This window comes from Cnephaeus nilssonii (assembly GCF_951640355.1).
Source record: "Cnephaeus nilssonii genome assembly, chromosome: 1".
Lineage (NCBI taxonomy): Eukaryota > Metazoa > Chordata > Mammalia > Chiroptera > Vespertilionidae > Cnephaeus > Cnephaeus nilssonii.
In genome coordinates this window covers 112165434-112309612 of record NC_137072.1, presented here as the reverse complement: position 1 = coordinate 112309612, position 144179 = coordinate 112165434, and the positions used below count along the sequence as shown (strand labels likewise).

Below are 144179 nucleotides of genomic sequence, written 5' to 3'. Positions count from 1 at the left end.
CAGATTGCCATAATATTACCCCAGATGCACACATGACTTCCAACAGGATGTTATTAATATAATTCATCACATAAAATAATTCAAATGCCATTATTATTTATTTTAGATCTTAGTTAAAGTGAATAGAAGACTATTTCTTTAACCTGACAAAGAATATTGATCTTAAAATTAATTGACAAAATCATCCCTCACTATGGTATATCAGAGGAATTCCTATGAAAGTCAAGGATAAAGCAAGAACAATAGGAACCCCTACTTTATTTACCACTAGAGGCCTGGTGCACAAAAATTCGTGCACTTGGGGGGTCCTTCAGCCCAGCCTGCGCCTTCTCACAGTCCAGGACCTTTTGGGGGATGTCCACTTGCCGGCTTAGGCCCACTCCCCAGGGGATCAGGCCTAAGCTGGCAGTCAGACATCCCTCTGGCAGCTCAGGAGCCCTTGGGGGAGGTCTAACCAATGGCTTAGGCCCCCTCCCTACAGGGACAACCTTAGCGCTGCCACGGATCCCGCTGCCACCATCGCTGTACTGGCCAGCCATGAGCTGGCTTCTGGATGAGCAGTGCTCCCCCTGTGGAAGTGCACTGACCACCAGGGGGCAGCTCCTGCATTGAGCGTCCACCCCCTGGTGGTCAGCGCACATCATAGCGACTGTCGTTAAGGTCAACTTGCATATTACCCTTTTATTATATAGAATTTTTGTATAAATTCTGGATAATACAAGATAAAATACCAAAAAAAAATAAAATAAATGTCTTATGTGTCTTATAAATAAAAATCTTTATTTATTTGGAAGGTATATTATTGTATACCTAGAAGACACACCAAAAAAAAAAAAAATGAAAAAACCTTCTAACCACTAAGATCCTATATAATAAAAGGCTAATATGCAAATAGACCAAACCACGGAATGATTGGTCACTATGATGTGCACTGACCACCAGGGGGAAGACACTCAATTCAGGAGCTGCCCCCTGGTGGTTAGTGCACTCCCACAGGGGGAGCACCACTCAGCCAGAAGCCGGGCTCATGGCTGGTGAGCGCAGCGGCAGTGGCTAGAGCCTCTCCCACCTCTGCGGCAGCACTAAGAATGTTAGACTGATGGCTTAGGCCCCCTGTGGGGAGCAGGCCTAAGCCATCAGTTGGACATCCCCTAAGGGCTCCCCAACTGCAAGACAGTGCAGGCCAGGCTGAAGGACCCATCCCTGAGTGCACGAACTTCATGCACCTGGCCTCCAGTCGTTCAATAATGCGACTGGTTACAAATTTGGATTTTAAAAAAATTTTTCCTATATATCTAAAATAATAAATTATAAGGTATAAGATACTTTTATAATTATAAAAATGTTTTAACTTCTGAAAAGAAATTTGCTAGGTTATATTGAAAGTAATTACATGCTATTTATAGAATTTTTACTATATTGACATAATATAGTGTGCAAATTAACACTTTGATCATGGGGGATTCAAAGGAAAAGGGACCATATTAGAGACTGGCAAGTCAGTTGAGAGGCTATTGATAATTCTGGGTATGAACTAGGAGAGTAACAATAGATATGGTATGCCCTGCTGGTGTGGCTCAGTGGTTGAGCATCGATCCATGCAACAAGAGGTTGCTGGTTCAATTCCCAGTCAGGGCACATGCCCAGGTTGTGGGCTTGATCCCCAGTAGGGGGCATTAAGGAGGCAGTCAATTGATGTTTCTCTCTTATTGATGTTTCTATCTCTCCCTTTGTCTCTCTCTAAAATCAATAAAAACATATTTTAAAAAAACATATGGTAAAGAGGGGGAAATTTGGCTGATAGAATTTGACAGGGTGGTGAACCATTAAATAAGAGGTGAGGAGAATGATAATTCCTAGTCTTATGCAAATCACTGACTGAGACAGAGCACAGAAAGAAGAGCAGCATCTAGAGAGAAGAAAGGATAACTATTGAGACATGTTGTATTTGAGATGCTGTGAGGTATCAAAGTAAAATCCATGATGCTTGATTCTTGACTTAGAAGAGAAATTAGTTCACTCACTATATTTACTCAATGAATGTGTATTGAGGTTGTGGTCAGAGATGAAAACTTAATAGTCATCAGCCTACAGAGTTTTAGGAATAGGGAGAATATAGGAAATAGGATGAGAAAATGGGACAAAGGGCAGAACTCTAAGGGAGTGCCAACATTTAACATCAAGCAGAAAAAAAGGAAACTATAAAAGAATATGAGAGACATGGCCCAAGAGGTAAAATGGAAAACAGGTTGGCATGGTGCTACAGAAATTAGAGATGAGAAAGAAGTCATTAATAACTGTACCAAATGACAGAGAATGGTTAAATATAATAATGGTTAAATATAATGGTTAAATATAATGGTTAAATATAAAAGAAATCATTAATAATTGTACCAAATGACAGGGAATGGTTAAATATAATAAATATAATCCAAGAGCCCATTGGATTCAAAATCAGAAAAATATTGGTCACATTTGCTTGACATATGAATTGAAAAATAAGAGAGATATAAAGAGACAAAGAAAGCAGCAGAAGAAAACATTTTTGAGATCTGTCCATGAAGAGGAAGGGAAGTTAAAAGGCTCTAACCATAGGTACTAAGAGTCAAGAGAGGGTTGTTCGTATGAAAATCGTCCTCTCATAGTGGTTTTAGGGGAATTTTTATCCAAAGATCAAGAAAGATTCCCTTCTCTTGACCATGCTCCCTATTAATTAACAAGTATTTTTAAAAAATAAAGCAGTGAGTAAATCATTCAGAACTCATAGAAGCAAACATAAGTTATATTGGGTTAATCAAGAAAAAAAAGCCCTTTATTTTCTAGGTAAGATAACATTAAGTAATACCCAAAAGTTGCCCACACTGGTTTCTCAGCCCTAATGAGCATGTCCTGTTATGATACTTTGGTAACAAAAAACACCAATTCCACTTCCTTAAATTAGGAATATTTGTTATTATCTCACAAAAAGGAAGCCCAGGGGCACTCAAGCGTTGGCACTCAATTAAAATTATTAAGTTTTACTGGAGCAAAAACCTGGTTTGGGGAAGCAGGTGAGACTGGGGTTCCCTGTGCTGCCCATGCCTGGGGAATTAAGTTCCATTCAGAGTGGGTACTTTAGCAAACTCATTTGTGTGTCCCACCCAAGCCATGTCCCCAACAAGTTTACCAGGAATGGAAATTATATTTGGACAGCTTTCCTGAGTCTTGCCTCTACCTCTCAATCTGTTTATAATTCGGTCAGGGGAGAAAGATGTTGTTTGTTGGTCCTTCTCAAATCCCAGCACCCATGATGAGTATGTGACAAGATAAGATTCTGACACAATAACTAAGGCTTTACTCTCCTGGATCAGGCAGTGAGTAAGCAGGCATTCATTACCACAGGAGGTGATCTACAGTGAATAGTATTTCTAAATAAAATTCTATTAATTCATACTATAGAAAATGGTCTTGGAAGCCAAGGCTTGTGAATGCAGGATCAAAACTTGACAGAGACAATGGGGGGATAAGGACACATATGTAATACCTTAATCAATAAAGAAAATTAAAAAAAAAACTTAACAGAGAAAAGGTTTATTTTAGTTCCAAATGTTTGGCTCAGAATATCAAAGTCTCGGCCCCACGGGATTTTATACATAAATGAATACTATAAGCCAGTGTTTTCAAACTGCAGGCTGAAATCCATTAGTAGATTGTGAAATCTACATAGTAAGATTGCAACTACATTTTTATAAATGAGAGAATAGATTAAATAAAACACCAGAGTGTATTACATATCCAAAAGTAACTATTGTTTCTTGAATTTTTATTGCACGTGTGTGTGTGTTGTGTGTGTGCTGTTGAGCTGTGTCAAAGACTTGAAAGATGCTGCATATTTGGGAGATACTGAGGAAGAGTCTGATTGGCCAACCTCTCAATAGATGAGATAAATGAGCTCCAACTAGGAAAATGGGCCAGATTAAAAGTGATGAGGGTCATGCAAGAAGTAAAGGAAGGGAACTGCAGTGAGAATGCAACCCGAGCCATGCCGCCTGAGTTGGATACTGGGGAGAGGGGAGAGCATTCCCAAGAAGAGGAGCAGCTGATGCAGAGATGGAAAGGTGGGGAATATATGGGCATTCAGAGGATGAAGAAGATGTCCATCAAGCTGAAGCCTACTCAGACTGAATGGTGGGGAGCTCAGGCTAAGGGAAGTTCATATAGTCGGAGGGTTGCTTTTGATGGCAGGGGGGAGTGTCATGGGGTATTTTTGCTCTGATGAATGACATAAAGATAACCAGATGGCCTGGAGGACAATGGAACCAGGGCAAGAAGAATTTTTAGAAGTCTCTTGAATGGCTAGACCTAAGGAAAAAGACAAGATTTGTAGCAGAGCCATAAAAATCACAAATATGGTGTATTCAAGGGTAAAAGACTTAGAAAGCTCTTGGAAATGGGCTACATGAGAAAGACAAGAGAAGAAGTCTAAGGTAAAAGCCTCCATCTCTGTGCAAATTAGTCTACCTGTTATTAATGACCACCGAGTCATTAATAACAACGAGTGCTGTTAATATCACCAGTAAGTGCTTTTCGCCTTCACTACATGTCAAATGTTTTTTAATCCATTAGTCATTTGATTTTCATGACCACCTTAAGACAATGAGAGGAAATACCACTAACTCTGTGTTAAAGACAGGGATGCCCTGTCCCAGAATGTATCTGGCTTCCCAACGTGACGCAGTTAGTAATGAGACTAGATCACCAGAGCTTGTTGCTCTTCACCCAGGATTCTCTCTCTCTGTGACAGTCCACAGCTCACATGTTGCCTTTCTCTCAGAATGACCCATCAATTTGTTAATTAAAACTATTCCCAGAATTGAATTGGCTCAATATTTCAGGGAGAAGGCCCATTAGGAAGGTTGCTGTGGCTTGGTGCAAGTTTATTTAATAAATATTTTTCTTATTTGGAGGTTTTAATTTTAAGTATGTGGTTTACTCTTTTTGTATGATTATTTGCTCAAAAAAATTTTTAGTCAGCAACACACCTCATAAAAAGTTAATACGTTTCAGAGCTCTTTTCACTGTTTAAAACGGCACAAATCGGGCATTCTTGCATTTTGAAGGTGGCGCCCCTATAATTGGCCTCTCTCCTAGGAAGGGCCTTCCAAACCCCGTCGTGAAATTGCTCTTTTGAAAGGAAAACAACCCTCGAATGGAGGGTTGTCTCAGACCCTGTCTGTACTCACCAGGAGTTCGCACATCAGCTGCTCGGGGTGTCTGGCTTTCCCGGTCACCTGCATATTTCTTTCTTTAGTGTTCAAAGGCCTGCTCTCAAGCGTGCCTTTGGCTTTCAGGGCAGTAGAGCAGGAAAAAGATGACTCAGAAGTCCACCAGCCCTGGGTTTAAATGGCAGCTCTGGCTCTCCTTAGACATGTGACCTTGAACAATTACCTCATCTCTCTGAGCATCACTTTCCCACCTGGACCACAATGTGGTTAAGTGTCACGTCACAGGGTTTTTATTGCCTGGAGGTAAGATAGCAAACTGAAAACACTGAGCCTGAAGTGAGTCTCCATTGAATATGTATTGCCTAAGAGCCTCTGAAAGAGAAGTTTTGCCGGAAGAGTAATCGCAGGGTTCATACGTGACTTACTTGGAGAATTAGCACTTAGACCTTGCTCTTTCCCAGGCCCAGAGATTTATACCCATGGGCCCCTACCTGGTCATATTCTACAACCAACTGCTTTGAGCAAAAAGCTGGTCATGGTTTTTCAAAGTTGGAGAGCAACAGCCTTACTCCTTCAATTCCTTCACTCAAAAAAAAAAATATGTTTACTGAGCACTTGCTATGTGCCAGCTATCATTCTGGGCATGCAGGATACAGAAATAAAGATGATGGACAAGATTTGTGTTCTTCTGGGGCTTACCTTCTATGGAGGAACACAAACAATAGGTAGACAAGCAAATAAAGAAGCAATATCAGGTAGAGATGGGTGTAATACGGAAAACAGGATCGTGCATTAGATAGGCTGATCCAAGAAGCCTCCCTGAACATGTAACCATTAAGCTGAGAATTTGCTGAATAGAAGGGCTTGCCCATGGGAAAAATCAAGATGAAGAGCCAAGACCCTAAAACAGAAATCAGCTTGGGGTTCCATGGAATAGAAAGAACACCAGGGCGGCTGGCAGGGGAGTGTGGCTGGAGTCTGAGTGAGAAGGGATCGAATGGAGATGAGTGTGAGAAAGAAAGGAATCAGATTGTGCAGGTCCTTGCAGGCCAGAGGGAAAGGCAGTGTTCTGTTCTAAGGGAATTTGAGCCCATTAGAGGATGCTAACCAGAAAAGTACCACAACTTAAGTTGTTCTACTGCTTACTCAGTCTGCTCCTTGGGAGCAAGGACAGGAATAGAACACCTCTTTGAAGGTATCGCAGAGGTCCAAAAAAAAAGTGATTAGATGATGAAGGTCATGGTGGACATGGACAGAACTGGACACACTGAGAACATATTTTGGAAATGATGAGATGGGAGGTGGGAGTAGTAAAGAGAGAAACCAAGACTATAGAATGTGGGTTTGGTTAAGTGGGTGAATTGTAGTGGGTGCACTGAGAAAGGGACCTGGGAGGGGAATGAAGGGGAGGGGAGAACTGTAAATGTTCTCTGTTGCCTTTATTCACAGACTGGGTCTCAGGGCAGGAGTCAGGACCAGATCTATATATAACCTCTCCATCTGCAGAGCTGAGTGCAGCCTACACACAGCCCAGGTACCTAGTAACTTGTGCTCATGTGACACAGAGAAAAGACCTGGAAATCCCAGGTCTGTTGCTTTATCCTCAAGCCTTTTAATTTCTCTGCATTTTGATTTCTTGCCCTATAACACTGGAGGACAAAGACTTACTTTGCCTCTCCCATGGAATGTTGTCTCAAAATTAGAGTTGTACGTAAAAAGTAACTTGAAACCACAAGCCACTGGGCAAGCATAAGTTTAATGGAAGGGATTATGATCCTACTAGAGGCCTGGTGCACAAATTCATGCACGGGTGGGGTCCCTCGGCCTAGCTGGCTATCAGGCTGGTAGAGACCATCTCACCCAGTCCCAACTAGGGCTGATTGGGGCCAGCTGGCCACAGGAAGTTGGCTGAGGGAGCACACTGACCACCAGGGGGCAGCTCCTGCATTGAGCATCTGCCCCTTGGTGGTCAATACACATCATAGCGACTGGTCAACTGGTCGTTTGGTCGCTTAGGCTTTTATAAAAATAGGTGTTAGCAGGTTAGCCTCTACCTTGGCCAGTATCTCCATAGTCTAATGGTTAGATGGCTTCTGGTCTCAGCGGGCCTCAGGTGGAAGCCCTTAGACAGGCAGCATGGGCTTTCCGAGCCTCAGTTTCTTCGCCTGTACAATGGGAATTATCCTACCTCTCACACAGGGTCACTGAGAGGTTCCAAAATGAAATATGTGAATGCTCCACTCCAGTGCTCACAGGTCGGAGAGTATTCTCAGGGAGAGAAGGGAGATCCGTCACTTTTCCCACAGCTATTTATCTACTGAGAAAGAAGGCACCAAAAAGCTGTATCGAGTTACTGACTCATGAATGTAGGATGGAGAGTTTCATAAAGAGGCCACTGTGAGCACAGTGACGGATTGAGTGTAGGAGACTGTTAGGGCAGAAATCATTTCCACTTACATCTGAAGAGCATTCTGCCGTTTACAAAGGCATTTTTGTAACACACAGAGTGCCTCCCCCAGTTAGCCTTACTCAGGTGTGATGTCTGTGGGCAGAAGCTGCTGGCCCTGTTTGCCCACCTGGAGGTGGACACTTCACTCCAATATTCCTGTAGGGTCTTTATACCTTATGGAATTCGGAATACACTGAGAATAACTGAATCTAGACAACGGACAGAAGAACTAAATGCAGACCCTACACATGGGCTATAGGCTGACCCTGAGGCCTCAGACTCACTCAGACAAACAAATCATGCCCATTGCTAATACGGGAGTCCCCCCCTTATGCACAGTTTCACCTTCCACAGTGCCAGTTACCTGTGGTCAACCACAGTCCGAAAATATTCAATGGGCAATTTCAGAAATAAGCAATTCATATGTTTTAAATTGCACACCTTTCTGAGCAGTGTGATGAGTTCTCGCGACATCCTGCCCAGGACATGAATCATCCTTTTGTTCAGCATCCACACTGTCTACTCTCCCTGCCCATCAGTCACTTAGCAGCCATCTGTTATCAAATCGACTGTCCCTGTATCCAAAGGCTTGAGTTCTAGCAAATCTTAGTTTACGTAATCATGGCCCCACGGGCAAGAGTAGTGATGCTCAATTTGCCAAAGAGAAGCCATAAGTGAGTGTATGAACAGGAAACATCATGATATATAGAGGGGTCTGGACTATCCTCAGGTCCAGGAATCCACTGGGGGTCTTGAAATGTACACCCCATTGGATAAGGGTGGACTACTGTCTCTTTTGCATATAGTGATTTTCAACTGGTTACTGGTTGAGATATGTGAAGAAAGAGAAGAGGTAATGATATCACCGGGGAACAAACATTCATTAAAATCTGTCTGGGAGAGGGGTGAGGGGAGAAGGTATATAATAAAGCCTCCTGACACTTATCCTACCGAGTGGAGAATTGCATGAGTGCCTTCTCTCTGATTAGATCTTGTTCAGTGCCTGGACCATTTTTGCCTCCCTGATATGCCATCTGTAGCCCTCCCATTGTCCAGGACAATCTGAGTTTAACCCAGTCTTCATAGTTACTCTGGGACTGAAAGGTCTAATTGATAAGAGTTATCAGCTTCATATCTACAATTCCATTTCGGTTTTGCCTGTATTGTTATGGTTCTCACTGATGCCCTCCTTATAGCTGGAGTGCAGCTTTTTGTAGCCAAAACTGAAGGCACCCATTATTTCCTACAGACACCCTGCAGGGGTGCGGCTGCCCATGTCTGTGACCCGAGGGTGCTTCTCCCTCCCCCGCCACTTTCCCCCCTCCACCACCACCACCCCGCCCGCCCCCCCCCCCCCCCCCCGCTGCTGTGGTGCAGCAGTGGGAGGCATAGCATAGAGAGCTCTGATTTTCAGCATTAGTACAAAATTCTCCCACACTGTGCATACATCAAAACTGTGTTATTTCCTGCACGGGAGAGGGAGAGGGAGAGGGAGAGGGAGAGGGAGAGGGAGAGGGAGAGGGAGAGGGAGAGGGAGAGGGAGAGGGAGAGGGAGAGGGAGAGGGAGAGAGAGAGGTTCTGTCTGAAGCAGCCTTTGGCTCTCTTTCTTGTTGACCATTTCCGGCTCACTCATGTGTGGGCTACTCCCACAACAAATACCATATTTGATCCTCCACATAATACTGTGTAGTGCCAGAACACATAGAGTCATATCAGTTAAAAAGAGGAACAGAATTGGGTCTCATCCTTTTATCTCTTCTATCTCCAAGCTGAGAGAGCCTCCAGTCAGTCACTGAGCCTCTGTCATAAAGCCTCTCTGACCTTCAGTCTCTTCATCTGTATGGAACCCAGATGCTTGCTGTCTCCTCCTCCAGGCTTTGCTGTTTCTGCTTTGGCTTCGGCTACAATTTGATGCAGAAATTGACTTCCATGCCAGATTCCATAAGAAATCCCATCACAGCGAGAACTCATTACTTTTTAGAGATCAGGGGAGCCCTGGGAAGAGGCTCAGACCATGCCATGCACAGCAGCATTCCATTAAGGATCCCATATTCTCCAAAGGTCCCATCCAGGATTATCTCTCAGTGTTTCCCCTCCCCCATGCAAACTCCCAGGCCTCTGGCACCACAAGAGCCAGGGACCTCCTCCTTTCTTCCTGAGAGCATCTCTGGCCCAGCCATCTTCCTCAGGCCTCATTTAGATGTTCCTCCGAAACCAGACAGTCCCTTCTGGAAGGGAGAATGGAGGAGACAAGTCTCTCTTCTCCTACAAGAAAAATGGGAAGAATAATGTGTCCCTCCCTATGCAGGGTTTGAGGACAACCATATGGAGTGGATGTAAAAATTCTCTGTAGAATGTAAAGTATTAATCAAATGTAAAGGAGTATGATGATGGTGACAGCAGAAATGCGACACTAGAGATAGGAGAACTATCCAGGGCTATCCACGCTCTTCAGCTACAGTGAACAGGGAGAAATGGAGTTGACATCCAGACCCAGCACACACACACACACACGGACTCACACACACACATGCACGCACACATACACACACACAGGCACTCACACACACACACACATGCATGCACACATATATACACTCATACACAACTGAAACAGTTTCACAAAGCAGCTTCTGCCTTGCTCTGTGCAGTCTACTCTACGTCTTTACTCTCTTCCCTTCTGTCGCATTTTCAAATGCTCATTGTGGCCATGAAATTCTTTTCAAAACCCAGCAGTGAGTCACCAGCCTTGCTTAGAAGAACCCTGACAAACCCACTCTCATTCTCTAAAGAAGAAACCAAGGCCCACTCATTGTTTAAACAGACACTTACTGCTCGTCCACCCACCCACACGATGTACTGAACTTGGGAAGGTGCCCCAAGGACTCCCCGGGCTGGCAGAGGGGCATGAAGAGGCAAGTGTGGGCAGGGACTGCCAAGTTCACACCCCTCCAGGGGAAAGACTAGAATTCATATTGCATGGATTGTTTTTTAAATTACTTGCCTATAGCTTTGTTTAATATATTTTTATCGATTTCATAGATGGAGAGAGAGAGAGAAACATCAATGATGAGAGAGAATCACTGATCAGCTGCCTCCTGCACGCCCCACACTGGGCACTGAGCCCGAAACTCAGGCATGTGTCCTGACCAGAAAACAAATTATGACCTCCTGATTCATAGGTCGATGCTCAATTACTGTGCAACACTGGCCAGGCACTTGCCTGTAATTTTTTAAATACAAATGTTTCATTGTATTTTTAAATATTTCCATTTGTAGCTGATGAAAAATAAAACTTCCACGTAAATTTTCAAATTTTTTGCTCTGTGTACATCAATCTGCTGGGGCTGTGGACAAAGCAAACCAGCACAGGGGGGAAAGCTTGGCCTTAAAGGGGCAAGAAATGCAAATTCCTAGCTTTTAAATAAAGTTTTATCGCTTAAAGACCTCTCCCATATAACATTGTTTATTTTATTTCAGTGTTGTCAGTAATCCGAAGGCGTTACTCCCAGTTTACAGACAGAAAACTGAGGCCACTCCGTCAGTGAGTAGCAGGAAGGCTAAACCCTTGCTGGGCTGTGATGGGCGCTAAGGCGGCAGCCTAGGTCAGGACTGCCTTAGAGGAGGCCTGGGTTTCTCCTGAGGCAATCGTTATGAAACACGACAATCCTTTATAAATTTGAAAATGTTCTCAAGTCATTGTAAAAATCACCTCTACTTTTCAATATATCATAAATTGTCCTCATAAACCTCACTTTCTCATCCCATTCCTGGCACAGCCTTCTAGTCCAGGGTGGACGCCAGAAAGCAGCGTTCCCAGGCCTCTCCCAGCTTCCAGTCTTCGTGCAAGAGCCCGAGAAATAAGCCAAAAGCCCACTGTCTCCACACCCTCCTCCCAGCACGGCCCTGACTCATGGGCCCCACTCCCAGAGTGGGTCTCCTTCTCCGAGCTGTTTATTTATTTCCAGAAATTCTCACAAGGCTAATGACAAGGAAACCTGACATTTGTCTAACAGAGCTTAGACGGGAGAAAATGCAAAGCCCCTGAAGGCACAGTTGGGTGAATGGGAGCAAGCGGGTTTTAAACCCCAGGTGCAAATCAGAGCAAGAGGTCATTGTGAGAACCAGACAGGAGAGGAGTTCAACTGCAGTTGATCTGCACAAGGCCCAGGTCTTTGCAGAAAAATATAAATAAATAGAACATGCACTTCAAGATGTTAGACTTACAGAAGGACTCTCTTTAAATTTCCTTTGTCTGTCATTAACACACACGCACTCACACACACACCATGGCAGACAGAATTTGAGATGCACTTCATCAAGAATAGGCTGTTAAGTCTATGAAGTCATTTGCAAAGCTTTCTCAAGCCCATTACCTGTCCATTGCTTTGCATGTAGAGGTAGCTCCAATCATTATCATTAAAATACTAGGGGCCCAGTGCACAAAGTCATGCACCTTAAAAGGAACTGTGGGCCGTGAGGCACAGGGGCGGGTCTCAGCCCAACCTCCAAGCCCCTGCCCAGCCCCTCCTGCCACAGCTCCGGGTCCCCAGTCTGCCGGCAGCCCCGCTCCCGCCACCACCACTCCCACATGCTGAAGGTGCCGGCCCCACCCGCACCCACTGACAGCATGGAGCGATTGGGGCCAGCACCATCAGCAGGTGCAAGTGGCGGCTACTGCCCCGATCGCCCCTCAGGAGCAGGGGGAGGTGGAGAAGCCCTCAGGGGCTATCAGGGCTGGCAGCTGCCGCTCCCACCTGCTGATGGTGCTGAGTGATCAGGACCTGCAATGGGTGAGAGCTGTGGCTCCAGCGCTAGCTGCAGGTGTGAGCGGGGCCAGCGCTGGCAGTGGGTGTGAGTGGGGCTGGCGCCAGCAGCAGGTGCAACTGCTGGGCAGGACTGCGGTGTGCGGGAGCAAAGAACATTCAGTAACCACCAGAGGCTTGCTCTGATGACAGCAACCGGCACCCCGTCTTGGTCTGGCACCCCTGCTCACCTGCTCCACCATCCTGCCGTGGCCAACGCCCACCATGTTTCACACACGCCCCCTGGTGGTCAGCACACGTCATAGCGACCAGTTGTTCGGTTGTTCCAGTTGTTCCACCATTCGGTCTATTTGCATATTAGCCTTTTATTATATAGGATTAAATGCAAGATGTAAATGCCAACCATACTCAGCATAGAATGGGAGAGAAGACTGAAGAGGCGTGCTTTGCACTACGATAAGAAAATTGTCCTGCAGGAAGTAAGCAGCCATTGAATCACTGGAAGCCAGGGTAGCTACAGGACTCTGCCTGCATTACAAAAGATTGTCCTTGCAACAGAGGGAGGATGGTGAGGTGACAGTGATACTAGGTGAAGCTTGGCCAGTTGGGCTGACATTGTAATACTCTAAAAATAAATGATTATTGTCCAGAGAAGGTGAGAGGAGACAATTCTCCGTGGGCTTCCTACGTCTCTGCATGTCTTGTGAGTGAGGCACTGACCACCTCCTGTTCCGGGCTCTCTCTTCAACAGCCTTGGAAGAGATAGTGTCTCCCTGCAGAACAAAGGGAAAGTTTGCTTACAGCTACAAAATAGACATAGTGTCTCCCACAGCCTCCCAGAGCAAAGAACAGGCATGTTTACTGCCTATGTTAAAGATTTGGGTTCCCTAAACTCAGGGTTCCTCTCCTGGAATACAACTCGCTCTATGTGCAGGTGTCATTTGATTATTTTTGTTATCTTGCTGACACTCTGGCTACTGTGATTGCCATGAGTAATAACTCATCCTTTGTCTCTGACCCCTGCAACTTGTGTCTTCTACCAGCATCCATGAAACTGTGGCAGACTTGAGTGTTCACTTATAATGAGGGGACAATCTCCTGCCCTTCACAGTTCCTGACACTGGGATATAATTGTTACAGCAGGAATGGCGAGGGAGGAATAGATGTGAAAGAAATTTAAGTTATTTTGGCAGAGAGAGAAGAGAAAGTGTTAAATTTGAAATAAATGCATTCTCCCTCTTCAGTACCCTTCCTCCTTTCCCAAGGACATGTCTGTGAATTCACTCAATTCTTAGTCTTTTGTGGTGCTAAAGGAGGTATGGATTAGAGAAAAGTCTGAGAGTGCAGATGATTACAGGGCTGATCTACATCAGAAAAGGTCCAGAGTAGATCATGAAACAACAGAGAGGAAGAGAAATAAAATATCCTTGGGGTTGGGGATAGTAGCAGGCTGGATTGAAAGAGTTTGGGAGCTTTTCAGGAAAAAAAACAAGGCAGCTGTTCAGGTACAGTTAAGATAGATGGCTAGGTAGATGATCCATAGATGGTAGGTAGAAAGAAAGAAAGAAAGAAGAAAGAAAGAAAGAAAGAAAGAAAGAAAGAAAGAAAGAAAGAAAGAAAGAAAGAAAGAAAGAAAATAGAAAAACCAATAAATAGATAGACAGGTAGATAGAAAAATGATAGGTAGAAAAACAATAGATGATAGATAGATTGATAGAATGGTAAGTAAAGAGATAGAGAGAGAGGTATAGCTATAGATAAAGATAGAGACAAAGAGAGACAAAATGCAAAAAGCATATTTCCAGGGTTGCTGTGTATTATGAAAGAGACCTCTCTTTAGTTCTTTACAGGGTTCAGTAAAGGTTAAAATCATTTTAAATTTTTGTTTTGTTTGTCAGGCTGCTGGGGACTTTTTCATAAAGTAAGCCGAGGCTAACTTCAAGGCAAAGCCAACAGGCCAAGATATATGTGGATTACAGGTGCAAGACTCATGAGAAGGTAGTTCATTCAATGTGTCAAATTTAAAGGGAAAAGAAATCTGTGGTAGCACTCAGGCTGCCGACTTGAATTCTTATTTAATGGGGTGCCATTTATCACACCAGGGAATATGGGTGATGGGGCAGGGGTGGATGTTGTAGGTTTTGATCTTGAACATGTAGAGTTGGGAGTGTCTGATGGCCTGGAGTCCATGGCAATGATAGGGCACCTGTGGTAATGGAATTGAACAAGAGGCTGTTGCCAGGGGTGGACCCCTGGAGCAGGCCACAGAGAGCCTGAGAAGGGCCAGGCAGCGGGAGGAAACTGGAAGAAGCTGTGTCAGGAAAGCCAAAGGAAGATCGCGTGTCAAGGAAGACGATCGGATGCTGCTGTGAGATCCAGGAAGACAGAGACTGTGATTGCCCGAAATGCTCGCTCTTTTCTAAAAAATAAAAATAGCAGTAAGAGGTATAATATAAAAGACTTACTAGTAAAAGAAAAATAACCATCTTCCAAAACAACACATGGAAGAGAAACACAGCAACAAGTGGGAAAGGAAGGGAGGCCAGCAAGGGCAGCCAGGAGTCCACAAGGAGATGGAGAGGGGCCCACGCAGTGCGCCCAGGCCAGCGTTAGTCTCAGCGCATGAAACCTGGAGCAGAGCAGGCATCTCCACCCACGAACAGAGGCTGAGGAAACTGCATGGCTCCCCGGGCTGTAGCAGACATCAACCTGCTGTCTGGATCAGCTGGGAGCAGGGGCAGCCACAAGGCCAGTGGGCTCACTGCAGACCATGTACCCAGCTCTCCTCTCCAGCACAGTCTATCCACCCTGGCCTCCAGGGCTCCCAGCTCTGCCATCTCAGCTCAGGGACACGACACCCGGCTTCCCAACCCTGCGCGGCTTCCTGAGAAGTTGCCAGGCAGGGATCTGGGAAAGTCATGACTCACCTCGCGTGTGTCCCCGCATCTCTGGGACCACTGCCCTCACCGTCTAGTGCTTGATGTAAGAGAACTGCCTTTCTATGTCCTATCTGGTTTTGTTTTCTCAGAGGTGAGGGTCAATCTGGTTCCTGTTACTCTATCTTGACTGAAAACAGAAATTGCTCCTCTGACTGCAAATGTGGTCTGTCTATAAGCCCTTGATTGCCAATTCACACTTCCCACCCCTGCCTCTCGCGCACTCTCCAGCTGTCTCCCTGGCATCTTCCTTCAGATGTCTACTCATTACCTCACACTTAGGTGGCCTCGAGGAGGCACCTGTTCCTCCTTCTCCTGCCCAACTCTGCTCTTCTGCTCTGTCTGTAGCAGCCACATGCTCTCATTCATGCAAAGTACTCCTGACCCTTCCCTTTTGCTCACCCATCACTGCCTACTCAACACACGTGCACTTGGAACAATGAACAACTTCTGTCCATCGCTCACAAACTCCATACTGCACTGCATGGTCCTCTTCTGTCCCCATTGTCAGCACCCTGGCAACCAGCAATACCTTTTGCCTCGAACAATGCTGTGGCCTCCACACTGGTCTCTTCTGTTCAGTTGTGTCCCTTGCACACTATGTTCTACTACACAGCAGATGAAGTGATATTTTCAAAACACTCATCTAGCCATGTTACCTTCCTGCATGGATTCTCTGATGTCCTTTCACTGCACTTTGAGTGAAATCTGAGGCCCTTCCCGTGGCCTCCAAGGCCCTGTTCCATCTTGCCAGCTCCCTCTCCACCTTTCCCTCTGCTCACCAACTGCTCTGGCTGCCACACCCACTCCTGTCCCAGGGTCTTCCCACCTGCCGTTTCCTCTGCCTGGAAGTCATCTCTCCCCTGGTTGCAGAGCTGGCTGCTCCACCCTCCAGTCTGTCTAACTGTCACCTCTTCGGGGAGGTCTTCATTGTTCACTCCATCCAATGGAGGCCCTGCCCTTGCCCATTCGACATCTCAACCCTTGTCTGTTTCTTTCACAACACTTTTCAGAGTTTACCGTTGCTATTCCTGTTTGTTCACAGTGTCTTGTCTATCTGTCTCACTCGAACATCAGCAGCAGGGGGACAGGAACACTGCCCATCTTGCTCATCATTCTAATCCCAGCTTCCAGCATAGTGCCTAGCTCTGTAAGTGTTAAATCAATCAATCAAAACTCAATGAATAAACAAGAATGTATAATTGCATTCTGAAGGTAGAGAGCTCTGGCTACATTGTGGACCACAACGGAAGTGGGCGAGCCTGGCCGCAGCAGGGCCAGATGAGGGTGAGACAAGGGAGGTACCTAATGCAGAACATTTAAGGAAGCCCTCATTCTCATGACCATGGATTCAACATGTGAGAGCGAGTGCCTCCTTCAATATGATATTCTAGGTGCCTCCCACACCTCACCCAGGCCCCAGCCCTGAGCAGCAGGGATACCCTTTGGGAGATGATTGAGACAGTTCAGAAAAGAGTTGAACCATGGTAATGGATAGAAGTGGACGATTAGAGACATGGAGGAAACCTAGACCCAGCAGGCCCACTCTCCAGCTCACTTTGCTCAGGTCTCCTCATCCAGTCTGCCTAAAGCACACAGGCTTCCCTTCCCATTTCCTAACCTGCTTCTTTATCATTCTTTCCAAGCTTCCAGGGTTAATTATCCTAGCCACCTGTCACCTCACTAGCCACAAGTGGCATTTTTGGTGAAAAGAGCTTTGGAAAAGTTTGAAGCTCACAGAATTCAAGGGCATTATAGCAGAAGAGAAATGAGGAGCCATTTATTCAGTCGAACGAGTCTTGAAGCTGTACCCACAGGATGCTGGCATCTTGTGACTAGACAAAGTGTTCCAGCAAAAAAATCCAACAACCACCAAATCTTCCCATTTCAGAGCTAGTGTGGTTTGATGAAGGGAAGTTAAATAAATACATGAAAATCATTTAAGTTATTCCAAAAAACATTCTTCTCAAATATTTAGGATACTGCCTCTTATCTTTATCTCGGTTTAGATGGTATGAGACTTAGCGGAGCATAATAAACACTGTTTTGCTGGGTAAATCTGTATTTCCTGGATCCTGCTAGGAATACTGTGACTTCCACAAGCTCTGTCTCCTAAGCATGATGAGAAATATGACTCCACCTTCCTTTGTTTTCTAACATAATAAACTCAGTTCACCATTGAAGTTGACAGCAATATCCAAATTTGGGGACTCCCACTCATCAATGCTGTTCCTGTTTCAATCTGCTCTTTTCTCCATGAAGGCTTGCTTCCCATATCAGTCAGGATGGGCTCAGTTATGCTGCTATAACAAACAATGCCCAAATATAAATTTGAACACACAAGCACACGAAGATTTTATGTGTGTGCACATCTCTAGTTCAGTTAGATCTTGGGGATGGGGGGTGGTGTGTCTCTGTTAATCCTAATCACTCAGTGGTCCAGGTTGATGGACATTTTAGAAACATGTTCCCAAAAGTGGGGAGGGAGTGGGGAAAGTCATGCATGAATTTTTTTAGTTTCTGCCCACAAGAGACACATGTCACTTCTGTTCAAATGTCATTGGTCAAAAGCCAGTTATGTAGCAGTAGCTGATTTCCAGAAGGGCAGAGAAGTACACATTTACCATGTGAAGAAGGATTTGGTGGACAACCCTGACTGCCATACACAGTCTATAAGAAGCGAAGGAGGAGGAGGCAGAGGACTAGAGGAGGAAAAGAAGAAAAAAACAAGAAGATTTAAAAACCCTTAGGGATCAGAAGGCTTGCATTTTCTTAAAATGTGTAATCTTGGGTAATTTAGTTAATCTCATGAAGCCTTAATTTCGTCACCTGTAAAATAGGACTAATAGTATCTGCCCTATCCAGTGGTTGTGGAGATTCAATTACATAATCTCTGTAAAGTGTTTCCCCCACTCCTGGCACAAAGTGGACTGCTCAGTAAACAGCCATTGTCAAAGCACTTTCAAGTCCGTGGGCACATCTGATCCTCGTGTTCAGCCTGCAACGTCAATGCAGTATTATTATTACCCATAGTTTACAAATATGGCCATAGAGGTTCTAAATCCAGCTGCCCAGGTCTTCAGGCTCTAACACGGTGCTCTCACCTGCATGTCTCTCTCCCTCTCTTTTCTGGGCTTATTTTTAAAAACTCCCTTGTGGCAGGTGAATATTTAGGCATATATCAAAGTGAATGACTGAGAAAAGAATGTAAACGGGTGAATTTGGCCCAGGCCAGAAGATGTAACACCTGTGTTAGCAGAAGTCAGTGGAACGCCTCCGGACAGATTTTTGGAACATTTTTCATACATGTCAATGCAAAACTCACTCGGGCTGTACACAGAAGACAGACGTGTCCAAGGACTTCAGGGGTCCCCGAGTGAGATCATCCCCTCCCAGGAAGGAGGCCCAGGAGACAGGGAATCGTGGCGTTATGATTTCCATTCAGGGATGCATACATTGTTAATGCCTTTGATAAACATTCAACTATCAGTTGTGTGAAAGAATGAGCTGTCCTGAAAGGCAGCTGGCAACAGATACTACAAAAACACCTTTGCCCCTGTGTCTTAGTCTGGAGAGAGGATGGTGGCTTAGTCCTGAAAGTAAAAGTTAGAGCGAGTCCTATCTTCTAACGAAGTGAACACCTAAAGAGAGCAGACTTTCCTGTCCAGACTTTCCTCGTGGACAAATGCAAGCCGTGCTGCCATCTCTTGCCAACTGGAGGGGAGGGTCTCTAGGTCAGGGCCAAGCAGGACGTTCAGCTCTGACTCTCCAGCCAGCATCCAGCTGATCCAGAGAGAGGAGTGGATGGGCTGGCTGTTGTCCCAGCAACCTGGACATCTTAGGGAGCAAATGCCACCTCCCTTCCCAGAGCTCTGGAGCTTTCCAGAAACCCATCTCTAGAACTAACTCTTCCAGACCCTGCCTGACAGCTCCCACCCACCCTCTCCTTTTCCTTCAACATCACAACTTCACAGCTGAGGCCTTGGTGCATCTCTGAGTGTTTCTCACGTATGGGGTTAGAGACTCTCGTCCTTCGTTAGTCACTCACTACCTTCTCATTGATGTTGTTGCCCATAAGGCAAGGGTGGGGAATGTCCGGTCCAAGGGCTGTTTAAGGCCCGTGAAATCATTTGGTCTGGCCCTGCCAAGGCATTAGGGATGAGTTAATTAATTGTTTGATCAAATAGAGCAAGGTAATTTTTAAGTTGATACTTTTGTATGGCCTGAGAATGATGTTATAAAATATCCAAATGCCCTTGGCAGAAAAACGGTTCCCCACCCCTGCTGTAGGGACTTGCAATCAGACATTCAGGGAAGCCAGCAGGGCTTTAGGCATTAGGAATTACTACGGGAGAAAGATTTGGCATTGAGAAAAGTTCATCCAGCGGAGCACAGGGCCAGGATGAGACCTCCTGGACTCCAACCTGCTTCCACTACTTCCAACCTGACCCCACAGCTCAGTTTCCTCATCTGTGAAAGGGGATCATATTAGTAAGTACCTCCTTTGGTTGTTGTAAGGATGAAATAACACATGTACCATACTACAACGGGAGAGTACCGTTAACCTACGGAGTCAGGAAATACCAGCAATCATCCTCATCAGCATAAATTTGCTCTCCCCACACACTTGGGAAGGCCCGCCATCACTCTCAATTTAGATCGGAACCTCTATGTCCTACAGGAATGTGTTTGCAAACATGGCTCACTGCAAACAGTGCAACATGAATAAGCTACTTCCGAGGACTGCACTGCTGTGACACTGGTGGTCCCGGGCTGAGAGGCTAAGGGACAGAATAAGACGAGACCAGAAATGTATCTTCCAGGAACTCTATACGTTCAGTTTGTTAAAATAGCATATAGCACAGTTGTATATGTTTTAATCTAACAAAAAACGAGATTATGATTTCCTTTTCTGCTACGTCCCATATTCAATGAAGTCGGGGTTTGGGTCCATGGACATGGCAGGGGTGATAATCATAAGAGCAGAGGATGAAAGCACAGGGTACTGTGCAAAACGCATAACAAAATGTGCCCTGTTAGAGTTGAGAAGATTGCACATATTTCAAGATACAGAATCTGGCCCTAGCTGGTTTGGCTCAGCGGATGGAGCATCAGCCTGAAGGGTCCCAGGTTCAACTCCAGTCAAGGGCACATGACTGGGTTGCAGGCTCGATCCCCAGTAGAGGATGTGCAGGAGGCAGCTGATCAATGATTCTCTCTCATCATTGATTTTTCTATCTCTCTCTCCCTCTCCCTTCTTCTCTAAAATCAATAAAAATATATTTTTTAAAAAGATATAGAATCTACATTGCTGTTTTTTGCAAAAAAATAAAAATCACAAGAAGACATTTCTGTATTTCCAACACAGGGCTCTTGTTCCTGCATTTTCTTCATGATCTCTAGGCTTCCACTTGAAGCATCCCACCCACCCCCTCTTTACACCCCCTTCTACCTCCCCCAGTCCCCTACCCCTGCAAACAAGCTGGGGAAGGAGGGAGGGAGGGAGGGAGCACAGAGCACATGGGAGAGGGGGGACAGAGTTCACCCTGTGAAAAATCATTAATCATCCTGAGGTCACCAGCCCTGAACATGCTTCCTTCTCAAGCCTGTCCTGTGGGCGATCTGTCTCCTAACAGGTTTTGCAACGCTGAGTTGTAAAGCGTTCCTGATGAATTATTGTTGGCACTCGGTCCAAAGGCTGGAAGGCTGGAGTCCGCGGAAGGAAAAGCAGACCCTCTCTCCTACGTCTGTTGCCCATGGGGCCAGCACGAGGCTTGCGTTGTGGCTGCAAGCAGATGGTCCGCAGGCCCCTTGTCCCTGCAGCCCCAAGTCCAGGAAGGGCCTGGCACAATTGGGGTTTATCACTGCACTTCAAAACGGGGACATCTGAGGGCAGGCCACACCCTAAACCATGCCCCATCATAGCACACTTCTGGGTAAAGGCAGGATTCATGCTCCCATTAGACAGTTAAAGAAACTGAGGCCAGAGCTAGGCTATGGCATGTTCAAGGTGACTCAGCTACTTTGTGGCATAGCCTGGATTAGAACTCAGGTCCCCAAACTACCATCCCTTCCCCTTCTTCTACCCTGCTTGTTCGGGCTACATAGCCCTCCAGTGATGTGAGCTGGCCCTATAGGACCTCAGCCCTCACCTAAGGCGTCTGCCCCAGCCCCCCGGCACATGGGGTGCTCTGCTCCCAGGCCCCCCTGGCTTCCTTCTGGTCAACCAGAGCCAGTGTAAGTAATGCTTCCCTGTCACTGTCCTGTGTGAGGTAGGAAGACAGGCTTTGCTATACCCATTGTATAGATAAGGAAATTAAGGCTCAGAGAGATTTAGTGACTTTTCTTCCTGACCCTAAAATAGGAAGCCAGGATTCCTGCAAGTCACTTGCCATATAACCCTAGGAAGGTCATTTTTGCTCTTTTGGGGCCTCCATCTTCCTACAATGGGGAGATTGTGAACTCAGAGATCTCTAAGATTCTTTTCAGGAATAATATTCTAGGGCAGTGTCTCTCAAATGTGTGCCTAGAACCCCAGTAACTGAGAAGATGGTTATGGGTATTCTGCGGAACCATTCAGGAAACACTGTCCTGTGCTTGGCTTTCAAGGCAGATACTGTGACCCAGTGCAGGTAAGATGTGCCAAGGCCTCATGCAGAGTAAGAAATGGAAAAGGAATGAAGTCCATCCACCCCTGCCCTGTGCCCAGCATGTGCTAAGTACTTCCCATGCATCATCTCATTTAGTCTTCAAAACACTGGAAAGTAAGTATTCATCTTACTTCCACTTTACAGCTTGGAAACTAAATGAAACTGGGAAAACTCTGATTATGTGTATGACAGAGGATGGCTACTCAAGAAAAGGACCTCAAGGAATTTGTTCATAAACCTTAAAGGGCTATGGAAAGGTTAATTGTTGTTATTTATTTAATTTGCCATCAACTACAGGGAGTTGTTGCTTCACTTTCACCTTCCCAATCTCAAGCAAATGTATCTATTAGCTGAACCTAAACTGGACCTAGAACTATAGCTGCAAGGGAGTCTGGGAAATGTAGTTATCTTAGCTTTATGTCCTCTGCAATACAGGACGGCACACCAGAGGAGGGTGGGATTGATGCTGAGTGTCAATGACCATATTCATCATACACCCTATGGTGAATTAGGTTACCAGAGTCACTCTCCTCCTGGACTCTGGGGTCTTAGGTGTCAGCTGGGTAAAAGGGGAGAAGGAATTGGTACAGAGATGCATTTGAGGTGTGGAGTGGTGAACAGAGGCCAGAATGAGGACACAAAACTCTTGCCCAATGTTGCAGCAAAAAGAGAGATAAAGAAAAAGAAAAAAAAAATCAGCCCTGACCAGTTTGGCTCAGTGGATAGAGTGTCAGCCTGTGGACTGAAAGGTCCCAGGTTCTATTCTGGTCAATGGCATGTACCTTGGTTGCAGGCACATCCCCAGTAGGAGGTGTGCAGGAGGCAGCTGATCGATGTTTCTCTCTCATCGATGTTTCTAACTCTCTATCCCTCTCCCTTCCTCTCTGTAAAAAAATCAATAAAGTATATTTTTAAAAGAAAAAAAATTTTTTTAAAAATCAAAAGTGGCATTTAGTGAAGAGTTTATTTTCTCAGATTAAAGCAGCCTTGTGGGTTCTACTCCCAGTTCCTCCTATCCTCACCATGCCATCTTAGACATCTTCTCTCCTTCACTAAGAAACACTCTCTTATCACTTTCTTTTCCCAACAGTTTGAGGACCCAGTGGGTCACAGCACATCGATGTGAAATCACAGTTGAGGGACCCCAGAGAGACCTCGATCATCTCCTGACCTGTAAAGCCAAGTAGCTTCCCTCACTTGCTTTTTGTACTGTGCTCATTCTACCTGGGAAGTTCTTAAATGACATAGTCATTTAAGTATAATTTCAATTCAGAGGGGCAGAATTTCATAAACCTTTTTTTACTGTATAGTGACTTCATTTCTAAAACTGAGTATATTTCACTTTTGGAAGCAAGAAAAAAATAAGTTGAAAATATAGTATCTTGGAGGGGGAGGAACAAATAGGCAGAGCACAGAGGATTTCTAGTGACAATACTCTGAAATTCCATAACAGCGGGTACATGTCATTGCACAGTTGTCCAAACCCATAGAACACACCAACTGCAATGTAAGTGTATGGATTCGGGGTGAATATGATTTGCCAAAGAAGGCTCCTCAATTTCAACAAATGTACCACTCGGTTGGGGAAAGTTGATCATGGGGGAAATTATACGTGAGGAGGCAATTCTAGAAGATTTCTGTATCTTTCCTTCTACTTTTCTGTGAATCTTAAACTGCTCTAAATAAATAGTCTTAATTTTAGGAAAATGCAATGTCTTGACGAAATAAAATGACAGTACCTACACACTCTTGTACATACATACACACACACACACACACACACACACACACACACACATATGTATCTTCGCAGCCACAACTGTGACTCAGCATTTGCAATTATATTGGGGGATCATAGAGTGCTGGAGCATGAACGGACCTGAGAAGTCATACAGCCAGTCGGTATGGAACCACATTCTCAGGCCCCTCCAAATCCACAGAGACATCTCAAGGGCGCTCTGCAGAGGCAACCGGGGTTACTGAGACCTTTCTTCCTGCCTGAACAGAAGGGCTTGGCTTTCAGCGTCATGGTTTTATATTTTGGATTTCCCTTTAAGATTCCATGTTAAAAAGAAATGTCACATGCCTAGGTGGTTTGGCTCAGTGGATAGAGGGTCGGCCTGTGGACTGAAGGATCCCTGGTTTGATTAGGGTCTAGTAGGGCATATGCCCAGGTTACCGGCTGGATCCCCAGCAGGGGGCAGCCTATCAATGATTCTCTCTCATCATTGATGTTTCTATCTCTCTCTGTCTCCCTTCCTCTCTGAAATCAATAAAAATATATTTTTTAAAAAGAAATTTCACCAAAGTAATTTTTTAACTAATAACATTTTTTCACTATAACACCCACACAAACACACAGAGCACTGTGAAAACCCGGGAATGAGCTCAAAGCTACCCAGCTTCAGCCATTTTTCAGGTGGGATCACTGAGGCCAACAGAGCTCCAAAGCCCACCTGTGGTTCCACAGAAGCAGCAGAGCGGGGTCTGGATCTGGTGAGAATATTTTCTCTCCACACACACCCCCTGCGAGAAGCCCTGGCGGAGCGGTCCAGACAGACGTGGCTGGGATCCCGGGGTCAGATCATTGTGGGTGCTGTTTGTTTGCACAATGCAGAGCATTGTTTAAGACCTAAAGCGCAGAGACATCCCCTGGCAAGGCTCTCTGAACCGGAGCCCAGAGGACAGGTTTCAGGCGCTTGTGGTCTGGGATGGAGCAAGCGAAGGAGAAGACAGCGCGCTCTTCCAGGGGCGCGGCGCTCCCCGGCTCCCCGTCACATCCCCTCGCAGTACTGTAAACACAAGTCCTCTGTATGTTTTTAAAATGTGAGAAGAAGCAGGATCCCGCCGCATGTTTTGACATAGCCTGCGGGGAGGGAGAATGGGACGAGCGGATCTCGCCTGTGCAGAATGTAATTGCTTCTTGCGCCTGATGGTTAATCTCAGGCCGGCTGTCCTGTCCGACAGGCCACCACCAAACCACCCACCCCCCGCGGCGCACAGCAGACACCTGGGAGCAGCAGTGGGCTCTGCCACCAGGGTGCCCTGGGACGTGGATCCTAGGTTTCCTCACCTGAAAAATGAGTCTTGGCCTAGATCCTGGTGTCCAAGCTGTCAGAGAGACTCCATTTGGATGGTGTTACAGAGTGGGGCGTCCTGGTAAGATTTAGGTTGAAGTTTCTGCTACTAAAAGGAAGTTGGAAATCCACTGGGCTAGATGCTGCTAATACCTCTTTCAGCTCTGAGATATTGCAGTTCCAGGTTTATTTCTCTCTTTTTTATTTATCCTCACCCGAGGATATTTTTCCATTGATTTTTAGAGAGTGGAAGAGAGAGGGAAAGACAGAGAGAAATATCAATGTGAGAGAGACACATCAATTGATTGCTTCCTACACCCACCCTGACCAGGGCCTTGCAACTGAGGTACATGCCCTTGACTGGATTTGAACTTGGGACCATCTGGTCTACAGGCCGATGCTCTAGCCACTGAGCCAAACTGGCTAGGGCTTATTTCTCTTTAAGGTAATAGAAGAAGTTGTGCTTCCACCCAAGAGAGGTCAAGAAAGGCATCCTCAGTCCTTGGAAATTTGGTGAGGATCTCAGGGTGGCTGACCTTGGTCACCCTACTCCCGTCCCCTCATACCCACGGGTTTAGTTGCTCCCTCCTCTGCCCCATGTCAGTGCCCCTGCCTTGTACCAATCACACTGCCACACAGCTATTGCGCTGCTTCCCAGCATTCTCGCCACTCCTCCCTCCGACCTTCCATCCATCCTCTGAGCTGCCTGAGGCCCGTGGCTGTGTCTTCTTCCTCACTCAGAGCCCAGTGCCCAGCACAAGGCCTGGTAGAGTATTGATGCTCAATAAATGGATGCTGAATTGAATTTCATTCTGAACAACTGCACTTCCTTTCAAACTCAGCTAATTTTTATTTTATTTTTTTTCAGAGGTGGTATTCTTTTTTTTTTTTAATCTTTATTGTTGAAAGTATTATATATGTCCCCTATTGTCCTCCATTGACTTCTTCTAGCCTGCCTCCATTCCCGTTCCAGGCCTTCACCACCCTATTGTCTGTGTCCCCGGGTTATGCATATATGCATACAAGTTCTTTGGTTGATCTCTTCTCACCCACCCACCCCTGCCTTCGCTCTGTGATTCAACAGTCTGTTCCATGCTTCTATGTCTCTGGATCTATTCAGCTAACTTTTAAATGTACACAATTTCAAGAACTATATGCTGGCCTGGGATAGAGACAGCATCCACTCAGTCAGTAAGCAGATGTTGAGCATCAGCGCTAAGCCAAGCACTGCTCAAAGACCTGGAGATTCACTGGAGAATGGAACTGATCCCATCTTGCCCTGGCAGGCATGGCTCAGTTGGTTGAGCATCATCCCATGCCCAAGAGGTCTCCAGTTAGGGTTAGGGATACCCGGTCAGGGCACGTGCCCTGGTTTCGGACTCTATCCCCAGTAGGGAGCGTGCAGGAGGCAGCCAATCTATGTTCCACTTTCACATCAATGTTTCTCTCTCCCTCTCCCTTCTTCCCTCTCTTAAAAATAAATTTTAAAATATATATATATTTTTTAAAAACGGATGGTGTCTCTGGTGGAAGGCACTAGAATCACATGATACAACTGAGTCTATAGTGAGGGTCGGCGCCAGCTCTGCTCTGCCATTACAAGTCACGTGGCAAAGCTGGAGCTTAACATGTGAAAGCCTCAAGGAAGAAGAAGCCATCAGCATTGGCTACTGAGTGAGAGCCTTCTAGAAGGAAGCACTGAAATACCAAGTGGCACACAGAAGAGGGCACCAGAGAGGACAGACATAAAACCAGAGGGATAGACTGTGTGAATCTGGTCACTGTCACTTGTTTGCTATGTGATAAGACCATGAATTTGGTTGATGATGTGTTGAGTTGGAAGTGACTTTGGGATTCCCAATGGTGGGGTCCAAGAGGCACATGCACAACCAAGTATGGAGTTCTGGGAAGGGATGTGAGCTCGAAAGAGGGATTTTGGAGTTAAATTTCAGGTGTGTGTGTGTTTGAAGCCATTGGTGTATATGGTGTCACCCAGGGAGAAGATGCAGAGAGAAGAATGGAGGAGCGGTGAGGGACAGACGACAGGGAACACTCATGAGAGAGGCCCAGAAGCTGACACCTCTGGGAGATGGGCTATCTCCGCTGTCAGTGGTCGGCAAACTGCGGCTCATGAACCACATGCTGCTCGTGAGCCACGGTTTGCCGCTCTGTTGACTAATGAGTTTGCCAACCACTGCTCTAGGACAAGCATGTCAAACTCGCAGCCCACAGACTGCATGTGGCCCACACAAATATTTTTGCAGCCCAGCCACTATAACGGTATATAAGGAACATTTTAATAAAAATTTAGTAACTTAATTTTTACAATATCCTGTGATACATAATTATTAATAACAACATTCGCTAATGACTGATTACTATAATCATATTCATTCATTTCCCTTATGTGTCTTACATGCAAGCACACCATTTCTCTCCACTAATACTAGCAGCGAATATTTTAGCAGCCAATTGCCACTTCACTAGTCTTAGACTGACTTGTTTGGTGTGCGCAACAGGAAATATTTCACTTTCGAAGAACAAGAAAAATAGGTATATTTGCGTTATGCTTACTAATTTGTGCAGATATTCAGTGCCTAGTAAGTTAATGTTCAAGAAAAAATATTAATTTTTATTAAAATGTTGTATTATTTTATGTTAATGATTACTCATTTATTTCAGCCCTTTGTATTCAGCATGTCTCTATTGAAATAAACCTGTTTCTATGAAAATTGAAGCTTTTGGTTTTTTTGCAGCCCACATAAACTTAAACCTTGTTTATTTGACCCATGTTAGCCTTTGGGTTTGACATGCTTGCTCTAGGACCTTGCTCAGACAGCTATGGTAGCTCCTATCACACTGCCTGGAGAATCTTTGTTTCCCTCAATATTGTGAACTTTTTGAGAGCAGGCCAAGTTTCAAATCATCTTGCATCTCCAGAGCTAGCCCAGTATTTGAATAAATGACATCTAGAAACCATGACCTTTGGGAAATAACTGAAGCATCTGGCAGTGTTGTCTTGGAGAAGACAACTAAGGGAACCCAAAAAGGGCTGACCTGTGGGAAAATGCAGAACATCATTATGTTGATTGTTGGAGGGAGGTTATTTCAGTTCAACACTGGAGCTGCCCAGTGATGGAATGGGCCTCCTGGTCAAGTAGTGAGGTCTTCAGCACTGGGAGAATGTAAGCAGAGATGGATGACATTCTCCTGGGACTAGGGCATTGGGTGGGAGCCTAACCACACCTCAAAGGTGTACAGCTCAGAGAGTGTGATTCCAACATGGCACCCATGTACCTCCCTCACCTGTGCCTGATGACTCCATGACTCCAGAAGGGAGGAATGGAGCCCATCCTGAGTAGACAAAGATTCTCCAAATAAGATCTTTGGGGGGTGGGGGGAGCTCATCCTAAGGAACTTCTACACCAGCTGACCCAACCTTTCCCTAGGCATTCTGGGCCCTAGGCATCTGGCCCTCGTTCTAGAGGCACAGAGCTACCACTCATCTGTTCCACTCCCAGCCCTGACCTGCCTTTGATGGGAAGCCCTTTGAGAGTAGGGACCAGGCCTCATTTACTTATCAGGCCTATATATCTGAGATGTTCACAGAACTACTGTGAGGATTAAAGGGTTGATATGCATGAAGTGCTTAGAATGGTTCTAGCATAGAGTGGGTTCTCAAAAGAAGTTATCTACTTTTACTATATTAGCTTGTCCTGTACCAGCACAGTACCTGCCAGTGAAGGTTCGCTGAATAAAAGACAAAAGAATAAATTAGCAACTAAATATCAAAGTTGCAATCACTGACTAATCAACAAACATGTATTAACCTCTAATAAGCACCTGATACTCTGCTGGGTACTGAAAAAGAAGTGGGGAAAAATACACGGTTCTTATTTCCGAAGATTTTTGCAATCTGATCATAAAGCTAAATATAGTTATTTTTTAAGTTAATACATTGAAAACAAAATCCAACACAGGTTTATAAAGTAACAGGTCAGGCCCTTCTAACCTGATCTTGTTTGATTGAATTCTAAATTGTGAGGGATCGCCAATGAACCCTTGAGGAGAGAAAGGGAAATCACGTGGGCTTCCTCGATGAGAAAGGCTTTGACTTTCTTGAATAACTCTCTTAATTTTCTTACTATTTTACAAGTTGCCCTGAAATATTCAAGCAAGGCATTATGGGGAGATGAGGGAAGGGGGCATAAACCCGGGCCATGTGGATGGAGCCTTTTATCAACATTGGTGCATTTAATACCAGCCTTAAAGCTATGAAGCAGGTGTGGCCTTTCCCTGGGCCAATCCCAGAGTCAGTCTTCTCTCTCCTCTCCAGTGCGAGGATTCACAGAACTGCTGCCCTGGAAGAGGAGAGAATCTCAGGGGTCCCGCCCTCTGACCTACCAAGGGCCACGGAACAAAATGGTCTTTGGCTGGTCACGCAGAAAGGATCCCTTGCAGTCAGTCATGGGATTATGTGCAAATTCACCATCAACGTCCTCACAAAAGAAAACATAAGCACCATTGATTACCTTCTAATAACCATTTTATTACACATTTTATATTTATGAAAGGGCATGGAGAGAGGGCTGTTATTATTTCTCTAATGCAAAGCAGATGGGCCTGACAGAGGTAAATGGGACTTTCTGGGCGTGGCCCTGAAAGTTTGTGTTTTCCCGGAAGGTTTTGAGCCAGGGCCAAACCAGACCCAGAAGTTCCCATCCACCCCTGTCTCGACACATGACTTTCATTAACAAAATTGCGTTGCTCTTTTCTGCAAAAAGTGGTACCATTACTCTAATAAAAACATGTCCATTATGGATCAATTGCCACCTACGTGGTAGTGAGGAGGACTCAGAAGCAAGAGGGCAGGAGCTGGTGAGAACAAAGGATCTTGCAGTGGGAGGCCCCAGCCACTGGGCATCCCTCCCTGGTCGGGCTTGACAGGCATGATATGGATCAAACTTGTACCGGTAGCCAGATCGCACTGGGATGACCCCCTACAGACAGAACCTGGCCCTCAGTCTTATGTTCCAATCGTTAACCAGCCCTGCCCACTGCATGCATCTTGTCCATGGAGGCCAACACAGCGCCACCAGCTGCTCTCCCTCTTGACCCAGTCTCTGGGCTCATCTAGACCCACCCACTTTGCTCCTGGCTTTGCCTTATTGCTCAATCCCAATACCTGCCCCTGCAATTTCCAGCCTCATGTTCACTTTTGAATTCAATGTGGATTTATTGACTTAGCCATGGTCATGGTATGTTCCACCTATGTCTACCCGCTCCTGATCACTCGGGCTGACCCCTGCCTGACCGGTATCCACTCAGATTCTGAGATAATGTGAACTTTTGATGACCTAAGATGTGCCCATCTTGGTGGAGGTGTTTCCCCCTATACCTCTAATTCTCAAGCTTTTAGGTACCCAAGAATTGGCTGGGGAGAGGTTAAAAAAAAAAAAAAAAAGAAAGAAAGAAAGAAAGAATTCCTGTGTCCTATCTTCTGAAACTCTAATTCTGTAGGTCTGCAATGGGCTGAGAATCTGCATTTCTTACAGTAGATGATTCAAATGGAGGAAGAACCTGGGATGCACTGAAAGGCACCACCTTCACTGGCAAGTGATCAGTTGAGGAAATACAGCAAACATTGGCATCTGTACAATGCTCATCCCCTTGTGAGCATCTTCACATCCATTTGTCCTTTCTGTCCTCTGATTCCCTCTACCATTCAGGACGCTTTCCTCATCTTACAGAGGAGGAAAGTAATGCTCAGCGTGGTGATGTGAATCTCCAAATGCGAGTGCTCAGATCCTAACACGGATCCTGCCTCCAGCCTGAGCCCCTCCCCTGATTCCCAGCTGCTGAGAACACATTCCCCAGTGCCAGGAACTCAACAAAACCTCTCCTGAATGACTAAGTCAAAGAATAGCCAGTCCTTGAACAGCATCTTCTCTCCCTCCCTGTCTGCCTCTTTAACAAGCACTGACTCTACAGCAAAGCAGATGCACCCAAAAGGATCTGTTCTGAGTCCTTGACCATGGCCACTCAGGGGTCAGAGACGTGGGTCAGACCCCCCTGTATCTTCGCTGGCATCTGAGAGGGGCCCCATGCTGTGCCTGACAACTCTATGCCGATGTGTTGAATGTGATCTGAGGAACGCCATTTGCACTAAAATCTGGTTTCTTACCCTAAATGGAATCCTATTCTGGTTGGAAGAATGTTGAGCCACGGAGCAGTGGGCATGGCCCTGTGGTTATGTGAGAAGCTGCCCTGAGGGGAGCCCACTGGGAGCCCAGAAACATAATGAGTTGTGTGGCCCCAAGGAAACAGGCTTTGGAGCTGGACAGGGTGTGAACCCTGGCTCTACCCACTTGCTCTTTGGTTGCATTTACCGTCAACTCCTAAGCCTCAGTTTTCTTGTCTGTAACATGGACACAATCATCCCCATAGGTTCCTTGGGAGTATTAAGAGGCCAATTTTTGTAAACAGTTCGCTTCAGAGAGGCACTCAACCAATGGTACTTCTACTAACTTCTGATTTTAAACGTGGATTTAGAAGTATAATCTAAGTAGAGGAAGGAGACTAACACACCATAAACATGTGAGTCAGACCTTCAGACTAAACAGTGTGGTCCTCCCTGGAAGAGCGGCTGAGGTTTCCAGCAGAGTCATGGCTGGAGGAGCTCCTGGGAGACGGGGCTCTACCCTGGGCCTCGAGGGTAAGCATGTGGAGCCAGAGAACAGGAGGGGCACTGGCCTGGACCCAGCAGGACCACGGGGTAAGCAGGACCATTGGAGGAAGCAAGTGTTCTTTCAGTTATGCCTGCTTTGCTACTGAAAAAGTCAAGACCTGGAAGGCAGTATTTTTTCAAAGGAAAGTCAAGACCAAGCATGGGATGTAAAACCAGAATATTCAGGTCATGAAGGCGACATCCATTTATCTGAGGGCCCTGGATTTACCCCGAGTGTCCTGGCAACCAGAGGGGAAGGGAAACCTGAGGCGGTCCTTTTCTTCCTTCTGTCCAAGATAAAGAAAAACCCCACAATGTACCTCAAAAGATAGTGTCCCCTCCCCCCATGTTGGACTATAAAGGAATTTCTCATTGGAGTTATTTCAAATAGAGCTTTCTATCGTGAACAGGATTCATTACCTATGATGAGGTCTACAAGGTGCTTACTTGGAGGCCCTCTACACAGGATAAAAGCATTACTCAAAACCCGGCAGCACAGAGAGGAGGACAGAGCCTGGGTGCACTCCCTGATGCGTGGCCTTGGGTTGGCAAGGGGGCTGCCCGACCACCTCCTCACTGTGAGCGCCAATGCTGGCCCCGCTGCTGGGCTTTCAGTGGCTTCCCATTGCTCTTCCGAGAAAGTCCAACCTCCTTACATGGCCCCAGAGGCCAGCAGATCGGGCTCCTGCCCACTCTCCAGGCTTCTTCACACCCACTCAGCACCACCACACTCCACCACACTGGCCCTTGGGAAAGGCGCCAACCTCTCTCCCACCTCCAACCCCTTCCGCTTGCTCACTGTCCAGAAGGCTCCACCCCCAGCTTTTCACATGGTGGCTGCCTCCTTCATCTTCTGGTCTCAACTTACACTCATTTCCTCCCATGGGTCTATCCTGCTCACCCCTCTACATTGGCCTCTCCTGTCACTCTCCAGCTCCCCGCCATTGTCTGCTCCATGGTGCTGATCACAACCTGTACAGACTTCACCCCCATCTGTGCTCAGTATTGCTGTCTTCCATAGAATGCAGGAAGGCAGGGATCTTGCCTAGTTTTCCTCCATCATACCCCTAAAGCCCAAGACAGCATCTGACACATAGTAGGTGCCCAACACGTATCTGTAGAACAAATGGAAAAAAGGAGGGCTCTCTAATAAGAGCCCAGAGGTCAGGCTTTCTTACATTGAATCCTGCCTTGGAAGGTCCTCCATTCACAAAGATAAGGAACCCAAAACATTCACTCCAAGGAGAGCCCGCCAGCGTCAGCGCACAGAGAGCTCACAGGTTGCCATGCAAAAGGTCAGAGTACTCTCAGATTCGGGGTAGAGTCCAGCTTGTTCTTTGCTGTGCTGCTTGGCAGGGTGGATAGGAAGAAACACATACAAGGACAGTGGGATTCTCTTCTCCCATCCCTTCCAATCCAGTGCCCAAAGGAAAGTTCTCCCAGTGGGATGAAAACATACCTCCAGCCCCAAAGCACCCTGAGTACTCCATGGCATAACCAAATAAAAAAGAGACACTGTCTGCAGATGAATTTGAAAAATGCCCTGACTTGGCCCTTTTCTGGTCCCAGGGTCCACTGGCATCAACACGCAGCTAAAGGCAGCAGCCTCTCTTGAAGTGAGGCTGCCTCCCTGGCCCCCTCACCCCCCGCAAAGAGGAGCAGTAACCAGGGCGAGGCCACCCACCGGCGGCGGCAGCCCAGACTGAACTGAAGGCTTATTATCAGCCTCTAGTCCTCTCTGTTCCCTTTGGTTTCCTCCTTCTTCCCACACTCTTCTACAGCTCCAAAAGGACCACCTGGTCCCAGGCCCAAATTCCTGTGCTGCTGTACAGACACCTGGAGCTAGGAACACAACCTAGAAATTGCCCCAACTGGAGACCGAGGTGGTCGGAGTCTTCATTCCTGGCCCGGCCACGCACAAGCTGTGGGACCTTGAGCGAAACTCCTCCTCACCTTGGTTTAGTCGTCTGTGAAATAAGCAAACTGTTCCCATTCATGTACCACTTTCATGGTTTTGCCACTTCTTCATATTACCTATCCTGTCCTTTCAAATATGAGTATCCAACATTTGCCTTTATCCTTACTCTCTAGTTAAACAATTGTGGCACGGGTGTGCTGGGTATATTTTTTCTAATGTACATTCAAAATATATAGCTATTGAAAAATTCACCCATCTATTACTAAAAGACATCTTGTGTTCCATCGGTCAAACATATGCACCCTTGGGGAGATGCTGGATTCATGAATGGATCCTGAGATAAGTTCCTACAGTGTATGATACTAAGTGGAACTCCAGGACACAGAGGAGCTGCTTTGGATTCTTGAGGGCACGGTATTGCGGCTGGGATTTCATCCATCCATGGTGATGAGTCCACTCTTTGGTATCCACGGAATCCCAAAAGCTCTGCTGATGGTAATAGGCCCCAAGAGTGAAAGACCTATTCTTAGTATGGCTTGATTTTTCAAGTGTTTGAGCCCCTGTTATGTGTCACGTCTGATGCTAGGTCCTTGTGGAACATAAACAGGAGAAGGCATAGATCTGCCCTCAGGAGGTCTAGCAGGAGACAATCAAGCAGGAGACGGTCTAGCAGGAGACAGAAGTGAACTAAAAGTTCCAGTACAGGCTGAAAACTTTTGAGAGAGAAAACTGAATATTATTCACCTGTCATAGCACCTGGCACACTGCCCCACACACATTGAAGACTTTATTGGCTTATCTGCTGAAGTTCTGTAATGGGATATTTACAAAGTACAGGGATATCATCAAGACAGAGATTCATCCTGCAATGGGGCATCACAGAGGTCTCTGCTAAGCAGGCTTTTGCAAGATGAGGTGTTCTCTAGTGAGGAAGTCCCTCTGGGCAGACAAAATGGCCTGAGCAAAGACCTGGGGGAAGGAGGTGCAGGAGAAGGGCAGAGACCTGTGAGTCATTTAAAAGAGCAGGATAGTGCAACTGATGAGGGCTGGAGAGACACAGGTAAGCTGGCCACATGGGAGGCATGTAATGTAATGAAGAGTGATAAGCGGTGGGCCCTCATAGAGAGAGCTTCCTGGCAACTGTACTTCAGATGGGCAGTGATTACTGAGACCTGGAACCCCTCGAGCACTATCCAAACTGCTCAGAGTCAATGTAACCCAATTCTCAAAAACCAACATCTCATCACCCTTATTATTTGAATTTCAATCTACATAGTCAATACGTTGAATAATGCAGTTAACTGATATGGCCTAATTTGTGTTTTCTACATCCAGTAACTTCAGAATATACTTCCTTTTCAGGTACAAAGGGAACATTAACTAAAATAGATCACTTGCTGGGCCATAAAACAAGTCTCAAAAATTCCAAAGAAATAAAAGCATGAAATCAGAGTATGTACTCTGACTAGATTGGAACTAAATTTAAATAAATAACAAAGGAAATCTAGAAAATCCACCACCCACCAAATTTTTGTCAATTATCTCTAGATAATGCACAGGTTTAACAAGAAAACAAAGTAAGAGGGGGAAATAGTTCCATCCGAGTGATAATGCAAAACACAACACATCAACATTTTTAGGATTCAGCTAAAGCAATCATCACAGGGAAATGTATGACATGAAATGTATATGTTAAATGCATTCTCTTTACCAAGATGTAGCTTATGTACTTTTTCCCATTCCCCCTCTCAGTACAGCTATAAACCCTGGACACTGGACATAATACATAACACAACTTAAGAAGACCTGAGAGATGGAAAGGAGAAGGTGGATTGGCGAGACCTCAGGCCCCAGAGAACAAAAGGGCAGTGAGGTTGTTTCTCTTTGCCTGGGTTTCTCTTTGCCTCAGAAACTCCAGACGGGCTGCTGGAGAAGCCACCAGCCCCAAACTCCAAGAGGTGCAGACACAAAGTAGCCAAGGACCTGATCTTTCACTTGCCCTACTTTTTCCTTTTCCCACAGCATCACCTGTCATACCAGACAACTGACGTATTTATAATGCTTACTAGTAGCCCTGCACACGAATCCGTGTGCCAGTAGCTCTCTGCGGGGCCTGGCCACTCCACGCCCGCTGCCCAGAGGCTCTGCACGGCCCAGAGGCCCATCCGCAGCTGGGTGCAGAATGCTTGCCTCGTCGCCACGGTGATGAAGTAAGCAATCTGCCAGGCCGCTCACACTGCCCACTCTCAACGGCTGCCCCCCAGGGACTGGGAGACTCCGGCAGGGCTGAGAGGACTGGACGCTGCCATCTTGTGGCTATGGACACTGCCATCTTTGTGATGGAGTGACAGTTAATTTGCATATTGCCCTTTTATTAGATAAGATTGTCTGTTTCCTCCCACTGGGCCAATACACACTGCCATGGAAACAGAAAGGAGGTAAGTAAACATCTTAATGTGTTACTCATGAATATGTCACAATGGCTTAGATGTGCACATAACACACAGAAAATGCTCAAGAAATACTTGTCGAATACCAAGTAAATCAGAAATAGATAAAGATTGTAAATACAATAACCATTATGTAAATATGGCAGAGAGAGCCATGCTGGTCCTTTGGCCTTGGCATTCACTCCTTGATCCTTTTCCCTTCCTATTTTGACCTCACTCTTACAGAGCCTACATCTTCAAAATCTACATTCTCTGGTTTAAAAAAAAAATCACTAACTCTATGGGTGGTAAATGTAGCCCCTCTACCACCTGGTACCCACAAGGATTCAGGGCCCCTCTTAAATGACAGATCAACTGTTCCCCCCTCCCCAAAAGAACATGAGGTTGAGGGTTGAAGTATGATTCTATGTTGACACTGGCATGGCCTTCACTCTTGCCAAACAGTGATTTGAAAAGCTCTTGTTGCATTTACTACTATTACTATATCATTGATTTTCAGCACCTTTTAAAAAAAGTGGTCAAGAATATGAGGAGTGATTATCAACATGTGGAATTCATTTTTACACTTCTTCCATTGTGTTGCAAAAAAGAATCAATCATCTCAGGTCCCAGTGCATTCTACCGCTAAGGGCCCCGGATGTTTCCTCAGCCTTACAGAATGAAGAGAGCAGCCTTTGTCCTCCAGGAAAAGGGGAGGGGGGAGTACTCCTGATTCTCAGTGCAGAGCACATGCTACAGAAGGTGTGCCTAAAAGAAGCTGCTGAGCTACACAGGGAAGAACAATTAGAAAAGTTGACCGGGCAGGGTTCTGTTTACATTCTGTCATTTCTAATCACCGTTTGAACTCCTGCCTGTGTTTGCTATAGCATTAATGCCTGTCATTGCTGCATTTCCCACTTGGGACCCAGGCTCCGTCTGCATTTCACATGGCAGCAGCAAGAGTTCCCTGTGACTGCCACCCTTTATGGCCTGCCCAGGTCACAGAGACCTTCCATCTCTGGGAATTTCCCTCCCCACCCACTGCCCCTGACCACATGTTTACCCATTTGACCCTACATCTCCGGCTGTGGCCACTTGAATCGAAGAGGACACCTGATCCAAGCTCACTGTTTATGAGCTGGATTCCTGGGACGGTCGATGAGTCTTTACATGTGGTGGCAACTGAGGAGATATATGCTCAAGCCCTTAAAGGGAGTTATCCAATGCCCAATGTAGGAGCAGCCGTCAGCAGAGAGAGAAATGTGTACAAAGAAACAGAGATGAGGAGGGAGAGGAATGCCCTTTTTCCAGTTCTTGGTTCCATCTCCCCTACCCCCAAAGGCCTCTTGCTCTTGGACAACATGAGCCACCTAACTTTCTTATAATGACTCATTTCTGCTCAAACTGGTTACTTGCAACACATAGAATTAAAGGTTCAAATTACAGCTGAGCAAATGAGGCGACACTGTCCCATTTGATCAAAAAGAGGACCCTAGTTAATTGATGAGTTATTTTTTTCCTGGTTTGTATAATAGTCCTAAAAATAGTCCTAAAATTCTTCTTAAGGAATTCTGATTGCAATAGCTTAGTGTAACTGCCCTTGCAGGCTCCCAACTGCCCCTTCTCCAGCTCATCCTGTCCTCTGTGTCTCCCCATTTTTCTAGTTATTTCTCAGATCCAGAATTTGGCCAGTTCTTCAATGACTGGGAACAAAAAATCATTTCTTCTGTGAAACCCATCATCTGACAACCATCCACCCTCCTGTCTTACGTCTTTTACCCCCTTTTGCTTGGTCCACTTTCCCCTGGAAAATGAAGGCCTCACAACCCCTGATGCTCTTAACTGTGACTACAATGCAGGAGCTCCCTGGAGCTACACTGACCGATATGGTTGCATTAATCTCAGGTGGCCACTTAAATTGCAGATCATTCAAATTAAACCATTTAGGGAACCAAGATGGCGGCGTAGGTAAACACCTGTACTCACTGCCTCCCTCAACCACCATCAAAATTACAGCTGAAATACAGAAAACCATCATCCAAAACTGCTGGAAATCTGGCTGAATGGAAGTCCTACAACTAGAGAAGTAAAGAAGAACGCACACTGAGACTGGTAGGAGGTGCAGAGGCACAGAACGGGCTGGTCCAACACCCACATATGCTGCTTTTTATATATATATAGATTTTTATTGATTTCAGAGAGAAAGGGAGAGGTAGAGAGAAAGAAAGACAGATCAATGATGAGAGAGAATCATTGATCAGCTGCCTCCTGTACAACTCCTACTGGGGATTGAGCCCACAACCCAGGCATGTGCCCTTGACTGGAATCGAACTCAGGACCCCTCAATCTGCAGGCCCATGCTCTGTCCATTGAGCCAAACCAGCCAGGGCTGTGCCACTTTTTTAATCAGGAGGGAGATCGTCTCTGCAGAGGCTGCCCATGAGGAGCAATGAGTCCCAGCTCCACACCAGAAGCCCAGCCCAGGGTCCCAGAGCTGAGAAAAGAAGTCTCTATAGGCAGTAAGAACTAGGTGCTGTAACAGCCAGTGCAGATTGGGGCTCAGTGACACAGAGGCTGCTGGAAACTCAGCTGTTCCTCTTTAAAGGCTGGCCCACAAACTGAACTTACAAGGTCCTGCTTCCTCTGAGCTCCAGGAGGAAGTGGATTGTCTGGTTTGGGGGCAGAACTCTGGGGCAGCTTTCTCCCAGACTGAGGTGCTCACAGGGATCACTGTTCCTATGCTGGGTCCTCACTGGTCACAGGGCTAACTGGCAGCCATATCTATTTATTCTGCCCTGATGATTCCCTAAGACCCCGCCTCATCCAATTTACATCCCCACTCAAGCTTAAAGCAGCAGCTTTTACATATGAATGGCCTGTCCTTGTTCAGGCTAAAATATCTCAAACAGGCTGCAGCTTGGTCAGGGAGCCCCAAACCTATCAATAAAAGGCCCAAGACCTGGCACCAGCACTAGCCTACCTTGCTCCACAGCTGGGCCTTGTCTGGGCACTTCTAAACCCGATACAAAGAGGAGGAATCTACAGATCCCTCTCTTGATCCTGCTGGGTGGCTCCAGGAAGTGGCTGACTTTGCACCTCCCTAGAGACCCAAGAGCCAGTGTACCCAGTGGTCAGTGTCAGACCATACCAGATTACAACTCCACATTCATAAGCGACACACTCAAAGGGCAGACTCAGGGAGCTCCTTAAGTCCTGCTCCATAAGGGTGTCTCCTGCACAGCAGCTCTCCCATTGTAGTTGCAGCTGGTCCTCACAGCCTATTTGCCTGGAGGTCAATTCTTCCCAGTGACATCAACAGCAATCAAGTCTCAACTACAGCAAGACTGTGCTCACAGCCCACAAAGGGGTGCACCTAGAGTTCCCAACTCAGCTGACTGATAAGGCCACTCTACCAATTCCAGGAGACAGAGCAGCTCTACCCAATACATAGAAACAAACATAGGGAAGCAGCCAAAATGCAGAGACAAAGAAACATGTCACAAATGAAAGAAAGCAAACTAGTGGATATAGAGTTCATACCCATGGATATAAGGTTACTCAAGAATCTTCTAGAAACCTCCAAGGGACTTAGTGAGAATTTCAAGGATTTTATTGAGAATGCAAAAAAAAAAAAAAAAATGGAAAAGGACCAGTCAGAAATTAAGCATACACTGACTGAAATAAAGAATAATATACAGTGATTCAACAGTAGACTAGAAGATCCCAAGAATCAAATCAACTATTTGAAATATGAGGAAGCAAAAAACACCCAACCAGAAGAGCAAAAAGAATCAAGAATCCAAAAATATGAAGATAGTGTAAGGAGCCTCTGGGACAACTTCAAGCATACCAACATTCACATTATGGGGGTGCCAGAAGAAGAGAGAGAGCAAGATATTGAAAACATATTTGAAGAAATAATGACAGAAAACTTCCCCTACTTGGTGAAAGAAATAGACTTACAAACCCAGGAAGCACAGAGAGTCCCAAACAAGAGGAACCCAAAGAGGACCACAACAAGACACATCATAATTAAAATGCCAAGGGCTAAAGACAAAGAGAGAATCTTACAAGCAGCCAGAGAAAAGCAGTTAGTTACCTACAAGGGAATGCCCTTACAACTGTCAGCTAATTTCTCAACAGAAACTATGCAGGCCAGAAGGGAGTGGCAAGAAATATTCAAGGTGATGAATAGCAAGGACCTATAACCAAGATTACTCTATCCAGCAAAGCTATCATTTAGAATTGAAGGTCAGATAAAGAACTTCACAGATAAGAAAAAGCTAAAGGAGTTCATCACCGCCAAACCAGTATTATATGAAATGTTGAAGGGTATTCTTTAAGAAGAGGAAGAAGAAGAAAAAGATCGAAAATATGAACAACAAAATGGCAACAAATACATACCTATCAACAATTGAACATAAAAATCAAAATAAACAAATAAGAAATCTAATGAACAGAATAAACTGGTGAATAAAATAGAATCAGAGGTGTAGAAATGGAACAGACTGACAGTTCTCAGAGGGAGGAGGGTGAGGGTGAGGGAAGAGATTAAACAAAAATCTTATATGCATATATGCATTACCACAGACAATAGGGTAGTGAAGGCCTGGGGCAGGGCAGGAACTGGGTGGAAGGGGACAATGGGGTGGGAGAGGAGGGACATCTGTAATAATCTCAACAATAAAGATTAAAAAAAAAACAATAAAAAAATTAAACCAAATTAGAAGTACATTATCTTGGTCACACTGGCCCAAGTTCAAGTGTTCCATGGGCATATGTGGCTAGTTATCCATGTTGGATGGCACAGATACACAATATTTCCAACATGCAGGAGTTTTTACTGGGCCTAAAGAATCCTTTCTCCCATTTCTACTTCTCCAAGCCTGCTCATCCTTTCAGGTCACAATCAGAAATGCCACAGGCTTTCCTATGAAAGTCAGATAGCCACCTGGTGAAATTCCAGTCTCTCTCATTTCTTCTTCTCTTGGTAGTGGCTACAGACCTAAATGTTTGTGTGTGTCCCCCAAAAATGATTCATATATTGAAATTCTAACCCCAAACTGGAGTTGGAGCTTTTATGAAGTGATTTAGTCATGAGAATGGGGCCTTCATGAATGGGGTTAGTGCCCTTATAAAGAGGCCCCCAAAAAGCTCCCTGCCCCTCCAACCATGTGAGGACACAACAAGACAGCCACCTGTAAGAAGTGAACCCTCACCAGACACTTTGATCCTGGACCTTCCAGCTTCCAGAATTGTGAGAAATATATTTTTGCCATTTAAGCCACCCAGTCTATGGTATTCTGTTACAGCATCCCAAACTAACTGAGATAAGTAGTAAACATTCAGGCTCTGGATCCCGGCTAGAAATCTCTCTACTGCTGACTAGCTATGTGACTTTGAGCAATTCACTTAACCTGTCTGTGATCAGTTTCTTCCTCTATAAAATAAAGATAAGAACACGATTCCCCTAGTTGCATTATTGTATGCATTAAACTCATTATTCATATATGTATTAATGTACAACACCAATGCAATGCAAAGCTCTCTAGCAGCAGTGGCAACCATGCCAATCTGGTGATGTTATTTAGACTCAAGTCTCACCTGGTCTCCCCTCCAGACTCTCATTCCTTGAATGAAGAATCCAAGTCTATTTCATCACTGCACCTCCCACAGTGCCCAGCATAACTCCTGCCACTGAAGTAGATATGCACACCTATTTTTAGTGCATAACTTAGAAAATAATTTAACAAACTAATGCAAAGATGAATATTTATGAAGGAAGTAAAAGGCTGACTCTAGAGAAAGACTCTACAGAAATAATCAAGATAAATGGCAAGAATCTAAGGATCATCAAAGTTAAGATCTACCTTCACTGGTTTGGCTCAATGGATAAAGTGTCGGCCTGTGGACTGAAGGGTTCAAGGTTCAATTCCGGTCAGGGCATATGCCCGGGTTGTGGGCTCAGTCCCCACCCAGTAGGGGGTGTGCAGGAGGCAGCCGATCAATGATCTCTCTCATCACTGATGTTTCTCCCTCTCTCCCTCTCTGAAATCAATAAAAATATATTTAAAAAAAAAAAAAAAGAGCGCAGCCCTGTCACGGGACATGGCCAACATAAACCCAACGAACACAGTTCACACTGCAGTCACAGCTAAGTGGGTCCATGGGATTCTGTGTCCCCAAGCTACCCCCATGCGGCAGGGAATAGGAAGGGACAGAGAAGCACAGACCGTCAGTGTCCTCATGGCAGGGCCCTGTGTCCCCACGGGGAATGAGCCTCCGGGGGCCGCACCGACTCCCAGCCCCTCAGGAAGCTGGCCTCCCTTATGCACAAGGCGGTCACGGAGAGGCGTGGCAGCAGCAGAAACCACACCGCTCGGCCAGCCGGCCGTCTGTGAGCCTTGTTTAGAGAGGCTCAGAAAGGAAGTCCTCGGCCTAGAATATCCCTGCCCTGGAATCCCTCTGGGCCTCCTCAGGCCTCAGGCCTCAGCACTGGATAGAGACGGCAAGTGTTTACCCAGAGGCTCCTGCCCCTGGGGCTGGGCCTCCTCCTGCAAGTGGCTTCTCTGCCCGGACCTCGGCTCCCAGAGCTCATGTCCCAGCTGTCCCCTTGTTTTGCCCAGTCTTTCCTTTTACACATGTATTGCTGCTTCACCTAATTTGCCCACAAGATGGGTGAGGCACATGTCTCCAGAAAGGTTAGCAAAATGGAAACAGCCGGCACTGAGGAAGGAGGGGAAGGAAGGACTTACTCGGTGACAGCCCATGCGGCTTCTGTGGCCGGGCTCAGAGGGAGCCCCCTGTCCCTCGCAGCCCTGGCACCAGGAGACGTCCAGCTGCGGCCCGTGGGAAGCAAGACACAGGCCCTGAGGAAGGTGACTGTGTAGGCAGAGTCACAGTCCCCAAAGCTGTGCATGTTCTCATCGCTGGAATTGTGAAGATCTTTCCTTCTCTGGCAAAAGGGCCTCTGCAGATGGGATCAAGGTAAGGACCCAAAACCGGGGGAGATTGTTCTGGATTATCCAGGTCGGCCACAGGGCTCCTCATAAGTGGATGCGTCAGAGAACGCAGTGTCAGAGTCACGTGAGGAGACTCAAATCTCCACCTCTGTCCTGGCTCGGAAGGGAGAAGGCTGCACAGCAGAATGTGGGCGCCTAGAAGCAGGAAGAGGCGAGGAAAAGGATGCTCCCCCAGAGCCTGTGCAAGGCAGCACAGCCTTGCCAACACCTCGACCTTCGCCAGGTGAGAATCATTCAGATTCCCAGCCTCCAGAACCATAGGGTAATAAACCTGTGTGGTTTTTAGCCACAGGTGTTTCTGTGTTACATTTGTGGTAATTTGTTACAGCAGCCATTGGGAACTAATACAGCCTCTCTCCCCAAATAAGCACACGTCATCCTTTCTCTCCTTCCTCCTCCCCACTCTGGGGATTCAGATACAGAGTCTGGAGGGACTCAGCTGTCTTGTAATCATACAATATCCCTGGGGATGAAGGACTCCCACGCGGGACAGCGCGAGGCCCCTCAGGGCTCTATCCAGGCATCAGCCCTGGCCTTCTTGTCACAGGAGATGAATGAAACACCATGTGTGGAAGCCCCTGTAGTAGAACTTTGGGCCATGGTGTGCTGGCGCTGACCCATCTAGCTCCTCTGAGGAAATGGTTCAATTTTTAGGAACTCTGGGGTCTAGCTGTTAAGCACAAGCATTATTAAAAAATTAAGTTCTAACCCTAGCTCAGTGGTCGGCAAACTGCGGCTCGCGAGCCACATGCAGCTCTTTGGCCCCTTGAGTGTGGCTCTTCCACAAAATACCATGGCCTGGGCGAGTCCGTTTTGAAGAAGTGGCATTAGAAGAAGTTTAAGTTTAAAAAATTTGGCTCTCAAAAGAAATTTCAATCATTGTACTGTTGATAATTGGCTCTGTTGACTAATGAGTTTGCCAACCACTGCCCTAGCTGGTTTGGCTCAGTGGATAGAGCATTAGCCTGCAGACTAAAGGGTCCCAGGTTCGATTCCAGTCAAGGGCACATGCCTGGGTTGTGGGCGTGATCCCCAGTGAGGGGCATACAGGAGGCAGCCAATCAGTGATTCTCTCTCATTATTGATGTTTCGCTCTCTCCCTCTCCCTTCCTCTCTGAAATCAATAAAAATATATTTTAAAAAATTAAGTTCTATAATCTCACAAAAAAATAAATTGTGTTAAAAATAAGGTAATAAATACTCAGAACTCATCAATTCCTAAATATTTTATAAATCTGACCATGCTCTCAGGCTGTATGCATCACCTGTATCTGAAGGTGGCAATACCATGCATCTCTCAACGTGGTGCTGTACACACAGGCTACGCCATGGGAGATGTTGCACATCTTCCCAACCTACATCCAGTCCCATCGCACAGAAGCCTGAGATCAGCCATGGAGGGAGTATTTACACCATGGGAATTGGCAAACACTACAAATCAGATCCCCAAGGAGTCAACTGTTCATCATGTACTGACCTGCCACTTGCTTTGTGTTTTTGCAGCCAAATACATTCCTAACTAATGTGTTCCTAGTGCTTTTTAATGTGGCTTGCAGTAAGATAAGAGCCACAATTGTCAACTCAAATTATATTTTTCAGGAACTGAATTCGTTTTTGTTTTGTTTTTTAGTAAAGATTTAGGGACCAGGCACTGTGCTAGGCAGTCTCTTTCTTATTCTGCCTCACACAATCCATCCTGCATCCCTGAAAGGTAAATATGATCACCCCATTTCACACATGAGAAAACCAAAGCTCAGGGGAAGTACAGTTTGCCTGTGAGCTGAGACCAGTTAGGGGCCAACCCAGGCATGAGACACCCTTCCATCTGACCCAGAAGTCTGTGCTCATTCTCTAGCAACACAATGTGTTTTGCACATAGTGGGCACTACATAAATATTTCTTGAATTATTGCAACAAATCTGAACTCTTCCTTCAAGACAGTTGGGGACCCAGGATGCTGGGTTCCTGTGCGAGGCGGCTTTCACACCAGATGTGCAGAAGACGCTGGCACCAGGCGCTCTCTCCTGAACATCAAAGAGAGCCCTGAAACACTTATGGTCAGGAGATTGAGTTTCATGAAAGTATTAAATTTATGTTTTTTCGAACAGCATCACTGGGGGAAGGACCGTGGTTACCACTCTCTCATCTTGAAATAGACACAGAGTAATTTCCTCCTTTGCTGGTTGTCAGCCTGGCTCCCAATCACTTCCCCCAGAGCTGGCAGAATTTCAATGACTCTAAAATTAATCTGTGGGCCAGAGAGTTTGTCCGGTGCCTTGAAATTCTGGGAGCTTTGCTGTGGTCTCAAAGTCAGTGCCTGGGATGGGCAGGTCAGGAGGTTAGAGGTGAAATCCTAATTCTTGGCCCAGTTGGGAAACTTTGGACAATCCTGTGGGCACATTTCTCCTGGGTTTATGAGGAGAAACCCCACAAAATATTCTGAATTAGAGCAATCAGTAACTAACAGAATGGCTAGGCACATACATGGAATTTTTAACATTTATTTGTTCAGCACTAATTTGAATTCCTAAGGAAGATGGTTATGTAAACAGATAAACAATGTGATGTTTCACTACACGGTGAAAAATTTACTAGTACAGGCTGCTAGAGTTGCGCAGAGCCTAGGAGGACTAAGCCCGGGGAGGTGGGGAGGGAGAGATCTTTCCTGAGATAATGATGCTTAGGTTTAAAGAAAACAAAACTTGAAGTGAATAAGGGAGAAATTAAGGTAGGGGATGACAGGCAAGGGAACAATGCACCTATTAAGCCTTTAAGATGGTTGACCTACAAGCAGTTCAGTGCTACAAAGCATTGGGCATGAGGCACAGAATGGTAAGGAAGAGCCAGGCCACAGAGGGAGTTGAGTACCTAGAGGTTGTCCCATAGGTAATGGAAGGCCACCAGAAGTTTTAACTACAGGGTGACATTGCCACGTTTATGTTTAGGAACCAACCGAAAGTCCCTGAGATCCATGAAAAGGTTATCACAAAAGAATAGTTAGGAGATGAGGGCCAAGGATGGAGCTGTGGTTATTGCAAAAAGGTAGGACATGAGGACCAAGGATGGAGCTGTGGTGGGAAGGGAGAGGGTTAGCATTCAGATTCAAAATATTCCTTAAGGGAGTCATAGGACATGGGGGTGAGGTTGGAGCTGGTCTGGGATAACACCCAAGTGTCTGGCTTGGGCGACTGGCTGGATGGTGATCACCAGGCACAGGCACAGGAGCTGGGCTGGAAGTGAGAGGAGCCTCAGGATGGGTTAAGTGTTAAGTTGTGTGTCATCCAAGTGGAGATCGCCAAGAGAAAATGGACATAGAACTTCAGAGACCATGCTTTATCCATCCTTAAATCTAATCTAGAGCACATCCCGGTGCACAAAAAGCTCTTGACAAGTATCTGTGAGTTGGAAGCCTGAATAAACTTAGAAGAGTTTGAGGTAGAAATAGGGGTTTGGATGGTATTTAGGAACCATCCAAAAGTCGCTAAGATCCTTGTCATGGGATGTCACCATGTAGTTAAAACTTCTGGTGGCCCCCAATTACCTATGGGACAACCTCCAGATACTCAACTCCCTATGTGGCCTGGCCCTTGCTTACCCTCCAACTATTTTTCTGCCATTCTGTGCCTTACACTTGATGCTTTGTAACACTGAACTGCTTGTAGGTCAACCATCTTAAAGGCTTTTAACAATTTCCTGAAAGTTGTTAAAATTGAGAATGAATGAAACTCCAGAGAAAGAGAGTTTCTACAATGACAAGAGGGTCAGGAGCACCCACAATGAAAGGAATGGAAGAGAGGGAGCAGTGCAGGGAGATAGATGCAGAGGGCACAGAGAGGCTTTAAAGACTGAGACAGGGATAGCACAAAAGCCAAGGGAGTCCAGTGGAGAAGCAAGGCCCTAAAGATACACCCTGGGAAAGGCATGCGGGAGCCACCGGGGGTCTTTGCAAGAGCAAGTCTAGTGGAATGGAAGAGGCAGACAGCAGAATACCCTGAGCTATAACATGGGGTGAAGAGAGGGACACTGGATAGGGTAACTGGGGACTCAAGGCAAAGGGGTAATGTTTTAGAACAGGAGGACCTTACCCATGGCTGTTAAAGAGTTGAAAATATAAGAAAGAGATGTGATCATCTATTCTATAGGATCCCACAGGAGGTGCTCAGGCAGGGGACTGGTAACGGAAGTGGAGAGAGTGAGTGATGGGACTTCACTCTGAGACAGTGAGGAGTGGGAAGAATGGGTGAGGGGCTTCACTCTGAGGGTGAGGAGTGGGGAGAAGGGGTGAGAGGCTTCACTCTGAGATGTGAGGAGATGCAGGCTGGGCACAGAGATCCCCTTGTCAGTGCAGAGATGGGACAGTGCATCATTTACTACAGAAAAAGGCTGGCAAACCCTCTGTGTCCACAAACAGGTAAATGGTTATATAATTACATTACATCTACCCAAGGAAATATTTTGCCCTCATCTATAATAATAAAAGCATAATATGCTAATTAGACCAGACAGCCGGAGGCTGCGAGGGCCAAGCTCCTTGCAGGAATTTCGTGCATCGGGCCTCTAGTAAAAGATAATGTTATAAAACTATGTGGCCATATAAAAAAAAATGAGTTAAAATGATGCTAAATGAAAAATATGGTTGATTCCTAATTCAAGAGTGACAATTCTTTTTAAGAAAAACTTCAGAAAAATGTCTAGGACCTTAACACTAACTATGCTTGTGTTAAGGTATGAAGATTTTGTGGGTGCTGCCTAGTACTTTGTCTTTAAAGTGGAACTTATTTAATGATAGCCAAGTTTTTCCATAGACAATAATTCTCATTCTTCTATGTTAAGTTATCCAAGAATTACAGCTCTAGACAGCATTTCCCATCCTATGAGTTACACGTGGTGGGACCATTCCTGCCTCATAATTTGCTCCTCACCTTTTCCCTCACAGCCCTTTCCCTGAGGAATCTGCCGGCCGCCACTGGCATGCATACAGGCTTTCAGCTGGCATGTCCAAAGAACTGCTTCCAACCCACAGGGCAGCTTCTGTCCTCACCACAGGGCAGGTGGCCGAGGTGCAAGCCAGCCCTGCAGTCAGCGTAGGTTCCATTGGATACTTTGCCTAAGGTCTCGCCTGATTCTTAACATGTAATTGAGACAGGGGTTTTAGGGGGAGAACCCAGGTGTTGGGATGAGATGGAACTGAGTCCAAATTGCCAAGTCTTCTTTTTTTAAAAAATATATTTTTATTGATTTCAGAGAGGAAGGGAGAGAGAGATAGAAACATCAATGACGAGAGAGAATCATTGATCGGCCGCCTCCTGCACACCCCACACTGGTATCAAGCCTGCAACCTGGGCATGTGCCCTGACCAGGAATCAAACTGTGACCTCCTGGTTTATAGGTTGACACTCAGCCACTGAGCCACGCCAGCCAGGCGAAGGAGCCTATCTTGAACCTTTGAGTGACATGGGGCATTTTCTGATCTGGTGGCAAAGGGCTGAAACCTACTTTGAATGAGCTTAGGTAAGCATGTGAGTTTCTAATCAGGATGTTAGGTCTCGCTTGAGGACAGACAGGTATTTGGCCTCCAGGACATACTAGAACCAGGGGTCTGAATGCCATCAAAACACCTCTGTCTCCATCTTGTATTTCTCAGCCACTTTCCATTCCTGCATTCAGCAATCCTAGAGCGGAGACTCAGGGTCAGTTTGGGGCAGGAGCTCACTGCGGAGCTGACTGCCCTGGCTAGAGGGCTGAGTCACAGTGGAGCATCCCTGCCTCTGCTTCCATTTGAGGAGGAGGAGAGAGTAGGTTGGCGCCGAGTGTTAATTAGTATTTATTAAGTGTAGGTCTCTGTACCAGGTTCTAGGAGAGAAGAGCAGTTGGGGGAGGGCCAGATTCCTCCCACTCTGGAGGAGACAAGGACATACTCCGGCCCAGGCGGGGCCATGCCACGTTGGGTAGGTAGATAGAATGGAATCACACCTTACACAGGGGCTTGGCTTCCAAAGACAGCAGGCAAGGCAAAATGGTCTACAGTCAAATATGATTGCCTAACACTTGAATCCAGCCCAGCACAGCCACATGCTCAGGGCAGAGAGGCATGTGGGGCCCAAACTGACAGTGCAGAGTCCCATTGCCCCTCTCACTAGAGGGGGAATGGGGTGCTCATTAACAGCCTGGCAGGCAGAATCACCTGGGCTACTGATAGCCTTTCCTTCTCGTGCACTTTTACCAAGTCTGTGGAGTTAAATCCAGAGAGAGCCAGGATTTGAGTCCAACACCAGGCAGTCTTCCAGAGTGACCTGGTTCACCATTCCCTGAGTCTTTTAAAGATGGAGGTCTGCCCAGCTGGTGTTGCTCAGTGGTTGAATATCAACCTATGAACCAGGAGGTCACGGTTCTATTGCTGCTCAGGGCACATGCCCAGGTAGCTGGCTCGATCCCCAGTAGGGGGTGTGCAGGAGGCAGCCAATCGATATTTTTCTCTCATCAGTGATGTTTCTATCTCTCTCCCACTCTTTTCCCCTCTGAAATCAATAAAAATACATTTAAAAAATACTTTATAAAAAGACAGAGGGTCCCCACCTGCTCCTCCTTGGAAGTCCTGGGTCCCAGTCCAGGAGCAGCGCAAAGTGGGCCCACGTGGGTTGGACTGGGTCAGTGGTCGGCAAACTCATTAGTCAACAGAGCCAAATATCAACCGTACAACGATTGAAATTTCTTTTGAGAGCCAAATTTTTTAAACTTAAACTTCTTCTAATGCCACTTCTTCAAAATAGACTCGCCCAGGCCATGGTATTTTGTGGAAGAGCCACACTCAAGGGGCCAAAGAGCCTCATGTGGCTCGCAAGCCACAGTTTGCCGACCACAGGACTGCGTGAACTGAACCGAGCTGAACCGGGAGGTCATCTGGCTGAGGACAGGGGCCAGTGAGTCCAGGCAGCTGGTAGGATGCCATTCGTTTTCCTGGGTTGTATATGCTATAAAGAGCTTATCAAGGAGGTGTTTACAAGTGGGAGCCGTGCCATTTTTAACAGATTAACTGTAACATGTTGGTTCAGTGACCTGACAACCCATTTTCCTGAACTGTTAGTTTACACTTAAGTCTTTTCCTGGACAGTAGGCAGATAAAGAGGCCACGGGGTTGACAGGGAGGAGGCTGGCCATGCCCAGGGCTTCCATTAAGCAGTTAAGCATGGGCTCTGCAGGCTCTGATAGACCCTAGAATCCAGCCAGAATCACGCCTCACTCTTTCCTACGCGGTCATCAAAAACCTTCCACCAACCCTGCCTGGGGCTTCCTTCTGGGCAAGTCTGTGTGAGGCTCCAGTCCAAGCAACACAAGGAACTCTGCCACCGCTGCTCTGGTCGATGATTCTGGTCACTGCCACCTCAGAAAGGCCAAAAGGACCCCAGGCAGGTCCGATTATATTTTCTGATGTGGAATAGGAATATCTGACCTCCAGGGACATTGACTAACGTGTACCGAGCCCTAGACTGTGTCACCTGTTCCCACTTCCTTGTTCTCATTTAACCTTAAAACTACCCCAAGAGGTAGGTAGTACTTTCTTTATTGCTTGGATAAGGAAACTGAGGCTCAGAGAGACTGACTTAACAAAAATGTATGCAATTTACAGGCGATAGACCTGGAGTTCTCACTCGGTTCAGTCACATTTTAACATAGGTCCTTTTGGGATGTCTACCCAATAGCCACACTCCCCTGTCCAGAACTTCATTGGCTCAGATACCCTATGGGCACGTGCTTCACTGAACACTAGGTTGCTCCCCATCCCAGGGGGTGAAAGTTGGAGAATCTAAACCAATGATTCTCAGCCTTAGATGCTTATCAGAGCTTCTTGGAGTGTGTACATACACACGCGCACACACACACACACACACACACATGCAAAAGGCCCCAACTGATCCCAACGATATCAATCTCTAAGGGTAAAACCTAGACATCTGTATTTTAAAGTCTCCCTAATTCATTCTCAGCCAGAGCTGAGAATCACTGGCCTTACCTAACCACTTCCCTTACCACTGGCCTGGGATCAGCATTTCATAAAGTTCTGGCCAACAAAAGGGCTGAAAAGTCGTCGTGGGAGAGGAACTTTGGGAAAGTTCTTTCTTTAAAGGAGACATGAGGATGGGTGGGCCCTCTTTCCTCTTTTTGACCTTTGCATTCTGTGGTATACAGATGTGATGCCTGGAGGTATTGCAGCCATCTTGGTACTATGAGGGAGACAACCTAACAGCCAACGGGCTGAAGGTGACAGAAGAAAGAATCTGGAAACTTGATGGCATCCTTGAGCAATTGAAACTAACCTGGAATCATCTTGCCATGAGAATACTTGTCGTAGGTGACCAGTATTCTTAATTGTTTAGGATACTTTAAGTGAGATATTCTGTGCAGCCAACAGGCACACCCACGAGTGAACTTCACCTGTGTCCTGCCGGGCCTATTTCTAACAGGGGCAGAGGCACATCAGCAGGTGAGGCCCACCTGACAGTAAGGCCTACTCTCTGTCTTGCTGCTCAAGGGGCTCCTAACTAAAGTGAGCCCCAGGCATGTCATAAAATGACCAGTTACCATGAGAACTCTTCCAATAATAACTGTGATATTTATTATGCACTTAGTTCATGGCAGGAGCAGTGCAAAGTACTACAAGTACATCATCTCATTCCATCCTGAAAATGACGCAGAGAGATAAGGATTATCATCCGTGTTTTACACACTGGGAAGGTGAGGCTCAGAGAAGTGAAGGGATTTGAGCAAGTTTGCAGAGCTAGTGTGGCTGAGACAGGATGCTAACCTGTCAGAGACTCGAGATTTTTCTTCTTTCCAGGAGACCTCGTGGTTTCATTTCCCCATGACTTATGATGCTCCGCGTGTTCACATACTCGCTGAAGTGCTTAACGATGCGAGTAAAAGGCATTCATCATTGTAATCCCTAATGGAGATAACAGAAATATTATCAAAGGCTGAAGTGAAAACAGTTCAAGTGAGGCCTAATTTTTTACAAGGCCAAGGAATGATTTACTTTATCACAGCAAAGAATTTTATTTGACAAATGCATACTTTATCATCTCTGGTCTGCTGAACATGTAAGTTTACATTTTTCCTAGCCATAAAATTTAAATAATTTTGGCTCCAAAAACTTAAAAGAAACCTCCTCCTAGGTTCAGACGTCTCGCTGGAAATTTAAATGCTCACCATGGGGCGAGAATAAACACCATTTCCATTGGGAAGGACAAACTCTAGAGTCACAAAGAGCAGGGTTCAAATCCCGGTCCTGTGTCTTGCTGACTGGGACACTGGACAAGTCATTGTACTTCCCCAGGGCCCAGCTTCCTGATGTGGAAGCTGAGAGCCACCATTCCCACTAAGGCCGGGATGAGGATAACGTAGATGGCCTATGAAACCTGCACAGCAAGGTAGATGTGCTATGAAGCTGGACTGTCATGAGAAATAGGTACCAAGTGCCTACCTGGAGCAGAGTAGCTGCTCAATAAATGATTGACCCCTTCCCTCTGCCTCCCCTCCCCTGGTCCTCATCACCAGCCATCTTCAGCAGTGGGCCTCCAAAGAGAGCACCGAGAGCAAACCAGGCCTGTCCCCTCTGCACAGGGCTGTGGACGGAAGGATGAGACAGCATCCACATCTTGGTTCACTCAGCTTTCTGTCAGCTTTTTCCAGCATCATCTCTCCACTCTGACCCTAACACAGGGCCGCTGGCCAATCTGTTAGTGGGCCACCTGCCAACGTAGAAGACAAATTTGAGAAAGTGTCAGAGGACTGGGAGAAGGGACAGAGCAGGGGGTGGAGGTGGGGTGAGAAGAAATGGTTTTAAGTTGACTCAAGAGCCAAGGGTGTTGGGGGAAGTTGGAAAGAGACAATGCCCCGCCCCCAAGTTAGACACAAGTGAGGGGTGTTCCAGGGGCTCTGGGCTGCTGGTGGGAGAAGCAAAAGGCAGGCCTGGGCAGGGCTTACCTACCCAAAACAGGACAGGGGGAGGGCACCATTATTGCTCTACTGGGGTTGGGTAGCCAAAATTGGGCTCCAAGTCACACTCAGAAAAGCAGATAAAAAGACCAATGGTTCACAGACTTGTTTGGACTTGTTCGAAGTGTCTGAGGTCCTTCTCCTCATGATTAGAGTCTCATCCTAGCCCCAGGAAGTTTTCAGGGCAGTCACCATGGTTATCACCCTCATTTACAGATTTGCAAACTGAGGCTTCATCACTGGCAATATGTGTTTGGTCACATAAGGTAGAGGTAGATACAGAGAGTTGAGTCTGTCCAGTTGATCAGCCAGGTGTGGGAACCACTGACACAGCACCTGGCGAACTCACTGCAGATAAGGAAGCAGAGCCGTGGTGGAGGTGGAGGAGTCCGCCCAAGGCCACATCACTGGTTAGCGGCTAAGACAAGGTCAGTGCCTTGCTTGACAGTCTCCAGGACGAGTGTGTCCCGGCTCACCCAGAGCCTGTTTACAGTTAGCTATGACGACCTACAACACAGATAGGCTCCATTCATTCAATAAACCTTTATTGGGTGCCTCTTTGGTGCCAGGCGCCAGGGAGACAGATAAAAACAACAGGGTTCTGGGCCTCAGAGAGTTCATGGTCTGAGGGGGTGAGGGCTGCAGGGTGGCACGGTGGGGCTCCTAAGGCTGAGTGCTTCCAGCCCTGAGTCTCCAGTGAGGTGTGGTAGGTGGAAAGCTGGGGGCACAAAAGGGCTTGATAAGCTCGGTATACCCAAAAGGGAGGGGGTGCTGGCTGGTGGGGAGGAACTGGGGCTTCTGAGGAAGGGAGAGAAAAACAAGGAAAACAAAAGCTCCTTATATGGAAGGCAGGTTACTTTTGTTTTAATGAGCCACTTGCGTGCTGTGACTGTATACAACTCAAGTTAGAATAAACGGTGTTGAATGAAAGGTTTCTAAGGTTATTTCCTGGGTGTATAAGAAACAATGTGACGTTACTAAAATATGTTAGATGCCTCTAAGACCAAAATAGAGGCATCAAAGAAACATCCCTGTGAGCTCTAGTCTCTGTGACCGCAGAGGTCAGATCTGAGGAGTCCGTGCCCATCAATGCCATGAGTGGGACTAGCAGGTCCATGACCCCACTGCTGTGCCAGACAGACCTACGTTTGTGTCCCTGTCCCATCATACCTGACAGTAAAACCATGGGCAGGCCCTCGCCGGTTTGGCTCAGGGCTCAGTGGATAGAGTGTCAGTCTGCAGACTAAAGGGTCCCAGGTTCAATTCTGGTCAAGGGCACATGCCTGGGTTGTGGGCTCGATCCCCAGTGGGGGGCGTGCAGGAGGCGGCTGATCAATGATTCTCTCTCATGGTTGATGTTTCTATCTGTCCCTCTCCCATCCTCTCTGAAATAAAAATATTTTAAAAAATAAAATAAAGTTGGCTTTCTCCACTTGGGGGAGGAAGATAAAATTTCTGAGCCATCTTATTAAAAACAAAAAAAATGGGCAGGTTATTTAACTGCCCTGAGCCTCTGTTTCCCCATCTGTCAGAGAGAATACAAACGCTGATTGTATTAATAACCAGGAAGCAAATGACCCTGAAACTGAGTGGCTTAAACAGCAGCAATGGTATATCTAACATGGTTTCTGTGGACAGGGAATCGGGGGCCCTTAGGCTCGGTGCTCCTAGCTCGAGGCCTCTGGTGAGGCTGTAGTCCAATAAAAAGCCAGGGGATTTGCGTCCATGCTCCCGCAGAGGAGGGCTAGCATGGGGTGCTGGCAGGATGTGTTCTTCAGGTGGCCCTCTCCATGTGGCTACCGAAGTGTCCCCGTGGTGGAGGGCCTGCTTTCCCCAGGAGGAATTTGAGGGACTCACGTGGAGGCTGCAATGCCTCTGATGACCTCACCTAGAAACGCCTAGCCATCTTGTCTGCAGATTCTGTGAGTCACGTGGTTTGCCCTGATTCCATGTAAGAGGGGACAGCGTGGGGTGTGAACACCAGAGGCGAGGATCCCAGGCTGCCTACCATGTGCATCGAATGTGAGCTGTTTAGAAAAGCTTGGTATCCCTGCCCTGCACCCATCAGTGTGGGGCTGATAAAGGAAAGATGTGACCACTCCCCACCACCAGGCCTCAGGACACAGCCCAGGGACAGTAAGCAGTGGGACTAGTCATCCAGCCAATGGGTTTCTGAGCCCAGAGGAAAAGCAGGTTTCCTACATTTGCCTCCTCAGGCCCCTCTTTCCCTGGAGGAAGTCCCACAGAGACAAAGAGGTGAGGGACCACTTGCCACAACGAAGAAGTCACCAGCGCTGAAGACACACAGAGGTCTCAGGAGGGATGGGGAAGCAGCAGGAGGGTCCTAAACTTCAGGCTGAGGAAGTCATTTTCTTTGCTGGAAAAGGACATGAGGAGCCACTGGGGGTTTGGAACAAGCGTGACTTAATTCAAACCCGCAGGTCCAGTTCATTCTGAGGGCTGTGTGTGCAGCCGAATGTGGAGGTGTCCAAGGAGGCAGGCAGTTGGAGCAATCTGAGCAGCAGGAAGAGAGGGCAGCCGTGTGGAGAAGAGACCGAGACACCGTGGCCGGAGAGCCCACCCAGGAGCAGTCCGGGGATGCAGATGAGTGAAGGCTGGGGAGGCCTGGCCAGCAGGCTCAGGCCAGAGTAGCTGGCCGAGCTGGTATCTGTGCAGTGCAATGCATCTGCCTCCCTGGGCCTGACCTCCAGCCCTGAGCTGACTCCAGTCTGTGGTGTGGGAGGCCTGAGAACATGCGGCATGACTTGGAAGCAGAACTTTAAAACAAATAGTCTGCCTCTCCTCGTTCCCAGCTCTCGTGCGGAAAACTGAAGCCGAGAGGGCCAGCCTGAGTGGAATGCATGCGGTTCTGAGCGCAGCCCGAGGCCCTGCTCTGCCGAAAGCCTCCCTTCCCAGGCCGGGCGTCAGGAGGGAGGCTGGTCTCACTCTAGGCTGTCCGTCCAGCCTCGCTGCCCAGTCCAATCTGTTCTGACCACTCCTCAGCCCTGTCTGGGCAGGACTGACCTGCCCTCAGCGTCCGCACGTTGTCTGCAGGATGGACTCTCTCTTGCAGCCTCGGATGCCATAATACCCCACTACCATGTGGGCAGACACTGTCCCTAGGCACTGCGTGTCCCCAGGGCCTCGCTTGAACACTAGGATCCTTCTGTCTGTAATAGTTGGTCAAATCATTTTCTCTTAATTTCAGCAAAAGCCCGTGGGAACTTTTTATAAATACAGAATCTCAAATCCGACCTGGGATCTACTGAATCAAGATTGTCCTGGTGATTCACATGCACAAACCAACTCAGGGAACAGGCTCTTTTTTGCATTATTTGGTTAAGATTACACGAGCTTCTGAGGTGATTCTGTTAACTGGTGACCCCGACTCCAGTTCTCTGAAACCCATGTTTTCACACTCACTGCTAAGCCACACCTTCCTACAGTATAGTTTCACTGAGGCAACAGTCTGATTACCTTTCTCTGGGTTATACATGTGCCTAGACTAAGATCTTGAGGACAAAACACAGATCATGATCACCTCTGTCTCTGGTGTCAAGCAAACCCTGATACATAATGGTCTTACGTAAGAAGTAACAAATGAGAAATCAACCAACCCTGGCCGAAAGGATTAAAAAAACAACCGAGCCGAAACCGGTTTGGCTCAGTGGATAGAGCGTCGGCCTGCGGACTCAAGGGTCCCGGGTTTGATTCCGGTCGGGGGCATGTGCCTTGGTTGCGGGCACATCACCGGTGGGGGGTGTGCAGGAGGCAGCTGATCGATGTTTCTCTATCATCGATGTTTCTAGCTCTCTATCCCTCTCTCTTCCTCTCTGTAAAAAATCAATAAAATATATTTTAAAAAAAATAAAAAAACAACCGAGTCACGCTGTTAAACAGGTCCAGCGGCATGGCAGGCTCTGGGACTGGGTCAGGGGCCGGATTCCCTCCACCTCTCCCTCTGCCTCCCTGGCTCAGCTCTGGGCTTGGGCCTGCCCTCCTTGTGTCCTCAAGGTGGCTGCCAATGTTGCCCAGGGCCAGTCTTTCTCATTCAAGCCCAATAGTCAGTCATCCGGACTTTAGGGGAGAGAAGCTATTGTTCTTCCTTTCTTCTCTTTCCTTTTTCAGAACTGTCAGCAAATGTCCCCTCTGGTTACACTAGCACTAATGGACTTATTCCCTGGGTTCTGAGCCCATCCCTGAGGCCAGGAGTGGCTGGGCACGGAGGGCTCCAGCAGGAAGACGGGGCACTGTTGTTGGGAGCAGTGGCGACCTGGGTGTTGGGGAGGAAGCGGACAGATATGACCACAATGCTCCACGGGTCTGCATTTCCATTTCCTTTGAATCTTGCAACTGTTTTTCAGGCTGTCCAACATCACAGCAATCACCAGCATGGGTATGGCCAGAAACGTTTTCTATTTTTACATGACACACAAATTATTATGCTCCGTTACATTGTTTCAGTGATCGACTTTAAAGGGCCCTGGCTTACCTCCTCCTGGAATAATAAAGCAGTCACAGGAGTTCTTTGGGCCACTCCAAAAACCACTCCGCAGCGGTTCGCCACACATAATAGAGGGTGCACTTGAAAGGCAACATCCAATGACCAGTTCTGGCTGAAAACTTTTGTGTTTTTCAAAAGTTCAATAAGCAGCAGAAGTGACCACAATGAGCTTGAAACTCTATAGCATGCTTCAGGAGACAAAGTACCTAAAACTAGCTGGAAAGACGTGTAATTTTTTAAATTAAAAACTGTAGACAGGAGAGGTAACAAAGTAAAATAAGCATGACTCCCACGTTTTTGTTTCAAAATAAAACCCGAGGTATGGGGAAAATTGTAATATGGAATTCAGAAGTCTGCTCTGGCCATATGCTATATTGCATGTTCTCTCTGCCTGCTGTCCTCGAGCCAGAAGGTTCTCAATGCCCAGACAAGTATAGCTGGGAGAGACATAAAATCCATGAGGCCAAAGGCGACGGGGTCAGGGGGCCGTTTCCGTCCTCCCCTCAGTGAGCAGAGGGCAAACTTCCCCCCACCAGACTCTGGACACCCACTGCTGATCTAGGTGGTCGGTGGTGGGAGACAGTGGGTGGATCAGCATGGCCATCAGCACTTCCCAAAAGAACACCACCACACCCAGGCCTGGTGGAGTCCCAGGAAGGAGGCTGGTTGTGTGATCTTCACTAAAGGAAGGCAACCTGGTCGGCACCCAGCCTCCTCCGTCCCATCTCAGAACTAGTTTGTGTGGATCCCGGCTCTACCTCTGACTCCAGGAGGCACCTGGTGGTACCACGGACTCTCAGGTTTGGTGTCCTCGTGTGTAAAATGAGGACAATGCTACCCCTGTCATAGGCTGGAAGGAGAAAACACATAGCTCATGTGACCAGTGCCTAGAAATGCCCAGGACAGAGCGATCCTACACAGGCGCCCCCCTGGCCAGTTCCATTCGGTGCCCTGGCTGTATAAACACACCACAGAAGCACCTGGTCCGATCGAAGGCCTTGTGCAAGTTCACTCTGCCTCCCCAGCATCCCCGCAGCACTCACCTGCAGTCACAGGATGCGCATCAAGTCAAACTTGTGAATGCTGCAATGACTGGACTGAAGAAAGCAGAAAATCCTCGAGTCTTCGCATGGATGCAAAACAACACAAAATGAGCAGAAGAGCACGGCTCGCCTCTTCCTGAATGGAAAGCCTGGGCAGTTTAGTTTAACAGTAGACTTAACTGGTCACAGCCTTTGCAGCAACCACAGAAACAGACACCTCTCCTACCGGACTGTAAGATCCTTGAGGGTTGAGATCTCTTTCATCCAACTTTGTATTCTCCTCAAGGATAGAGAAAATATATGTTCTCCCTGGAAACTGACCAGCCAGTGTTGGGAAGATGTTGAGAAGGATAAACTGAACCACCTTGAAGGGATTATAGCCTTGAAAGGCATATGAAAGGGATGCCTAATTGCTATACAATGAAAAATATAAAAACCAAAGTAGAATAGGATTGAACCCACTGCCTAATGAGTAGAGCAGTGACAATTTCTAAACTTGCTTAAGTTCAAATCACTCCTGACAAGTGCCACCCTGGTCCAGAGACCGGAGATTTCCGTGGGGTCTGGCTCCGTGATTCCATGTCCTCCGGCGAGTTTTTTCTCTCTGAACTTCAGTTTCCTTAGTCACACAGGATATGAAATAACAAGTTTTCTAAAATTTCTTACAGCTGTAAAGTGAGGGTGTCCAAAATCTCTGCACACACTTGTAGCAAGCCTCCCTGTGAGAGGTTCCCTGCCTGGGCACTCCTGAGACCCTTGCCGCCCTGCGCAAGCTTCTGCCCTATGAGACAGTAACCACAAGGACACGAATGACTGTGACTCGGGCAGGAAGGGGCAATGGCCATCGAGAGGTGCTCGTGGGGAACTTGTGGCTGTGGAGATGAGGAGACTGGAGAGGGGTGGCATTCACTTGTTTCAATGTGGCAAATACTAAGCACCCACCAGGCCAGGCACTGCGCCTTAGCTCGGAAAACATGAGACAAGCGTGCCTTGCACAGAGCTTCCTCATGGTGACCGCAGGCTGGATGGCAGAAGCAGACACTTGGAGGAATGGAGAAGGTTCCAGATGACGGGGGAAGCCTGTGCAGAGAGACGGGAGGGCACAGCATCACACAGCTCACAGGAGGGAGGCTAGGGCTCTCTCTGCACAGAGGTAGAGAGAGGGAGAGAGGAGCACACTGCCGTGGAACCCTGGTAGGTCGGGCCGCAGCGTCTGGGCTTGAATCAGTACATGATCACTGATGTTACAGCCAAATACACCTTGGTTCTGTAACTAAAAGGAAGATAGCTAAAACAAAATTCGCCCAAAAATAAAGTAATTTAAATAAATTTATTTGCAGGAGAAAAACATCTGAACATCAGGTACAGGTCTGATCCACAATGATCCAACAACAGGCCTAACTTGTCCTGGGGTACCCGGATGCATCCACCCAAGTCCATGCAGCATTGGACCTGAGTATTCCACAATGCACATGACCATGACACAGTGATAAAGTACAACAGCAATACTCACCACTCTGTGAGCTACAGCTACAATATAAACAGTTTAGGTCCTTTGTTAAAAAAATGGAAAAAATATTTCTATTACAGCTTTATTTCCAGCATTTTCCGTTAGATACAGCTTTATATATTTTCTCTCACGATAGACAGCAAAAGGTCGCCTTCTTTAGCATCTGTAGATAAAATATATTACTTGTTAAACGTCTGTACTCTGAAGCATGTTTGCCATGTATGAGTTCAGATAAGAGAATGAAACTGTGCTGTGGCAAAATCCTGGCTGAGGATCAGGACTTGGATAGCTTCCATACTTGTTTTAAAAAATTGCCATCTGGGAAAAAAGAAGTGAAGACATTAAAGAGAACCGATATACTCTCTTTCAATGAGGCAGTCTAACTCCAGAGAATGTGCTTTCCATCTGAATTCCAAGTGTGTGGTCCCGAAGTGGAATTCTCTCCAGTCCAGGAGCTGCCTGCGGCTGGGAGCAGCACACGCAGGGAAAGCGAGCGGGGAGGGAAGGGTTAACTGAGCTACAGAGTTGGCCCCTGATAAACCAGCTCCTCCAGGTCCTTGGCCCACACAGAGGCAGGGCAGCCAGCACACCAACACGGGACCACGCACTCACTGAACTGCACACATAGAGCTTCGAGGAGGGTTCACAGTTCTTGACATGGGTTCCTGGTTGTAGTTTACAATATCTGCCTTCACCACCCTCTGTCATAAAAGAAAACAGAGTCATTATCAGGGCATCAGAACATTCAGAAAGGACTCCTTACAGTATATTTTCATTTTCTGAACTTTGGCGAACCCCTGATGATAGACACCATAAATGAAGCAGGAGCTGATATTAAAAGAACCAACCAGAACAAACTAGTGCAGAGCTGGGGTTGGCGGGCAAGGGAGCTTTCTTATTGTTGGGTTTTGTTTTAAGTATCTAATTGCAAGTCCTTAATTGAGTCTTTCCTGGTTTTATGACATAAGCTTGAGGTTATCACAAGTTTAATAAAAACCTGACAAATTAATATAAAATATTAAACCCTGGTTATAACTTAAAGCAAAGGATTAAAATTAATCATTTATATGGTTTAACTGATAGACAAGAGTTTATTTCAAAGTAAAAAAGTCATTATTTATTAATACTTCCATAAACCACTATCCCCAGCCATAGCTTTTTTTAGAATGTTTACAGCAATTAGTGAGTTAGTGAGAAGAGGTGTGAATGTTAAAAGTCACATAGAAAGGAGAAATGTTTTGAGCAACTCAATATTTAAAATGGTGCCAATTTTTAAAACTTTCCTCCCAAATCCCTAACTTACTTCCAAATAGCTCACTAATGGGTTATGAATAATGACTAACAAAATACAGAATGAGAATTTAGAAAATTACTGCATACTCATATTTTTAAAATAATTTAAACTGAAAGATAGTTTTAATTCTTCCTTCCTTCCCTCTAACCCACATTCAAGGATTATCTTAAATGATAAATTTAGCAATATGCCCTAATATTCATCTCTAGGTAATAATTTACATTAAAACAAATCCTTTACCGTTTTCAACTCTTTTACTAAGTCTGCACACACAAGCAGACAAAGAAGAGTAATTCAAGACAAATTTTTAAAATACTCTTTCAATTACCAGGCTATTTCAGGAAAAATGGTAAGGAATGAATAATGAAATAACTGCCTCAATTCTCCACTTCACTGCACATGTAATAAACACAACCATAAAGACAAATACGTGTGAAAGTAACTGAAATGTTATTTTAATTTGTTCCCAATTCCTTATTTCATTCGTAAGTCTCTTGGCAAAGGATCAATTTTTCAAAGTTCTAAAACAGGATGTATGCAATATTAATTCCAATAATGTACAATAATCATTTGAATTTCTCTATTCATAAGAGGAAAAGAACAAGATAGCATTCACTAGTTCTCACCACCCTCCTCCCCCAAATTGCAGTAATTTATCGGTTATACCTGCACTACTGTACTGAACAGAGTCTAGTCTGAGCAGAGGTGGAATGTTGATTATCTTCTTCCGGGTACTTCACTATGTCTGCCCTGACAATACGCTGTCAATTCCGTACAACATAAACGAGATGAAGAAGAAAGAAAAAATGGAAAGCATGTTCAATGACTGAAAATAGAAGGGAACACCAAAGGAGAAAAAGGAATATACACATAAATTTAAACATGTCTCAAAAGAAAACAGCAGAATATAGACATATAAAAGGAAGGAAAACAAGCAAAGATCCAAGAAACATTATTTATAATTCCACTTAATTGTTAAAATAGACATGTCTGCTCCAGACAAGTTTGAGTTTTAGTTTTGATATCACAATTACACATCCTATCTAATAAAAGAGTAACATGCAAATTGATCATCACTCCAGGACACAAGATGGCCGCCCCCGTGTGGTCAAAGATGGCTACCCCCATGTGGACACAAGATGGCTGCCACAAGATGGCCTGCAGGGGAAGGCAGTTGTGGGCAATTAGGGGTGACCAGGCCAGCAGATGAGGGCAGTTGGGAGAGACCAGGCCATCAAGGGAGGGTAGTTGGGGGGGACCCAGGTCTGCAGGGGAGGGCAATTGGAGGGGACCAGGCCTGCAGGGGAGGGCAGTTTGGGGAGACCAGGTCAGCAGGGGAGGGCAGTTGGGGGGACAAGGATTGCAGGGGAGGGCAGTTGTGGGTGGCCAGGCCTGCAGGGGAGGGCAGTTGGGGGGACCAGGCCTGCAGGGGAGGGCAGTTGGGGGGGACCAGGACTGCAGGGGAGGGCAGTTGGGGGGGACCAGGCCTGCAGGGGAGGGCAGTTAGGGGTGACTGGACTGGCAGAGGAGGGATGTTGGGGGAGGCCAGGTCTGCAGGGGAGGGCAGTTGTGGGTGATCAGGCCAGCAGAGGAGGGCAGTTGGGGGCGACCAGGCCTGCAGGGGAGGACAGTTAGGGGCGACCAGGCTGGCAGGAGAGGGAAGTTAGGGGTAACCAGGCTGGCAGGGGAGGGCAGTTAGGGGCAATCGGGCCGGCCAGGGAGCAGTTAGGTGTCAATCAGGCTGGCAGGGGAGTGGTTAGGGGGTGATCAAGCTGGCAGGCAGAAGTGGTTAGGGGCAATCAGGCAGAGGCAGGCGAGCATTTGGGAGCCAGCAGTCCTGGATTGTGAGAGGGATGTCCAACCGCCCGTTAAGGCCCGATCCCGGTGGATGGACATCCCTCAAGGGGTCCCAGATTGGAGAGGGTGCAGGCTGGGCTGAGGGACACTCCGCCCCCCTGTGCACGAATTTCATGCACTGGGCCTCTAGTAATATATATAATTCCCTGTATTCAGAGAACAACCAAGAATTATGGTGCTTTTCTTTTCTAACATGCAGTAAAATATTAATTCTGTTTCCTTCCACAAACATTACTGAGGATCTACCACCCTGTGCCAGTCACTGTGTAATGTAAATGCACAGGTAAGTTACACAGCATCTGTTCACAAGTTGCTGGGGACCCCATGGGAAAAGAAATACATTCACAGATAATTGTCATACAAGTTTAGTGCTGTACTAGTAGACCTATATGCTGTGGTAATAGAGAGGAAGGAGTAATTTTCTTTGAAGGTAAGGAAGAGGATGCGTATATATATATATATATATATATATATATATATATATATATATATACCTTACCTAATAAAAAGGTAATATGCAAATTGACCATACCATCGCCACACCCACAAGCCAATCAGAGCAAGTATGCAAATTAACCCAACCAAGATGGCTACAGCCACAGAGAGCAAGGTTTCCCAGGTAACAGAAACCTCCACTCAAGCTACAAAGTTTCAATTATAGAAGGTAAACAAATTCAAACAGAAATGGCGGCAGAACAGAGCTTGAGAGAGCAGGCCAGGGTTGCCGGTGGCAACAGGGGAAGCAAAGCTTTCTGCACACCCTGGCCAGGCCCAGGCCTCCACTTAAGGCTACAAAGTTTCAATTATAGAAGGTGAATTAACTGCCACAGAAATGGCTGTCGGCCTGAGGGAGCAGCAGGCTTGGCTCCGCTCCAGGCTACAAAGTTTCAATTGTAGAAGGAAAATAAATTCCAGATACCAGGGCCTCCGCTTGGGTTGCCAGGGGGCGTGGCTGGCCTGCAAACCACCACAGGCCCCTCGCTCAGGCCGACCCACACCCCAAGGGAACCCCCACCTGATCCGGGACACCCTTCAGGGCAAACCAGCTGGCCCCCACCCATGCACCAGCCCTCTATCCTATCTAATAAAAGAGTAATATGCAGATTGACGATCACTCCAACACACAATATGTCTGCCCCCATGTGGTCAAAGATCCTGCCCCCATGTGGACACAAGATGGCAACTACAAGATGGAGAGGGCAGTTGAGAGGGACCAGGCTTGCAAGGGAGGGCAGTTGGAGGTGATCAACCCTGCAAGAGAGGGCAGTTAGGGGTGACCAGGCCGGCAGAGGAGAGAAGTTGGGGGCAAACAGGCTGGCACGGGAGCAGTTAAGCATCAACCAGGCTGGCAGCAGAGTGGTTAGGGGGTGATCAGGCTGGCAGGCAGAAGCGGTTAGGGGAAATCAGGAAGGCAGGCCGGCAAGCAGTTGGGAGCCAGCAGTCCTGGATTGTGAGAGGGATGTCCGACTGCCCACCGGGATCGGGCCTAAACGGGCAGTTGGACATCCCTCCAGGGGTCTCAGATTGGAGAGGGTACAGGCTGGGCTGAGGGACAACCCCCCTCCGTGCACGAATTTCGTGCACCGGGCTTCTAGTATATATATATATATCAGATGAAGCCATATGGGATTTATAAATTTTATATTTAATAACATTTACTATTTGTCAAAGATATTCTTTTGATGCTAATTGCCCCATTCCTCACAACCCTAACGTCCATGGTCGTCCCATATTTCATATAAAAATAAAAACAAGTTCAAAATGCACTTTTCTGTCATTTAAAAAAACACCTGACATACAGTTTAAGCACAACAGCTATTTTACCAAATATCTAAGAGTTTTGCTAACTAAAGAATCAAAACTACTGTTAGGTTTTTGTTTGCAATAACCCTTAGGATAAAAAGACTACATGTGACAAGTATGACAGAGATAACATGCTCTCCAAATTGTTCAACTTTAAACTATCCTGTTTTTTTCTTTCTTTCACAATTTCAAATATCTTATTTCAGAAAACTCTTATTTCATAACAGCATCTAATAATTAACACATGTAGAAAACCATGTTAATAAGGCTGCTGGTTGTGATGGCACTTATAACGACTGAATGAACTAGGAGTAAATGAGTGGGGTGGGACGGTATACTGGCCTGAGCAGGCTCTGCCCCAGTTCCCAGCAGCAGCCTTAACTTCTGGGCAAGACTGCAATTTACTGGGCAGAAGCATTACTAACCGCAATGTGAGGTACTGCGGGAGGGGTATGTCAGTAAAACACTGAACACCATTATCTGCCCTCCCTGAACCTAATTGTTTCATGACAAACTGTGGGTTACAATAAAGAAAAGGGATTTTCATAATCAGTAAGCAACTCATCAATCCTCGAAAATGTTGGTTTAAACCCTATTCTATAAACACAACCAGGTTACTGACCTACGGTCAAAATATTTGGTCAATGTACTGACTAATATAAATGGCTTGGATATTCAGCATTAATTTTCATCCAATTAATGAAGAACTAAAAAGGCAGCATCTTTTTTTCTTGGGGGCCTTCGTTGTTTGACATAAAGCTTTGTACAAAGTTTCTGAACTGGCAGCCAGAACCAAGGCTTTGCTTTCTAGGAGTAGCAAAACAGAATATCTGGGCCATAAACTTCATGGGAGGCGATTTCAAAGGAGTCGGCCTGTTTACAAGTCACTCATTGATGTTTTCAGAGAAAATGTTACATACAAAACATCAACTTTTATTTGAACACCAGCTTAGCCCTTATTATGTAGAGAATAACTGCGGTGGGTCCTGGAAGTGGAAGTGGTAGCTATCTAAGCAACCTGGAGCTGGGGGAGTAAGGTATAAGGAGTAGAGATGGACTCTTGGGAAGGCACAAAAGATAAATTTGGTCTACTCTGCAACTGTGTCTTAATACAGATAGTAGTTACATGTTTATCATTGAAAAGTCATAGTTTGTCATGCTCAGGATATAGAGTAAACATACCTTGAAGGCTAAAAACACTTGCCACTATCATTCATTCAAAGACAATCACTATTCTAGGTACTGAAGACATTCAGATAAATAATATAATAGATGATCTCTGTTTTTGAGACGTGTAAGAGTCCAGTATGGAAAACAGACATGTAAAGTATTGAAGAATATCATGACTGCTATACATCCATAATCCTATATAATAAAAGGGTAATATGCAAATTAACTCTAACGGCAGAATGACCAGAACGACCGCTGGACCAGTCACTATGAGGTGCACTGATCACCTCTTAGTCCCTTTCCCCGGCCGGGGATACGGGGTAGGGTGGTGGGGGATGCAGGCAGCATCAGGGCAAGGCCCCCGCCCTACCGGTCGCCCCACACACAGAGGGCAGGGGTGCAGCCAGCAATTGGGTGGGAACAGCTGAACTCTCGGTCCCTTTCCCCAGCCGTCAGGCATTGATCACCCGATGGTGAATGGGCAACTGGGGGTGGGTGGTGGCAGGGGGCAGGGCCAGCTGCGGGCAGCTGGGGAAGATGGCCCTGATCACAGGCCAGGCCTAGGGACCGTACCCGTGCATGAATTTTGTGCACTGGGCCTCTAGTATAAAGTATAACAAGATTATAGATTGCCATTTAAAGCATGGATATAGCAATTTAAAACTATGGTACTCTGCACACTGTAGGAGCTTAAAGACAGCTACTCTTCCTGTTCTTCCACAAAATATGCCAGTATGTGCTGCCAGTAACATTCATTGCTTTATGCAAGTTACCTTTTTGTTCTTCATGATGGCCTATGCTATAAAAAACAAGGTTTATCTACATGGTCTCTAAGGTCCCATCTAGTTTTGAAACTATATGAAAAAATAAATTTAAAAGGTGAATAGAAAAAGAGAAAGATATGATATGGAAATCCATTAAGCAATGTTCAATATCTGAGGTTTAGAATAGTATGAACAAAGTGGGTAAATATGTTCTATAAGGAAGACAGGTGATGTTTAGGATAAAAAAACAAAACACTAGTGCAGTCTTTGTAAACATATTTGAAAAAATTATACAAAAATATGAACATCTAGGTAAGAAGAATCTAAGTTCCTTATGGCTCCTTAAGGAAGGTCAGTATTCAGATAAAGCAGAAAAGAGAAGTACCAGGGGTTAAAGGCATTTGTGCTTAATACGCTAAGTAAGACAGAATTAAAATCTTGAACATGCCTACTATATGCCCCATGCTAGAATCTTTTATATAGAGTATGAAAGTATTCAGAGGTCACATAAAGAATATATATTTTTAGCAAGTTTAGTGAGTATCTCAAACATGAAATTTTTGTTTAGAAAAAACTAATGCATACTTAGTTTAAACCAAACAGAAATTCATAGTTTATTAACTGGGAAGTGAAACTGTCAAGGTTTAAAAATGTATTAAGAATGTATTAAGAACTTTGAACACCGAGTATATATGGCAAAACATCCTTGCAATTCAGACAGAGAGAGATAAGATACAAGACAGTGCGTTTTTGTTTCAGACTACCTAATGCATTATTAAGGAGCTGAATACTAAACTTCCTAGAGAACAGCAGTAGTAAATTTATTTTTTCTCCTAAAGGTTTGACTACTTTGTAAACAAAAAATTCTGAACAATCTCAGAAACTAGGACATTTGTTAACAACCCTTCCCAACTTTTACACTATCTTAGAGGAGAATGGTTGGGGCAGGGGAGAAAAGAGAATAAATAAACAATGAAAATAAAACTATCAACTAAATTGGGAATTGTGAGAAATGCAACTAGAGTATATTTAATTGTTTAAATACTTGTCTGTCCATTTGTGCTAGGAGTTCCTTGAGGACAAGGACTTATTCATCTCTGTGGTCCCTGGCACAAAGTAGACCCTCAAAAAATGTTTGCTGTATTCAGAAACTGCATTCCATTTCTTTTCTCTTTCTTACAAAACTTGCACAATGTATTGATAAGTCATTTTATGACTGCCAAACAGTAATGATCCAGGTTAGAACTAAAATAATAGAATCTCTTTAAATAAATCAGTGAATGGAATTAAGACTAAAGCCTTATTACAAATATTTTTCACAAACTAAATTACTGTAGCATCAATTTCCACGTGACTGGTGGTGAGTCTACCATCTCCTCTATAAAATGAATGAAAACACTTTCAAACATTATACCAAATTCCCTCAGGTATCTCTTAAATGGCATAAAACCCACAGAAACCATTCACAAGCATCTCTTTCTCTCTCTCTCTCTCCTACCCAATCTCCCTCCCTTTATTCTCTCCCTCCCTCTCTCCCTCCTTTCCTTCCTTCCTTCCTCTTTTTCCATATATATATATTTTTTAATATACACCTTGTATATATAAACAAAAAATATAAAACCTGAACTTCTTTGTCTTTTCCCTGCCTAGTCCTTGACATCCAAATGGCCAACAAGTACATGAAAAAGATGCTCAACATCACTAACACCACAATGAGCTATCACCTCACACAACGGTTAGCTACCATCACGAACACAAGAGATGTCCTGGCGAGGATGTGCAGAAAAGAGAACCCTTGTGTTGATGAGAATGTAAAATGGTGCAGCCACTATAAAAAACACTATGGAGGCTGCTCTAAAAATTGAATTATCACATGATCCAACAGTTCCATTCCTGGATATTTGTCAAAAAAAAAAAAAAGAAAGAAAAGAAAATACTAATTCAAAAAGATATATGTACCACAATGTTCATTGCAGTGTTTTTTATAACAGCCAAGATATGGAAACAACCTAACCATCCCACAACAAATGAATGGATAAATAAAATGTGGCGCGCGCACGCGCGCATACACACACACACACACACACACACACACACACACACAGGAATATTATTAAGCCATGAGAAAGGAGGACATTCTGCCACTTGCAACAACATGAATGAACTTAAGTATATTGTGCTAAGTGAACTAAGTCACACAGAGAAAGATAAATACTGCAGGATATCACTTATACATAAAAAGCCAAACTTGTACAAACAGAGAATAAAATGGTGTTACTGGGGAATGAGGGGAGGGAGGACAGGGTAGATACTGTTAAGGGTACAAACTTACACTGAGTAGTTAAGCCAGAGATATAATGTGCAGTACAGTGAATAATCATCAAACCCGCTAAGAAACTAGAACTTAATTATTCCAACTACTAAAAAGAAATAAATTACTCTTTAAATATAAAGTTCAATATAATCACCTGTGACTGTTCTATTTCTGCTTTGTTTAATTTGATTCCAAGGATTTCAGCAGCAACTTTCTGAAAACACAGGAATACCTACATTCCAAAAATAGGTTTAAATGATTTAAAACAGACATGCTTAAGTTACCTTCAAATAAATTGAACTTTCTAAACAATGATAAACAGCAAGAATTACAAAAATATGATGTACCAAGTTATTCCAAAAATAGCTTTGTCAGAGACAACAAAATTTTAAATGTAATAAATTTTAAGTGATTAAACCCATAAATTGAAAAATTTCATGAAATTCAATGAATTGGTCTAAACATAAACATTAATCCCTAAAATCTTACATTTTAAAGATTTAACATAAGACAATTACAGCGACCACATTCAAAAAATTCTAGCAAAACAAACACCTATAGGTGCTGAAGAAATTGAGAATACATTAGTATACTACCTGGGTTTTTCAATGCCAACTTTAAATTGGTCTTTTGACCTGGCTTTAGTCTATACATTAAAAATCTTCGTTGCTCTCAAGTCAATAAACTCTCCACATCTTTTGAGCAGAACAACTTAGAAATCCTTACTGTATTTTACCAGTTCAGAGTGAAAGAGCAGTACACTCCATTATAAGCAAAAGTCTACAAACACTTTTCTATAAACAGACTTTTCATACACTGTTAGCTTACATTATGATTTTCAGTGCTCCAATCCAGAGTTCACCTGTAAGGTATACCTTGTCTTTGCTTCATAAGTGTACTATCATTTTCTTATCCCTACTTACCTCATGATTACTTACTGAATATTTATCACAATTTTATTAATTTAATTTTGATTTCTAATCGAAAGAGATACATACTCCGAAAGGCTTATGTCATTTGCACCTCAAAAAGTTCACTGATAGTCAATGTTTAAGAAAAAACAGGAAAGTTAGTGTGGTAGAATGGAGAGGAAGAGAATATTATAGTTCACTGATAGTCAATGTTTAAGAAAAAACAGGAAAGTTAGTGTGGTAGAATGGAGAGGAAGAGATTGATTGTACAAGAAAATAAGCAGAGATTACAAATCATATAAGATCTGGTAGGCTATCAGAAGGGCTGTGGCTTTTACTCTGGGTAAAATGGAAACCCTGGGACAGTGGCTTGTTGTAATTTCTATTTTAATAGGTTCAATCTGGCTGCTGTACTGAGTACTCAATAGAAAAGATCAAGGGTACAAAAAAAGAAACCAGCAAAGACACTAATGTCAGAGATGATGAAGGCTTGAAACAAAGTGGTAGCAATGCAGATGGTAAGAAATAACCACCGGGTTCTGGACATATTTTGAAAGTAGAGCCAAGAGGACTTGCCGATAGATAATAGATGTGGGGTGTAAAGAAAAGAGGGTTCAAGAATAACTTCAACATAATTTTGGATTTAGTAATTGATAGAACTGCCATTTACTGAAGTGGGAAGACTGTGAGAGATTTGAAGAGGAAATACCAGTAGCTCAGAATGGACCTGAAATAAACTTGGACTGCCTATCAGACATCTCAGCAGAGGTCTTAGGTGGGCAGTTGAACATTGAGTCTGATCAAAGCCATGAGACTAGATGAAGTCACTAAGGAAATAAGTTTTAGAAAAAGAAATACACAAAGTGGGCACTGCTGGCAGGAGCACTAATATTTGTGAGAATCAGAAAAAGAAGACTAGAAGGAATCATCATATGAGATTAGCAGTCATCTCTGAATGCTGAGATAATGGGGATTTATATTCTTTTTAAACTCTTGTATTTTTAAATACCCTAAAATAACCATAAACTTACGTTAAATGAATTACAAAAGTAATATACAGAGAATAAACATGTTACATCTAATCTAGTCTATTTTATATCTTCAATAAGCATTAATTTGTTGCAAAAAATAATGGAAGTCAGTTCCTATGCATATTAATAAATAAACGTAAAACCTCACTTATAGATCCATTTTCATTATTTTACTTACAGAGTCTCCTGTCTTTGCTGAGACAAAGTGGCTACTAAAACCATTTTCCTGGCAAAACCTCAAGTGCTTTTCAGGTTTTACTGTTCGCATATGCTCCAAATCAACTAGAAAGGTGAACAGAAAGAGAGAGAAAATATTAGAGTCAATCAATATACTTTAACATGTTTAAGTTTGACTTATCTTCCACTATTATATCCCAGCTTAGGCACTATCTGTATAATCTTAGGCAATTTCCTTAACTTTTTTATGCCTCAGTCTCTAAACCTAAAAACTAAGAATAACAAATATACCTACCTTATATAGTGTGTTTTAGAATTAATCCATGTATAGTGCAAATGTCCAGACCTGATAGGTGCTCAAAAAAATGAAAGCTATCATTCTTATTATCTATATAGCTTCAGGAACACTGATGATACTCAAAAAAGATTTCCTTAGTATAATGTGTTTAACCAGAGATTAATTGAAAGATGCATATTTAATTGAAACAGTTTAATTACTTTAATAATTAGAATAGTTCTGCAAGTTTTATAAATATTAATATTCAATAAATATGTAATTAACTTTTGCTAAAAGATATCAATATTTCATAGTGTATTTAATTTATTTAAAGCCATGGTTTAATTTCACAAGGAGACAGCTCAGCTACTTTCCAAACCTAAAGTATGCATTTTGAAAGTAAGGGGTAAGCACTTATTTCCTTGAATACTTGTAGGTTCTTTAAAGCAAAGCACAGTATTCATATCCAATACTGGTTTCATCCGGCACAGTCTATTTTTTCAAATGTGACCCTTTATTGAACAGTTTCTCTTTTTACAACACTAGAAACCCTATAAGGGTGTTGACTCAATGCCGTCAAATTATAAGGCAAATATATTCATAGGATTTAAGGACAACTAGGTTCTTTGAGTCAATATAGGGGGGAAAAAGTTAAACTGATTTCCTGAGGAAGGGACCCAACTGACTTGTAAAAACTTGTAAATTTGCAAATCTAGTGAGCCTACATAATAGTGTCAATTGATTATCAACTAAAAAGTGCTCTCATTTTACATAAAAGGTTTTATTTAAAATTATATTGAAGGTCTTTAGTTTGTAGGCTCAAGAGATCTTTCTCTAGGAGATTTTTTATTTAGTCAGGGATTCTGAGTCCCATTTATATTGCTTAGCTTGAATAATATGGAGTTTTTCTTTTCTGACCACAAGCTGCTGTTCCTTAAACTAAGACCTTATTTACAAGAAAAGGCTAAAAAATGTCCAGATATCACAGGCATCAATTTGTAGAAGACTAAAATACTAAGGTATTAGCACTGACATTTATATATCTAGGTTATCATAATATTAAAGCTAAAATACTTTCCTAATTCAACAAGAGTAAGAACAAATCCTGACACTAGGAAAAATCCCCAATGAATACCCAATTTTTTTTAAAGGAAATTTGTCATTTTGTGTGTGTGTATTTGTTTTTTCAAATGGAACTATCTATCACTGTTCAAATTTTTTCTTTCTCTTTTTTTCCTCTCCCTCCACCCTTCCCTACAACTCCCCAACTATCACATAAGTTATCTATAGCATTGAGTAATTTACTATCCAAGCGAACGTTTTCCTAATGAAGATAGCAATAAAAGACCAGTATGTCACTGACCAATTGGGAGGGAGGGAAAAGCATTTATTCAACAATTTATTGACTACCTATTACATACCAAGTACCGTGCTAGGTAGTAAGAACCCACAGATGAAAAATATATAATCGTTTCTCAAAAAGTCATCCCCAGTATATGAACATAAAAGACCATTAAGGATATAAAAGTTATTTTAAATGAATGAGATTCTGGCAAATGAGACAGCAGAGATTAAAAACAAAACAAACCAAAAAAAAAACTTCACTACAAAGTTTTCCTTTGTTGTCTTAGAATTTAATATTAAGAGGGCTCATTTACTAGAGTACTAGTAAAATCTTTCTTTTCTTCTATTTTTAAGAATATTCTTAAAATTATTATCCATTACCTACCTATCATACATGTGATAACACTTACTGCTACAATGATTTAATTTCCTTTATGTCCTTCAGTAAAGCACATCATTTTTCAAGGTGTTATATATATGTATATACATATATATATATATTTAATCCTCACCTGAGAATATGTTGTTTTTTTATTGATTTTAGGGAGAAAGGAAGGGACTGGGTAGGGAGGAAGGGAACGGAGGAGGGAGGGAGGGAGGGGGAGAGAGAGAGGGAGGGGGAGAGAGAGAGCGAGAGCGAGAGCGAGAGCGAGAGCGAGAGCGAGAGAGAGAGAGAGAGAGAGAGAGAGAGAGAGAAACATCAATAGGTTGCCTCCTGCAGGAGCCCAAACCAGGAATCAAACCCACAACCTTTTGGTGTACAGAATGACACTCCAACCAACCAAGCCACCCTAATAACAGTAATATATGCTCATTTCCCAAATATTCAGAAAAACCATTATGAAAATGAAATTTAAAATGCCATTAATTAAAGACAACTACTGTTAACATTTTGGCATATATCCTTCCAACATCTAAACAATATGAAGGACAAAGGCATTAATATTGTATATACAAGGTGTATCGGTTAATAATGTGGATTTTATAATCAAAGAAAACACGATAATTTCAAGAGAAACATCACAAGTGTTTTATTCAAAGTAATGTCCATTGCTAGCTACACATTTCCCCCATCTTTCAGGTAATTTGTGGGTACCGTCCCAATAGAACTTTTCTTGCTTTGAGGCAAACCATTCAGAGACCCAATTTTCCACTTCTTTGTATGTATTGAAGTGCTGCTCAGAAAGTGCATGTGCCATCGATCAGAACAAGTGGTCATCTGAAGGAGCAAGGTCTGGTGAATACAGTGGGTGGGTTAATACTTTCCAGGCAAGATCTTTTAACGTGAATTTAACTGGTTTTGAAGTGTGTGCTGGTGCATCATCATGAAGCAACATTACTTTGCCATGTCTTCTGGCATATTCTGGTTGTTTCACGATCAAAGCGTGGTTCAAATTGATTATTTGTTGTCAGTAGCGATCAGTAGTAATGGTTTCACCTGGTTTTAGAAGCTCATATACACCACACCTTCCTGATCCCACCAAGCACAGAGCATTATCTTCTTTCCGAAGCAATTTGGCCTTGCAGTCGATATTGATGGTTGGCCTAGATCAACCCATGATTTTGTGCATTGGGATTCTCAAAATAAATCCACTTTTCATCGCCAGTCACAATTCGATGCAAAAAAGACTTTCATGCCATTGAAGCAACATTTTACTGATGACTTTTCGGTTTTCCATTTGTCTTTTGTTCAGTTGTTGTGGCACCCATTTTCCTTCCTTTAAAATCTTTCCCATTTCTTGTAAACGATTGGAAATTGTTTGCTGAGCAACGTTTTAATCTTTCTGCAAGTTGTTTTTGAGTTTGATACGCATCTTCATCCAATAATGCTTGTAATTGTTGGTATTCAAACTTTTCAGTTGACCTGGACATTCTTTGTCTTTCACATCGAAATCATCACTTTTAAAGCATTTAAACCAGCGTTCACAAGTATCTGAGATGGAGCATGTTCACCATAAGATTTCCAAAGTATTCAGCAGAACTTTTCTTAAAAATAATGAATTAAAACTTCCCACAAATGCTCTTTTTGGCACGAAATTCGACATTTTTTAAGTGTAAAAATATCTATGATGTTAACACCTTCAGAAAATTTGACACAGGAAGTTTTAAAGCTTGTTGTCAATACAACAAAATAGCATACATATCAAATCGCCTATATATCAACATATGTGTTACTCCATCTATTGAAAAAAAACCCGCATTATTAACCGGTACACCTAGTATGCCATTTCTTTTACCTCAACCATATTACATCCTTCTTAACAATTTCAATGTAAATTTTACTGATGATTCATTCATTTAACAAATATTTGAGTGTCAGACACTGTCCTGGATGCTGCAGATTTAACAATGAGCTTACATTTTAGTGAAGGGGAAAGGACCAACAAGTAAATTCTATAGTATGGCAAATGCTGATACATGTAATGAAGAAAGATAAACAGTTCATAAGGGGCAGGGGTATTTTAAACAGCTAGGTAAAAAAAACCTTAAGAAGGCTAAGGAACCAGTATATCTGGGAGAAAGTCTTCCAGCAGAGGAAGATGAAGTGCAAAAGTCCTAATGAAGATTATTCTTAGCATACTCAAGGAAAAGCCAGGAGGCCAGAGTGGCTAAAATCAGTTGGCAAGAGAAGGAAACAGCATGAAATGAGGTTTAAAAAAACCAGGGTCGCCGAAACCAGTTTGGCTCAGTGGATAGAGCGTCGGCCTGCGGACTCAAGGGTCCCAGGTTCGATTCCGGTCAAGGGCATGTACCTTGGTTGCGGGCACATCCCCAGTGGGGGGTGTGCAGGAGGCAGCTGATCGATGTTTCTCTCTCATCGATGTTTCTAACTCTCTATCCCTCTCTCTTCCTCTCTGTAAAAAATCAATAAAATATATTTTAAAAAAAACAAAACAGGGTCATATTGTGCGGTGTGTGTCGGCCACTCTAAAAGAGATGGGAAGTTACTGGAGGGTTGTGAGGGGGAAAAGTTATAATCTGACTCAGAGGCTCTACAGCAGGCTCTACAGTTATAATCTGACTTAGGCTCTACAGCAGCAGTTCTCAACCTCTGGGTCGCGACCCACAGGTTGAGAACCACTAGCAGGGTCGCCTTAGACCATCAGAAAACACAGTAATTTACATTATGATTCATAACATTAGCAAAATTACAGTTATGAAGTAGCAACGAAAATAATTTTATGGTTGGGGGTCACCACAACATGAGGAACTGTATTAAAGGGTCGCGGCATTAGAAAGGTTGAGAACCACTGCTATAGAGGGTCAAATGTAAAGCAGAGAAGCCATTGAGGGGGCTATAATCTAAGAGGGAGAGGATGTTACTTAGTACAAGAGTGGTAGCAACAGAGAGTAAAAAGTGGGGCAGACTCTCAAAATATGTTCGGGACAAAAAGTAAATAGCATACGCTAATGGATTTCATGTGGGATTTGAAAAATACCAAAAAGTCATTTAAAAATAATTACCCTGGATTTAAAATGAGACATAGTGTATTGGTAGTTTTTGTTGCAGCCACATTCATTTAGCTGCATGGGTAGATAGAGATTTGAATTAAAGTAGAACTAAGGTTTTTTAAACCATTTACAGTAAATGAAAATAAGGATGGGGAAGTTGAAGACAGTAAACGCAATGTAGTAATTATATTTATGAAGCAAGAAATCTAAGTTGATTAAGAAGAAGGTTGAGCCCTGGCAATTCTGTGATATAGTGCAGATGTTAGCTAACCATATGGAATAATCATTTTGTAGTACATAAGCATATCAAATCAACACACTGTGTACCTTAAACTTACGCAATGTTATATGTCAATTATCTATAATAATAAAAGGATAATATGCTAATTAGACTGACTGTCCTTCCTGACGAAGCCGGGCCGGAGGGAAACCAGCCCAGGTCCCAGGTGCTTGCGGGCAGCCGGAGGGAAGCTGCCTGGGTCCTGGGTGCCGGAGGGAAGTTGGTGCTGGCAGCCGGGGGAAGGAAGGCCTACTCTTGCATGAATTTTCGTGCATCAGGCCTCTAGTATTATCTATAATAATAAAAGTGTAATATGCTAAGTAGACCGGACATCCTTCCGGACATTCTTCCTTCCAGGCAAAGCCACAGCGGGCGGGGACCGAGGCACAGGCGGCAGGTGGGGGCTGGGGCCAAGGCCCTTGAATGAATTTTGTGCATTGGGCCTCTAGTATATAATAAAGCTGGAAAAAGACTACTAGGTAAAATACACAATACTTTAGGATGTTAAAATGTAGAGTACACAGTTATGTATATGGTAAAATTCTTACTTTGTAAGCATATTATATCCTATATAATAAAAGAGAAACATGTAAATTGACCGTATCTCCATGACGCCCAACAGCCAATCAGGAGTGAGCATGCAAATTAACCCGACAAATATGGTGGGTTAATTTGCATACACAGGCGCCGGGCAGAGAGCAGAGTGGAAAACCGGCATCTTGGGGGGACGTGGCTCCCTTGGTCGCTCCCCCCAATCCGCTGGGCAGAGAGCAGAGCGGGAGAGCTGGTGGAAAGTGGAGCGGCTTGGGTAACTTGGCTCCCCAAGCCGCCAGATGGAGATCAGAGAGGAAGAGCTGGCGGCTTAGAGGACTTGGCAGAGCGGGAGGCCATGGGACGGAGACAGAGCAGGAAGGGAAAACCAAGAGCATGGGGAGCACCAGGAATTCTGGGAGTAGTAGTTCTGGTGGCAGCCCCAGGACCAGAAGAGGAAGCACAGAGCACGGGGAGCACCAGGAATCCTGGGAATCGTAGTTCTGGTGGCAGACAGATCTCCTAGACACTAGAGCAAAGTGAGCCTGGAGCAAGTTACTGTTGCGGTGGGGGATGGAGGGAAAGCAAAGGTGAGAGTCAAGTAAAATCAGAGTGTCTAGGAAAAATTAAAGGGAAGATATCCTAAAACTTCCAGGAAATCTCCACCAATGAAGCAAAGGAAAAAAAATGCTCTATTATTCTGTGAGCAGCAAACCAAACTAGGTTGGGGTCTCAGACAGTTTGCTCATATGATTGCAAAGACAGACAGAAACTCCCGGATTGGAGAGGGCTCCCTAAGGGCTCCCAGATTGGAGAGGGTGCAGGTCTGGCTGAGGGACCCCCCCCCCCCCCCCCCGTGCACGAATCTTCGTGCACCAGGCCCCTAGTATGTAAATATGTGTGTAAATGAAAGAAAAATATACTAGAAATTTTAAAATAAATTTTAACAATAAATTGAGAAAAGTAAAATTTTAAAATGAGCTTTTGTTTTAAACTATCCTTTCAAGGATGTTTGCATGGCAAGCAGCATACATACAGCTAATGTCTCCTTCAGATACAAATTACAAGTTTCTTTATTGACTGGTGTAATAAAAATAATATCTCCCATGTTTACTGCATGTTATATTATTAGACTTAAGATCATTAAAAAATAATAATAATATCTCCCTTGAGAGCAAAGGTCAGAGGTTTACTTCTGACCTATTATAAAAGATTTAGGTTCCCTTAACTCTGGGTTCCTCAGTTGTAATACAGATCACTGCATGCACATCATCTATGGAGGTCACATTGCCCAGGTGAAACTTGGGATGCAAAGAGAACCAATGCAAATATGTAACTCATCCTGCTTGCTATGAGTAATAAAATCCTTCATCTCTGACCCAGGAGTCTCATACATTCTGCCAGTATCCATGGAGGTAGTAAGCTAATTGGTTATCTTCAAGCAGGGTGAAATCTAAGATCCTTCACTGTTTTTAACAAGAAGAGAAACAAAAAAAAAAAAAAAATATATATATATATATATATATATATATATATATATATATATATATATATAAATGCCTAAGCGACCATTTGACCTAACGACCAGATGACCAGACAACCGGCCAGTAGCTATGACATGCACTAACCACAAGGGGGCAGACACTCAATACAGGAACTGGCCCCTGGTGGTCAGTGCACTCCCATAGTCAACCTCCCCCGGCCAGCCAACCTCCTGCAGTCCCTCCCCGCACCGGCTGGTTGGGTGGTCAGCGCGCTCCCACAGCCAACCTCCCAGGGCTGGCCAACTTCCCATAGTCCCACCCCCAGGCCAGTCAGCCAGCCGGCTGGCCCCGATCAACCCCGATCATGACTGGGCGAGACAGCCCTGATCGGCTGGGAGGGACCCCACCTATGCACGAATTCGTGCACTGGGCCTCTAATAGACATCTACACTAATAAAAGGGTAATATGCTAATTAGACCAGACGTCCTTCCTGACAAAGCCGGGGGCATGGCCAGCCTTCAAACCACTCATGACTATTCACCCAGGCCGGTCCCACCCCCAGCAGGGACTCACACCCCGATCGGGGGAGTGGACGGCCTGAAAACCGCCCCAGGCCCCTCGCCCAGGCAGGCACTGCCCCCCAGCAGGGATTCCCACCCTGATTGGGGGCATGGCTGGCCTGCAAACCACCCAGACCCCTCACCCAGGCGGGCTCCACCCCTGAGCGGGGACCCCCATCCCAACTGGAGGCGTGGCCGGCCTGCAAATCCCCCCAGGCCCCTCGCCCAGGCAAGCCCCGCCCCCCAGCAGGGACCCCTCATCCCAATGGGGGCGTGTCCAGACTACAAACCACCCCAAGCCCCTTGCCCAGGCTGGCCCCACCCCTAGCGGGACCCCCACCCCAATCGGGAGTGTGGCTGGCCTGCAAACCACCCCCTGGCCCTTCACCCAGGCCGGTCCCACCCCCCCCAGTGGAGACCCCCACCCTGATCTGGGCCTGCAAACCGCCAGTGGCCCCTCACCCAGGATGCTGGTGGCCCCTCGCCCAGGCTAGCCTGTCCCAGCAGGGACCCCCCCACTCTGATCAGGGGCGGGGCCAGCCTGCAAACCCCACGGCCCGTGCCCCAGCAGCCCCTCCCCCAGTGAAGACCCATCACCCCAATCCAAGGCCCCCTCAGGACAGGCCAGCCGACCCCCACCCATGCACCAAGCCTCCCTCTACCCTATATAATAAAAGGGTAATATGCAAATGGACCCTAATGGTAGAATGACCACTGGACCAATCACTATGAGGTGCACTGACCACCTCTTGGTCCCTTTCCCCGGCTGGCAGGCTCCGATTGCCTTATGGCCACTGCTACAGGGGCGGGGAAGGCAAGTGAGCAGGAACAGCCAATCTCTAGGTCCCATCAGGCACCGATCACCCAATGGCAAATGGGGAACCAGAGGTGGGTGCCAGCGGGGTGCGGGGCCAGATGCAGGCAGCTGGGAAAGATGGCCCTGATCGCAGACCAGGCCTAGGGACCATACCCGTGCACAAATTTCGTGCGCTGGGCCTCTAGTATAATGATAAGATGGGCAGACTGGGGAGCTACACTACACTTCCCAGTGTAGCTTGCAATTAGGTGTGACCATGAGACAAACTTCTGACCAATGCAATGAAGAACTAACATGCATCACTACTAGGCTTGAGCCATAAACACCTTCCATGTATAGTAGTCCTTGCTCTTTCCTTTTTTCCTGGTAATCTATGATGTCATCTGTAGAAAATGGCAATTCCAGAAAATTGAAGGAGTTTGGGTTCCTGAAAGGAAGATGAGCCACTATTGATAAGTATTACTTGGTTTTGGTCTTTATGTAAAAGAAGGAAGAAATTTCTACTGTACTAAGATATTGAAACTTTAGGGACTGTTTGTCTAGCATCTAGCATTACATTAACTAATAGAAAAACAATTTAAAATACAGATCTACATCTACTTGTTAAAAATGAATCTCTTTCTGTTATATACCAAGTCTTGAGTTATTAACTAATGATAACTTGAAATTATAATTAGAAAGGTAATAAAAACCTAACCATTATAGTTGTCTCTGTAATTTGGGTTATGCTATACTCAATCATATAGTCACAAATTTACATTAAACTTAATTATAAATTGAGAAGAATATTTTGTATTTTTACTTAATAGGAAAAAATGTTTTAAATTTACAATTGTAGAAATGTTATTTTTTCTGCCATAAAAAGGCTCAAGTAATACATAGAAAACAGTATGAAAACAGAAATACATTTTCCCTTGTCAATACATTTTGTTGGAAAATACAAGGAAAGATGCCTGAACAATTATCCAAACATGACCAATCTTGTTTCATCCATATCCCCACTCACAGATTATTTGAATCTTTTATTTATTTATTTATTTCAGAGAAAGGGAGAGAGATAGAAATATCAATAACAAGCTTGTTGTTAATACCTTTAATAATTTACTAAATTTGATTTACATGTGTTTAAAATTATGTATATATTTTCACTTCTAAAACACACTTATGCTAATCATGCAAGTCTATGACAACTTCTTTTTAATTTTATTTTTCAATTATAGTTTGCATTCAACATTATTTTGTATTTGTTGCAGGTGTACAGCACAGCAATTAGGCACTGTATACATAGTTAGACTGTATTCCCTGCACTTTATTTTACATCCCTATGACTATTTTGTATCTACCAATTGGTACTTCTTCACTCAGCCCCCATTCTTCTCCCCTCTGGCAACCATCAGTCTGTTCTTTCTGTCTATGAGTCTGTTTCTGTTTTGTTTGTTTGTTCATCTTGTTCTTTAGATTCCACATGTAAGTGAAATCATATATTGTCTTTGTCTGGCTTATTTAACTTAGCAAAATACCTTCTAGACCCATCCATACTGTCTCAAATAGTAAGATTTAATTCTTTTTATGGCCAAGTAATATTCCATTGTATAATGTACCACTATTTTTTTCATCCATTTGTCTATTGATGGGCACTTGGGTTGTTTCCATATCTTGGCTATTATAAATAATGAATTCATGCACCAGTGGGGTCCCTAGGCCTGGCCTGTGGAATCAGGCCGAAACCGGCTCTCCGACATCCGACAAGGGGTCCCGGATTGCGAGAGGGTGCAGGCCAGGTCAAGGGACCCTACTGGTGCATGATTGGGGCCGGGGAGGGACACAGGAGGTTGGCCAGCTGGGGACAGACTGCGGGAGGGTTCCAGGGTGTGTCCGGCCCATCTCACTCAGTCCCGATCGGCCGGACCCCAGCAGCAAGCCACCCTACCAGTCAGAGCATCTGCTCCCTGGTGGCCAGTGCATGTCATAGCGAATGATTGACCAGTTGACTATCTGCCCCCTGGTGGTCAGTGTACATCATAGTGAGTGGTTGAGCGGCCTTAGCATATCATTAGCATGCTACACTTTGATTGGCTGAACAGACGACTGGACGACCGGACACTTAGCATATTAGGCTTTTATTATCTAGGACTAGAGGCCCAATGCATGAAATTTGTGCAAGGGGCTTGGCCCTCACAGCCCTGGCTTCCAGACAGTTGTCCGGAAGGTCGTCCGGACAGTCATTCTGCTGTTTGGTCTAATTAGCATATTAGCTCTTTATTATATAGGATGCTGCAGTGAGCATTGAAGTGCACATATTCTTTCAAATTAGTGTTTTGAGTTTCTTTAGGAATATAACAGAAGTGGAATCACTAGATCATAAGTCAGTTCCATTTTTAATTTTTTAGGAACATCCAGTTTCCATAGTGGCTGCACCAGTCTGCATTCCCACCAAGAATGCACAAGGATTCCCTTTTCTTCAAATCCTCAACAACAGTTTTTGTTTGTTGATTTATTGATGATAGCCATTCTGACAGATGTGAGATGGTATCTCATTGTGGTTTTAATTTGCATTTCTCTGATGATTAGTGACATTGAGCATCTTTTCATATGTCTATTGGCCATCTGCATGTCCTTTTTGGAGAAGTGTCCAATCAGGTTCTTTGCCCATTTTTTAATTGTTTGTGTTTTTTTTTGGTGTTGTCTGAGTTCTTTATAAATTTTGGATATTAACCCCTTTTATCAATATATCATGGCAAATATCTTCTCCCATTCAGTAAGTTGTCTTTTTCTTTTGTTGATGGTTTCCTATGAAAACTTCTCTTTTTAAGGCTTATTTGTTTACTGGCATTCAGGCATCTTCATTGCATCTATCCATAGCAGGGGTGGGGAATGTACAGCCGGCAGGCTGGAGAAGGCCCTTGAAATCATTTGGTCTGGCCCTGCCAAGGCATCAGGGGAGAGTTAATTAAATGATTGACCAAATATAGCAGGCTAATTTTTAAGTTGATAATTTTGTATGGCCTGCAAATGATGTTATAAATATCCAAATGATCCTCGGCAGAAAAAGGTTCCCCACCCCCAGATATAGTGAACAGAATAGTCTTTAAAAATACAGTACCAACTTTAACAAATAGCTTAAAAACTAGATATATCAAGCATACAATAATCAGGGCTACTTATCAGACTGGTGTAAAATTTTGAGTAAAATTTAAAGTTCTTGAAAACATCACAATAATATTGATATTACTTTCTATATTGGCCTGAACTTTATAACATTCCTATCTTCCTGAATATTCATTTTTCAACATGCTATAAGAACATATTCTATGATGAATATGACTTTTTTATTCACATCAGACTGCTTTACTTCATGCTTTTTAAAAAATGAAAAGTATTATATGGTGCTAATTAATTAAATCATTGTCTATTCCCTGTCAATGGAAAAAGACATGAAAAGTATAAACTATTTGTGCTCCTCAGTCCACTGTATGATGTCAGAAACAGAATATTCTCCGTGAAATGATTGTAAAATATGTCACTGTCTAACTTAAAAAAGTAAAAACAAAATACAAATATAGCACTTGCACAGATTTTCACAGTAATTTTTAGGTTATCAAGGAAACATCTAGAGTGTTGATCTGGTTATACTCAATTCAAACAAACTACTTGTCACATTAACTACCTCCAGGAAGTTACTCCAAACACAAAATAAACTGTTTATGCCCCTACTCAGATAGATAACATGACAGATTGTTATTAGTTGAAGACAGATGAAATACATTAATTTGATTGTGAGCATGTGTTTAATTTTACCCTGCCATGTACACTCTCTAATGCTGTCTTTCTATGATGACATAGTAAATCATACTGTACTAGAAGAATTGCTAATGCAAGAAAATTAAAAATTACCAGAACTTGACTTTGAGTTTGTAGATTTTTTAACCAACCTTCTTAAAAAACATAACTGCTTTAAAATTACTCGACTCCACAAAGAGATTTTTTTTAAAAGGGTGTCATGAAAGAAACAACTTTAATTCTAGTGCAAAAGTTAAAATTTCTATGCAATTTAACATTTTTCCTGCATACTAGTTTTTCTATTTCTTTGTGAACTGTCTCTTCCTTCCATTTCCCATTTTATACTATTTTAAGTGTTTATCTTATCAATGTGTAGGGAAAGGACATTTGCCATATTTGTTCTGAATCTTCCCCTCTGGTTAGAATTTTCCTTTTAAATATTTCATTACATGTAGAGACACAGAAATTAAGATTGTATGAAATCAAATCACTAAGATACTAAGTTCATTATTGTTTAAGCTTTGCTTATTTGGTTCTATTGTCACATGCAGCTGAAAACAAAACAAAACAAAAAGAAACAAAGAAGCGCATAGAACTATAGCCACTTACAAAGTATTTGCTGAATAAAGAAAAATATTTTTAGTCTTTTGAGAAAAATACAAAATACCAACTGTGTCAAAAATAATATATACTCCTTCCTTTCTCAGGAATACAATACAGGACTGAAAATTAATGAACTAGAGTCTCACAACACAATAAGAATATCACAAACATGTGTTAAGTAAAAACAGCAAGACACAAAGGAATGCTAGCATTCATACGAAAATTAAAAATGACTAATTATATATTACTTAGTGAAGCATACAGAGATGATGAAACTAAAGAAACAGCGAGGAAAAGATCAGGACACAAGGTAAGTTACCTCTAAAGGCAGAGAAAGGATTGATAAAGGCACCGGGTAGAAGGCCTCTGACACAGGAATATCCTTTAAATTACACATATATTTTACATAGTCTTCGGTATATATCTCACTGTATTTAAAAATTCCTATTAAAATTATTATAATAATTTGACAGTCTTCTCTTCAAACCTAATTTTTTTTCGTATCATCATAAAGAAGGGTCACAGTTGGAAAAATATTCATGGTTTTTGTAATTTTTCCCAAGGATCTCTATTAATTCTTTTTTTTTTTTACACTGGGTATACTTTTTCTTACTGCTCTACACATATTCTTTTTTTTATTGATTAAGGTATTACATGTGTGTCCTTATCCCCCCATTGTCCCCCTACTCCCCCGCCTCGTGCCCTCACCCCTCTGGTGTCTGTGTCCATTGGTTATGCTTATATGCATGCATACACGTCCTTTGGTTGATCTCTCTCCCTTGCCCCCACCCTCCCCTGCCTTCCCTCTGAGGTTTGACGGATCTGATCGATGCTTCTCTGTCTCTGGATTTATTTTTGTTCATCAGTTTATATTGTTCATTATATTCCACAAATGAGTGAGATCTTATCAAATCATACTCTTTTGACCTACTTATATATGTAATGAACCTTGTGGATTTTCACTTCAATTATTTATCACCTGACTGCCAGATCCTCATTTGCTCCTTTGCTTTTGGTAATTTTCCAACAGTTTCATAGATTCTCCACCACGCTACAAGATTTGCCTAATCACTTTGCACTGTATTTCTATTCATATATATCCACAAACTCACCTGTAACAATTCTGAAGCAATAATGATAAATATTGTTAACTCTGTAGAGTCACCAGACACCAACAACAGTATCAAGAGGACAGGGAAGGCAGTATGTAAGAATCATATTATTTCTTCAATTTATTTAGTTATATTAGTTAGATTATGTAAATTTCCTCTGGTCATCGATAATAGATAATTACTTGTCCTCTAACTTCAGGCTAAAATGAAATAATTGGTTTAAATGAGGACTAGAGAGTAAGTAGATCTTTCTACATTTGTGGCTATCTGCAAACTTTATTGCTTTCTATAACATTTGTAGATAAATCATAAAGATTAGCATTTTCCCACATGCCAAAAGCATAAAGAAATTGGAAAATTAATAAACTGCCTTTCCTTACTTTATATCATGTTTTCGGCTTACTTATTAAGAATTTTATATTGGTACTAGAGGCCCGGTGCACGAAATTCATGCATGGGGGGGTGTCCCTCAGCCCAGCCTGCAACCTCTCCAATCTGGGACCCCTCAAGGAATTGTCCGATTGTCCTCTCACAATCCAGGACTGCTGGCTCCCAACTGCTCACCTGCCTGCCTTCCTGATTGCCCCTAACCGCTTCTGCCTGCCAGCCTAATCATCCCCTAACCACTCCCCTGCCAGCCTGATTGATGCGTAACTGCTCCCCTGCCAGCCTGTTTGCCCCTAACTGCCCTCCACTGCAGGCCTGGTCACCCTAACTGCCCTCCCCTGCAGGCCTGGTCCCCCCCAACTGCTCTCCCCTACAGACCTGGGTCCCTCCCAACTGCCCTTCCCTGCAGGCCTGGTAGCCCCCAACTTCCCTCCTCTGCCGGCTTGGTCACCCCTAACTGCCCTCCCCTGCAGGCTTGATCGCCCCCAACTGCCCTCCCTTGCAGGCCTGGTTCCTCCCAACTGCCCTCCCCTGCTGGCCATCTTGTGTCCACATGGGGGCAGCCATCTTGTGTGTTGGAGTGATGGTCAATCTGCATATTACTCTTTTATTAGATAGGAGAATAGAGGCCTGGTGCACGGGTGGGGGCCGGCTGGTTTGCCCTGAAGGATGTCCCAGATCAGGGTGGGGGTTCCTTTGGGGTGTTGGGAGGCCTGGGCAAGGGGTCTGTGGTGGTTTGCAGGCCGGCCATAACCCCTGGCGACCCAAGCGGAGGCCCTGGTATCTGGGATTTATTTATCTTCTACAATTGAAACTTTGTAGCCTGGAGCGGAGCCAAGCCTTCTACTTGCTCCATGGCGGCAGCCATTTCTGTTGGGATTTATGTATCTTCTATAATTGAAACTTTGTAGCCTTAAGTGAAGGCCTGGGCTGGCCAGGGTGTGCGGAAAGCTTGGCTTCCTCCATTGCCGGGGGCAACCCTAGCCTCCTGCTCTTTCCAGCTCCGTGGCTGCCGCCATTTCTGTTTGGATTTCTGTATCTTCTATCATTGAAACTTTGTAGCCTTGAGTGGAGGCCTAGGCCGGCAAGGGCAAGCGCAAAGCTTGGTTTCCTCCATTGCCAGGGAAACCCAAGCCTCCCTCCTGCTCTCTGTGGCCATAGCCATCTTGGTTGGGTTTATCTGCATATTTGCTCCTGATTGGCTGGTGGGCGTGGCTTGTGGGTGTAGCGGAGTGATGGTTAATTTGCATATTACTCTTTTATTAGATAACATAGTTCTATATAGGTTTATTTGCAACATTCTGCGTGACAAATATAACAAGGTTCAAGTTCACTTATACCTTTCAAACATAGACTTGCATTAAAAAAAGTATTTGTCTTGCCTAGACAACAGCATATCCTGGGATTTGGCAAAGAACAGAAGCCATAGTAAGAACTGCTTCAAATGGCAATATTATTCTGGCTATTTAATTCTTCTTTATACTTTCCTCTATTTTCCAACTGCCCTCAATAACCATAAATTAGATATATTAGGGAGAGGGGAATGACAGAACATGATTTATAATAACAAAAAGGAGGAGGGTTGGGGGGGTGAAGTGGGGGACAACTATTTTCCTTCCAACCATTTAAAAATGTTAAAACCAAATCAAAACGACAATGAGGTACCATCTCACACCTGTCAGAATGGCTATCATCAACAAATGACAAGTGCTGGCGAGGATGTGGAGAAAAAGCAACCCTCGTGCACTGCTGGTGGGAATGCAGACTGGTGCAGCCACTGTGGAGAACAGTATGGAGTTTCCTCAAAAAACTAAAAATGGAACTCTCATCTGACCCAGTGATCCCACTTCTAGGAATATATCCCAAGAAACTAGAAACACCAATCAGAAAGGATATATGCACCCCTATGTTCATAGCAGCACAATTTACAATAGCTAAGATTTGGAAACAGCCTAAGTGCCCATCAGCAGATGACTGGATTAAAAAACTGTGGTACATCTACACAATGGAATACTATGCTGCTATAAAAAAGAAGGAACTCCTACCATTTGCAACAGCATGAATGGAGATGGAGAGCATTATGGTAAGCAAAATAAGTCAGTCAGAGAAAGAAAAATACCACATGATCTCACTCATTTGTGGATTATAATGAACAACATAAACTGATGAACAAAAACAGATCCAGAGACAGAGAAACATCGATCAGATGCTCAAACCTCGAGGGAAGGTAAGGGAGGGAGGGGATAAGGGGGAGAGATCAACCAAAGGACGTGTATGCATGCATATAAGCATAACCAATGGACACAGACACCAGGGGGGTGAGGGCATGAACAGAATTGGGAGGGGTGGGACGGGGGGATAAGGACACATATGTAATACCTTAATCAATAAAGAAAAGGAAAAAAATGTTAAAATCATTCTTAGATAGCAAAACATACAAAAAGAGGCCATGGGCCTAGTTTGCTGACCCTTGCTCTACACTACTACTCAAATCACTATGCGTAAAACCTTTAGTGGCTTTCTATAGGTATTTGGAGAAAATGAGAACTCCTTAAAGCATTGTCTCTGATTCTCAGGACTTCCACATTGCAGCCTCTATACTGAACTGTGACAAAAGTTTTAAATTTCCCTTTATTTCAGACTATCTCCTAACTTATGTGCATTTATTCATTCTTTTACTTCTTCCTGGTCTACTCTTTCTTGCCCTTCTCTGTATGGCACATTCCCACATACCCCTGAAGAGTCTGTTTAAACATTTACTTCTGCTAGAATAACACTATCATACTGTCCTGCCTCTATCATTGTGCTTGGTACAACAAAGGCATGAATGAACAAATGAATACTTTAAAACATAAGAGAAAACTGAATGTGGGCAAATGTTCACAAGAATATTAAGAACAGTAAAATTCTCACACGTAGTTATGTTTTTATGGCCATCAAAATGCATTTTAACCAAACTGATTTTAGAAAAATAAAAAAATTTTCATAAAACAAAAAGCATTTTCTTAATTATAAAATGTCCCTTATTAGACTTTGATAGTAAACTGTGATGTAACAAACTCTGAGAAGATGGTGCTAGCCCAATATGTCAATAAGCCGAGAAATAAATAGTAAGACAACTGTCAAAAAAATGCTTCCTCTAAAAAAGAATAATAATGGATCAACTTAAAGGCATAAGTACAGATAATTCCTAACAGACAACTTTTGAGAGGGAAAACTTCATTCCTAAACCTAAGACTTAAATGTAAAATTTAATCAATTTTATCAATTTGTATTAAAATACAGAATAGTGATCAGTAGTCTTTAATACCTAAAAAAAGATGAGATCCTGAAGAGGCCTAGAAAACGTTTATGTCCACTCACAAAGAATTTAGTTCAGTCTCAATATATTAGCATATCAAATTATAACTCTATGGATATAAATGGCAGTGTTGGGAAAAGAGCTGGGATAAAGAAGGAAACAAAATTATACAACCATCTTTGGTGTCCAGTTTTAAACCAAAAAATACTTCTTTACAGAAACTAAAATAAACAAAATTCAGTTGATAAGTTTTAACAACACTAACTAGTTTTTTGCTTGTTTTCAGATACCTGCCATTTTGTTTTGTTTTTGTTAAACTGAACTGACCACTCTGTACTTTTTGGCTAATCCCAAACTACAGAAAATTCTAAAATGGGATTTAATAACCACTCTTGACAAGATTTTTAAAACTCCACAATGAGGCATTCATTTTCAAAAGATTCATCTTTCTTGTATAAAAAAATCTCTCTTAATGAAAATGTAAACCCATATATCTGAAAAGTAAATAGCTGGTGTTGGAAGATAAACTGAAAATTTTCTGGCTTAGGAGAAAACAAATGCACATAGCCAAAATCCCAAATCTAAGAATATCTCACTTACAGCTAGTAGTCTTTTATGGAAGTGTGTTACGAGAAGATACACTTTAACTTAAAATGCACTCAAATACTGCACATGGTGCTCCTAATTCAAAATTAAACCTCAGAAGTATATCTGATGGGTGCAATATGTTCTATAAAGCTAAAACAATAAACACATTAGTTTATACCCAAAAGAGGCAGAAGAAAGCTGTCAGTCTATATGAAATATATTGTAAGTTCAAGAGACTACAGAAAATTCACTTGAAGACTACAGTTCTTAGATCGATAACTGTTATGTTAATGAATCACCTGATTCTGAGACTGACAAAAATACTTCTTTTATTGACTACTCCAAGAAAAAAATTTTAACCAGAAAAACTGACACCGTTCCTTCCCATTATATGTCAAAAATACAATTAGCATTTATGAATAAAATTCTGAGATTTCTTAATGAATATTATAATCATAGGAGAACAATAAAAAGGGAAATTCCTAAACTCTGATTGGCCTTCTTCTAGAATACTCACTATTTGAAGAACAGATGAAAACTACACCGTGAGAATTTAGAATGAATAAGCATTATAGCTTTTCAGGTTAGATTAGACACTAATAAGAATTTTCCACTCTTTCTTTTATCTGGCAAATCTATCACTTTTCAACTTACTGGGATCTATTATTCATTTAAGTTTGACTCCTGGTTCATTTTTCCCTCTTTATAATACACTGTAAAAGTCATGTATTTTTAAAATCAGAAATAATCACAAAAGGCTAATATGCAAAGTGTCCCCTCAGAAGTTTGCCCAGGAGAACGGGAGTTCGATTGCTTGCTATGACATGCACTGACCACCAGGGAGTGGTGTGGAACATGGCAGGCAGACCAGCAGGGGCAGCTGGGCGCTGAAGGAGTGAGGGAAGGAGGAGGCAGGGAGGCGGGGAAGCTGATTGGCCCTGATTGCTGGCCAGGGCTAGGGACCCTACCCTTGCACGAATTTTGTGCACCGGGCCTCTAGTCAAAAAGAAAAAGAAAATGAGTAGACTATTGGGCATCCAATCAATATAAGTTTTAGGTAGTTCTTCAAAACAAAGCTTCTAAGAAATCTGCATAACAAACAAATATGTGGGCTAAAAACCTTATGTGAAAAAACGTATGTGGGAAAAAGATTGAAAGAATACATATACATATTAACAATATGGTTGGTTCTGTGAGGTAGAACTATTAGTGTTTTTTTCTTCATAAGATTTCTGGCCGAAACCGGTTTGGCTCAGTGGATAGAGAGTCAGCCTGCGAACTGAAAGGTTCCAGGTTCGATTCCGGTCAAGGGCATGTACCTTGGTTGCGGGCACATCCCCAGTAGGGGGTGTGCAAGAGGCAGCTGATCGATGTTTCTCTCTCATCAATGTTTCTAACTCTCTATCCCTCTCTCTTCTTCTCTGTAAAAAATCAATAAAATATATTTTAAAAAAAGATTTCTGCATTTTTCATATTTTCTAAATTGAATATGTAATGATCATTCTTTATTTTAAACCCTTAAAAATGTCCACTACCTAATTATAGAATAACTCCCACTATAAATAATGTCTTAGAATGCATTACACAAGTGATTTTTTAAAATATACTTTTATTTATTTCAGAGAGGGAGAGAGATAGAAACATCAATAAAGAGAGAGAATCATTGATTGGCTGCTTCCTGCATGCCCCACACTGGGAATGGAGCCCACAACCGGAGCATGTGCCTTGACCAGGAATCAAACCGTGACTTCCTGGTCCATAGGTGGACACTCAACCACTGAGCCACACCAGCCGGGCACAAATGATACTAGTATATTTTTAAAAATTCACTAAGCTAATACTCCAATATGAGATAAATATATGGAAATAAAAGAAATATTTTTAAAACAAGTATAGCAATAGTATCTTATACTCTAAGAAGCTATAAAGTTACTCCACTAATATTTAACAATATATTTTGTTAAAATTTAGTAATATTTTTATCTTCCCCATTAAGAATTCATTCATTAACAATTTGTATTACATTGTCTTTTACAGATAAGTGTCTCAGAAGAAAATAAAGCACTGCAATAAAATCTCATTTGGGGCCAATTCTGTTTATTGCCAACAGAAAAGTCAATCCCAAGTATCAAAATATACTACCTCTGATATTATATAAGCATTCTGAAAAAAAAAGATACAGAAACCAATACCAATAAAGAATCGCATGTCATTGAAACAGCTGTACAAACTTTAAAGTTGCCAAAAAGAAAAGTTTGAGACCTTATTTTATAATTGATCACACTCCATTGCATGATACATCAACAGCATAATGTGAAAATATGTCTGCCTGTTGGTTATCAAACACTTCTCACTACTCCTTTGCCATTGTACTGATTTAAAATAATGCCTCTGGGGTTTTTGTTACTCTTCAGAGAAATTTTATTTGTAAAGTGTATATAAAATTACTGATGCACATTTATTTACATTCCTTCTGAGCATATTTTTCTCTTCACTGTCATCTGATTTATAACAGTTGAATTCTTATTTTTTATTTTTATTGAATTTATTGGGGGGAACACTGGTTAATAAAATTATATAGATTTCAAGTGTATAATTCCATAATACATCATCTGTATATTGTACTGTGTGTTCACCACCCAAAGTCAAGTCTCTTTCTGTCATTATTTATCTCCTTTACCCTCTTCTACCTCCCCCAACCCCCTTTACCTCCGGTAATCACCATACTGTTGTCTGTGTTTTTTTGTGTGTGTTTTCTCTTAATCCCTTCACCTTCTGTTTCACCATCTAAATGTAAAAACTTCCTTGGGTTTTTGGTACACTCTGCACCTCACTGTTTTGTTACACAGGTTTTGTGGTAAAAAGACTTCAACTGTTTTTAAAAGACTGTTATGTTTGTTTAAATGTTTTTAAAACTAACATCTAAGCACAATAAAAAATGTTTTAATCAAAACTATTATTTAAGGTTCAAAATACCACAAGTATGCCAGATGAAATATTAAAAATGAGAATACAAACCAGCACTAAAGAAAAAATAAGAAGAAGAAAAAGGAGCCAAGAGTAGAAGACAAACAGCAAACTTAAAATGAGATGGCAAAGCATCGACCTGTGAACCAGGGTTCGATTCTGGTCAAGCACATGCCTGGGTTGTGGCCTGGATCCCCAGTGTGGGGCATGCAAGAGGCAGCCGATCAATGATTCTCACTCATCATTGCTGTTTCTATCTCTCTCTCCCTCTCCCTTCCTCTCTGAAATCAATAAAAATATATATATATTTTAAAATGAGCTGGTAGGAACAACTCTCTAAATACAGATCTAATATTAAAAGTTTTTACTATAAACCCTGCAATAGGTAGTGTGGATCAATTATGGTTCAATCAAGCAGAAGAATCAGGATGGGTGATAAGGCAAAATGATTTATTGCAGGGGTTAGACTTGACATAACTGTGAGAGCACTTAGAATGGCAGATGTAGGCCCTTGCCTCCTCATCTAGTTTTAAGCCTGCAATCACTCTAGGTCAGCCAGACCAGCAGTTAAAAAGAGAACTGGATAAGGAAAAGAGCAAGGACAAACTGGATCCTGTGAAGGTAAGCGGGAACTGATAAAGATAATGGAAATACACAAGAACAAACTTTAATCTGTGAGAACAACAGGAAATGGCAGTGACAAACTGGAACATCTGTCTCACACCAACTCCAAACCCAATGCCAAGGGTGACCTATGAGAGAAGCTTGCACCCCTCACTAGGGAGCTGTACAGGCATGGCAAAACATTCAGAGAAGGTGAAGGGGAAAATGTGCTATCCACACCTAGAAAGTGAGCGAGCAAACCAATGGCACAGTGTAAGAGCTGTCACGGTGCCTGACTCAACACTGACCCTCAAGAGTCAAAAGGCATGCCTGCCACTTCATTTCCTCCTTAAAACATAGTCAAAATGTCTCCTGTGGCCACTGCTAACCAGAACAATACAGGAAAGGAATTTTTAGGAAACATATTTCCAGTTTAGCCAAGTTGACAAAGCACAATGACTCCACAGAAACAGGTCAGTGCCTCCACATAACCTCAAACTGTGACAAACGTATAAAGAAAGGAAGGGTAGCTGTACAGAGTGGTCAAATCCTCAACATCACTCCAAAGTAACCCTTCCAAACTTCTACAATGGACAGGGGATCTCAGTTACTGCCTATCTATGTACCCATACTAGAAGCCTGACTATCAATATGCCATCAATACTCTGTGGCTGGGGTGAAATATATTGCAATTCCTGAAGTTTGTGCACACATTCAAGGTAAAAACTGCTAAGAAAATTGAATAATGACCTTCATCCTAAATTTTTAAAACCAGCTCAGCTACCAATACTATTCAATCCTATCTTCATATTTAAATAGAAATAAGCAAGAGTCTTAAAATCTTAAAGAATACAAAGCATGAATGTAAGGCTACAGACCTGTTGACCTTCAAGAAAATAGTCAATAAAGAAATGAAGGACAAAGAAAAACAAAGGCAAGAACCCCAATGCCATATCTCCAATCTCTTCCCACTCTGGCTGGACATTAAAATTAAACACTGCTCTGCTAAAAACAATGTCAAGAAAATGAGAAGACAAGACCCAGACTGGCCAGAAATATTTGCAAAAGACACATCTGATAAAGTAGTGTCATCCAAAATATACAAAAAAACTCTTAAAAGTGAACATTGGGAAAATAAACAACCCAGTTGAAAAATGGGCCAAAGTCCTTAGCAGACACCTCACCAAAGACATACATATGGCAAATAGTATTTGAAAGGATGTTCCAATCATGTTATCAGGGAGATGGAAATTAAAACAACATCCTATATAATCCTATGTAATAAAGAGGTGATATGCAAATTGACCATCACTCCAACACACAAGGTGGTCACCCCCATGTGGACACAAGATGGCCAGCAGGGGAGGGCAGTTGTGGGCAATCACAGCAGTCCTAGATTGTGAGAGGGATGTCCGACTGCCCATTTAGGCCCGATCCCAGTAGGGGTCCCAGACTGGAGAGGGTGCATCCCTCAAGGGGTCCCAGATTGGAGAGGGTGCAGGCTGGGCTGAGGGACACACCCCCGTGCACGAATTTCGTGCACCAGGCCTCTAGTTAAGTACATAAAAAGATACTCAACATAATTAACTAGTAGGCAAATGCAAATCAAAACCACAATGAGATATCACTTCACACACACTAGGATGGACATAATTTTTAAAAAGTAATACAACAGCTGAGGAGAAATTGCAGCCCTCACACATTGCTGGTAGAAATGTCAGGTGATGCAGCTGCTCTGGACAATAGGAAAAGTCAGAATTACCTTATGACCCAGCAATTCCATTCCTAGTTATCTTCCCAAAAGAAATAAACCTATGTCCAAGTAAAAACCTGTACACAAATGTTTATAACAGCACTATTCATAATGGCCAAAAATTGGAAACAATCCAAATGTCCATCAACTGATAAATAAACAAAATGTGATAAGACATATCCATACAATGGAATATTATTCAGCCATAAAGATAAATGAAGTGCTGATACCTGTTATAACAAGAATGAACCTTGAAAACTTAACTGAAAGAAGCCAGAAACAAAAGACCATATATTTCTTGATTCCATTTATATAAAATGTCAATAAGCAGACCCATAGAGACAGAAAGTAGTTTAGTACTTACCAGAGGCTACGAAGGAGGAGAAGGAAGGGAAAGGGGTAATGACTGCTAATGGGTATAGGGTTTCTTTGGGGGGTAATGAAAATATGAGATATTTTCTAGAATTAGAAGGTTCTAGAATTAGGTGGTTATATAACCTCGTGGGTATACTAAAAACTGTATACTTTAAAATGGTGAATTTTTGCCCTAACCAGTTTGGCTCAGTGGATAGAGCGTCGGCCTGCGGACTGAAGAGTCCCAGGTTTGATTCCGGTCAAGGGCATGTACCTTGGTTATGGGCACATCCCAAGCAGGGGGTGGGCAAGAGGCAGATGATAGATGTTTCTCTCTCACAATGTTTCTCTCTCATCGATGTTTCTAACTCTCTATCTCTCTTGCTTCCTCTCTGAAAAAAAAAAAATCAATAAAATATAAATAAATAAAATAAAATGGTGAATTTTATGCTATGTAAAATATATCTTGATAAAAAGATCCCATAACTATAATATTATAAAATTTTAAAAGTGGTCAGTAAGTCTCTTGTAATGATAGGAAATATTCTGATTACAATTTTACCAATCTAAATTAATTCATGGATAACAAAACTTTACTAGGTGTACCAGTTAATAATGCGGATATTTTTCAATAGATAGAGTTATACATATGTTGATATGTATGCTATTTTGTTGTACTGACAACAAGCTTCAAAACTTCATATGTCAAATATGCTGAAGGTGTTAACATTATAGACTTTTACGCTTAAAAATGTCTAATTTTGTGCCAAAAATAAAGAGCATTTGCGGGAAGTTTTAATTCATTACTTTATTTTAAAGAAAAAGTTATCATATACTCAGGAAGCTTATGGTGAACATGCTTCATCTCAAGATACTTGTGAATGCTGGTTTAAAACGCTTTAAAAGTAATGATTTCTATGTGAAAGACAAAGAATGTCCAGGTCAACTGAAAAAGTTTGAAGACCAACAATTACAAGCATTATTGGATGAAGATGCATGTCAAACTCAAAAACAACTTGCAGAAAGATTAAACTGCAATTTCCAATCGTTTACAAGCAACGGGAAAGATTTTAAAGGAAGGAAAATGGGTGCCACATCAACTGAACAAAAGACAAATGGAAAACCGAAAAGTCATCAGTAAAATGCTGCTTCAACGGCACAAAAGAAAGTCTTTTTTGCATCGAATTGTGACTGGTGATGAAAAGTGGATTTATTTTGAGAATCCCAAATGCATAAAATCATGGGTTGGTCCAGGTCAACCGTCAACATCGACTGCAAGGCCAAATCGCTTTGGAAAGAAGACAATGCTCTGTGTTTGGTGGGATCAGGAAGGTGTGGTGTATTATGAGCTTCTAAAACCAGGTGAAACCGTTAATACTGATTGCTACCGACAACAAATAATCAATTTGAACCATGCTCTGATTGTGAAACGACCAGAATGTGCCAGAAGACATGGCAAAGTAATTTTGCTTCATGATAACACACCATCACACACTTCAAAACCAGTTAGACACATTAAAAGATCTTGCCTGGAAAATATTAACCCACACACTGTATTCACCAGACCTTGCTCCTTCAGATTACCACTTTTTCTGATCGATGGCACATGCACTTTCTGAGCAGCACTTCAAAATGTCCGAAGAAGTGGAAAAATGGGTCTCTGAATGGTTTGCCTCAAAGCAAGAAAAGTTCTATTGGGATGGTATCCACAAATTACCTGAATGATGGGGGAAATGTGTAGCTAGCAATGGACATTACTTTGAATAAAGCACTTTTGATGTTTCTCTTGAAATTGTGTTTTCTTTGATTACAAAATCCACATTATTAACTGGTACACGTAGTACATCATGCATACAAAATTTTTATATCCTCTCCCAACACTAGAATAAGTTTTTCTGCAATACAACACACAATAAATATGCCCTCAAACACAATTATATATGTACAATTCCTCAAGCACTAACTATATAACTGTATCTCTATCTATTTCTCTCCCTCTTTAGAAAGCATATCAAAATACAAAGTAATGTATATATATGGGTGACCAAAAGTAGGTTTACAGTTTTAATACAAATAAATAATACAATAATTAATAAATAATATAAGAACAAACTGTTTCACATACTCATAACCTTAACCTACTTTTGCCCACCCTTGTATATATGGCTAGATATAGATATCGATATATAGATATAGATATAGATATGTAGATATATAACTCACATTAAATATATATTTATCATATATTTACTTTATTAGTATTAATTATTTGTAATACAGAGCAAACTAATCACATCAAGTGTGACTGACTGCTCTATTGCACCTGAAAATTTTGACATTCCTCTTGAAAAAATAAAAAGTTATCAAAATACTTGATGATATAGAGACTGATAGGTTATAACAATACTAAGTGAAACCCCTTATTAAAAATAACATAAAATTATACTGTAGAATTAACCCCCCCAAAAAAAGTTATTTTATATGTGTCCAATAGATTATTAGGTAGTTCATTTGTACCTCATCATTTTCCAAAAATAATTTAAAGTTGATAGTTCCATATATACATATTTACTAAATTTAAGAAAATTCAATAGAAAAAAGTCAAGTAGTTCCAAAAAAAGGTAAAATAAGCTTTTGTAATTAAACCTACCATACTCAGTAAAAAAAAGAGAATTCATTTTAATGTTAGGTATGCTCCTAAAAGTCATATGTAATACTGTATTTCTGTAAATCAACTCACTTTCACCCTTCCTTTGGCTTTGAAAAAATATTAAATACTTGGCATAGACTCTATTTAATGAATCAAATAAAGATTCAAGATTTTTGTCAACCTCTCAAAATGCATTTTATCTTAATATGTTACATTTTACCAGAAATTCAGTCCTTCCATTATGTATCCAAACCTTATTTTCAAACACTAAATCTGAGTTCCACATTCTTAATCCTCAGCTGACAATTTTCCCCTCCCACTGATACAACAGAACTAAATTACATATTGACTTTCTTCTATACTTTTTGTCCACTATGTTAATCTTACTTCCACAACAAAACGTTTCCTCAAGGCTGGGTTCATAATATATGTATCTAGCATGTAGCCATGTGCTAACAGAAAGAATGTATTACTTTATGGATTAAATAATTATATTAAGTTTGCTATTGCCTTTCTATGCTGCTTAATTTTAAGGTATTTCAAATTAGGGAGAATTCAGAACATATCTTTAACACATATAGAATCACAGGTAGATTTTAAAACATCCTAAAGAATCACCTAATTAAGGTTAATTAATCGCCTAGTCCAGTGGTCGGCAAACTGCAGCTTGCGAGCCACATGCGGCTCTTTGGCCCCTTGAGTGTGGCTCTTCCACAAAATACCACGGCCTGGGCGAGTCTATTTTGAAGAAGTGCCGTTAGAAGAAGTTTAAGTTTAAAAAATTTGGCTCTCAAAAGAAATTTCAATCGTTGTACTGTTGATATTTGGCTCTGTTGACTAATGAGTTTGCCGACCACTGGCCTAGTCAATTCTTTAAAAGTAATTGTTAGATAAAATACAGACCACAACATTTATTGTTTCCCCATTATTAACAATATGTATCTTTTACTGTATACATCTCTCCCATTCCTTAAATGATAATGAGAATATATTTTCATAGTAGCAATTGGTGACATTTCAATAAATCAATGTGCTGCAGTGATACCTAAATAAAAGCTTAGTTCACTATAATGATGCTTCCAGGCTTCCCTCAAGTCAGGTGGTTACTTGCAGTTAATGATCTGTGACATACCACACAAGTAGTCCTAAAAAGACTTATTATCCACTGCATGTGCAACAATATTTGCTTTATGGATGGCTAAATGAATGAAGACATTCAATGTAACTGTAAAAGTAAAATCAAAAGAAAACTTACAAGTAACATGTTTTCTTTAAGCAAAAGGGCTGTGACCATTTTCCATTAATACTTAACCTTTTGCTGGAGCAGTGTAACCACATATCCATAAAGCCCAAGAGCTGTTCTGGGTTAATGCTAATTAACTGCTCCCAATCAAAAGAGCAGCAACTTTCCAAAAATGTGAGATCATCAGCCTCTATTGTTGACATCAAAGCGACATCACAAAGCTTAGTGAACAATAAAAGACAAATATGCTTTACATAAGTTGAGAGCTTGTCTTGTAATCAAATTTATATATACATAACAAACATGCCAAGAAAAGAATTATTATTATTATGATACACACAAAATTTGCTAATCTCAAACAATACTCTATCTTTCATAGCTGCCAGACAGACTTTGTAAGCATTCATATGTTTATCATTTATAATTTTATTTCATTTACTAGACTCGGCTTTTGTCCACCATATGTATGTCCACTGTGGATTAACTATTCCCTTAGGTACAATTAAGGCCTTTCCATTTGTTGTAAGAAGAGCTAAGTATGAAGGACACAGCCAGAAATAACATTTATACCTCAACCAAAAACAGAAGCACATTCAAACTAAAACGATGGTTTATGCAGCATCTTTTTTTTTATTAGACACATGTCTACAGAGCAAAATAAACTTGAGATAAAAATTCATGGCAACTGTACACCAGCTTTCGCCATTCAGATCGAATATCAAAACTATATCAACTCCATCAATTAAATTTAAATAACTTTTCAAAAAAATATACTTCTAAATTACAAGTGAACTGAAGGTTGGCTTCCAAACATTAATTATAACCATTTTAATCAATTTTTATGTATTTCAAAGACATTTCAAAACACTGTTAATGGTTTTTATTTTTAAATCTTTTAATTAAAAATAGATTGATTTAGCAGTACCTCCTCTGATTACCCATAACTAGAACACATGATTTGAAGACAGAGTGAGGAACACAATAACAACAACTAACACATATAGCACCTATTATATATACTTGACATGGTTCTAGGAGCTTTATATATATTTAATTCTTACAACAACCTCCCTGTAAGGTAGGTGCTATTATTATTCCTACTTTATAGATGAGAAAACTGAGTTATAAAGAGGGTAAGTACCTTATAAGTGAGCCTATATCTGAACCTAAGAAGTCTTACTCAGAAGTCTATGCTCATACTGTTACTCTATATAAAAGATATTAAAATACTACAACAGCCCTGGCCAGGTAGCTCAGTTGATTAGGGTTGTCCCGATATGCCCAGGTTTTAGGTTCAATCCCCGGTCAGGGCACATACAAGAATCAACCAATAAATGCATCAATAATTGGAACAACAAATTGAATATCTATCTCTATCTACTTCTCTCCTCTCTCTCTCTCTCTCTCTCTCTCTCTCTCTCTCTCTCTCTCTCTCTCTCAAAATTAAACTTTTAATTCCACATTCTTCATCATCTCAGTAAATTGAACTTCAACATTCAAGACGCTTATGCAAAAAAATCTTGGCTTTATCTTCTCTCCTCTACTCCACAACCATTCTATGACAAAATGCATCACCCTACCTTCAAAATATATCCAGAAGCCAACCTCGTCTCACTATTTCCACTGCTATCATCCTGCTCCATGCCCCCATTATTTATCACCTGAATTACCCACTATGGTATATTCTCAAAAAAACAAATTGTAGTGATCCTTTCAAGCTAAACCACTTCACTCTGATCAAGGCCCTCAGTGGCTTTCCATCACACAGAGAAAACGTCAAAGCCCTTACAATAGCCTACAAAGCTGTTCCTGACTCATCCTCTTCCTAGGTCTGTCCCTCTTTATATCAAACTTTAATTTGAAAAAACTACTCAACCAATTAAACTTGGAATTATATCAAAATGCTCTAAAAGTACAGTAAGAGTTGAAGTATGATACAAGAGAACAGCTTTGAGTGCATACATTAAAATACTCTCTCACTCAGTGTACAGAATACTAATGCCTTTAGTACAAGAATATCAGCATCTTCCAGTAAGTAAATTAACATAGCTGTATTTGCCAAATTTACATGTAAAGAAATTAAAAAGCAAAAATAAGAAAGCAATCAAAACCGAAATGTTAGGTCCATCTGAAAAAGACACTTGGATATGATACTTTGGGATACTATTCCCAGGAAAAAGAACCAAAGTATTAAAACAAATGGACAAGGAGCAGAATGTTTTAATTTAGAATGTATAAACAAAATGAACTTTTCAAATCCTCAGAAGTTTTTGTTTATGCCTTATAAATTTTAAATTCTCTTAAGTAAACTGATAATAATGACTCACTCATTCACTTCGTTATTATATTGTAGAAGTTAATATGAGTCCTTCAAAATAAAAATCCAAGTTTCACATTTCTACTCTCCACATAAAATAAGAATTTTGAAGACTCAAAAGAGTCACAGTATAGGCAAGGACTTGCATGTAAATTCCCATTAAGTTTTTCAAAATGGACATATAACCACCTCTTATACTCCCCTATTATAGACAAAAAGAACAGTCTTTTTAAAAGCTTTGTGATCATTTTATTGAGCGCATCAGTAAAATTTTCAACTTGAAATTTACTTGTTTTACTAATACATTTCCACTGAGTTCAGAGAACACAACTTACAGGGTACATTAAAATGTAACCTTTGAACCTGGCAGTGTAAAACATCACTTCCTGGGCAGAGATAGTACTCCAAGAACAATCAATCACTGTTAAGAAGAATATACACTCAACATTGTTAATTAGTCTTGATGCACTCTTCTCTATGCCCTCATCTGTCATGAAGATTGTTTAAAAATCTGAGTTATTAGTCTTTATTTGGGAAAGGATCTGGTTAATATCTTTAAGAGTAGAAATCATTCATCCATCCACTCTGTCCCGGAGCATGATAATTCCTACCCCCAATACAAGCTATGGATAACCACCACCCCTCCACTAACTAAGAACCTATAAATCAGGAAGAGGGCAGCTCCTATGCAACCCCTGTTAATTTCTGTTTACAATCTATCCAACTGAGAATGTTAGCTAGTCAGGGGAGAAACTAGCTGATGGACCAGATAATAAAAAAACGTAACAGCTTAAAGACAGAAAATAACAAAATGAAAAATTAAAGAGGCATGGGATTATAAAACATGGGTTAAAATTGAAATTATCCTTTAAAAAAACAATATTCCTAAATGTTCATTTCACTTCAATTTGAACCTTTCCTTAAACACTAGAAGGAGGGATGAGATTAAAACTGTACATTAGTACAGATCATGATTTTTTAAATAAATATAAAAATAAACAATATATAAATAAAAAGGCAACATGTAGAGTTCTCATTATGTAAAAGTCATGTTAGGAAAAAGAAGCAAAATTCTTAATTCTTTTATGTTTATTTACCCTAAAATCATGACATAAAATCTATGACATTATCTCAAACATGATCCAGTATTGTATAACTTCGATGCATTTCCAAAGGAACTCTGACATTATTCACCAGGATGGAATTCAGTAGGCCAATTGGCTCTGAAGGCCATCTAACAGATACCCTGTATCTACATTCGTATTTTTCCTCATTAAGAAAACCATTTCCCCTGATTAACACATCCCAGGCCATAAACACTTCGAATTTCAACAGTCTTCATGAAAAAGCTTTTCTTCATTCAGTCAGTATTCATTCATTCAGGCATTGTTCTAAGTGATGAGGTCCTTAGCTTTCACAGAGCTTAGATTTTAGTGGGGGAAGACCGACAAGAAACAAACAAGAAACAGTATCAGATGGCAATGAGACTACACAGATAACACAATCAGAATGTGCTGGCAGAAAGGGACTAGATGGCTCCTTTAGATTGAGTGGGTGAAGAAGGCAACTCTGAAGAGAAGACATTTAAAATGAGATCCAAATGACCAAATGGAGGCAGCCAAGCAAAGACCAGAAGAAAAAGCCTTTCAAGCAGAGCAAACCCTAAGGTGCAAATTAACTTGGAGTGTGTTAGAAATAGACATAAAGACTATGTGCCTTATGCATACAGTGGGTAAGGGAACATGTACTATAGTAGGTGGTCAGGTTTGAGACCACCTAGTGCTCCTGGATAAGGAGCTTGGATTTCATCCTAAGCATGATGAGAAAGCACTAGAGGACTTTAAGCTGCAGAGTCATATTATGATTTCCCACTTGGGAACTGGATTGTAGAACAAAGCTAGGAGCAGGAAGACCAATAATAGGCTGACTACTGCAGCAGTTCACATGAGAGGTAGTGGTGGTATGTTAGGCCACGGCCAGGGTCTACCTGTAATAACCCCCTAAGTGGACATTAACTGAAAACCCTAGGCTCTTCAGTGTAGGCTCTGATCAAACGAGAGTGCCCCGATGCTAGGAGAGCAAGATCTTCAAGGCCAGGAAACCAAGTATTAGGCCTGGTGGCCTTGGCTTTCTGAATTGCATAAGTTACCCCAGCTGGTAATATAATTGTTTCTGGGTGCTTATGTGACTGCATCTGTAACCTGTCAGACATCTCATTCCACATGGGGCTGTAGTCATCATCAAACTTCAATGAACTTCCCATAAAATATACGGAATAAGTAAATGACTTACCCTCATTCTCATTTTGAAACTTACCTACCAAAAATTTATTTTTATCTCACTAGGGAAAAGTAGGAGCTTCAGTGAAGATTTGGACAAAACTGATTTATTAATCTCAACTACCAAACAGAGCAAAAAGGCAGCCAAAATTTTTAAAAAACCTGACTATGGCAGGGAAAAAAAAGATCAAAATTAAGACCTAGGTTAGCAAGTCCAATCACTCCTTAAGCACTCTCTCCGGCTCAACCTTTGTGCAAATTCGCAATGACTAGCTGCATTCACATAGCTGGCACTGGAGAAAGTTTATAAAACTTCTATTTCAGCTCTACTAATTTATAATTTATGATTATTCAAATTGAAGCTATAGTTAATGCTTTTATTTTTTGTTTTATTTTGTTGTTGTTTTTTATGGGCCAACTCTTATTTTATTTTATTTTTATTGTTTAAAATATTACAAGTAGTAGTACATGTCTCCTTTTTCCCCCATTAACCTCCCCCCCCCCACCTCTCCTAACCCCCGCAACCCTCCCCTGCCTTCCGAATGTAGTTTGACAGTCTGTTTGATGCTTCTTTGTCTCTGTATCTATTTTTATTCATTAGTTTATGATGTTCTTTATATTCTACAAATTAGTGAGATCATGTGATATTTATCTTTCTCTGACTGGCTTATTTCACTTAGCAGAGTGGTCGGCAAACATATTAGTCAACAGAGCCAAATATCAACAGTACAACGATTGAAATTTCTTTTGAGAGCCAAATTTTTTAAACTTAAACTTCTTCTAATGCCACTTCTTCAAAATAGACGCGCCCAGGCCATGGTATTTTGTGGAAGAGCCACACTCAAGGGGCCAAAGAGCCGCATGTGGCTCGCGAGCCGCAGTTTGCCGACCACGGGCTTAGCATAATGCTCTCCAGCTCCATACATGCTGTTGCAAATGGTAAGAATTCCTTTTTTACAGCAGCGTATTATTCCATTGTGTAGATGTACCACAGTTTTCTAATCCACTCATCTGCTGATGGGTATTTAGGCTGTTTCCAAATCTCAGCTATTGTAAATTGTGCTGCTATGAACATAGGGGTGCATATATCCTTTCTGATTGGTGTTTCTAGTTTCTTGGGATATATTCCTAGAAGTGGGGTCACTGGGTCAAATGGCAGTTCCATTTTTAATTTTTTGAGGAAATGCCATACTGTTTTTCACAGTGGCTGCAACAGTGTGCATTCCCACCAGCAGTGCATGAGGGTTCCTTTTTCTCCGCATCCTCTCCAGCACTTGTCGTTTGTTGATTTGTTGATGATAGCCATTCTGACAGGTGTAAGATGGTACCTCCATGTTGTTTTAATTTGCATCTTTCAGATGATTAGTGACTTTGAGCATGTTTTCATATGTCTCTTGGCCTCTGTATGTCCTCTTTCAAAAAGTGTCTATTTAGGTCCTTTGCTCATTTTTTTATTGGATTGTTTATCTTCCTTTTGTTAAGTTGTATGAGCTCCCTGTAAATGTTGGAGATTAAACCCTTATCAGAGATAACATTGGCAAATATGTTCTCCCATGCAGTGGGCTTTCTTGTTGTTTTGTTGATGGTTTCTTATGCTGTGCAGAAGCTTTTTATTTTGATGCAGTCCCATTTGTTTATTTTCTCCTTAGTTTCCATTGCCCTAGGAGCTGTATCAGTAAAGATATTGCTACGACAAATGTCTGCTGTGTTGCTGCTTATGGCTTCTTCTAAGATTTTTATGGTTTCCCGTCTTATATTTAAGTCCTTTATCCATTTTGAGTTTATTTTTGTGTGTGGTGTAAGTTGGTGATCTAGTGTCATTTTTTTTGCATGTATCTGTTCAATTTTCTCAACACCATATATTGAAGAAACTGTCTTGACTCCATTTTATGCTCTTGCCTCCTTGGTCAAATATTAATTGAGCATAATAGCTTGTGTCAATTTCTGGGTTCTCTGTTCTGTTCCATTGGTCTATATGTCTGTTCTTGTGGCAGTACCAGGCAGTTTTGAGAACAGTGGCTTTGTAATACAGCTTGATATCTGGTATTGTGATCCCTCCAATTTTGTTCTTCTTTCTCAAGATTACTGCAGCTATTTGGGGTCTTTTTTATTCCAGATGAATTTTTGCAGAATTTGTTCTAGGTCTTTGAAGTATGCCGTTGGTATTTTAATGGGGATTGCATTGAATTTATAGATTGCTTTGGGTAGTATGGACATTTTAATGATCTTGATTCTACCAATCCAAGAACATGGTATATTCTTCCATTTGTTTATGTGTTCCTGTATCTCTTTTTACAGCAACCTGTAATTTTCTGAGTATAGGTCCTTTATTTCCTTGGTTAAATTTATTCCTAGGTATCTTAATTTTTTTTGTTGCAATGGTAAATGGGATTGTTTTTATAGTTTCTCTTTCTGTGAGTTCATTATTGGTATATAAAAAAGTCATAGACTTTTGGGTGTTAATTTTGTATCCTGCTACACTGCCAAATTCATTTATTAAGTCTATTAGTTTTTTGATGGAGTCTTTAGGGTTTTCTATGTACAATATTATATAATCTGCGAATAATGACAATTTTACTTTTTCTTTTCCAATTTGGATGCCTTTCAATATGTCAACATAGTTAATGCTTTTAAAAGGCTACTATGATTAAGAATAATAATATTATTGAGCACTTACATTGGATAAGACCACATGCTAAGTGTTTTTCATGTAATATCTCGTTTAATCTTTAAACCAACTTTATCAGACAGAAACTATTACCCTTATTTCCAGAAGAGTAAATGGGGGCTTAGAAATATAAAGTAGCTTTCCTGATTGTCACAGTGCTGTAAAGGGAAGAAATTGGGCTTGAAAACAAAATCTGTCAAAATCAAATTTCTGTGATCTTAACCACACTCAATACTTCATTTAAAATCTTAATTAGTATAAAGAACATTAATCTCTTAAAGCTTTTCAGAATATAGAATGAAATAAAGTCAATAAATTTGCTTTAAACATTATATACTTTTAAGTATCATATACTGAAATAACTTACTAATTACTAATTCTGTCTATGTCATTAAAGCAAGTCCCTTCCTCTTCTGGCTACTTTATTAACCTACTCTAGTTACTCTTTATATTAAACATAATAAAACTCAAAATTTTTTACAAAAATAAACCCATAATTCACCCTTACCTAAGACTATCTTCAATCCTCAGCCCAAATTTCTGAGTTTACTATATTTTAATAAAAAGTAAATGATTTTATATCTTTCTAATCATAAGTTCTTACTATGGAACAAATTCACACATGCCTGTGAATGCGCACACACGCACAAACATACACTTTGTGTGGAAATTTTCTATGCTTCTACTGAACTTTGGCTAAAAGCTGGCTACTGCTGCCAATATATTCAGGGCCTACACCTATTTCTCTTCAACATATGCTTTCTATTAAGTTGCAAAGAATAGGACACAAGGATGAATTTTAAATTGCACATTTAGGCAGAAGATGACTTGTGTAGATAAATGGAATAATATAGTTTCAGATGTCTTCCCATCATGTTTCTTTCTCTTTGCCTTTAACCAGTAGGTGAAGTCTTTGCTTTTTAATATAATTTTATGTCCAAAAAGGAAAATTAATGCATATTACCATACAAATGAAACATCAATTTAGAAACACAAATTATAAGCTCTTTCATTACATGATCATATGAAATAATATTCAGGAAAATGTTCATCTATAATCTCTTCATTTTACATATATAACATTCTGTGTGACTGTATACTCTATTATATGATCTCATTCTGAAGGAGAGTATTATAAATACAAGAAAGGGTTAAAGCTAAGCCAAAAGTGAAAAAATTCTTTTGATTTTTATGCTATGAAATCTCAAGCATAACACTGTGATCATTTTTTGCATAAATTTATATAACTCGGAATGGCACAACCAAGCACAGTTCAATAGCCTATCTAGTCTGATACCCTGCCTCTGACAGCGACCAATGCTGGATGCCTCACAGGAGAGCATAAACACATATAATGTATATAATTATGTACCACTACGCCATTACTCCAGATGGTGGTTAGATGATATCCTGAAAGAAATGAAAACAAATCGGAACCCCTATCCTCCTTCCCTACTCTACAATTTCCCAAAAGTTAATGGGAAACCTCAAATAAAGCACACATTTAACCATAAAATAAGCCAATGCTTTGGTAACATAATGACCAAGCAATTATCTCCTAAAATGAAAAGTCCAACTGAGAAATAGAATCTTAGCTCATCAAAACTCATGATTTGTAAAGGGGGATTTCAATGAATTGAAAAGTATTTAATTCACTCAATTATAATTATATACAAAATAGATGAGCAAATTTTACTAAACCTTTAAAATAAAACTGTATCTTTTATCCAACCCATACATCTTGTGATATGTAATACTGTTTCCTAAAAACAATATAAAATTTGTATTTTTAACTCTTCAGAGAAATGATATTCACACCTGTTTTATAACCGTTTTAAAATAAGGCTTGGATTTATTACATGTTCATCTAAGTGTGCAAAACCACATAATGAAGAAATCTTGGTTTAGTCTTTCAGGAAGTACTATTTCCTAACCAATTACAGACAAAAAAAAATGCACTCTACTATTAAAGACTTTTGGCAAAGATAATTCTCTTCCTAAGTATACTTGGATATTGATTTAACAATGCTTGTAGGCAGGAAACAGTTTCTGACCTAAATCTTTCATGGTATAATTTTTATTCATTTTCTCTTTTTCTGTCCTCAAATAAGTTGTAAAAGATTAGGTCATATCATAATATTTTATATACTTGAAAAATCCTTTGTAGGGACTCCTTTTCCAAGTAACTGCATTGGAGGACGATGAACCAAGTAACAGTCTTGTGCTGCATTGTCTTACCATTTTTATATGCTGTATATCGTAACCCAAAAGACAAATCTCAAAAATTATTTACCCATCATTTTTACCGAGCACTACTATTTCCCCATTATAACACACTTTCTCAAAAAATATATATATTTATATTTCAGAGCCTGAAAAATTCAGAAAGGAACTTTATGGGAGCAAAAAACAATACACACAAAATTCCACACAGACACTGCTTCCTTCCCTAGAATAGGGGATCATTTAATGAAATGTATCTCCCAAAATCTCTGGGGCAGAGTGAAGCTGCAGAGCAATATCATAAAATCTGCAGCTGTGTTGCTGTTCTTAATAGGCCGCGCTGTTTCCTTAGACCTCAGAAGCCAAAACACACAGTCAGAGCAGAACTTACCTGAACAGGAATTGGCCAAAGCAGCACAGCAGTGAAGATAGATCAGCATCAAAACTGTTATTGGAAAGACTGTACACATCTTTAGGAATGTTCTCTTTAAGCACTTTGCTTACTCCAGGAAAGCTGTATCTACTTATTTTTCCAAACAGCAACATTTTTAGAAATAAAAACAATAGCATAGGCAAATAAACTTTACTATATATTAATAAGCATTAATAACTTACTTTTATTGCCCACCAAGGCAATCAGTGGCTGAGTTTCCGACTCCTCGCTCACTTTCTTCACCACAGTATACCAGTCTTCTAAATTCTCAAAGCTTTGATAATTTGTAATGTCATATACCAAGAGGACTCCCTGTCACAAAAGAGTTACAGAATATTTGTAATACACTACTTGAAAATAATATTAATATTAAATACTCTAAGTAATGCTTCAGATATACCTAGAATCGTGTAAAAATACAAATGTGGACTATTCTATATATAAACTTACTTTGATTTAGCTATTAACAGACAAATAATACTGAATCTTTTCATTCAAGGTAAACCCAAGCCAGTGAAGCAAGCTAAATAATAATTTTATCAAGTTATATGTGGTTTCCAAATAAGATATCTGGGATATGCTTGGTAAGTTACAATCAATGTAAGAAAATATGACATAGAAAAAGCTGCAAGGTCTACAATCCTGTCTGTTACTTTCATGAGGTCAAATATTTAAACCTTTCAATAAAAAAAACATCTGCTGCTGCTCTTTTTAAATATTTTTTAAATGGAGAGTCCATGACATCCCTTGATAGACCATTTCAGTGTTTTAACACAATTTTCTTTAAATGAAATAAATTGATTTCCTCTTTTGGTCCTCTGTGCATTTGGAGAACAACATATGAGTATCCTCCTTGTAATAACCCTTCATGTACTTGAAGATAGTTAAGAAACTCCTTTACTGTCTCCTTTCCAGAATAAACAAACTCAATTCCTAAACTTGCCTCAAAGGACCTATTTTCTATCCCTTTAATCATAGTTGTTGGTTCTTCCCAGGACACTCTCCATACAATTTTTTGACATCCTCTTTAAAATGAGCAATGTAAAACTAGATATGATTCTGTAATAAGAGCGTGAACAAAGCCAAATATAACAGAGGGATTGCTTCCTGCCTCTTATATATCATATTCCTTTTAATATATCCCATTATTTTGTGGGGGAAGGAGAAGTATGTACACACAAAAATAACAGTGCCAGATTCTTGATTCTCATCCAGCTTGTGGTCAAACACTTAATACAAAGCTCTGCATACAATATAAGTCTGGACCCTAATAGCATTTATGTCTCCTTCTTCTTAGGTTATAATCATAAATATTGACTACTTTTTTGCACCTATAATGTACTAGACATCTCTAGATCTTTTCATTAATCATCAGAACAAGCATGCAAAGCTGGTGTTATTATTCTCATTTTACTAATAAACAAGAGGTTAAAATAACCAAGGTCACACAGCTAGTTAAGTAATTGAGCCAGAATTTGAATCAAAGACTGAATAAATATAAACTTCACTCGTTCATTCCACAAACATTTGTCTGCCAACTATATGCCTAGCACTGTGCTGGGTGCTAGGGATATAAATTCCAAACCTCCAGGAACCCACAGTCTCGCATCAAAGCCAAGCACATACTAGTAAAAGACAAGTATACCAACACAGGAATCATGGCCTGTGATATCTTGGGAAATATTAATAGATTGGTTCAGGGGATGGTACGGGTGGGCGTCAGAAGAGGGTTGTTTGTAGCATTTGCCAATTTCTGTGGTGCAAATACTGCTGTGTGGCCATTTTCAAGTTATCAAAGTCACTTCACTGATCACAGAGCATGGTAGGACATCACTATATAGCACCTCCACCACACAGGTACACTAAACAGAAATAATCTCCAAAGCATCCTACATAATAAAAGGGTAATATGTAAATTACCATCACTCTGCTACGCTCACGATTGGGCCTGCAGGAGGCGCAGGGGGCGGGACTCAGGGTGGCCGATTGGGCCGGCGGGACACTGAGCTCGTGTCGCCAGGGGCCTCTGGGGCAGCGAGCCCACGTCCTGCTGTGGACCATCAAAAGCGGGGAGCGAAAGCGGGGGAGCTGACTGTCTGTCCGCTCCGGCACCAGGCCTTTCGAAAGCCTCCACCGCGCCGGAGGCTTTAGAAAGGCCTGGTGCACCAGCGGACAGACAGGCAGCTCCCCCGCAATCGAAAGCCAAAGCGGGGAGCTGGCTGACTGTCCGCTCCGGCAGGTTAGGCCTAGGGGACCCTACACATGCATGATTTAATCATGCACTGGGCCTCTAGTAGATAATAAAAATATATAGCAAAATAACCCTAGCTGGTTTGGCTCAGTGGATAGAGCATCGGCCTGCAGACTGAAAGGTCCCAGGTTCAATTCCAGTCAAGGGCACATGCCTGGGTTGTGGGCTCGGTCCCCAGTAGGTGGCGTGCAGGAGGCAGCCAATCAATGATTCTCTCTCATCATCGATGTTTCTATCTCTCTCTCGCCCTCTTCCTTCCTCTCTGAAATCAATAAAAATATATATTTTTAAAAATACACATAGCAAAATAATTAGTAAGTGTGCATTTTGAGCATATATTTGTTTTTTATATAATTTGTAAGTTTATTTATAATTTTTAACCATAAATGTATTCAACTGGTTCACAAAAACTCCTGAAATTAACAATAACTCTCCCAAACTGGGTCTAGCATACTGCTGTTATGGTCTTCCAGTATCATGCTCTTTTATTAAACTACACTGGCCTCCAAGTCACTTATTCTCTCTGAATCTTGGGTTATTTGCCTCTGAAATTAAATAATTGAGTTAAATAAAATCTCTTCCAGTTTAAATATTCTATAATTACTAGAGGCCCGGTGCACAAAATTCATGCACAGTGGGGGGGGGGGGTGGTCCCTCAGCCCAGCCTGCAACGATGCAAGTGTTTCGCACCTGGCCTGGCCAGAGGCCCTCCGGGGCTGGGGTGGAATGCTTGCCTCGTCGCTGCGGTGATGAAGCAAGCATTCCGCCAGGCCGCTCACACTACCTGCTCTCAGCGGCCGCCCCCCCTGGGACTGGGGGACTCTGGCGGGGCTGAGAGGTCTGGGCGCCGCCATCTTGTGGCTATGGGTGCCGCCAGCTTTGTGGCAAGTGATGGTCAATTTGCATATTCTCTCTTTACTAGATAGGATTATGCAGTATCACTTGCCTGATTCATTTTAGTAACTTAGACACCTATTTCTGTCTTCCCAAATGCACTGAAATAATGCCCAACACAGAATTATCCTATATAATAAAAGGCTAATATGCAAATCAACCAAATGGCAGAATGACCGGTCGCTATGATGCACACTGACCACCAGGGGGCAGACGCTCAACGCAGGAGCTGCCCCCTGGTCAGTGCGCTGGGGGAGCACTCCCACAATTGCTCAGCCAGAAGCCAGGCTCAGAGCTGGTAAGCGGTGGCGGGAGACAGCTGTCAGCAGGACATCCCCTGAGGGCTCCTCGACTGTGAGAGGACACAAGCCAAGCTGAGGAACCGCACCTTCGCGCCCCACCCCCCTGCCCAGTGCACAAATGCCGTGCACTGGGCCTCTAGCTTGAAATAATGAGCATAATCCCACTTTTCTTATTAAGAATAAAGCCCAGAACTGACCTCTGAAGAAAGCTAATCTTCAACCTACTGACTCCGCCTCCAGCTGTCATGACTGATAAAACAGGTGGTAAAAGAGCTCTGCCATGGAAGTCAAATCATTGGTAGGTTGCAGTCCTGGCCCTACTATCTACTGCTTTTGGGCAATGCTTCTATCTTCACCTTTAGAATACTTGCCATGCCTAAGTGACTAAGTGAAGTAATAAAAATAGACTTATTTTAAAACTAACATAAACAATTGCTGGAAATTATTTTTATTATTCTGAGTGAAAAAGAATCACAGTTTCAAAGCAACTTCAAGGTAGTTTTTACACTCATAAATTGAGCCTTGACCTAGGATGACTCTTAAATCTTAAGAGTTGGGGAACCATTCTAATTAATATATGCAAAACTTCATCTCAACATGGGTCAATATTTGAACATGATAGAATACACGCAAATAAAACATGGCTACAATCTCTTAATAATCAGTACTAGACAGAGCTATGGAATAACAAATACCATTGATCTAGACCAGGGTTCTATGGCCCACAGGTCAAATCCAGTCCACACCCCATATTTTCATTTATTTATTTTTTTAATATATTTTTATTGATTTCAGAGAAGGAGAGATAGAAACATCAATGATGAGAGAGAATCATTGATTGGCTGCCTCCTGCACACCCTCCACCAGAGACCGAGCCTGCAACCCAGGATGTGCCCTTGACTGGAATTGAACCTGGGACCCTTCAGTCTGCAGGCCGTCATTCTATCCACTGAGCCAAACCAGCTAGGGCCCCATCTTTTTAAATAAATTTCTAATGAAATATACTCATATTCATTGTTACCAATAACTGCTTTTGCACTACAACTGCAGAGTTGAGTAGCTGCAGCAGAGACAGTATGGCCTGCAGAATCTAAAATAGTTTCTATCTGGCTCTTTAAGGAAAAGTTTACCAATTCCTGATATGGACCAATGTATCCTGTATTTCTCAGTCAGCGATACCTATAAATCTTCCAGGACTCAAGAAAGATAGAAGGATAAGCCTTTTTCATTAACCCAGCTATCTATCGACTCAAAATCTATCTGTTCATATACCCCATTCTCAACAGCATTTAATGTAAAAACTATGATTTTATCTCTGCTCCTAAGATGACAATTTTCTACCAGTTTTGACCTTCACCTGTATGGTGAAAATTGAGAAGGGAAGACAAGAAAACCAAAAACACTAAAATACAAAAGAAATTCCAAGCCAGATGGGTACTAGATTTATCGGGTGATCACTTCATAAAGTATTTAAAGGTCTAACCACTATGTTGTACACCTGAAACTACTGTAATACTGTATATCAACTGTAATTAAAAAATAATTTTTTAAAAAAATAAAGGGGGGAAAAAAGAAATTCAGAACTTGGAAGTTGTCACATTTGTCCTACAATCAGAAAGAAGAAAAAAGCTAAACAAACTGAAAATAAATTACTTTTCTTGGATATAACAGAGCTGAGTTTGGCAGGTAATTTCTACCCTGAAATCTGGAGAGAGAAGTAAATTCAGAGAGTCATAACCCAAATCTGCTTACCTAGAGCAGAAACCATCAGAGCCAGTAAATGGTAGAAACATTTAAATGATAAATTTGATAAACTGCTGAAGGTTGAGTATGATCCAGCTTGAAAATGAGAAATTCCTGGGGGAGTGAATTTTACCTCCAAGAAGCCCACCAGATCCTCGTAAAGAATCAAGAAAGATTCCTTCCTGGCCCTGGCATGGGAAGGGAGAAAGTAACCATTGTAAAATATGCACAGAGCATTACTCATAAAAAGAGGTATCCTCACCAAAAGGCTTAAAAAAAGAGAGAGAGAGAGCAGGCTTAATCAGAGTCTTACATGATAACATGGAGGAAGGGCAATTCCTAATTCCAGCCCCCTCCCCCTCTGTCACCCTGTATCACCTAAGTAGGAAGAGCTAAGAAACACCTGTGAAGGCCACAGCCCAGGGTCACAGGCCACCAAAAGGCCATGACTTAATCATAAGAGGAACAGAATGTTTCCTCTCCCTTATACTTTACCAAACACCAACACAGGTGCAGTATAATAGTAGTGGATTACAGCTGAAAAAGCTGTAAGACACAAACTTCAACTAAGAAAGAATTATTTAAGACACCCAGAAAAAAGGAGAGAAAAACTCAAAGACATAGAGGAATTTGATGTCTCTGGCACCTTTAGCTTCAGTTAACATTAAATTCAGACTAACTCCTGGCCATGTTAACATAAAACCTCACAATAAAGGCCTATTAGACTGAGTTCTTATTACTCAATACATCATGTCTAGCTTTCAACAAAAAATTAGAACACTAAAAGGCAGTTTGAAAAGAAAAAGCAATCATTAGAATCAAACTCAGATATAATAGAGTTGGAATTATCAGACCAAGAATTTATTTTTTTACTTTTTATTTTAAAAATATATTTGTATTGATTTCAGAGAGGAAGGGAGAGGGAGAGAGAAACATCAATGATGAGAGAGAATCATTGATCGGATGCCTCCTGCACACCCCCTACTGGGGATCGAGCCTGAAAACCAAGCATGTGCCCTTGACCGGCATGGAACCTGTGACCCATCAGTCCACATGCAGGCCAACACTCTACCCACTGAGCCAAACCAACTAGGGCGTCAGACCAAGGTTAAAATAACTATGATTAATATGTTAAAAATTCTAATAAAAAGGTAAACAACATAGGTGAGTAGCATAAACAAAGAGATATAAACTCTAAAGAATAAGAAAAAGGAGCCCTGGCCGGGTGGGTCATTTGGTTGGAGCACAGTCCTGTACAACAAAAGGTTCTGGGCTCATTTGCCAGTAGTGGGTGTGCAGGAGGCAGCTGGTCAATCTTTTGTTCTCACATTGATGTTTTTCTCTTTCCCTCTCCATTCCTCTCTCCCTCTCCATTCTTCTCTCTAAAAAAAAAAAACAACAACCATAATGTCCAGCCGGTGTGACTCAGTGGTTAAGCATTGACCCAGAAACCAAGAGGTCACTGGTTCAATTTCTGATCAGGGCATATGCCCAGGTTTCAGGCTCGATCCCCCAGTAGGGGGCATGCAGGAGGCAACTGATCCATGAAGTTTCTCTCTCACCAATGTCTCTCTCTTTCTCTACCCTTCCCTTTCACTCTCTCTAAAATTCAATGGAAAAAAATATTCAGGTGAAAATTAACAAAAAAAAAAACACAAAAGAGAAAATCTTGAAAGAAGCTGGGAGGGAGGGAGAGAGTAAACCTTATCTATAGAAAAACAAGGATAAGAATTACAGAGAATTTCTTATTGGAAATCGTGTAAATAAGAAAAGAATGAAATATTTTAAGTGTTAAAAAAATCTAGAATTCTATATGTAAAATTATCCTTCATAAGTGAGGGTGAAATAAAGACTTTCTCAAATAAACAAAAACTAAAGGAATTCACAACCAGCAGACCTGCCCTGGAAAAAATGTTAAAAGAGGTTCTTCAGAGAGAAGGAAATGATATTATGAGTAAGAAATTCAGTTCTCCATAAAGAAAGGTAAAGTACCAGAGAAGAAACAAGTGTTTATTGTTTAAACTAATCAGAATAATAATATATTGAGTGATTTTAGCATATTGACAAGCAAAATGATGACAGCAATGCCATAAGGAATGGGAGATGGATTCAGGTTATCTATACTAATAAAAGGGTAATATGCTAATTAGACCAGGTCGACCGGACATCTTCTGGACGTCCGACTTCCTTCTGGACAGTTAGGGGGTGACCAGACTGGCAGGGGGGCAGTTAGGGGCGACCAGGCTGGCAAGCAGAGGCAGTTAGAGGTCATCAGGCCAGCAGATAGAGTGGTTAGGGGTAATCAGGCAGGCCGGCAGGCGAGCGGTTAGGAGGCAATCAAGCTGGCAGGGGAGCAGTTAGGGGGGTGGCCAGGCCAGCAGGGGGGCAGTTAGGGGACGGCCAGGCCGGCATGGGAGCAGTTAGGGGCGGCCAGGCTGGCAGGGGGGCAATTAGGAGGCGACCAGGCCGGCAGGGGACCAGTTAGGGGTTGATCAAGCTGGTAAGCAGAGGCAGTTAGGGGTGATCAGGCAGGCAGGCAGGGGAGCAGTTAGGAGGCAACCAAGCCGGCAGGGGGGCAGTTATGGGGTGACCAGGACTGCACGAGGGCAGTTAGGGGGCAACCAGGCTGGCAGGGGACCAGTTAGGGGGTGATCAGGCCAGCAAGCAGAGGCAGTTAGGGGCAATCAGGCAGGCAGGTAGAGTGGTTAGGGGAGATCAGACAGGCAGGCAGGCAGGCGAACGGTTAGGAGCCAGTGGTCCTGGATTGCAAGAGGGATGTCCGTCTGCCGGTTTAGGTCCCATCTCTGGGGTCCCAGACTGGAGAGGGTGCAGGTCGGGCTGAGGGACACCCCCCCCCTGCCGTGCACGCATTTTGTGCACCAAGCCTCTAGTTCTTTTATAAGGTATCTGAACTAAATGTGAAACAATATAGTGTTATATGAAAGTACACTTAGATTAGTTAAAACTGTATATTGCAAACTCTAGAGAAAGATTTTTAAGTATAATTAACAGGCTAAGAAAGAAGATAAAAAGAAAAGTTTAAAAAAAGATAAGGGGGGTGGGAGTGGCTGGGGAATGGTCAATGGGGAAAAAAGGAGACTTATGTAATACTTTAAACAATAAAGAATTTAAATTTTAGAAAAAAGATAAAAGTAGAACCAGAAAAGACCAAAAGCAAGGAATAGAAAACAAACATGATATGATAGATATTAACCCAACTATATCAATAATCACTTTAAATGTGAATGATCTAAATATACTAATTAAAAAGACAGAGATTATCAGAGCATTTTAAAACCAAGATTCAACTTATATGTTGCCTACAGGAAACTCACTTTACATATAAAGACAGAGATTAAAAGTAAGAAAATACAGAAATACCATGTTAACATTAATAAAAAGAAAGCTACAATCACTGTATTAATATCAGACAAATCAGACTTCAGAATAAAGAAAACTATTTAAAGTATAAAGGTTGGTATCATAATAAAGGGGTCAATTTTCCAAGAAGACATAACAATCTTTCATGTACATATACCCAATAACAGAGTATCAAAATACCTGAGACCAAACGGATAGAACTATAGGAAATTCCAAATCCTCAGATCCAGTAATATAATTGGAGACTTCAACACCCCTTTTTCATTAATTGATACATAAAGCAGAAAACCAGTACGTTGAACCAAATAGCACTAACAATCAGCATCATCTAATTGACATTTACAGAACAGTTTGTCCAACAACATTAGAATTTACACTCTTCTCAAGTTCACATGAGACGCTCACCAAGATAGACTACACCAAGCATGTCAAACTCAAAGGCTAACACTGGCCAAATAAACAAGGTTTAAGTTTATGTGGGCCACAAAAAAACAAAAGCTTCAATTTTCATAGAAACATGGGTTTATTTTGATACAGACACACTAAATACAAAGGGCTGAAATAAATAAGTAATCACTAACATAAAATAATAGAACATTTTAATAAAAATTAATATTTTTCTTGAACATTAACTTACCAGACACTGAATAACTGCACAAATTAATAAGCATAACGCAAATAAACCTGTTTTTCTTGTTATCCAAAAGTGAAATATTTCCTATTACGCACACCAAACAAGTCAGTGCAAGACTAATGACGTGGCAATCGGCTGCTAAAACATTCGCTGCTAGAAATGGTATGCCTATGCGTAAGGCGCATAAGGGAAATGAATGCAACACGATTACAGTAATCAGTCATTAGTGAACATTATAGTTCATTATTAATAATTATGTATAACAGGATGATGTAAAATTAAGTTACAAATTTTTTTATTAAAACGTTTCTTACATATCGTTATATTTGGCTGGGCCAGAAAAATATTCGTTGTGGGCTGAGTTTGACATGCTTGGACTACACTGTGGGCCATAAAATATACCTTAGCAAATTTATAAGATTAGAAATTATACAAAGCATGTTAGTAGACAGACTACAATGGAATTAAATTAGAAATCAGTAATTAGAAAGATAGCTGGAAAACTCAAAATATTTGGAGATTAAACAACATACTTCAAAATAACACATGGGTCAAAAAAAAAGTCTCAAGAGAAGTTAAAAAATACCTTAAACTAATAAAATCACAACCTATCAAAACTTTTGAAATAGAGCAATGACAGTGCTGACAGGAAAGTGTATAGCACTGAATGTATATATTAGAAAAGAAGAAATATCAATAGCCTGAGCTGCCACTTTAGAAACTACGGAAGAAGAGCAACTTAAGCCTAATGCAAGCAGAAAAACTAAATAATAAAAATTACCTAGAGATCAATAAAACTGAAAAGAGGAAAACAATAAATAAAATGAACAAAATCAAAAGTTGGTAACTCTCTAGCCAAGTTAACCAAAAAGGGAGGGATAGAGAAGAGGCAAATTACTAAGATCCCATAGACCTTAAAAGGATAATAAAGGACTATAAGCAACTCTATGGCTAAAATTTGACAACTTAAATGAAATGGACCAATTCTTTGAAAGACACAAGCCACCAAAATCATATAAGCAGACACTGACTCCCAGGGCTCTGCCCACCAGCTTCAGCACACCACAGCCAGACCTCTAAGTACTCACCTCTTCGGGAGTTTATACTAGCACCTCAAAGCCCCTCTCACCACATGGATCAATCCAGACCTCTTCTGATTCCTTCCAGAATTCTATCAGAATCTTCTCAGCCAAAAGAAGTTACAATACAACTCCCTCACAAATCCAACACATCTTGGTAACAACTAAAATCTGAAAAGCATCTACTGGGGATACTGGAAATAGTTTTCTTGGTAATCTTGTAGATATCGAAACCCCTCACCATGTGTCATGTCCCTGGTACCCTCTTTTACCACCCATCTACCCGCCATTCATCCTTTTCCTATGTCATTATCCCCTTACTACCCTGTGCTTCCTCTTCCCAATTTGCCCTATAAGTGCTCCTCTTCTTCCCAAATATTTCTGCCATGACTTTTGGAAATCAGATTTCAAGTTTAATAAATCCTGCTATATTTTCAAATTCTTCACAATAATTTCCTCCATTTTTTATATCTTAACATCTCTTTCTCCCCTGCAATTCCCTTCTCTTTGTAAACCTCAAGACATTTAGTAAATATTATATAAAATTCATATAGTATTTTGTTTTCATCTATTTTACTTATCATATCTAATAAGCATGATGAGTCAGTAAATCAAGTGGATGCCATTTGCAAAGGAATAATTGGTAGGAATAACTGAAGAAACAAACACTGGTGGCAACACAACAGTCTTAGAAGGTATTTCATAGATTTATTTCTAAATTTTATAAGGCACCGCACACACACAATTTAAACTTCCCTAAAATGAAAAGTTCCCTATTCTCAAATTGCAGGTGACTTTTCTCCCTGATTTGTATGACAAATAATGTACTTTAGTTTTTAATTATATATAGAAATAAATCATATAGATTATACAATAGTCATAACAACATATACCTTGAAATAAGTACAATCTGTAAGAAGAAATAGTAAAGCAAGAGAGGTCTGCAAATAAAATTAGATACAAGTTAGCAAACATCTAACTAAAAATTTCATAATAAAAGATAGCAGAGGGGCTCAGGGAATCCCACTTTCAGATGTGATCTCTCCTCAGTTGTCATACCGACACCAAATCCTTTTGTTGGTGGTTAACAGGCTGGCTCATCTGCGTGGGGCACTGGCACACAATAGTAGTTATGTTTAACTCACAAATGACTATACTTCATTGAGCTTATGCTCAGTAGAGCAGTGTTTGCAAACCACTTAGATTCCAGGATGGAAAGAGCTACAAAAATGAAACATGCAGTCCTTCTCTGAGGTTTGTTATTAGCCTCTGTTAGCCACAGGTTACAGGGCACTAAACACTACGCACTGTGTGTTTGCTCGTAACCACTATGAAAAATAGCCTATAACATCTTTCTGAAGACTCCTAGAAAAATTTAAGGCAATTCTAAATCTGGGAATTTAACTGGGATATACTTCAATTCTTAGAACAGTTCTTGTCAAAATATCTCACTAATTCTTTCTTGGGTGTCAATTCAATTTTGTTTCACACAACACTATTCAACAGACTATTACTAAAGTTTAATGCTACTGGGGGGGGGGGGAGTGAAGAGGATAAAATAATCAGTTTTATTTGAAACTAAGACAATTTCTATACAATAAATAAGCTTCTTCATGGATGTTTTAAAAAGCTTTTTAAAAAAGAGATTCACTAACTTAATAGCTCCGATGGTTTTAAGATAATTCTTTTTATACCCAATACATAAACTAGAGAATCTAAAATAAAATCCTCTAATAATACATTAAACTGATATCCTCAAAACAGCTCATCAAAACATTATTTATGAAGAGTTCTATCCTGTAATGTGTGTACTAAAATACAAAGTACTCATGAGATAGGTAATAGATAGCATCAACAACTCTAGAAACAGTATTGATCCACTTTGAAGAATAATTATATGATATAATATAAAGTTGTTGACTATAATAAAATGGTATTTGAAAGCATTGTTCTTGAAAAATAACATTTCCCCCAATTTATGGTAGTGAATTGTAGTCAGAGCTTCTCTGACCTGGATAAAAAAATTACACATATTTTAACAAGAAACTACTAGTAAATGCATTTTATATATTTTACATAGCATTTAATTTAGAATCTCTGGAAAGAAGAGAAAATTTATTTCATTATCATTAATTTATGACAATTCATTTTATCATCTCAGAATTACTAGTTTCCTGAGATACTTTCATAAAAATGTTAATGAACCTCTCAGAAATATTGTGCTACATTGTTGTTTAGTAAAACATGGTATATGCTTACATTCACAGAAATTGTAAAATATAAATAAGACACCATCAATGAGGAAAAGAAAACCACCTTCAAAATAGAAATCTTACATAACAAGTTCTAAAAAATATATAACATTCTCTTCCTCCCAAGATATAAGGTGAATTAGAAAAGAATAGAGAAATAGTACTAACCTCAAGTACTCTCAAAAAAGATGGAAATTTCTGAAATTTCTACAAATTTGCCCACAATACCTACTAATTGTAAGCAGGTATGTAATAGTATAAAACATACACTGTATAAAAGGTGATTTGAGGGGATGTCATACATTATGAATGTACTAAATGCCACTAATTATATACTTTAAAATGGTTAATTCTATATTACATAAATTTCACATTAATATTAATTTTTATATAACACCATAATTTTATAACATTAACAAACTTTACATAATTTAAGTATATCAAATAATAATTTTTAATGACTTGACATATGGTAAAATTAAAAGATTCCAATACATGAGTGTAATATTCCCCCAAGTTTTAAATAAATTAATTAATTGAATTTGATATTATTTATGCTGAGATGCATAAAATCTTCCTGTTCTCCACTAACTCTAGTTACATCTATAAAACATAAAAAGATTCTACTTGACACTCAGAATCAAATATCATAAGAAGCTTGACTAATCTAATTTTCTTTTCTTTTTTAAATCCAATATGTGTCCTTGAAGATAGATCTTAATGGAGCAAAGTAGAAAAACGTTTTTATTTTCAAATCCCATTTTACCAACTACATGAAACAAGGACTGTTGATTTCCACAAATCTCTGTTCAGCAATTTTCCTTTAGCTTAATATCCACTTTAAACATAATCAGTTTAAAACAAAAAATTAAACGACAATAAAGACAGAAACCAAAACCTGAGATGTACCTTTCAAGGGAAAAATAAACATGCATAAAATATCAAGTCATATGGTCACAAGAGAAAATGTTAAGGGAGCAGGAAGGCTTTTCAGGAGACAAAGAACAATCTACCTATCTATATATAAAAGCCTAAGCGACCATTTGACTATTCAACTGTTCGACCTGTCGTTATGATGCGCACTGACCACCAGGGGGCAGACGCTCAGTGCATAAGCTGCCCCCTGGTGGTCAGTGCACTCCCACAGCGGGAGCACCGCTCCGCTTACAGACAGGCGCCAGATGCCGGGCTCTCGGCTGGCGAGCGCAGCTGCAGTGGCACAAGCCTCTCCCACAGACACTCCCCCTGCGCACCCCCTCTCCCCACAGCCCATCTGGACCAGGATCGGGATTGGGACCGGCATCAGGACTGACTGGGCGCAAGCCCACAGCCGCTTCTCAGTCATGGGCATACCAGTATCACCCTAGGATGGGCGTACAGAGACCGCAGCGGAGCGGCAGCAAGCCTACTCAGCAGCGGCAGCAGGCACAGCGGGGCCGGGATGAGCAGTAGCGGCGTGATGCCCAGCCCAGGTTTGGGCTCCTCCCCAGTCGCCTGCAGCTTCGCACACTACTACATCCCTCAGGGGATGCTGGACTGCCAGTTTCAGCCCAATCCCCGCAGGACACGCTGAGGGAGCCCACCCGTGCACAAATCTGTGCACCAGGCCTCTAGTGTAGAAGAAAAGGCAAAGAAGAAAGAGTTCTAAGAACCCAATCAATGTATCAATCATATAAAAAGCAAAAGTAGGGCCTTTACACATGATCAGAACAGTATGAGCCTCATTTGTGTTAAAAAATAATTCAGAAAATCTTTTTCATCAAAAATTAAAGTAATGGTACTTAACAATCATCAAACTTCATGAAGAAGAGTGCTTAACATTATCTGTCTTCATCTTCTAGATTCATTTCTTATAAGCAACGTAGTTCTACATAACCAAGTTCTGATTCTCCCACTAAAAACATCAAACTCCCCCCAATGCCCAAGACAATGTGAAAGAGACACACTAATTAAAAGGGGAAGAAAAAGCAAAAATTAATAGCATGTCCATAATTAACTTTTTAAAGTATACTACTACCATATACACATTCCCTATTTGTACAATAATTTAATTTAAAAACATGTCTATATAAGCTCATGTTGCCAAATAATTTTTGTTACATAATATATACATTTTCTTCTGAAAAGACATCATTATCATGTTAAAATATTGTATGTACTTCATATATATAATTAGTCATACTTAGTTTTCTAATATATTGATATACCTATTAAATCTGGAGAACTATAAATATTTAGCAGACTAGTTCATAGCACAAAAATATAGACATACAAATATGCTTTTTGTCCTTATAATTTAAATGAAATTAAATTTTCCCTTTCTATATTTTTCATTCATTCAGTTTATATATTTTGAAAGTTGTCACTATTATGAAGTCAGCTAATAAATATCAAAGTATCAATTATCACTACATTTATTCAACTGCTGATAATAATATCTTGTAATGTAAGTAGCATATGAATGCTATTAAGAGTTCCTTGATTCAAATCATTCCAAACAATTTGGGAAGGATGAAACCAAAGGATTAACACAAATATAAATTTAGTCTCTTTACATATCAGATAGAAATCATGTCCAAAAAAAGTGTGTGTGTGTACCCAGTTAAGTGTGTTTGTGAGAAGAGTATTTTCAGTATCAGAATAATCACAGAATTTCTGTCATACCTGGGCTCCATAGATATATTTATCCAACATCTTGCCTCCTATTGTCTGCCCTCCTATATCCCAAACTTGAAGTGTAACATTCAAGTTTCCTAAAACATAAAATAGGAAAATAAAAATAAGAATACAAAAAAGTTAAGTAACAATGTAACAACTGAATCCAGTTTCACAGAACATTAAATCACAATCATAAACTCTGAACCTAATTTGCCTTTTATTCTGCAGACTCATGTAGTCAGATATTTGGAACTATAAAGTAACGTTATCAAAAGAAATCATAGTGGAAATTTAGGCTTATACTTTTACCCCATTTCCACGGAACTACATTTATAATTACCTTCAAAACAAAAGAAAATAAAGAAAGCATTAATTCATAAATTTCTTAAATCTTAAAAAATTTTTCTTGAACAGAAAGTAGAACAATATAGTATTTGTACCTGGGGTAAGAAATATACTTTAAAAATAAAATTTGAATTTTATATACTAATCTACCCTATTGCACATAATGAATTTTACTGTTAAGTTCCATACTCTAAAGGTTCTAAAGCGCACCGAATGATAACAGACAACAAAACGAATCCATAGTTTCAACTTGAATAAATGTTTTAAATTTGAATGTCAGCTATTATATGCAATAGTAAACATAATAAAAATTACATGTTTTCAAATTTAACTTATCAAATACAAACATGATTAGCCTTTTCAGAAGTGAGGTAGGATACATACCGCATGTATCACTAAATATGCCTGTTCAAAGCATTTCCATTGAAACAAATTATATGTGCTCCAAAGCCCTCATAAAATCGGCTTTATAATGCTTTTTCCATGCACAAACATTATAAAAATACAAAGCAATCTTTAAAATTTTGTTGTTCATTTTGAAAATCATTGATAAGCTACTCTCTCTAATCAATACAATTAATGACTAGAAAAAGACCATGTTCAATATGCTTTTTAGTTTAACATTTCAAACTATTTCTTCTAATAAAATTATGCAGTTTTCTCCAAAGGTAGACAAAATCTCAGTATCTTCAAAATGAGTTCCCTCACGAAAAATGTATCTTTCTGAAAGATGTGCAAATCAGGAAAACTCAAAATAAAAACTTAGAAACTAAAAAAATGGTCTCACCTCAAACACCAACAAAAAGAAGAGAAAAGGACTATAAAATAGTATATGAATTTTTATACCAATGTAAAACATTAAAATCAGAAAATGTTAGTCAAACCATTCAACTTTGCAACTGAAAGGAAAGCACAACACTGGACTAACCAGCCAAGTTTTGCCCTTAACCCTCAGTTTTGTTGGGTGTTGGGTATGCATTACAATCTTTCCATTATTTGGATGTAGGTCTGTTCCATCTGCCAACATGCAGAGGATTTACATGAGGAACTTCCATTAGCATTAATGAGAGCTACTGAAGTTTATCACCCGTCATCATTCCCACATACACTCACTTTCAACGTTCAGAGTAATGACAGAAATGTTTTTAAGCTCTATGAATACGAAAACCAAAATGTCACAGACTAAAAGACTTGTCCAACAACTACATTGTTAAAATGTAATTTCTTAAAAATCTAAATGTTTCAAAATTCAAAGCTGAAATCATTCCCCTATACTGCTGTCTCAAATTAAGCAGGTAGGGCTAGCCATCATTAGAATTATATCAAATAATTTCAGAAGCCCTTAGATAAACAGGCAGTACTCCATTCATTTTATTTGGAAAAACTCTTTACAATCAGTATCTAACAATATTAATATTTTTACAGTAGGATTTTGGGCAACACTTAATAAAATACATCTACTCCCATTTTTTTCAAGGACAGCAAAACCTATCACTTAACTTCATATGAAGATATACGAAGCCTTTTTCCATTTAAGTTCTGATATTCAGGTCCTATCTGAATTAAGTGTTGAATACTTCAACTATAACTTTAGGAATATGATCTTCATGACATGTTTTCAAATTCTGAAGACAATCACCTGAAGTCTCTAAATCATTTATTCAACTGTCTCCATCTAAGAGGTTTATACTGCATTTGTGTGTTCAGGGTATTTTTTAAATCTATACCTTTCCAAATAAGCACTCTTTTGTGGTTGGCTTGTTTTTTTTAATATACATATTCTAGTGCTTCAGAAATAAAAACAGCTATGCATTACTGATAACCAATTAATATATAATGTTAGCAAAAGAACAAAGCGAAAAAGAAAACTTCTACTACCATAACCTCAACAAATACTAACTTTCAGTTATTTCATATACCTAGAAATATAATTTTAATCACATTTGAATTTGAGACTTATTAACACATAAAAATAAAAATGAAATCACATAAATATGGAATTCAAATCAACATCATTTTAGTTTTTGCACACATAGACATGAAGTCTCCAGTATATTTTCAAAATAGCATACCTATGAAGCTATATAAATAACTAATATTTAAATAACTAATATTGCAAAATTTTTAAAAATCAAGAATCTAATGTAATTTTCTAACTAATAAAAAACATTAAGAAAACTGCCAGCAATCTAATCCCAAATGCAAAATTGTACAAAATTCCTGCTCCTTTGTAAGCAAAGACATTTAACTAGAGAAAAAAAATAAAATAAATGAGGTGACAAAATACAGGTAAGTTTCTTTTGGTATGAATCAAAGCCACAAAGAGGATTCAACAGTGACCTTATAAAAGTACACTTGGTGCCTTGGTTAACCTTACTTAAAGTGCTGCATAGTCAAGATGGAACTAAAAACACAAGTCTGCCCACTTCTTGTACTAAAGACTTAGAAATCCTTTTCACAGTAGAACGCTGTTTACTGGACTGTACCCACAAGCTTCCTGAAAGTATTTTGACTAAGGCTCTTAAGAAGCTCTATCAGCAGAATCTCTGACTAACAGATAGACTATTTTAAGCAGTAAAATCTGCACAGTGGTTGCATCCAGACTATACAGAATACCAGATCATGAAATACACTAAAATGGATGAGTATTTGCAAAGTAATGACCTTGAAAACGTACATGAAGAGAATGTGAATAGATGGACAGGCAGTATTACACCACTAACAATCTGAATGGACATAAGAGTTACTGGATTACTAATAAATACTAGATTTGATTACTATGCTTCTTTACTATAAATCCCATAATGCTACCTGCAATGTTTTAGCAAATTATATAAATACTGATCATACTACATTTAACAGTTATAATGAATTAAAATTAAGGTAATGTATATTAAGGATATAATATGACTTTTTATATTTCTTAATTTACCTATTAATTATATAAAATCAAGATACATTAAAACTATTTTTTCCTACTGAAATTTCTACCATAATTTTAAGTCCATTAAGTACCATAAAACCAATTGCTTTTTCCAAAAAAAAGAAAAGAAAGAAAGAAATTTCTGGAACTCTGCCCATCAAAATAAAACTGAATCAGAAAAATTAAAATACACATTCATTGATTACACATTTCCTAACATCATTTTTTAACCTAAGTACTTTCTAACTCTAAAATATTAAACTATAATTTTAATTTCAAAAATACCAAATATTTTTTGCAAAGTAATCAAAATTTAAAAATTGGTTAGCATTGTGCAACAGATCAGAAATCATCACATCTATCAAATATGTAAAATGTCCAAAATTAGTCTTAAAATGTTTTTAATGTTTGAATTGGTACTTGCTCCTTTATTTAAACCTCTGAACTAAAAAATGAAAAAATTAAACAATATTAATGATACAGAAAGATGGTGCTTTTGTTAATTAGCATCAAAAGAACATAGTCAATAACTAAGTACATACCCGGATTCCCTGTGTACAACTGGCACTTCTGAAAAAACTGCAGTAAAAGTACGTTTTCAGCATGTATATTATGTGATAGTGCATGTATTCTGCTAGTTACTGCTGTAAATATTATGAATGTAGCAGAAACCTACCCATAAGAATGAGAATGATGAAAATAAAATGAGATTTTTTATTTTGAATACATTAAAAGAAAATACAAGTGAAACTAAATATACATGTTTCTCACTTAAACCTCTTGTTGAAAAATAACTCCATTAACAGAATATTAGAATTCTTTTCTCATACTATGTCTTCTAATTTCTTTTTCTAAATACAGACCACCACAAAATATAAGAGCCTATTACTAGTAAGATTTGCAGAATACCTTCAATTACCAAGAGTTTTCATTAGCTGTTCCAGAACTCTCATGGAGAGCTATCTGAGAGATGGGGTGTTTGAGAGATTAAAATATTTTCATAATATTAGATTTTATTAAACCCTTTCCACTATCACTCATATCCTAGCATAGGATTCTATCACTACACTTGCAACCGTTTTTATTCAAATGGGTTTCCTCAGAGAGGAGAGGGATACACTAGTTTATAAGGCTAATCAAGATAAACTGCTTTTAATAAAATGCTTTAAACATATAATTTAACCATCACAGTGAATGGACAGAAAATTTTAAAGCCCCAATTGTTCAGTAACTAACTTAAAACAGAAACCACTCTTTTTTTGTTATTATTTCCCTGTATTTCCCACAAAATGTGCTGCAACTGGCATCTAAATAGTTTCTTTGCATGGTGAACTGAAACATCTTGAATGCTCAAACTGTATTTTTATGAGTGCCTAGGGACCCTAAATTTTAGTGGTCTATTAAATGCCAGCAATTTCATGCTGCCTTGCATAAAACAGCATTCACATATTAGAGCACAGAAGTTCCATAGCTACATTATACTTCTGGTCCAACTTTCTCTCAAACAAAAAACTGAAGCAGAGGCTAATCAAAATAATATTTTTAAAAAATAATCCTTTCCAGTCTTTTCCATTTACTTTATACAGTATCTGTTGATAATAGCATAGCATTTTATTTTTTTTAATGTTTTAGAATTTTATAAGCAACTATTGTTTATCCTTGAAAAATCTGTAGTAGTCAAAAATAGTAGGAGAGTAGAGAAGTATTCATATATAAACTTTATTCTCACACCATGGACAATGTCTTCATGGTAGATGCTGATGAAAATTAATCTCCCTAAGATAAACTGACTGATTACACATATTTTCATGTAGAAGCAGCCCCAAAATTTATTTTACACATTTCTGCCTATATCTCTTATTATAAAATATGCACAATTTTCTATGTTAAACTTTTAGTCTCTTACCTGGCAATGTTATCCTTCTCAAAAAGAAATCCAGTCCTATAGTTTGTTTGTACTGTTTCCCAAAAGTTTCTTGAGCAAAACACGTAGCTAAGGAGGTCTAAAAAATTAATGTGCATAATATCAAAATTAGTGTCTTTGTTTTAGAAATTTAACATCACATCACTACTAAATCTTATTAAGTAATATTAATATTCATACTCCCATTAATCCAACAACTTTAAGCCGTTCTAATCAGTTTCAAGAGGAAGAGGAACTTAACACTCCACCAGGTAAACTCCACTTGCCAACAGCAATGAGTGGAGACAACAAACTGCTAGATCTCTTTAAATCTGGATCGTCAAGCTCCTTTCCCTAGCTGGAAATTAGAATTTGAAATGTATCAACAGAGAAAACTAAAGCATCATGATAAAAGATCTGAATCTTATATATCCATATATATGAGTTCAATTCAAATTTCAGAGAACTCTTGAGTTTCATTTCTGAGGTTAAATATTTCGAGTAGTTTGTGCCCTCAGCCAATAATAAAAAATGATTAAGGAGGGAAAAGACTGTTTATGTAATTTCTTTTCTTCTCCCCCTCCCCACAAGAAAAGTATCATTAAATATCTAATTTGTCTCTATATAAAAGCTGTTAAATAAAAATAATTCTATAGAATAACTCTGATAATATATAGCCCTTAAATTAAAAAGTTGATAGTTTTAAATTAATATTAAGCAGGCAAAAATATTTTCCACCCATGAACCTTAAAAGTCATAAGAATATTATAACCAGAATATATACAGTATCTACATTATTTTAAAAGTTGTATTCAAAATTCTAAGGCTTTACCATTTCTTATCAAAGCAAAAGAATAATTAATCATTTTGGTAACAAATGAAGTAAGTCAACTTACAAGCTTCTTAAACATCTTAAATGCACTATTTATTTGTAAACTTTCCCAAATAGAAGAGAAAGACAGCTTCATGAAGATTTTATGCACTTCAAGACTCCCAAAGTTAAGGAAAAATAGCACTTTAGTTTTAAGAGTTAAAATTAGATGTCAACTCCTAAATATTTAAAATTAAGATAAAATTTCCTAGATAGCACATTATAATTATGACATAAGTACAGCAGTGCAAAAGAAATCCTAATCAATTTCAATTCCTTTAAACAAAACAACCTAAAATTCCTTTTGACACAAGAAACATTTTTTCCACAGAAATGGCAACTTGCATGCCTAACTCCAATTCCTTTATAATAGTAAAATACTCAGCATTCGTAATAAATTTCAAAGACACTTGGTCAAATATTTACTGAGCACTACGAGAAAGATGTTCTGCTAGACAATGAGAAATAAACTCACTACACCAAAATGAAATTTTATTTGGCTTCCCTGAAGCATATAACAATACCATTAAAACTGAGAAATCAGAATTAAAAAGGTAAAGTACTCCTTTTTAAACCCTTTTTTCCACTTCAGACTTATTTATGCCATTGAGCTTGTTTAATTCAGAACACAAGTCATCTGTGAAGAAGCTCAAGAGTTCTAGAGAAAAATAACTATCATCACTACTGCTACAGATATTTCAAAATGTTTAATACATGGATGGCTGAAATAGTATTTTAAGTCAAAGAGAAAGTCAGAGCATATGTAACATCAGCATAATGTCTTTTAAGGTAATTTTTCACTTTAAGATTCTCAAAGTTCAGTATTTTTATACTAATTAATATTCAGAACAATCTAAGGTTGTTTTCTTGGAAACTTCTACCCTCACACTTTTGAGGCAAAGTTAGGGTTTCAAGTGAAATGAAGTATAATCTATCAAGAGTACTTGTCATTGGACACACAAAGTATTAGAATGGATTCTTATTTCATCTCCGGACACCTTATTATAATCACTATAAAATTAAACAGGATCAACCAAATCAATGGGAGGCACTTCCTCTTCAATTATGTAGTCTTTGTACTATTTTTCAGACCCAATAATTTCTCACACATCATTGTATAAATATTGGTCTTAAACAATTATAAAGTGAGCAACCATCTACCATATCTGAAATATTTCATCTCATTGTGGGGTTTTTGTTTGTTTTATGGTTTGGTGAACATTTTGCCAACAATTTTTAACCACACTACACTTACTAATACTGAAAAGACATCATAAAGAATGTTTTGCCTTAAAAAATCTTTAAAAATATGCAATGAAGTAAAAAGTATGTATCAAAACAGGAAAGAGGTAGAAACATGTGTTACTAGGGGGAGGAGCTAAATTTCTCTTGGAGAGACTGTTGGTGGTGATCTCAATCTATTGCTTCTCTCAGTATGTATCAAAATGCCCTGAGTTAGAACTAGCAGATAAACTCATGCTAGAAAAAATGGCCTGGAGTTAAAGCAGGATACAAATTAGAATGAAAGAGAGGCTGAGTTCATAAAAGAAAAGGCAATGTTGGTAGCTGCCAATAAATTGAGAACTGAATAGGGTAAGGAGAAAAAAACTTGATACATGAATAATGATAAAAGGTTAGGTTTCTGATGCTTGTATCTGAAAACTTTGGACCAAAAAACTCTTACGGTTTAAAAATAGATGACTCAAGATGTTGAAAACTAAGTCAAAACACCATAATGAAGATCACTGTTATCCTTTGAAGCAGAATGATAGTCCTTCCACATTACAGAAGGGAGAAAATATGCTTTGTCCTACACAGAATTTTAGACAGAGATGAAAAACCATAATTATTCACACTAAATTAACAAGAAGAGGAACACATGTATGACAGGCTAAATGAAAAACCTAAATACAGAATTATGAACAAATTTCAACTGAGGAATACACCTATGATAATAAATACTGGGAGAAATAAATAAAAGTTTAAAGAATTATGATAGAATGTAGGATAATGGGCAATTTTTGTCTTTTTACAAGTGTATTAGTGTTACAGATTGTCATTACAATTTTAAACAGGAAATAAATGATTTGACTGTAAAAATATAAGAAATGAAAAATTACAAGGCTTTCAAAAGAATATGAAGAATGAGAAAACTAAAATGTAACCTAGATTTTTATTGAATAACGGTGTTAGAAACAATGCTAGTTGGTTTCAATTCATACATTCAAAAAGTTGTTGGAAGTGTACAAAAATTCCTATAATACTTTATAACGAAAAGTGGTCCCAAGTTCTTCTCTGCCCCCCAAAATGCTGAAGGGTTATAGCACAGCATGTTTAGTTGTTTTTCCTCAGCAATAAAAATCAGTAACAAAATACAGAAGGCAAGAAAGAAATTAACAGACTTCTCCAAATTCTGCACATGAATGACACGTTTCCCAAGGGCCCCAGGAACCCAAATCTCGGGACCAAAGACACGGAAACCAGGGTCCAAACTTTGCCGGGGGGCACGGAACTGTGAGGACGGAAATGGGAAGCTGGCACTAATCACCTGAAGGCTCTGGCTGGGGAAAGGGAGGGGAGAAGAAAGGGGACCAACTTGAGCGGTATTCCCAGAAAACAGTGTTGGCGCCTGGGGCGGAAGCGACAGGTGTGATGGCACCCGGCAGAGGCCCTCCGTTTCATTGGGGGAAGGGGGGCTGGGGGAGGGGGGGTCACAGACCCCTTTGAGATCCTACGGACCGAGCTCCCCAAAGAGCAAATACCGGGCGATGTTTGTTCCCTGTCAGCAGCTCCACAGCGTTGGGTTAACAGCCCCGGCCTGGCCTCGGACGTCTGTCGGGGGACTGGCCGCCGACTCTTATTCCCACGCACTCGCTCCCATTCATTCAACCAACCCTCGCGGAAGGCTCGACTTCCGGGCAAGGACCCCCCCCCCCCCCCCACCTCGGTCACGCTACCTGTTCTACCCTCAGCATCCAGCGCCTCGTAGGAGCGCAACAGGTTATTTGTGGGATGAATGCTTGAGCTGACAGGTGCTGTCCTGGAAACAGAGGAGCAGGCGGGAGGCTGTGCAACAGCAACCAGCGTTTACTGAGTGCACCCTGCGTCCTGACAGCTTGTGTGGCTTCTCACAGGGAATGTGCGCTCGCACACTTCAGGCTTGGAGGCGACCCCTGTGCATACCCCGCCCCCCCCCCCTCCGCATCCCTTACAGAGGAAGCAGGACCAGGGAAGCAATTTGCCCCCCCAGGACCTGACCAGGCAGTGATTCTGGGGGATCATATTCCAGAGCCACGCTCGTGGGAGCCCCCAGGGAAGTGGAGGCATCAGATACGGGAGGGGGGATCGAGAGGGGGGGATCGGGGGAGGGAGGATGGGGGGGGGGGGGGACAGCGAAGTGGGACCTGAACCAAGTAAAGAGATGAGCCGCCTTGGAAGATCCCTGCCCACCATCACAGAGAGGCTGGACAGCTTCCCGGGGAGGCGATGCCGGCGGGGTCTTGCAGGACAAGCAGGAGTCGGCGCTGCATCGGGGAGTTGAGAAGCGGCCTTTTTTAAATGGATATCGTTTCAGGGGAGGGTGGAAAGCTCTCGCCAGCCATGACCGAGCGCCTGCTTCGCGCCCGGCCCCAGGCCACCACGACCTGGCGGGCCCGGGCCCGAGGCCCCCGGGCGGCGGGGCGGAGCTGGGGTTCCAGGGCCGCGCCAGGGGCCTACAGGCTAGGACAGCGAGCCCGCCCAGGACTGACCTTCCCGGAGGTGCCGTCCCCCAGCACGACGATTTTCAGTTGCCGGTCCTGGCTCTCCTCCTCAGAGTCCGACATGCTGTCCCGGGAACCAGGCCTGCCTCCCCCCACCCCCCGAGGCCGAGGAAGGAAGGGCAGGAGGCGGGGTCCGGGGCCGGGGAAAGGAGGAAGGGCGGCGGTGGGAGCAGAACCCCCCGCCCGGGTGCCTGAGCCACCACCGGAGAAATCCGCGCAAATCACTCGCCGGGCGCCATCTTGCCCGCCCTGCCGCCCCCTCCCCTCCCCTCGGCGCGGCCACGCCCCCTTCGCGCGACGTCGGACGCGCCCCCCCAGCGTCTGCTCCAACCTGCGCCTTCCGAGCCCCCCGGCCGGGCCGGCCCATTCGCGGGCCTGGAAGGGGGGAGACGTTCGAGGCGAGCAGGCCAGACGCGGCGCTGCCCACGCAGGGACAATAGGCGAGTGGAGGGGAGTGTATCACTCAAACTAGGCAGGAACATGGAAACCGAGTAGCTCGCCGATGTTCTATCAAATTCTCTTGTATCCGTCAGCCCCGGAGAAGAGCCCTGAGACGAATGGTTTGGCCCGAGGGCGGGGTGACGCCTGGGCTGCGCGCCGTGGTTGCCATGGAAGCCAGGCGGAGGGATGGAGCCTGTCTCCGGACGCCCCCGGACACGGGTTGTCTGGGGGACCGCGCAGGGGCGAGGCCCTGCAGCTGGAACAGCAGAATGGGATGGTTCATTGATCAGTCCCAAACCCTAAAGCAGCAGTTGTCAAAGCATGGGCCGGGGAACCCTGGGAGGAGAGGGGGCAGATTAAAATCAAAACTGTTTTCATCGTAATACACTTTTTTTTTTTTGCCTTTTTTATGTTCATTCTCTCGCAGGTATACAGTTTCCAGAGGATAGATGAGGTGCATGACATCACTCTGGCAGCTAAGGGAACCTGTGCTTATTATTCTGTTTCAAACATTTCTTAGTATTAATATCAAGGCAGTAGTGATAGCTAAAATTAAATAGACAAACATTCTTTGGGATTCACAGTAATCCTTAAGAGTGTCAGGGGCCCTGAGCCCAAAATTTGGGGAACTGCTCTCCAGTAGAGTAGGTAAAAGACATCACAAAATTTTTTTATAAAATGAGATAAAATCCACAATAATTCTGGCCTACTATGTTTGTCTCATTGTTAATTATTTGACATGTTCACTCCTCATGGGAACCCAAAAAAAAAAATAGGTAAAATTATCCCATTTGACAGATGAAGAAGCTTAAGTCACAATAAGCTGAGCTCAGAAGCAATGTCCTTCATAGAATGAGATTCGAATGGGAAAGCGGTACAGCATAAGAAGTGCCCAGCCTGGAGGCTGCCCTGGAATTCTGATCACAGACTACACTTACTTGAGCCATAGTTTCCTTATTTATAAAATAGAGGCATGGTCCTACCTCCTTCACAGGGTTGATAATTAAATGTAATAATCAATGTAAAGTTGCACAGCACAACACCTGGCATATAGTAAGCACTCATTATTAACCAATGTGATTTCCACCCTCATCATCTGTCCTGTGACAAAATGCCTCTGCTGTCTAGGTTACCTCTTCCTCTGTAGATAGGGCTGGTCCATAATAACAGCTACCTAGTTAATATTTCCAGTCTTCCTCTACTCCCAACCACTAACTTTCTACATCACTAGGTGTGTTCATGAGAATTAGAAGAAAAAAATGCATGTGAAAGGGCTTTGCAAAATGCTTGGTAAATGTTAGTTTTGGGAATCTGTATCTAATAAGGATAGATTTAACCCCTTTTTGTCCATAAGGGGAGTTAATGTGACAGAAACTTGCTTTTCCACTCTTCCTTAATGAAAATGGTTGTGTGGCCCAGTACTGACCAATGAGCTGGAAGAGTGTGGGGCTCGGCTACAGTGTTTGGACAGGTTCAAGCCTTGGACTGATGAGAGGGCACAGTCCTCTCGCAGCCACATGCAAGTCCCAGCTTGGAAGGCAGAGCCCTCCCAACACAATTATAGCCAACAGCTATAGTTGTAAGCTTGAACCTATGGTCCGAACACGTGGCCCCACATGCCTATGTGAGATAGGCTACAAACTTGACCAGGTGCATGTAATTGAGGAGGATCAAAACCCACGAGAAGGTTGTAAACATCTTGACCACGCCCTTACTTTGCCTCGTGGCATCGGCTATAAAATAAAGGCACAGCTCGTAGTCTGTGGCGCTTTGTCTCCCCATCAGGGAAGCAGCGTCCCACCCAGACCCAGCTTTCCTTCTCTTGTCTGTCTTTTCTAAGCCTTTCAGCAGCCCCCACTCAGGTTCACCCTTGGCCGTGCCGGCGCGGCACAGAAGAGGGTGTCCTTTGGGAGAAATCTGGGAAAGATTTTCCTCTCTGGTAGGAAAGGAAGAAGAAAAGGAAAAGAAAAAGGAGATATGCAGAAGGAAAGATCTTCCCCTCCATTCCTTTGCTGTCATTATTTGAGTGAGGACATCATGTTTAGAACTGCTCAGTCTTAGGCTTCTTCTTATGGAGAATAATACTAAGGCACTTAGTGATGTATTCCATTACTTGAAGACAAAAAAAAATTCCCAAATGGCAAAACTATTTTGGCCAAAAACTAGATTTAGCTAAAGTCATAAGACTGATTTTCATGTGTAGCTTAATATGAAGGGAAATATAGAGGAAAACTTTGCTTTTTCCAGTCATTAATTTCCTAAACAATTGCCTTCATCCCTGTGACATAAAATAAAAAGCCAATTGCATCAAGTTAGTGACCACGTTTTACATATCTATGGCAAGATTCCAGGGTGAAAATTAGATTTGAAGACTTGGAGCCATATTTGTAAATTAAAAAGAAATAAATATTCCTCTGTGTGGAGTACCTTGCTGGCTGGCATTGAAAGCTTCCGGTATGCTGCTTTACCATGCTAAAGAGAAACAGAGCTGATCCACAGAAAACAAAGGTGTCTCTGTGGATCCTCTGTAAAATGCCCAGGCAGGGCCATAAACCAGGGGAATCTTTTCCCATCTTCCTAAACCTAATAACTTAACAAAATGTTTAGAGAAGAATTCTAGAAACAAGAAATCAGGGTTCTTTAGATATGAAGGAGTGAAAGTAATTACACAAGATAAACCCGACTGCTATCTGTAAAACCAACTTCCCACCTAATTTTAAAATATCTTTTCTGGCATCCGTAACATATGAAAATCCAATTTTTGTTGGAATACCTCCAGATTCAAGGAGTTTATTCCCTCATGAAGCAACTTGGAAGATGGCCTGGTTATTAGGATATTCTTTAGGAGATGAGCTGAAGTCTCCCACTGTAAATTTCAACTAATAATATGGGCTGTGTCTTCTGGAGTAAAACAGAACCTCCCCATTCTAAAAGAAGGTTTGCAAAATGATTCACTATATTAATGATTGATTTGACAAATATTAAGTGAATGCCTACCGTGTGCCAAAAATTCTTGTACAATTCTTCTGAGTAATGAGGACACACAAGTAGCAAAGCATACGAGGCTCTGCTCCCATGGAACTTGCAATCTGGTGGAGAGGTGTAGTAGACTAAATAATGATTGCCCAAAGATATCAGGTCCTAATTCCTGAAACCTGTAAGTGTTACCTTATTTGGAAAAAGCACCCTTCAGGTGTGATTAAATTCAGGTTCTAGAGATGGAGAGATTATCCTGAATTATCAGGGTAGGCCCTAAATGCAATCATATGTATCCTTAGTGAGAGAGGAGGAGATTTGACCCAATGTGACCACAAAGCCAGAGACTGGAGTGATGCAGCCACAAGCCAAAGAATGCTGGCAGCCACTAGAAACTGGAAGAAGCAAGGAAGGAATTTGTCCCCTGGAGCCTCCAGGAAGAGCACAGCCCTGTCAACATCTGGACTTCAGTCTCATGGACACTGATTTAGGGCTTCTGCCCTCCAAAACTGTGAAAGAATAAATATATGTTCTCTTAATCCTCTAAGTTTATGGTAATTTGTTACAGTGGCCACAGGAAACTAATACAAGAAGAAACACAGAAATTTTATAAATCAAACATACAGATTTCAGATCAAAAATAGAAAACCGATGATAGATGAGATAAACACTAAAAATACCTGAACATTTTTGTCCAAACACTAAATAAATGGAGAGATATCCCATGTCCATATGTAGAAACATAGTATTATAAAATGTAGCAATTCTACCAAAAAATCTATGAAGTCAATGCAATTCTAATAAAATTTTTCATGAAATTTGAAATAATGCATACAGAAGGCAAAGATCCAAGAATAGTGAAGGTATTCCAGGAAAAGAAGGGCAAAGAACTTGCTGTACCAGATATCAAGACTTTGCATAAAGTTATAATAATTAAGATATAGTGTATTTATTGTTTCAGGAATAGATGCAAATGGACCATTATAACAAAATAGAGAGCCTTGAAATAGTCTCCCATATACATGGAACTTTGGTGTATAACAGAGCATATATGATAGTAAATAAAAGGGGGAAAGAAGCATAGCTGGAAACCACATAGAAAAAAGAAATGAAATTGGAATTCTACATTTGATCACACACATACATACACACACTCATACATACATACACACATGCAAGAAAAATTTCTAGTGGAATTACGGATCTTTTATTTTAATTACAAATCTAAATGTAAAAAACAAAATTTAAATTATTTGTGATGGCTATTTTTCTTATCTTGGGATACACAAAGATTTCTTGAACAAAGTACAAAGAATTAATCATAAAGGACAATATTAAAAATTGCACTACCCTAAACCGGTTTGGCTCAATGGCTAGAGTGTCGGCCTGCAGACTGGAGGGCCCTGGGTTCGATTCCGGTTAAGGGCACATGCCCAGGTTGCGGGCTTGATCCCCAATGGGGGATGTGCAAGAGGCAGCCGATCAGTGATTCTCTCTCATCATTGATGTTTCAATCTCTCTCTCCCTCTCCCTTCCTCTCTGAAATCAATAAAAATATATATGTAAAAATTGCATTAAAGTTAAAAGCTACTCCACCAAAAGATACCACACACACACAGAGAAGGTTAGGCATTATAACATCTGTTATTTAAACCACCCTGTATTTCATTATGACAGCCCAAACTAACTAAAACAGATTTTCAGCACAATTCAGTCCATAGCAATATCTAAAAGAAAATAAGTGTACTTGCCTAATTTTTTAAGTATTGAAAAAGAGATTAGAATTTTCATATTTTCTAAAGTATTATAAGTGACTATAATTAAAACTGTGGAACAGGCACTGGAATAGATATATGGATTCCTTCAAAAGAATTTTTCATTGACTTGAGAGAGAGAGAGAGAGAGAGAGAGAGAGAGAGACATCAATTTGTTGTTCTACTTGTTTATGCATTCATTGATTGATTCTTATATGTGCCCTGACTGGGGATTAAACCCACAACCTTGGCACATTGGAACCACACTCTAACCAACTGAACTACCCAGCCAGGGCCAGGTGAAGGTTTCTTAAAGAAGACACAAAAGAAACCAACCTTTAAGGTTAAAGTTGATTAAATGAGTTACAATAAAATTTTAAAGTTCTTCTTATCAAAAGATATCTTTAAGAAAATAAAATACTCACAGTGGACGAAGTTACTTTCAATACATATAACTCACAAGGGACTTGTATTTAGAATTGGAAAATATACCTATTTAAATAAAAAGCAAACACAACCTAATAGAATATTGTCATGAGGCTTGCATGGACATTTCACAAAATAGCCAATAATGTTAAAAAGTTCTTAATTCCATTAGTAATTCCATTAGTAACTAGGTTAATGCAAAGGAAAACTATAATGAGATACCACTACATCCCCACCAGAGTGGCTAAAATTACAAAGACTGACATTGCCAAGAGTTGGAGATGTGGAGCCTGTAAACTTTCCATGCACTGCTGGTAGGAGTATACATTTCTGTAACCACCTCAGCAACCTGTTTAGCATCATCTACTGGAGCTGGATAAATGCTCTGTAGTCCAATTATTTTATTTCTTAGTATCTGTCCAACCAAGATACAATCAAAGACATGCACAAGAATGTTACCAGCAGCATTATTCATAGCTCTTCAAGACTGAGATCAATCCAAATGTCCATCAGCAGTTGAAACGTGGTATATTCACAAAATGGGATATTATGCAGCAATGAAAATGAATGAATTACTACATGTTACAATATGAAAGGATCTCATCAATAAAATGTGGAATGAAAGAAGCCAGACACAAATGAGTACATCTTCTACGATTCCATTTATATGAAGTTCCACCCCAAAACCCTTTAGTATTAGAACTCAAAATGATTGTTACCTCTGAGGAGGAGGAAGTGGATAGTAATAAAGAGCAGGGCACAAGAGAAGCTTTCAGGGTATAGTTATTGTGCTATGTTATTACTTGGGTGCTGGTCATATGGTATGTCTACTTTCTGTATGTTATTCATAAAGTAAAATTATAAATATATACATACATGGTTGATAGAAAATGCATAATAAAATTAAATCTAGAAGAATATAAGCCACATTTTTAATAGCCATTAATAGCAATGAGATTATAGAGAACTATTACTTTCCATGTTATATATTCCTATATTGTATAAAGTTTTTACAGTGAGAATGAATGTGTGTTTTAATCAGGAAGTAAAACATGAAAAGTACATCAATAACAACAAAAGACTAAATGGCTACCTAAAGTTATTTTTATAGTGGGCAGATGAGAACTTTATCGTGGGATAAGTAGACTCCACAAATATAGAAAACCTGTTCGTTTCACCGGTTTCTATATTTCTATGTAGAAACCTTTCTTTGAAAAGTGGGGGCGGGGAGAAGCAACTTACTTGTAACAGAACCTCAGGCTGGTGTGTGAGCTGCAATTTCCCAGCTGCCCACAGTTCTGCCTCATTGCTTGGGGATGTGTTTCATTGATTCCTAAAGCATAGCTCCAGACAAAACCAAAAATTTGTAAAGCAGGAGAATTCTCAAATCACCTCGACAGCTGTGAAAACCAGACCTATCACAACTTACCAGTGAGTCTGGCATGGTTAAATAAGGTAATAAGAAATGTTTTGGGGGGAAATGGAAGTAATGGTACAAGTGCAAAATATTATTTGAAACTTGATAATGGTACTTTTGGGATGTGAATTTCCCTGGCCATTAAGAACCAGCATAGAGAACTCAGTGATTTTAAGAAAACTATGGATTTCCAGATTCTATGGCTTGGCAGTGGCATAAATGTTCTCCAAGACATATTATCCTTTACTGTGATCCCTCTGAAACCTTATTTTACACAACTCTCCTCTATAGCATAACTGCTTTGCGTGTGGTGGACCTTAGCTGTATCACTTGGGTTTCCAGTTCATCTATGTTGTTAAAATTAGGTTTAAAACATTCCGACAAGTGAGATGTTATACTAAAGTGTTAACTTTGGGATAGCATTCCCCAGGCACAAGTTCTTTGGGACACTAGTCCCATGAATTGCTGTTCAAATAAAGCTTGGAAACAGATATAGCTCCCCTGCTTTTGGAAAGTGACAATGCACTTGAGCATATCACACTCCGGGGCAGTAAACAATCTCTTTGGATGTTTTTAACCCAAAATTTCCCAAACTGCTTTAACCAAAGTAATATTTACTGATCTCCTATAGAACTAATGTTGCATGAAACATTATTTCAGAAACCCTACTTCAAAACTAAAGCATTCCAGGAACAAAAGAAATCTTAAAAGTAGTTAAGGAACAGATTTCCAGTACTTAACTCCTCATTATAAAAAGGTTCATATGCAAAAGGTCTCAATTTCTCCCTCCATAAATGGAGAGTTCAAGTTTGTAATCCACAAGTGTTTTGTTTCAGAATGTATTTGAAGCTTTCTCAGAGCCTTTGTCATCATTACTAAAATACGTTATTATCATAAGAACCTGAAGAGCTGCTCAAACATAGTTTTACTTGAAGCAGCAGCCTAGTTCAAGTAAATGTAAATTTCATTTGTAGTCATGTTTATGACCTTAGACGAGTAATTTAAATTCTGAGTTTTAGTTCCTTCATCTATAAAATAGAGATTATAGTAATACTAGTAGCCCTGCACACAAATCTGTGCGCCAGTAGCTCACCAGTAGCTTGCTGCCGCCCTCCTGTAGCTCCCCCCACCCCCTCTGCGTCCTGCCCCCCTCATAGCTTGCTGCCTTGCCCCCTCCTGTAGCTCTCCGCTGCCCACTTGTAGCTCGCTGCCCCATCCTCCTGCTGATCCGTGATCCAGTCATTATGTGGTCAGTCGTTATGCTTCATGGTGTAATGACCATTTGCATATTACATCTTTATTATACAGGATTATATAGGATAATCTCCACAGGGTTGTTATGGTTCTTATCAATAATACATACACAGTGCTTGGTACAACACCAAATGTTTGTTAGAGTCTATTATTAAAGTGCCTCATTTTTATATCAAGTAAGCACATTAGAATATAAATATTCCAATGAATTTTTCCTATAAAGCAGTCACCATGGCAAGCTGTACAGTTAAGCCAGTGATGCTAGTATTTTTAAAATATCTTTTCTGGAAGGTAAGTGAAGGGAAAGAGAGTAAGCTTTCTGACTAAACAGATAAATTAAAATTTGGTGTGCTGTGTGAGAAATATTTTCCTTAAAAAAAAATATTGAATTCAATAAAACATTTGATATAAGCCCTGCATATACAAACCTGATTAATACTACAGGCTGTGTGATGGTTAATTTTCAAAAACTGAAGTTTCCGTGAGAAGAAGAAATTCTACCTCAAGACGGCAACATAGAAACCTGTCTGAGTTTCCAGCCAGCTGGTCTACCCTTCAAATTTCAGAGGCACCGGTCTCCCACAACCACGGGAGCCAATTCAATAAAACCAGTCTCACTCTGTCTCCCTGTCTCTATCCCTCTCTCTCTCTCTACACACATAGACACACACATACATACACACATGCACATGCACATGCACACACACAAGCTAGTGTTTCTTTTTCTCTGGAGAACCCTTATATATACCGTGAGAGAAAAAAAGATGAATTATGATTCTGTGGGACCAGTATTTATGCTATCTTTGCAAATAAAAAGAATTTACCAATTTCTCTTTTTTTTTTTTGAATGCTCATTATGAACCAGACTCTTTATGAGTAACTTGGATATACATTATCTAATTTCATCATAATGATCCAACAATTTAAAAAGTAGTAGATATTAAATTATTATAAATTACAGTTTATGCATTGCTTTACAGAACAGAACACCCTTAAAAAAGGGAGGTAGAAGTATTTAAAAAACAAAGCAGGGTGTGGGAACATTTATAGTACTTTCAACAATAAAGATAAATGTTTTTAAAAGCAGGAAGTAAAGAAAATGTGAAAATGAAAAAAAATAAGTAGAAAAAAAGAAAACACCCTGAAAATCCATTAACATTTACTCAGAAAACATTTTGAGTTGTCTTGGGCTAAGCCTAGGTAGTTTTTTCCCAAAGAAAGTTTAATTTTGATATAGTGAAATGAAGCACACCTTTCCCTGATGACTCAGCCCTCCACTATCCTGTAGCATATACATGAAAATTACTTAAGGATGGATACTGGGGAAGTGTGGAGTACAATGAGAGTCATAAAACAT

At 41.5% G+C, this 144179-nt stretch overlaps 1 protein-coding gene across 2 annotated transcripts; it reads right to left on the bottom strand.

The window, feature by feature from the left end:
• Positions 1 to 56868: 56868 nt before the first annotated feature.
• Positions 56869 to 134800, bottom strand: RAB28 (RAB28, member RAS oncogene family). Of its 2 annotated transcripts, none has more exons than XM_079768491.1 (7): positions 134543 to 134800; positions 129926 to 130022; positions 124758 to 124846; positions 109740 to 109869; positions 71551 to 71654; positions 69585 to 69662; positions 56869 to 60929 (listed from the first exon to the last, which is right to left on the bottom strand). In XM_079768491.1, exons 1-7 carry the CDS (start codon positions 134615 to 134617, stop codon positions 60837 to 60839), a joined length of 666 nt encoding a protein of 221 aa, XP_079624617.1. In that variant the 5' UTR covers positions 134618 to 134800; the 3' UTR covers positions 56869 to 60836. The 2 variants fall into 2 exon arrangements, with proteins under 2 accessions (XP_079624617.1, XP_079624618.1); XM_079768492.1 differs by lacking the exon at positions 56869 to 60929 and adding an exon at positions 60943 to 62283.
• Between the last annotated feature and the right edge of the window lie 9379 nt (positions 134801 to 144179).

Excerpts from the sequence above, each read along its gene's own strand:
- RAB28 (XM_079768491.1), bottom strand. The coding sequence starts at position 134,617 with ATGTCGGACTCTGAGGAGGAGAGCCAGGACCGGCAACTGAAAATCGTC. Across the intron at positions 71,655-109,739 it reads TGCCTTGGTGGGCAATAAAA|TTGATTTGGAGCATATGCGA; the intron begins GTAAGTTATTAA and ends TCACCTTTCTAG. Across the intron at positions 60,930-69,584 it reads CAGAAATAGAACAGTCACAG|AGGGTGGTGAAGGCAGATAT; the intron begins GTGATTATATTG and ends CTTTTATGACAG.